At 28.3% G+C, this 137,037-nt stretch overlaps 4 protein-coding genes and 1 long non-coding RNA gene across 6 annotated transcripts; 4 read left to right on the forward strand and 1 right to left on the reverse strand.

Annotated features, from left to right (window-relative positions):
- The first annotated feature begins 1,762 nt into the window (after positions 1-1,762).
- LOC136090300 (uncharacterized) lies at positions 1,763-8,921 on the forward strand. 2 transcript variants are annotated; one of them, XR_010643321.1, is made up of 7 exons: positions 1,763-2,633; positions 2,712-2,779; positions 2,858-3,786; positions 3,864-4,686; positions 7,071-7,670; positions 7,742-8,159; positions 8,373-8,921. It is a non-coding gene; the product is annotated as an uncharacterized LOC136090300 (long non-coding RNA). The 2 variants fall into 2 exon arrangements; XR_010643322.1 differs by lacking the exon at positions 7,742-8,159.
- An 8,663-nt stretch (positions 8,922-17,584) lies between these two features.
- On the forward strand, positions 17,585-62,211 carry LOC100215451 (3-hydroxy-3-methylglutaryl-coenzyme A reductase). Its single transcript, XM_065816669.1, has 22 exons — positions 17,585-18,815; positions 28,663-28,783; positions 29,705-29,792; positions 35,219-35,303; positions 35,699-35,804; positions 35,949-36,055; positions 41,139-41,264; positions 41,513-41,601; positions 43,174-43,198; positions 43,417-43,563; positions 45,883-46,001; positions 48,262-48,340; positions 48,441-48,599; positions 56,142-56,227; positions 57,105-57,176; positions 58,325-58,430; positions 58,512-58,618; positions 59,143-59,206; positions 59,860-60,000; positions 61,442-61,524; positions 61,630-61,705; positions 61,810-62,211. The coding sequence occupies exons 1-22, from the start codon at positions 18,672-18,674 to the stop codon at positions 62,014-62,016; spliced, it is 2,337 nt and encodes a 778-aa protein (XP_065672741.1). The 5' UTR covers positions 17,585-18,671; the 3' UTR covers positions 62,017-62,211.
- Positions 62,212-80,710: 18,499 nt separating this feature from the next.
- LOC136089990 (uncharacterized) lies at positions 80,711-81,436 on the forward strand. Its single transcript, XM_065816094.1, has one exon. It carries the CDS (start codon positions 80,711-80,713, stop codon positions 81,434-81,436), a length of 726 nt encoding a protein of 241 aa, XP_065672166.1.
- A 1,333-nt stretch (positions 81,437-82,769) lies between these two features.
- On the reverse strand, positions 82,770-93,722 carry LOC100202322 (Golgi phosphoprotein 3). Its single transcript, XM_065816672.1, has 3 exons — positions 93,432-93,722; positions 83,426-83,672; positions 82,770-83,352 (listed from the first exon to the last, which is right to left on the reverse strand). Exons 1-3 carry the CDS (start codon positions 93,630-93,632, stop codon positions 82,928-82,930), a joined length of 873 nt encoding a protein of 290 aa, XP_065672744.1. The 5' UTR covers positions 93,633-93,722; the 3' UTR covers positions 82,770-82,927.
- A 26,490-nt stretch (positions 93,723-120,212) lies between these two features.
- On the forward strand, positions 120,213-120,713 carry LOC136089991 (uncharacterized). The gene has a single exon (XM_065816095.1). The coding sequence runs from the start codon at positions 120,213-120,215 to the stop codon at positions 120,711-120,713; it is 501 nt and encodes a 166-aa protein (XP_065672167.1).
- Positions 120,714-137,037: the final 16,324 nt, after the last annotated feature.

Here is a 137,037-nt window from a genome sequence, read left to right on the forward strand (position 1 = left end):
AATAAGAAATAAAGTAGATTAAATAATTGTTTCACTGCCATTTTTTTTAAATTAGAACAAAAAATGAAGGAGGCTAATTCTAAAAAAAAAAATTTTTTTTGACATCATCAAGGCCACATGGGTTTCTTGAGCATCAAAATCAGGTATATAAAAATTGACTTAATTTATTTAAGTTGATAAATACAGGTACTTAATAATATTTTTTACATTTCCAATCATTCAATTGGATTCTTCATCCCTGAAAATAGCTATGTACAAACTTTTAACTAAAAAGATCAAATATTTTAAGGTTATGTAGCTTGAAACTTCTAAATAAACGTTGCAATTCTGAGGGGACAAAAGGGGCTTGGTCAATATATAGTAAAAGTAAAGCGGTTATATTGCTGAATCTTCTTGGAACAAAAGGCTAGAATTTTCAAGGAATTCTTATTTTGCTAAATACTCTCAACAGTATAAAAATCAGCAAAATCTGAGAGATAGGGTGATACTTTTTAAAATGTCTGGCTCATTTGACATGGAATTACCCATGGATCAGATTAAAATTAAATTACATACTATTATACATAAATTTTTTTTTTTTTTGGATGATTTTAATTTTAATATTTTATTGATTACATCAAGTTTCTTAACATTAACAATAATAAGTGATACCTATTACTAATAGTCATAGTAGGAATAGAAATGAAGCGATAAATAAAATCAAAATTTGTTAAATATAGCACAGTTCTATTATTCCAATTTCTAATGCATTGATGTTATCATTGAAAGAACAAATCAATCAAAAATGTTCAACCATCCTTGCTATCTGGCATAACTTTTCTTACTTAACTTTATTTAGCTAGATATAATAATGTGCACTTACTGTATACTTATCTATCTAATTTTTTTTTAATTATTCCAAACATCTAATGTCAATTTTCTTTGTTTTCTATTAAAATACTACTAGATGTATGACTTTTAAACATGAACATTGAGACTCATGATAAAAGTACACTTAAAAAACTTGCATTTTTCAAGTTATAAGTATCTCAAACATGTGGGTAGAGACAAATCTATATCCTGTTAAAGTAACCAAATATTTTGTCTTGATTTGAATCTAGATTTTGCAATCTGTACTCGAATCCATTTCAGCAAACAGTAATCTGTAACAGATAGTCTTTTTTATATTTGTATCGAATTTCAAACTGGGTTTAATTAGATTCATTTTCTCTCTTTAATACCATCACTGAATATACTAGCTTTTTTTATAACTGAATACACACACATAATATATATATATATATATATATATATATATATATATATATATATATATATATATATATATATATATATTATGACACGTATCATGTATATATATATATATATATATATATATATATATATATATATATATATATATATATATATATATATATATATATATATATATATAGTAGATGCCATCAAATAAAAGTATAGCTGATATTTTTCCCAGTTGCTGTGTTAATGTCTTTTGCCAGCTCGGTTGATGCTTTTTTGTATTTCTTAAAGATAGGGTTTTCAAATATTTTTGATGATATGTATCCCATTTGAGGCTGCGTGAAAAGCAAAGCCCAAGATCTCTTTCACTGTACGTGGAATCAAGAAGCTGCCAGGTTAGAGTCCAAGACACAATGTAATTTATATCCATCTGGAGCAGAGCTGGGCTCTCAGGTGTAGAATTTGTGGAAACAACTTTACTGTCATCAGCGTATAGCTTCATTGGAATGCTAACTAGGTCTGTTATGGCATTAATGTACAAGATGAATAGAAGAGGTCCTAGAACAGATCCTTGAGGGTTACCACTGGTGACTGGTAACGAATCTGAAATGGTGGAACCCATGACAACTCGTTGTGTTCTTTTAGAAAGAAAAGAATTTTTCTAATTAAGAAGCATATTAGAGATACCATAACTAGAAAGTTTGTGGAGCATAAGATCATGAGCAGGTGTGTCAAACACTTTTCATAACCTAGGTATAAAGCATCTACACTATAGCCTCTTGCCATTGAGTGTGAGATCTGATCGACAGTTTCCAATAAATTGGTAATGCATGATTTTTTTTGAACAAACCCGTGCTGATTTTGAGATAAAAGATAATTGCACAGCGTTTTATTCTTTTACCAACTCTTCCAAGTTTACGGTTTGTTTTATTGTCTTTATATCTGTTATTTGTTCTTATTATAATATATTATAATATATAATATTCTTTTACAATTGCTTGGTAAATACTGACTGTCAGTCTGTGTCGATGTTGAACTTTGTTTTGTAGTCGTTTGTGTTTTAACTGCTTTTTTTGTTCTAGGAACTGTTGTTTTTGTACGCGCCATTTTTAGCGTGTTTAAGGATCTGGGAGTATACCTTATTTTAGGCATTTTATAAAAAAATGGTATTTCTTATTTATATGTATTTTATTTACTACAAAAAGCAACATGGTGTTTTTTATATAAATCAACTAATATTTTTTTTAGTAAAAAAATGGAATATATTAAAATTAATAAAATGAACTACCCATTAGAAAAAGACGACAGTCCTGTATTTCCCAAATTATTTATTATAAAAAATGACAAGAAGATACCAATCGCTCATGTCAAACCATAAAATGCTGCGTTGGGTAATTTTTTTCTTTTTTTTTTTTTTGAAAATTTAATGTTATCAATAACTTTATGACAATAATTTTTTTTCTTATTAGATAAATAGTGGTAAATAGTTTGATTAAAACACTCAGAAAAAGGCAAAAGATTGCCAACTCGCCTTCTCGTAAGTTTAACTTTATTGCTTTTATTAATAAAATGATATAAATATTTTTTTTTAAATTTCCTCTCACTTTTTTTTTAGAAAGTCTGGATCCTGAAAGTCAAATTTTATAAAATTTATGTATATTATTTTTCTAGGAAATATATTTTTTATAGTCTTTTTTTTTTGTGTTTATATTAATTTTGTTTATATTTTTTTTGTTTAGTTGAATTTTTATGTTAACTTTTTTTTAATACAATAGAAAAAAAAAGATTAATCAAATAATAATAAATACAACCAATCAAATAATAATAAATACAACCAATCAACTACAACACAAATGGAAACAACTAGCAATTTACATAAAGTTTGAAAGAAATCATATTAAAAAAATAGATACTAATTACGTAAAAAAGTCGGATAAAATAAAAAAAATTTTGACTCTATTTTACAACACAACACCAACAATATAAGAGCCATAAAGCTACTTTATTTTAGCAATATGGGAAAAAGAAATTGATGATAAAAAACTTTTATTCAGTTTATCTCAATGTAAATTATTTATAATTAATTATTTGTAATAAATATTATATTTTTTTTAGCAAAAATTAAAATAATGAATTTTTTACAAATTAAATTGAAAACAGCAGCACGTTTGCAATCACGATGGGAAACTTTAGCTCAATACCTTGGTTACAAAAAAAGAGATATTGAATGTATACAACAAGACTATCGAGACACGAATGAAAAAATGCACAGAGTCTTAACTTTATTATATCAAAAACAAGGTTCAGAAATCGAAGCTGCACGTATTTTATTTGATACATTATGGTGTTGGTCATTAAATCTTTCAACAGTCAAAGAAACAAATCAAGAACTTTTAAATAATATAAATGAAACCATGACCCTATTACAAAACTTTATATTGCAATAATTTTTTTTCTTGTAAATTCATTTTTTTTTTCTTGTACTTTTTTTAGCTAACTAATATATTAAAAAAAAATTAATCAATGCATCAAAAAATGCGGATGGTAAGAATATAAACTTGTGATTTTTTTATTTTTTTTTTTATATTTTTTTTATACATTTTTTTTTTTTTTAATTTTAGTTATGGTGAATATATTAACGAGTGCTCTATTTGTTATCACGACTTATTGTTGTCTGAAGAAGAAGAAAAAGAAATAGAAGAAATAATGGACATGCAGGAAATGACAGAAGAAGAATATGAAGTTTATTTATAACAATTACTACAAGAAGACATAAAAGAAATGGAAGAAATGGATTATATTGAAGAACTGAAAAAGCAAATGATAGAAGAAGAAGTAGAAAAAGAAGTAGATCAAATAGAAAAAGAAATTCACAAAATTTTAGATGAAATAGACATAGAACAATATATCATTGATGTTATAAATAAAATGGATGATTTGCCAGAAATAAATTTGTAATTATTTTTTTTGTAAATATATATATATATTTTTTTTTTTAGATAACTAAAAATAATGAATAATAATAATAATGATTACAGTGACATGTATCCTGGTTTTGGTGATGTTGTTGAAGAAGTAGAAAATGAAGAAGTAGAAAATATCTCATTTCTTAATGAACACCATGATAATTTAAACGAGCACGTACTATTAGACATTGAATTAGACAATTTTTTTCTCATATTTAATTTACTTGCCATGTTTATTAATTCTATATATTTAATCATTCTATTTTTTTTTAAAAACTGGTGTATTTTTTATTATTATGATTTTTATATATATATATATTTTTTTTTTTTGAGCAACTAATAAAAATGGACAAATTTCCATGTTGGTTTTGTGATGAAAAATTTGCTGTAGAACAACTCATGGATCATTAAGTCAAATGCGACAAAGACAAATTTGATCAAATCAACTTTCATGACTGTTTTACATGCACAAAAAAAAGTAAGAGATTTATTAAATCACGAGTGTGATTACAAAGTTCTCAAAAATGAATCAAAAATATGTTTTTTCTGTAATACTGTTGTTGATGACAACTACTATGAACACTGTTATTTGTTTTCATCACTATAAAAATCAACAAAATCTACATATTGAGCAAATTATTCAAGATGGAAAAGCAAACTTAAACTATTTAAATCTCTCATTCAACTACAACATGAACAGTGTCAAAAATCTTCAAGAAATTATTGCCAAACAAATTGTTGATTATAAAGATATTTTACTCAAGGTAAGACAAAACGATCAAAAAATTAAAAATTGAAAACAAGAGAATGCCAAACTAGTTCAAATGAATGATAAAATGAATGAAGAAATGCTAGAATTAAAAAAACTCACCTTTGACAACATGACCATGTTAACAAATCAAGAAGATGTACAAAATCTCAAACAAGAAATCATAAAACTCAATCAAATCGTAGAAGAAAACAGCATAGAATTCTTAACATTAAAAAAATCAATTTAACAACCACAAGTAAAGCAACACCTCTTTAAAGACAAACATATCATCATACTTGATCAAATGAATCTAAGACTGCTATCAGATGAAGCTTATTATTCGCAAGCTGTTTACTCACCTGAAGGGTATTATTATCGTATAAAATACTCGAAGCACAAATGTAAACAATGTAGCCATTTTCTTCCAACTCATTCGAAACGAGCTCGATGATGTTTTAAAATGGCCCTTTGCCAAAAAAATAACTTTTACTCTAAAAAATAATGATAAATTTTTTGCTCATACTATCACCCCCAAAAATTATATTCAAAGTTTAAAAGCGAGTTCTTTTAATAAACCTACTGAAGAATATAATGTAGCTGTTGGTTTCCCCAATTTCATTTCGCACGAAGAACTAAAACAATTTATTATTAATAATAATTTATTTATCACGATTACTATTCAATAATATATTTATGTAAAAAATGATTTTTTCTAATTTTTTTGCATGTAATCTTATTTTTTATCTCTATTTTTTATACATTATTTTTTTAAATTAACTAATAAAAAAAATGAATTCAGTAGAAATATTCAGACAAATCAGTCTTAAACTAACTATTGCCAATGTGAAAAGTATCAGATTCATGCTCAGAATACCAAAAGGAATCAAAGAAAATTTAAAAACTGCAATGGATATCATAGAGTACTTCAAAGACAACATTATAGAAGATGAACAAGGTCATATTTATGAAACTATGGAAAGTAAATTGGAATTTTTACTTGTAATGTGTAAAGCTATTCATCGTTTAGACATTGTTAATAAATATAAAAATAAAATACCACGTTTGCCAACATACGAAAAAAGCATGATTAAAAATCTACCACCTGTTTATTATCCACCAAACACATTTTATCCAAGTGCTGTCATTGAAGCCATGCAAGAAGAACTTTTAAATTTTTATAACCCTTTACCTGAACCACCTGAAGCACCTGAATGTGCTCAAGAACCTGATTTCTACTAAAAACTTTTTTTTGGGAAACAAATCATAGTTTTTTTACTTGTATAGTAAAACTATGACTTGTTTCCCAAACATAATTTTTTTTTACTGTATTTTTTTATATTTTTATAATATTTTTAGTTAACTAATTAAAATAATGGGCAGCAACTGGGGCAATATTGATTACATACTTGAAAAAGAATTTACTTCATTGCACTACTTTCTGCATAAACGTAGAAAACAAATGGAACGAGAAAAAAAAGTCAAAAAATTGGACAAAAAAACTAAAGAATGTTGGAGTTATTTAAATAACATTCATTCGCGCATTGAAAATTTTGAACACGAAACACTAAATTGGTTTGAACCTCGCGAACGACATTTTTCTTATTATCTTTTTGATTACGATGATAGTACATTGGATAACTCGAACAAATTTAGCAACAAAAACCAATCTCAATTAACCTTGAAAGATTTATGTAAAAGAACCTTCACACATCAACGAATCCTTATCGAATTTGAACAATTACAAAATAAAATCTTTTCTTTATTTGATAAAACCAAACTACCCTCAAAATGGAAAAATAAAGATGAAATTAGAAAATTATTTGATGGTTATCGAAAACACATCTTTTACGAATGGAATGTCGAAAAAAAGAAACATTTATTATTTTTTCATCTTCAAAGACGTTATTTACACCGTCTATTTCATTTGCTTTTTACAGAAATATCATATTTAGCTAACCCACGTAAACAACTAGAAACAAATTTAATAAAAAAACTATATCATTTAATAATGTCTTATATATACTAGGCAATTCAACAATATTTTTATATTACAGAACCTTGTTTTATTCATGTTAATATTGTAAATCAATTTTTTTAATATTTTTTTTTAGATAACTAATAAAAAAAATGGAAATCAAAATACAAAGAAAAAGTTTCAAAGAATATGATTTACGTTATCATAAATGGGTATGGTTTTGTCCACACACGAGATTAAGCTTCAAATATGAAAAAGTTCCAACCTTGAAAGAACTATGTAAAAGAAAAATGGCATTCAGCAGAATGAAGATAGAAATGAAATTATTTCAAATGAAACTGGCAAAAGCGATCCCTTTTGAATATTATGACAGCAAATATATTATTCGGGATCAAACCTTTTACTTACAAACACAATATGGACTTTATTTTTTATATAAAAAACATTTACATTTTTTTTACGAACAAGCTTATTTTTTATATATAAGCAGTGAAATATTTTTATCTCATTATTTTCATTCTTATTTAAATAATACTCAATATGATCAATTTTATATTTTATTAAAAGATTATGTAAATTGGGCTACAGAGCAATATCATTTTATTACCTCTGAAAATTTTGTTCATAAAAATGATATTATTTTATATTTATAGCTAGTAAAAAAAAAAAAAAATGAATAAAACAAGTTGGGAAGGCAAAAGAAAAATCAACAAAAAAATACGAAACCAAATGAAAGGTACATTTATTTCTTTTTTTTATTTTTTTAAATAAATTTTTTTTATTTAACCTATTTTTCTTTTTTTATAGCGATGTATCCCTACTTTTTTCAATTTCAAAAAGAAGCATTAAAACATTCGCATTTAGTAAACAAGCGCTATTTCTGCATTAAAAAATGTGGATATGCAACGCGCCACCTTTTGAACTCAATTGTAAATTTTTATATGAATAAATTTTTTACACCTGAACCTATATTATATCTGCGTGCGCATCACGCTTCATTAAACAAATTAAAATTCCTGACAATAATTTTCTTTTCCCCTCTCACTTACTCTTCACCACCGACAATTGACGACGACCCCCCTCTATTAACAACACCAGACGTGTCGATAAAAGTGTTCTTAACTGGACACGAAAAATCAACATTGATATATCATCAGATATTTGAGTCGAGTTTTATTTGTATGTTTGTTATTACTTCTTTACGGTGGACTTTGAAATCATAATGGTAATTATTTGTATTAGTTTTTGTTTTTGATGTTCTATAACTTATTATAAATTTACGTACTAAAAGAAATGTCGGTTAAACACTTAATTACAATAGTAATAAATAAATACTTTTTGTCTTTATTACAATATATCCCATAAAATATATTCCATATTTTTAATGGAAGAAATTTTCCTGAAAAATTTAAATAAAATTACTAGTTTGTATTTCTAGTTTTTTGCCACAAAGTGACGTCACATACGCAAAAAATAGTTGCTTCAACAACGATTTACGAAAAAGCCGCATCTATCATTTTTAACGGTCTATGAAGATAACGACGTAATTATAGCAATCAGAAATTATCAAGAGAGGCAAATCTAAAATAGAAGTTTTAAATTTTTCACTTGGATGAGACAATAAGTTTCGTGTTTTTTCCATCTTGTCAATTTTTTTTAAATACAATTTTTTTTTAAATACAAACGAATAAACGTTATATAAGTGATTTTTCTTCACTTTTCTTCTTTTTTTTTTTTCTTTTTTTTTTGCCTCCACACCAGCACCTTTTGGAGCAGCAGGACTATCTTGTTAAATTTTTTCTTTATTTAGTTTCAAACCATAATTTTTTCCGACTATCCGCCGCTTATTAGAACTAATTACGTAAGCACATTAATAACAAAAGTATATCAATCATGACACATGCGCAACAAATTTCCCCCATTTTTTGATGTTTTTCGGCCACGCTGGCACATTGACTTTTTAAATTTTAAAAATGTGTAATAATTTTTTGACGGAAATAAATGTTATAGATCAAAGTTAAGAAGATATTACCGCAATGTAGTTTTCAAGTGAAAGTAAAAATGTAAAACTTGATACATGTTTTAGTATGTTTTAACATTGCATAATTTGAAGTTTACGTAAGTTAGATATTTGCATACACTTTCGTTCATATTTTCTTATAACAAAAAGTGCTGCCACTTTTTCTTGTCATTATCTCGGTTGCAATGGCTGTCAAGCGTTCCATGTCAGACACGCTCGAATGGGCACTAACTTTAAGGGTGGAATGCAAGAAACGAACTTGAAATTTGAAGTCATACTTTAAGATGAAATTTGACTCGAACAAATGCAATGAGCGAACTTGAACTCAAGCTATACTTGAAAACCAGCCGTTTTCAAGTTAGACTTGAAAAGCAAACTTGAAAAAGCAAAAACCTTTTCTGAATGCAAGATGCGAACTTGAAATTTTAAGTTAAACTTCATATCTGAAGTCTGACTAAAGTGTAATGCAAGAAACAAACTCGAAATATATTCGTTCTTGAAAAATCAGATTTCAAGTCTTTTTTTTAAGTTCGGTAAAACCAGTCTTTAAAGCAAACATGAAATAAAAAAACCAATCGCTATCACCATCACAACCGCTATCACTATCACAATCGCTATCACTATCATAATCGCTATCATTATCACAAGATGTTATTAATAAAATTACATAAGTATATGTGTGTATATACTTATAATTTTATTAATAACATTTTGTATATCAGCAATTGCTTCTTTTTATGAAATTGAACTTTTTTTTATATATATATATGTGCAAGCAGTATTTTCCAATTTGAAAATACAAGCAGTATTTTCAAATTGGAAAATACTGCTTGCACATATATATATAAAAAAAATTCAATTTCATAAAAAGAAGCAATAGCTGATATACAAAATGTTATTAATAAAATTATAAGTATATACACACATATACTTAAGTAAGTTTTTTAATAACATTTTGTATATCAGCTATTGCTTGTATATATATATAAAAAAAAATGGAGCATATCCTATAAAAATATCTGAGGGAGAAAATGTAAAGCTGAATCAAAACAAAAAAGGATATTTTTCTTTGAACTACTATGTAATTAAGGTCCTTCAAAAGAAGTTTTGATTGGTTGTATTTAATGGATTAGATGTGTTCAAGGATCACAAGTTTTTACCAATTCAGCCATCAAACAGGTTTTTGAAGCTCATTAGCATATCCATTTTATAGGGGACAACGCCCCATAATATCAGTATAGGTGTGACAGTGGAATGTTGTTTTGGAATGTTTGCAACATCCCTTTACAAATAAAACCAAAAAATTTTATAGACGTTATTGTATCTCGCTTTGCTTCACAACATTGCTTTTCTACAAAATGATATTTAGGTTCACAATGAAATGTAAAATTATAATGACGAAAATGGTTCCAAAGCATCTACGAGAGGTTTTGTAGGAGAAATTAAAATTGTGACTCGATTCTTTTTATAAATATTTAACTTATCAAAGAATAAAAACATAGGTAATGAAAAAGTATCAACAAAGAAAATCTTTTTTAATAATAAAGTAAATGTAGAACTCAAATTAAAAAAAAAAGTATTACCTTGTGAAATAATAGTAACATTCAAAAACATAGAAATGCTCACACAAAATAGTCCTTAAAATTGCGTCTAATAAAATCGGTGTATCAATATGTAACACTGACAATATATTTTTGTAAATTTTTATTTTAATGTCACAATACTTTTGTTATTTTTTGGCCTTTCTAGTACTTCAAGTTATCTGATAATATCAGAAGACCTTGCTTCAAGTATGAACTTCAGTGACTCGTTTGGTAATTTGGTATATAATAATACGGGTATTGTAAAATCCTATATATAAAGAGCAAGAAAAAAAGTTAGGTTTGTTTTGTATCAATAGTTGTGTCCTAAAAATGTTCTAAAAACCTTTAATTTTTTTTAAAACTTTAATAATTTAAATTCTAAAATTATATTATATCTATAAAATTTTAAAAAAGAATTAAATAATTTTGAGCCAATATTTATAAAATGTTGTCTCTTATTAGGATATTAGAGTTTATTTGGGCCAGTTTCACCAGTCTTCTTTTTCTCACTTTTACTAAAATTCAAAAATAAATAGATTTATTTAGCCGAAAATAACTGTTTATATCATAAACTTAATAAATGCAAACAAAATTTTTCTCTACTTCATATATTGAACCAAATGGCCACATCTTCCTCTCACTTCAATGAATGGCCACATCTTCCTCTCACTTCAATGAATCAAGTCAGCTCAAACTGAGAGGCAGTTTTTTGCAAAGCACCCTTATATGGCATAAGTTAAAACATATAATTATTTAGAGTTTGCTCCGCGTCCGGAGGATAGCTATCTCAAAGACCATAAAATGCTGGATCCGCCCCCTGATCTATACACTTTTTGATCATATCGTTCTATTGTTGACTTGTTAACCGTTATAGCAAAAATAGGTTCTGTCGTACATTAGATAAAATCTAACTTTTGTTAACCATTTACTTCTACTGATTTTTTTCTCTACCTCTATAAATATTATATTTGACCTGGTATTGAAAATTGTTGTCATAATTTTTAATTAATTTGCTGCTCCAAACGTAATTAGTGTTTGCTTGCAACCTTGTTGGAGTTTAATTTTTTTTCAATAAAAATTTCAACAAGAAAAATGAATAATAAAAACCTCGTGTTCGACATATATGCTTTGCTGATAACCGGATAACATAAATGCTATTTAAATGTTAAGCAGTTGTTACATCGTAGTTAGAGCCTTGGACTAAATAGAAGGTAACAAGAGCATGTTTATCAAAAATCCAATGATTTTTTATTCAATTACCAAGTTTTAATTAATACAAAAGTTTTTGTAAGTTAACATTTTAAAGTATAAAACTCAGAAAAAAAGTACTTTTAAAAATACTTTTAAAAAACTTTTAAAAACTACTTTTAAAAAATACTTTTAAAAACTACATATTAAATGTTTTTAATATGTAATAAAATGAATGTAAATTTGGACATTTGCTTGGCAAGATTATTTGCCTGAAATTTGGTAGATGTATCATACTCTGAACTGTTAGCAATTTCAACTAGAGCATCATAAGCTTTCGAATATTCATATTTGAATGTCTTTAAGCTTTCCACTCAAGACTCCCATCGAGTATCAGACAGTGGCTTCAAAGTCAAAATTTGCATTGATTTCATTAAAATGGCCCATCTGATATTAGAACGTGAGAAAAAGTTATAAACTTCTTGTACCAAACCAAAAAATGACACTGCTTTTAAAGAAGATTTTGCAGCGTCGCATACCATCAACTTCAAACTGTGGGCACTACATGGCACAAAAAACGCTCTATGGTTAATGTCTCTTATTCTTTTTTGCACTCCAGAATGAATCCCTTTCATGATTGCTTCATTATCATATGATTGACCTCGACAATTTAATATATCTAGACCTACTTCTGTCAAATGTTTCAGGAAAGTTTCTGTTAAAACTTTACCGGTTGTCCTATTTACATCAACAAATCCAATAAAATGCTCTTCAACTGCAAATAACTTGAAGTTGTAAAATCTAAGAACTAGGGCTAGTTGTTCTTGGTGAGTTACGTCTGTAGTGCAATCCATAATTATTGAATAATATTTTGCATTCTGACAATTTAAAATTATAGATTTCTTTATCTCTGAACCCAAAAGTTGAATAATTTGGTTTTGAATGTTTTTGCCAAGATAGTGATCACTTACTTCGTGTACTTTAATTTTTCTTAGAAGCTCTTGAAGTATTGGATCAAATTCTGAAATCATTTCAATCAAGCCCAAAAAATTTCCACTGCCTTTAGAAAATAATTTATCAGTGTGTCCTTGGAATGCTAAATTGTGAGAGGCAAGAAATTTTATAACTGAAATTATTTTCTTTAAAATGTTTTGCTAATACTCCACTTCTAATTTGATTTTTTTTAAGTTGCATTCATTGACAGTCTTATTTTTCTTCATTCTTGCAGCCAAATCCATCCACTTTATAAAGCATTCCTTGTGGTTTACGGACTTCTCATGGTCCTTGAGATCTGATGTTATTTGTTTCCAATCAGAATATCCATTTTCAGTTAATTTTGTGCTCTTTTTTCCGATAGAAAATATTTTGCAAGGAAAACAAAATATGCTGTTTGAATGCTTCGAATAAACTAACCATTTTCTTTTATAGGTTTCCCCATTTGGAAAATGCCCTTTATAATACATCACAGAGAATTTTCGTCGATGGTCATCTTTTGGAAAATCTTCCTCCTTCAGTTTTATTGGACCTTGTTGAACCAGAAATTCTCTAAATGAATTCATTAAGATTTTGGGCCAAAGAGCAGGATCCTCAATTCTGAAATGCAACAATTAAGGAAATTAGAATTGGATCTTTCATAAGAGAAGAAAGATTTATACAGTAGAGTCTCGATTATCTGTCTAATACGGGACCAAGGGGTGTCGGATAAGAGAAAAAATTGTCGGATAACAAGGATATGGAGAATTAAAAAAAATTTATATGCATTAGTTGGTTACAGTTTTTAATGTGATTGTGCGTATTTATATTATTTAAATAACGCAAAACAAGGCAAAAATATGCAAAATATCAATAGAAACTATGAAAAGGAAAGGTAAATTAACAAATAATAAAAAAAAAAAGGGAAAAAAAAATTCTTTTCGGATAACCGAGTGACGGATAACAGGGACTGTACTGTTTTCATACAAAAATAATTTCTTTTTTACTGTGATGTTGATGGAAACGTAATATTTTCTTCAACAAGATTATTTTCTGGAACATATAGGGGCTTTTGATCATCTTCGGATTGAGGGCCATAAATCCCATTATCATCTTCTTCAAGCTGTATTGGATCTGGATTGTCTTTTCCATAATGATGAGGTAGGGTATCTGGATCATCTTCAAGCGCAGGAAGATTGTCAAGATCATCTTGAGGTTGTGGATCTTTAAGATGAGGGATATCATTGGGATGAGGACAATGAGAAACTTTAGAAGTAGCGATCTCTTGAATATTTGCATCACTCAGTGGCTTAAGGTGACGCAAAATTGAATTCTTCTGAGTGGCGAGGTATTTTTCTTCCTCGAGTTTTCTTTTTCTCTTATTATGACCAGATTCAAACTTTCTTTCAGTCATAATTACTGTCTGATAAGTTTTGATGTAGCAAGCAATTTACTATTGCGCCAACAAGGATGGAGAAACAAAACAGAACTGACTGAATGAAAGTAAAAAAGCCAAAGTAATTTGGAAAAACGAGTATATCCATAGTTATGGTATATTTATTCCGGTTGGTATGCTTTTCTCATTCAAATTGTTCAAATGTTCAAAGTTCGCAAATCCAAAGAAAAAGATTTGACAGACATGTAAAAATAATAATATTTTTATAGGCCCTAAAAATCCTTAGGCCCCGGCAAAATCCAGAACGCCCCCCCTACCCAAAGGCAGCCTCTGCTCCTCCGGCTATTTGCCATACAGAGGCCACATTATTAAGGCCTGCAAAGACAACTTCAGCTCATTAGAGAGCATCATAACCCGCTTCGCTGACATTGAGTAAGTGATTATAAGAAGAACGAAGGAACTAGAGTGAAATTTTTAAGATTTAATAAACATTGTTTTAGGATCACTGATCAGATTTTTTCTGAAAGTGGTGTGGAATATGATACCTATTTAAAAAATAGACATTAAGCCGGGTGATGCTTATTATGGTCTTTGCATTCCTAGGTTTTAATCTGCTCGTTTTTTTGTTATAAAATCATTAAATTACATAAGTATGAACATAAAAAAGTTAAATTTTTACCCGAAAGAATTTTTTAACTTTCTATTTAAAGAATTAAATAATAAATTTGCTATTTAATTCTTATATAATAAAGTTCAGGTAAGTTAAAAAATTCTTCCGGGTTTCAAAAAAATTGAAAGCGCTTTAAATTTTTTTTGTATAAAAAAAAAAATGTTCAGTTTCAATTGGTGACTTTGTCACGAAAATTGTTTTTGCGCTTTTAAAGTTTTAATAAACCCACAAGCCAAAATATATATAAAGTGTCAAATAACATTTAGAGCATTAATCTAGTGAGGTGTTTCGTATTAATTAAAAATTAATTCGCGATCAAATTTTAATTGCACCTTTTAACACCGCGTGCAATCCTGCCCGCTGTCTTCATGCTATCTTTCTAAATCGACTTCTATCTTTCACTCTATCATATCTTCGTTCTTTCTAAAATCACATCTACTCTTGGTCCGTAGAGCGGGTTATGACGCTCCTTTTGGAGCCTAACTTGTCTTTGCGGTCCTTGGTAATGTGGCCTCTATATGGCAATTAGCCGGAGGAGGATAAACCACTGTACCACAAGTTAGTTTCAAGATTTCAAAACTACTATTATCTTAGCACATTGAAACTAGTATTGCTCAAACTAACATCTAGTGCAACATCTGTCCGTTTTCTCCATGGGATCTTTTTAACTCGACTTGTTCTAACTCTCACTTTAACTCTTTCGTTTAACTTGAAATCACTTACTCTTGGTCTGCGAAGCGGGTTATAATGCTTTTTAATGAGCTGAACTATTCTTCTCGGGCCTTTGTAATGTGGCCTCTGTAATGGCAATTAGCTGAAGGAGGATAAACCAAAATACCTATAATGTTTGTAACTTGTTATTTGTAATGTTTGATTATTTTTTTTTGTTTTGCTACTGTTATATCCATTTATTGCTTGCATTCTACTTCAAGTATATATTTGTATTTACGTTTACTTATATATATTTACATATACTTATATGTATTATTATATTTGAAGATATTTATGTATATAAAAAACAAAAAATTATAAAATATGAAGAAACCGCACGATACAATGTTACGTCTCGTAAGCTTAAAATTTTACTTTTTGCTACGTAAAAATAACAGACATTTGATACGTAACGATACGTAAAAATGACGGCAAAGTTACTTGAGGAAGAGTTCATTTCAAGTGAACTCTTCAAGTCTTTGTCGGTTCGACTAACATTACTATTGCACCTTCTAACATTGTGTGCAATTCCTGTCCGCTTTCTCTATGCTATCTTTCTAACACAACTTCTTCTATCTTACACTCTAATATACCTTCGTTCTTGCCAAACTCACTCCGTAGAGCAGGTAATGACGCTCCTTCGGGATTTGAACTTGTCTTTGCGGGCCTCGGTAATGTGGCCTCCACAAAGCAATTAGCTGGCGGAGGATAAACCACAATACCATACATAAAAATGTTACGTCGCATTACGTAAAAGTATAGACGTTACGTTTCGTTACGTAAACATGTTACGTAACAGTTTCGTAACATTACGTCTCACTACGTAAAAATGTTACGTCTCATCGAGTATTATTAACGAACAATTTGCACGTATTGTAACCTGGTTTCATTACGTAACAAAACTTAAAAATGTTATAAGGGATATTTTAATTGCGCCTTTTTTACGTTATGTTATGTCTCAATTGGTTACACTTTTAAAAGTTAAAATAAACAGTTAATAAAGACGTTACGCTGCGAATTGAAATTTTTTTTTTCTTTCATGACAAAGTAACCAGTTGAGACGAAACTATTTTACAATAAAAAATAAAGTAAATATGGTAACTAGCAATACGGCAATAATAAAAGAACATTTACTGCGTTATCAAGTTTATTTAATTAAAAATAAGAGAATGTAACTTTGCTACCAATTGTAACCGATTGAGACGTAACGAAACTAGGAAAAATTTATAGTGGTTTAGAGATTAAAAAAAAAAAAAATACACGTAGAAAATTTTTGGAGTGTAAACTAGTTGTAACTAATAAACAAAATTATCAAAAAAACTTAAACCTTATCAATAAAAAATAAAAACTCAACGAGGCACCTATAAATAAAGTCCGATTTAAACAAAAAATATATATGACATATTTGTGACGTCAATTTAACCTCGAAAATTGTTAAAAATTTTTATTAACTTTGTCACGATATTACTTTGTTACAATTCTAAAAAAACTTTACGCATGCTTATGAATTGTAATACTAGGTTCATACAAGCTTTTCATTTATAAATATTCTGGAACAAATATAAAACAAATAAATTTTAGTTCGATGCTAAATATATATTTGATATTAAAAATATTTTTAATAAGCATTTAAAAGCATTGTTCGTGTTTTAATTTCGGACACTTTCGGACCATGTTGGACTAAAGCCTTGCATCATTTTGTTGTTAACAATTTTGTTATTTTTAGTGGCACTAAAGATTCTACGTTGTATAATTTAACATACGTTATGTCTTTTTGTTTTAATGTCTTCATAATGAATGAATTTTGTGTTGATGAAAGTATTATTGTCATTTTACTTGTCTGTAAATAGTTTTATGAAAATATTTTTGTCGTTTCACTTGTCTATAACATAAATTGTCACAAATATGCAAATTATAAATATACAAATTTTGTATATTTTCAATATTTTTAGGGTAACCAATATCTGATAGTAATCAGGATAGTTTTAATTGATAATTAATGAATTGAGTATCTAATTAACAATTTAATGTAGTGAAATCATAAGTATTATTTGTAAATTTGTTGTCAATTTGTTTATGATATAGTTAACTATGACTTCTAATATTAAAAAAGTTGCAACTCAACTGGTTGGAATTAGTGTATCAAAAACACCAAGAAAAACTTTGGTTGATTTATATTCACAGACATTATCTATACTTGGGTCTATGCCAGCACCTTCAGTTTATAGACTGCAAACAGAGGAAATTACAAGAAAACGATTAGAGGCGGTTCAAAATGAAGAGAACGTAATTTTGATTGAAGAAAAGATAAATTGTGGACAAATAGAGGAAGTGATCATTCAAGCAAAAGATGAACTATCATTAGCTGAGAAAATTATTGAGTTCAAACCGTGGGAGCCTTTAAATGAAGTTGCACCTCCAGGACAGTGGGCATAATTATTTTCATATACATTCATCTGTAATTGATAAAGTTATACAGTATAAAACTTTTTGTTACTCTAATAAAGTCTACAAAATAAATTAGATCATCTAATTGTGTGTTATTTGTTATTTTCTTGCTAATTATTATTTATTATTCTATTTCTTACTAATTATTATTATTATGGCTATTTAATTATGATTATATAAAATATATTTTGATTTTCTAAAAATAGAGACTTTTTTTGATGTAATTTAACTAAATTTGTAGAGCAACTTTATTTTTGAAACTTTAAACAACTTTTGGCAATTAGTTTTGACACACAGAGCTGTTTGGTTCTTTGTCAAACTTATTATTTTAAATCTGTGTAAAGTTAGAAAAACATTTAAAAAAACTTCTCAGTTTTATAAAAATAACAATAAATGATAATCAATAGTGACTCATGATTAATTATTAAATTTATATTATAAAATTCATTACATTTATATTTTATTAAAACAACTCTAATGCTTTTAGAACTCTTAGGAAGTAAATTTAGTTTTAAAATAGAATTTTAGTCATTCTTTTCTGCTCTTACTTTTTTATTTTTGATATTTTAAGTTCAATGTAATGTAATCAAGGTTCAAGATTTTATAGTTATTAAATAACATCTTTACCCAAATAAGTTTAAAGAACACAAAATGTGTTCTTTAAAACTCTTATAACCCTGCAGATTATTTTTTATTTGTGAATAAACACTTTTAATAGATTATTACTAACAAATTTTTAGGTTAGGAGAATGGAAAATTCATTGAAAAATGTTATTCAATTTTGTTGCAAAAGAAACATAGAAGTTTTACTTTTAACACTGACTACATGTTTTGTGCTTATTTCTCATATTTATCATTGGAATGAATATGCTTTTAAAACAAAGATGAACATGGTAAGAAATTCTTATTGTTCTTTCAGCTAGTTTAAGCCATCCTAATTCCTTAATTGATCATTTTATAACATTTTATGGTTATTTACAAATAGTACAAGTATTAATTAAGGTAAACACTGATCAAATAATAATAACAATCATATAATATTAAAGTAAATTTAATGAGGAAATTTATAATAGTAACAATAATACTACAGTACAATCCTATTAATTTGGACTCTATATTGTTTTACTTAAAAAATATGCAAATTAAGTGAAGCTCTTGTTATGTTGGCTTTTTTGGAAATTTTTGACTTTCGAGATTTTGATCAATATATAAATATTATATACATTTATATAGAACTATATAATCTTATGTGAAATATATAATTTTGTATATATAATAAATATATACGTTTAAATATATATATATATATATATATATATATATATATATATATATATATATACACACTTTTTTTATGTATATATATATATATATATATATATATATATATATATATATATATATATATATATATATATATATATATATATATATATATATATATATATATATAATATATACCATAAATGAAAAAATTCCAAAATTGATATTTGTTTCAGTGACTCATTTTGTTTCTTTTTCAAACAGCATTCAAAGCGACTCTTCCAATTTTACCACTCTAAATAAACATTAAAAAATTAGCAAGGTTATCAATTGCTTTACAAACTTCTTCAGTTGTTGACTTTGTCGCCGTTGCATCAGTCATTTTGCTGCCTTTTTGCAATTCTTCTCCAATTACCTCAATGACATCTTGAACAATTTCTTTATCAATCATCATTCTTCCCATAACTGAAATGTCATCATCAGTCGTTAACATATCTTTGGAAGTAAAATCATCCGGAACAAGTTGGAACAGACAATATTGTCTGCAAAGTTGTTTCCCCTTAACCATCCATTGATGCTTAAAAATTGTCACAACCAAGTTCTTTTGCAAGCTTTGCAAAATCAAAATGCAAAGCTTTGACTTTTAAAATGGTTCCAGATTTCAAAAAGCCGCAATATAACATGCTTTATTCAAATCCTCATTTAAGGAGACTCACATCCTCTCTCTGCAAAACAGTTTTTTCCTGAAAAGACCCAAAAAAACAGTATGAGTAAGCGAATGGTCCAACTTTATATTAAATTGATAGAGGAAGTTTAAGGGGAATTGCAAATATTTCTGACTTATCCAGGGTTCCATTTAATAGGATTTTTCAGTACTAGATATAGTAATGATAATAATAATGATTATAGTATTAATAAAATAAATCAATAATAATATTGATAAATATTACAGATAAATATTAAACAATTTTATAAGTAATAATGGCAGTAATAAAAATGTGAATAAATGTAAATAATATAAATATTACATATTTTTTTTTTTTTTAAACATCTTCGCTTCCAACAAGGCTGCAAGCAGCCACTAATTAAAGTTGGAAGTTACTGAAAGAGAAAAGATGAAGATTGCAGAGCAAGATAACCATTGACGGATGACTTAAAAGATTGCAAATTATATGATTCAGGAAAGCAAGATGAAGGAAGCGAATTCCAAAGAGCTGATGTTCGAGGAAAAAAACTAGACAAATAAGAGTTTTTGTAGCACTTAGGAACAGTCACAGAAAAAGGATGACACTTAATTGAATGACGAGTAACACGAGAATGAGTTATAGTAGATGGCACAAGAGACGCTAGCTCTTTAGAGCAGTGCCCATTATAGTATTTGTAGAAAAGAGAAAGAGAAGCAACATTACAACGATGTGATAATGGTTGGAGGTTGGCTGCAAGAGCAGGTCCAACTATGTTTACAATACGTTTTTGTACCATGTCTAAAAGAGAAAGGGCATCATTAGAAGATCCGCCCCAGATATGGCAACAATATTCCATACAAGGCCGGATTTGAGATTTATAGAGATAGAGAATAGAATCCGAAGTAAGAAAGTGATGAGCTCGATAAAGAGATGCAACCTTAGCAGATGCTAATTTTGCAACTGATTTGATATAAGGTTTCCAAGAAAGATTGGAAGTAAGAGTTAGTCCTAGAAGATGAAGAGTAGGTGACTCATCGAGTACATCACCGTTCATAAATATAGGAAGATCTAAGTTATTGCGATAACGATTAGCTGAAAAAAATTGAGTTTTATCTGAATTAAAGTTCACCAGCCACTGTGAGCCCCATGCTGTAGCAGAAGTGAGATCCTTTTCAAGCTCAAATGCCCCCTCCAAGCAATCAGAGAGTGTTGGTTTCTTATCACGACAAGAATAAATGGTAGTATCATCAGCAAACAATGCCACCTTAGATGTGAGAATATCTGGAAGATCGTTAATGTAAATTAAAAAGAGTATAGGGCCAAGGATAGAACCTTGAGGAACCCCTGAAGTTACAGAATAACTCGAGGACAACTTTTATGCTACGATTGGAAAAGAAGGATTCAATGATCTTAAAGATGTTGCCGGATACAACATAAGAAGAAAGCTTATGGAGAAGACCAGCTCCCCAAACTTTATCAAAAGCTTTTGAAATGTCAAGAGCGATGCCCTTAACCTCTCCACTTTTATCTAATGTACGATAAAACCTGTCAGTTATTACTGTTAGCAAATCAGCTGTAGAACGAGAAGATCGAAATCCATATTGATGGTCAGAAAGTAAGTTATTAGATTCAAGATGAGAAATTAAGTGTTTGTTAATTAAAGATTCAAAAACCTTGCTTATGATAGGAAGAAGACTTATGGGACGGTAGTTAGACGAATCAGATCGCTCTCCAGAATTTTTAAAGATAGGGATAACAGATGCCGCTTTCCAGCAGGCTGGAAAGCAAGACTCTGATAAGCACTTGTTGAATAGTTTTGAGAGTATAGATGACAGCTCCGGAGAACACTTCTGCAAGACAATAACAGGTATGTTGTCCGGGCCACAAGCTGTAGAAGAGTCTAGGCAGGAAATCACTTTAGATACGGATGCTGGAGTGATATGAATGTCAAGCAGTGGATCAACCTGTTTGTTGGCAATATCAGGTAGAACGCAACTAGTGGAATCAAGAGATGATATTGATGAAAAGTTTTTAGCAAACGATTCGGCTTTGACTTTAGGTGAGGTGACAAAGTCTGAACCATACAAGAGAGGTGGAATTATAGATTTGCCCTTATTATTGATATTATTAAAGATTCTCCAGAAGTCACGAGAGCCTAATTTTTGAGATGAGATACAAGATTTCATGACCTGAGAATAGCGGGTTTTGGCGTTAGACAAAACCTTTTTACAATTGTTTCTAGCAGTAATAAACAGACGTCTGTTTTCTGGAGAATTGTTTTGCTGATAAATATGGAAGTAACGGTTTCGATTGGTAATCGCAGCACCACAGTGTGATGAAAACCATGGAGGAGAGTGAGGCTTGACCTGGAATCGTCGAGAGGGAATAAAAGATTCCATGCCAGCCTGGATCCACGTAGTTATGTAAGAAGCACATTTGTCGACAGGAAGACAAAAGATTTCTACCCAAGGGCCATCACGAAGAAAATCACGGAAAGAATCCCAGTCAGCTTTACTGTAGTTGTAAGAGGTTCGATAATAGGGGGATTCAGGTGATGAAGAAGAATGAGATATTAGTTTTAGAGAGATCAAACTGTGATCAGAAGCACCTAAGGGTGAATGTGGAGAAACTGAGCACTGACTAGGATCAGAAACAAGACATAAGTCGAGTAGAGAAGGTAAATGATTCGGGTTGTCTGGAAAGGGAGTTGGAATGTTGACTTTTTGAGTTAGGGATTGAGAAAGGCAAAAGTTGTGGGCTTTAATGCCTGCAGAATCACTGACACTTGAGCCAAGCCATTCAGAGTGGTGAGCATTAAAGTCACCAACAACAACTATATTAGCTGATGGATAAAGAGAGAGGGCTTGGTCAATATGATCAGAAATAACATCAAAAAGTGTGTAGTCTTGAGATGAAGGAGAGCGATATAGAACAAAGAGAAAAGCAATAGAGTGAAGTGGTGCTAAACGAAAGCACATAAAAGAATAGTCTGTGGATTCAAACCTAGTTTCACGACAAATGGGTGAATTCTTTCGAATGTAAATGCCGAGGCCATGCATGTGACTATTGGAGTCTTTACGAATTAGAGGAAGATAACCATCAACACTAAGATCACAAGATGAGACTGCTGAACTCAAATTAGTCTCACAAAGAGCAAGTAGGTCTGGTGAACTTTGCAAGAGATATGACTCAACAGAAGAAAAGTTACTTCGAAGACCACGAATATTAGTGAATGATAGGTTTAGCGAACTTGGTGATGATGATGGTTTTTTGTGTTTTATAGTTTTTGGTACTTTATTCATTTTTAAATTAGATTGAAGAACTTGACTCAAAGCACAGATAGTACTCAGAACACTGCCTAATATCCCAAGCAATTGCCTCATTACTATTAATAAACCCTAAGCCGTAACAAAGGGCTCCAAATGTGGCCTCCGCAATGCACACCAAAAGTACAAACAGGGACACCATCCATGCGCAACATGGCACTGTTAATTCTCTGATATTTTTTAGCTGTTGATGGAATCAGCCTCTCTGAGAGCTACCACAGAGTTCGGGATACCTGACTACCAGCCGGCCTCAGAACCATTAAACTGAGTTTTAGAGCTGTACCCTCATTAGGAGATAATAGAATGAGTTGCCTAGTCATAAAAACAGAGACACAAGCAAAACCCATGCATTGAGTCAAGAAGATCCAGCATTCAACATCCTAAACTGGAAACAATGTATTAAAAATACATCTGCGCCAGCCTAATAGATGGAGAAGGGGTGCGAGGCAGATAGATTCTGTTTACCTCTTAAGTCTTTGCCTAGGAGGCCTTTTACAAGACAGTAGCTGGGTGCATTTAACATCTGCCCAAGATGTGTATTTTTATCGAGACACCATCTCTAGCCTTTACTCAACCAAGAGCCCCAAGGCAGGGGGTGTTTTAAATCGGAGTTGGCATCTCCTAGCCTTTGCCTAAAAAGGCGTATCCTACAAGGCAGCAGGACATGAAGCAGATTGTACTGGGTTACATGTTACCAGTAGCAGGATAACCTGATCTGGCTGTAAAATTTTTGTATTACATATAAAAATATTTGTATTACATATAAAAAATAATAATAATAGCATTAACAATAATAATGTACAATGAGCCTACCATTCTACATATAGTATTTTTTTAACAAAGAGGCAAAAAGAAATAGAATTAAGTAATTGAAATTACTCCACGATTTTATGCATCGGTTTGTGATTTATTACCATATTTTACTGAGCAATGATTTGTTATAGATATAATTTAAAGTTACTAAAAGATTGAATATAATATCAAGAATTTTTTTTAGTGTTTAAAAAATTAGAGAAGGAAGGACTTAGGTTTACTTGTTAATGATTCCAAAAATTAGACAATTTTATAGATGAACAAGAAACCATAATTTGAGTATTTTTGATAGAAAGCAAAGGATGTCAGAATTAGACTGATATTATCAAAAGTATATTATTTTTTAAGCCTTGTTTTATAGGTTAAATAATCTTAAAAAAGCATTAGACTTTGATAAATATGAGTTGATTTTGATTCCAAATTATTTTGATAAAACTACAGGAGTAGTTTTTTGGCTACTTATTCTCAAGTTTATGTTTGCTGGTATTAAGACTTAACCCTTTAAGGGCCGATATTTTTTCAAATAAATGCACCAAAAAAAATCAATTTTTTTTTATGTTTAGAACTTAGATATTCACATATTAAGAATAAAAAAAAGTCTGTTTTAAAAATAAACTTTATTTTAAACATAAATATGTTTTTTTTTAATTCAAAAAAATGTAAAAATGATACATATTAGTAAAATATATATAGATATATAGATAGATACATAAAGTAATATGCCCCTTGCCTCCTGTCTCTTGAGCGCCATTTTAACATTTTTAATTAGTTGAAACACTTTTAAATTTGATTTAAGTATATATATGAGTTCCAAATAAAATTTTTTAATGTGAAAATAGATGCAGCCACTCAACACTAAAAGAATTATTTCGGAATAAATATTCAATAATATTATGCGGGAAAAAATGAAGTTAAAACTTTGGGGCTGATAGATACTCAAGGACAGCACAACCCTACTGCTATCAAAAAAAAAATGGTGAAAGATATATAGATAATATAGATTTATATATCTATATAGATTTATATAGATTTGGTATCAGCAAAGATCAAATAGTATGTGCAAGTGTAGACAACACAGCCAACATGATTAGAGCAATCACACTTTTAAACTAATATTCAGGTGATAAAAATTTTCGAGATGAAGCTTTGCAGAATGAAGAACAAGAGAAGTTTTTACAACAGGATACAAATGAGGAAGAAAGTACAGCAGCTTGGGAAGAAAATCTAGCCTTGTCCCCCAGAATGGTGTCAACAATTGTCTACTGACATTAGACTGATGCACTGTGTTATTCACACTTTGCAGCTAGCTATTTGTATGATTTAAAAAAAAACATACATTGCCTAACTTTTGTCAAAATTCCATTTTGTTGTAAAGAAACTAAGAAACTCACATACAATATGTTTAGCAAGGAAGCAATACAAAGTCTTTCCAATTTTGGATAATGAGACACGCTGAGGTTCTAAATTCTGTATGATTGAATGATTATTACTTTTTTGTCCATTGTGTGAGCAATTTGCTGTAGTTAATCAGATATTTCTTCTACGCCCTGATACTTGGGATAGGTTGAGTCATTATAGCAATCTTTTAAAAAAGCCATTTGATGTGACAGTTAAATTTCATGGAATTGACATCACTCCCAGAGAGTTCCTAAAGGAATGGTTTAAATGGAAATCTGACCTATAGGAGAATTAACTAATTGCAGAAGACATTTCAAAATCAATGCAGAAATGAGAAGAAAAAACTTTTGATAATGATATATTTCTAGCTGCAGTTTATGTTGATACTAAATATAAAATAAAGTTGGAAAAAAATAATAGCAATAATAGGCTTAAAAATAATAGCAGAAAAAAATTATAAAAGAGATGCCAAAAATATAATAAAAAGTCAAGAAATAAGAAATACTGCTGAGCCATCTATATCGCTTCTTTCAGTTTTAAGTGTGTCTAATTCCAATGGAGAAGAGGATGAGTTTGAAAAAGAGCATGTTAAAAAGAAAAAAAGAAAAGTGCGACCAAAATTAATTTTAATGATAAAAATACTTTTAATACAAATTTTATGGATGACTGTAGGTTATTGGAAGAATCGAGACATTTAAAAGTGAAATAAACTTTTTAGGGAATTAAAGAATACCCAAAAAGGATACAAGAAGTGTGCAGAGAAGTAACATGTATACCTATATCACAAGCAAGTGTAGAGGACTATTTTTTGCGCTTTTATCTTTTTATAGGTTTTATCTTTATAAATATATATATATATATATATATATATATATATATATATATATATATATAAATATATATATATATATATATATATATATATATATATATATATATATATCAGGCCTTGTTACGAGATATCGCTGCGTAGAGAAAACGCGCAACGCATTTCTAAGTTACTCGACTCATCAAATATATTTTGCGTCGTTAGAAGTTATATTGCGTCACTCGCGTCTTTTCAAGTACCGCATTGTAATTAAAGTTATTTTATTAACGCGTTAAAAATCATACAGCTTTTTTTTTTCTCACTATAACAAAAGTTACAAATAAAATCTAAGTTCTTATTTAAAAAATCATTTTTATTATTTTTTTCAAATATAACCTAAATTTTATTTTGAAAAAAATATTTTTTTCATGAAACGTAAGATAATGTTTGTTTATGATTTTTATGTTTATTTTCTTATGATTTTGGTTTTTGGTTATTTTATTAACTGTTAATAAATTTTTTCTTATTTAATATGTGAACTCATTTTAATGTTTTTAAACAAGAAAGAGTTTTTTTTTGTTGTTTATCAGTTACCGATAACATATTCGTGATCATAATTTATTTTCTTAAATTAAACGAACGTCGTTAAAACTTTACGTTATTGAATTAACAATAAACAAAATATCTTATTAATAAAATATTTACATCAAAATGAATCGTGCATTTTTTAAACTATTATGACTAAAAATAAATTTTATATTTAAAAAAATTTATATATTTAATTCCTTAAGATAAAACTTAAAACACTTAATTTTTTTTAACTAATTTTTAACAACAACAAAAAAATTATTTAACAAACTGTTTCTTTAACAAAAAATCTATTAGTTTACAATTGCGGTTAAATGCTTTTACTTACGACTTTATTTCTTCTGAATTAAGGTCACGTTAACGACAATCAAAAGATAATTTAAATATTCTAAAAGATATAAGTTTTTGCGTAGCGCAAAACTGCTGAACGCGTAGGCCAATCGCCTTTTCGCAAGCAAAATGCAAGCTGCGTAACACTTCTTAACAAGGCCTGATATATATATATACATATATATATATATATATATATATATATATATATATATATATATATATATATATATATATATATATATATATATATATATATTTATATATATATATATATATATCTTTATAGTTTGTATCGAGCGATCTGGGTTCTTCACTCAAACCTAATATTTTAGATAATATTTTATTTTTAAAGATGAATCAAGATTTTGATTAATAAAATATCAATACTTAAGTAGTACTTAAGTTACTGTCATAAACCATTAATTTTATTTTGATTTGTTTTTTGCAGAGTGCTCTGAAGCTGGTCTGGAGCCGGAGCTGGACAAAAAATTCTAATGGAGTTGGAGCCTGGAGCTAGTGCCAGTTTTTAGACTTTGGCTCCAAAGCTCTGCTTTCAATATCATATTAATTTTTTTTTAAATGTGTAAGAGAACAGTTAAAATTTTTAAAATAAATACATAAGTATAATCAAATATTAATCATTATTTAATCTACTGTGTTTGATTTGCTGTGTTTTCATCTTTTGTGTTTGTAAAGTGAGTTATACATCATTGAGATACTTAACTCAAATAAGAAAAAGTCCTGAAGCCGTCATCCAAAACTGTTTTAAGAATTACAAAGTGGTTTCCATGGCAACCACTTTATAGGTGAATAACATTGTTTAATTCAAAAAAGTCAATATAGAAGGGGTTAGGAGAAAACTTAAAATTTGTATTTATTTTTTTTAAAATATGATTTTGGCCAGATATTTTGGCTTTTTAGATCACTGCGTACTCTTTTGAAACTAAATTTTACATTCTGTGTTTTATTAACTATTTTACATTCTTTTAAAACTAAATTAAAGTTTTAAATTTTTAAAGTCATAATTTCAAAAAAAAAAAAAATTTTTAACAAATAAATTCACAGTTGTGGTTAAATGCTTTTTTTTACCTCTAATGTTTTCTTTATAAAAGTCACATAAAGGATATGAAAAGATAATTTAAATATTCCAAAATAAAAAAGTTTTCACTTAATCTAAAATTGCTGAATGCATACACAAGTTGCCATTTAGTACATAAAAAGCAAGCTGCGTAATGCTTCTTAACAAAGCTTGATACATATGTGTGTTTAAAAGTGTTTGTGTCTTAATTTTATTCAATAATTCAAATAATTTAATAGTATTCAATAAGTTCAATAATTCAATATATATTTTTGTGTGTGTGTGTATATATATATATATATATATATATATATATATATATATATATATATATATATATATATATATATATATATATATATATATATATATATATATATATAGGTATATTGTATTTAGGATAAATTTTATGTTGGTATATTTCAAAGTTTTTTGTTTACTCTCTAGAAAATGGCAAATGTACTTATTTATGATGCAATATTATTGAATATATCCATTCTACATTCTTTTATTCAAATTTCAAGGATAGTTCGAAAAGCATTTATTCACCAAAAAAAGATAATTTTAGGTACACAATATTTATATATACTTTTATAATTGTTTATAGTTTCTAAAAACATAAAACAAAGTTTCCATATATTATTTTTTGTGATTTTATAATCATTAAATAATGATCATAAATGATTATTAGGGTGGCTCTTAAAACAACATTTTTGAAAAAAACCTGTTCCTACCCCTTTACTTTGTTCTATATAATACTAAAACACTAGGTTTAAAATTATATAAAAACTTTAAAAACAGTAATCACCTTACAAAAAAAGCATGTTTAAAAAAACTATTTTTTTAAAACTTGAAAATAATGACTTTTTATTTTCTGCAAAAAAAAAAACAATAGTTTTTATGCATTTATTTAAGAAAAAAGTTATTTTTTTGTAAATTGATTAATATTTTTAAAGTTTTTATATAATTTCGCTTCTTTTGAGTACCAGGTTGACATATTTTAGAAGAACTTTTATTTTCAAAATTTTAGAGACCAGTCAAATTTTTAAGGGTCTTGAGCCACCCCTAAAATAATTTTTTGTTCAAAAAAATTTTAAACCTAGTGTTTTAGTATTATATAGAACAAAGTAAAGGGATAGGAACAGGTTTTTTTCAAAAATGTTGTTTTAAGAGCCACCCTAATGATTATGAATTTATGTTGCTTCATGAATTCATGTTTTCATTATGCACCATAAATTCATAAGTTTCGAAATATTTTCTAGTGTTCTAATTTGAAATATTCAAAATAAAACAATAAAAATTAACACTACAATATATATAAAAGTTCCTTAAACTTCAACCCTTTACCTCCCCTCTCCCTCCCCCCTCTCCCTCCCCTCCTTCTTCCCTTTTTATTATGTAATCTTAACAAAACTGAAATTTATTTCCACTAATAAAGTTACTAATTGTTAATTTGCTTTTTACTTCAGTTTCATTTTTATTTTTACAGTGAATATTATTCTGTACTGCAGTTTCAACTGTTTGTGTTACATGTGTATTTTACTTCTTGTTGTACCTGATAAATCATACTTACTTAGGTGAGTTTTTTTATAATTTTAGCTTTTTTATTTGCTACGGTGGTATTTTTGTTTTTAGCTAGAACTTTATTTTGTAATTTGTTTGTTTTTTCATTATTTGATTTATTTTCTGACTGTCTTAATTTTAAAATATCTTTTGAACAAATAACTAAAACTAGAATGCATCTCAAAATTTATTTATATGTTAAAAAAGCATTACTTTTTGAAATGCTCAGAACACAAAACCACAATGTGTTATTATGATAAACCATTCTCCATCGTATTTCCCTTTGCAATTTTATTTTATTGTATATTTTATTGAAACATGCAGTAATGCATGTAATAATGATCAATTTCAATCCCCACCAAGCTTCCTAGTATCCCACACAACTTTTTTCTTTGTTTGTTAGGATTCATGCTTTGAAATTAGAAGTTTGAGAGAAGCTCGTATCAAGCATTTAAAAGTAAAATTGACTGTAGTGGCCTCCACAGTTTTAGGAAGGTGAATAAAGCAAAAATAATAATAATAAAAATAGTAATAAAACTCTGTTAAGAAATAGCTATCTAAAGACAAGAGTCCTGAGGAATGTTGATTAATATCATTGGTTAAAGACTTGAATGTTAAACACTTGCCTTTTACTTGCTTGCTACCTTGAGTGGTAAACACTTGCCTGTTATAAAGAAACTTTAATAATTGGAGATTAAATATTAAAATTAATCATGATAAAATTTAGTAAATATTAAAAATATATATGTATATTCAGGGCATGATGGTGAAATTCATCAAAAGTCATGGTCACAAATAAATAAACTATTAATGTAAAATGTAACTGGAATGTATAAAAAAGACCAAGGGTGAAGTAGAATTATTTGTTTTACATGTGATTCTTATATGGCCCGTGTTATAGGTAAGATCAATATATATTATAGATATACATTTTTGTATGGATGTCCAATGGATAGTTTTGTCTCATAGCACAGTATAAACATAAAAGGACCCCCGGATTTCATTCTAGACCAGTTTCCTATAAGAGGACCTGGTGTACAACTTTATTTTACACCAGGTTAACTATTATCAAAGTATTATCCCAAAAGAACTTTTCTCAGGGCATTCGATCAAAATCATTGTTTTAAATCAAAGGACACAGAGTGTTATTCAGTATAACATCCATACAGTTGTATATGGTTTGTAGATGTTTGTAAAGTTTGTAGGTGTAACAGTAAGATCTAAAATATAGGTCAGTGATAGTTGCATCTGGTTATGTTCATGATTAACTCAGCTGAGTTGTAGCACATGACTATGTTATAAATAATATCTGAGGTTGAGTAGAATTATTCATTTATAAAAAGTATGCATCCTATAATTATTTAGCAAATTATATGGACAGAAAGTATATTTGCAGAAAGTAAATGTGCAGTATATGCGCAGAAAGTATATGTGTAGTATATGTGCAGTATAGTTGACTTTATGTGATAGGTAGTTTTTTGTGATTTAAAAAAAAGTATTTTATTATATTAAGCATGATAAATTTGAAACGTCTAAAATATTTGTAAAAAAAAGATAAATAATGAAGGTTTTTGTATTTTTTGTAAATGCAATCTATTAATGTGGAGCTACTCCAAGTAGTGGATGCCTTAGAAAAATACTAAGAATTAAAAAGAAGTTACAGACTGAGATAAAAGCGCAGAAGGAAAAAAAAATTGTTTAGGAGTAAACTAGTAGAATTAGTCAAGATGAATTAAAATTAGTTATTAAAAAAGTTAGAATGTAGTTATTAAAAAAAAAGTAAAGAAAAATTAAGATGTTACAGTGAAATTCATTTATGGTCATGAATAGCTAAACTTATATTGTATAATATCTGATAATAAATATCTGGCATGAATTATAAGAGGTGCAGTAAAATCATTTATTTTATAAATCGTTTATATGTGACCTGTGTTATTACATGCTAAAATACACAAGTAATACAGAAAAATTGGCATGATAAAGTGTTGTGAATATTATAAAAAAACTAGTTTCTTATCTTAGATGGCTTACTTAAATAGAGTACATTCTAGCTGGTTGTGATTGGTTGACAAAAATAAGAGTGTCTTAAAATGTCCCATAAATTCTCCACTCCAACAAACTGATAGTCATATTGATAAATAATTATAATTTATAGCTGCAATTATGAAAATTTATTATGAACATATAAATGCAATTGTGAACATGTAAATGATCATATATTATGAACACATTTATAATTCATAACCTCAATTATGAGCATATTAACCAACTTTGTGACAAAAACATTTGAAGATAGTGCGAACCATCTTGAAAATATATATTGATGCATATATACAGTCTATAACTATAACTATAATTATAAAATCTCAGGACATCCCATCAAGAAGATACATACATACTAGTGATGTGTAAAACTAATATTTTAGGTTCGAAACGATTCGAAACGAAACTAAGCCACTTTCGTTCGAATTCGATTCGATTCGAAAGTACGCTGCACTGATATTGAAATTTGGTATTTAAATAGTAATAATTTATAGTGTGTGACAGAACACAGAACAGAAATGAAACATACATTTTATATTTAATAACCAATCATATTGCAGTTTTATAATGTAAACAAAATTCTAAGCAACACAGACTAGACTCTAGAGTCAAATAAAAGTGAATGAAATCAAATGAGACTAGTATCATACAATACAATTACAATGTGTAATAATTCAAGTTAAAAAAAATCAAGTCAAGTACTTGCAATGCAGTGCATAGAATAAAGACTAAGACTAGTATTATATTTACAGTTATAGTTTAACAGATAATACAATACAAGTAAAAGTACAATGCTATAATGAATGCAAATGCTATACAGTTATGTAAAGTAGTAGTACATGCATAGGCAATTGTTCCAGAAAGTCCGAGACCTTAATCTACAATGTACTGTACTGACTGTGGCTGGCAGGGCAGTCTGGCTTTGGTACGCTACTGCTATGTGCTATACTACAAGTTTTCGTGAATAAAAGTTAGTTCAGCCACATGCTCAGAGAGTAGATTACATCGCCTTCTTGTAACAATGTTACCAGACGTCAAGTTCAATCTCTCTGAATTTACAGAAGTTGCTGGAATAGCTAATAGTGCCCTCGCTATTCTTGAGAGTTTTGGCAAACGGTGATGATTAACTTTCCACCAATCAAGTACATTGGCAATCCTTCCAATAGGAGGTTCAATCCTATACATTCTGACCTCCTCTTGCACAGAAGCTGCATCATCAACTGGCAGCATCCTATTCGCAGTTGCTGTTGTAAGCATGCTGTCGAAGTCATCCCATAAACTACTTGGCTTGGAGGCTGCAGCTGATGTCCGACCAGGACCTGATCCAGGACCAGCACTTCCAAAAGTAGGAGGGGGAGCACCAGCACTAGCAGATGTTCCTACAAAGTATTATATAATATAAATAGATGTAAAACTAAAATAGCAAGCAAAAATGAAAACCTATTATTGTTTTATTATTCATCTGTAATTAAATTAAACCACTATGCAGTAAATCTGAAAGTTAAATCTGAACTGCAGGCCATTACCATTACCATCAAGTCTTAATCTGTGTTAATCACGTAACATAAAATGTAATAGTTTTGGAATTGTACCTTGAATTAAGTTCGTGTCATGATCGCTCAAGGCACAATGTCCACCAACACCAGTACCGCCACGAGATCGGAATTCCTTAGAGTACTGATGAAGACTGTCTACAACAGTAGCTTGCTGTTGTTCAGAGAAGAAGATGGATTTGTAGCGTGGATGAAGAAATGTACATGCTGCATCAGGCAAAGCTGATATGAATTGCGGAAATCGTTGGTCTAGTTTTAACTTTAATTTTTGAGCAATAAGTGCATCACAACCCTTATGTGAAGGATCATTGATGAATCGCTGCAATTGCGGATTTAAGCCATGCAAAGCCGGAATTTTCATAGACAACGTTGGCTAGTTCTTGCCACCTAATTCTCTACTTGCTTGTTCGAATGGAGCAAGAATTGTGTGATAGCCTTCAGCAAGCTTCCAGTCTGCATTAGTCAAGTTATCAATTTTTTCCTTATTGCTAGCTCTGCAGATATAGCATCTTTTTCTTCGCATAATCTCTTCAGCATAAAGTAATCCGAGTTCCACCTAGTAGCAACATTGATTATCAGATCTCGTTCTACCTTTCCTAATCGCTTCTGCTCTCTGTGCAAATTCTGTGTAGCCTGGCAGCTATGGTGATAATGTGACACAATACGACGGCTTTTGGAAAGGACAGTCTGCATTCCATCAATTTCACTCACGGCATCATTGATGGTTAATTGTAAAGTGTGATCAAAACAAGAAAGATCATAAAATGATTGTGAGAGATTCGTGGCGCTTTTCATATTACTGCCATTATCACGCAACGCATAAATTGGAACAGTCCGAGGAAGCTCCCAATTATCAATAGTCTTGTCTAAAGATACAAGAATGCTTTCGCCGGTATGTTCTCCTGGAAACGGCTTGTTTTCTAATGCAAATGTCTTTAGCTCAAATTCAGGGCTTACATATGACAGACAGAAAGAAAGAAATGGATCTTGCGCCCTCGAAGTCCACAGGTCAGTCATGAATGAATATGAAGGAATATCTTAAAAATCTCGATATATTTCATTAGCGGTTTTCTGTTTTACACTACAATATAACTCAGGTACAACTGATCTTGAAAACGTAGTTCTGCTTGGCACCAGATATTGTGGTTCCATTAATTTCATCAGTTCTTTGAATCCTCTGCCTTCTACAAAGTCGTATGGCAACATGTTTAGAGCAAGCATGCAACCAACCGAATTCGTTATAGCGATGGCATTTGGATGACTTGACGACCAATGTGCTTTCTTATTAAAAAGATCATCAACTTTACTTTGCTTCTTATTTTCATTTTTCAGTTCTTGTTCTGCAAGTTTTCTTTTACGATTCTCTTCATTTCTCGCTACACACTCTTTATGCGCTTTTGGATGAGCAGCACGTAAGTGAGCATAAAGACCTGTTGTTGCTCCAGTTGGACACTGAACAGGTAACTTGCATGTTCCTATTTTGCAAATGCCTATAATTCTGTTGCCATTTGTTTTTTGTCTACTAAAAAATTCCCAGACAATACTTCGACAATTACCATCGTTACTATCCGCCATTGTGGAACTGTATAACTTATTTCTTTCACTTTTAAACGATAAAATTCGATTAACTTTGGGCTCGCTTCGAAACAAAGATACTATACTTCGAAAATTCGAATTGTTCGAAAACTAAAAAAAAAGTTCAATTCGAAACAAAACTAAAAGTCAGTTTCGAATTCGCAATCGAAGTTTTGAATTTCGCACATCACTAATACATACATACAGAAATTCATAGATGTTCCCTAAGCATCCAGTTAATATTAGATTTATGTGGATATTGTGTTTAGATTTTCTCTACCTACGATGTTGTTTTTATTTGATTGGGATAAATGTGGAAGAATATCTCGCTCTATGCTATATTGGCATTTAAAGGTATGTTATAAGATAGTATTTGTATTATTTAAAGGTTTTACATATTATAAGCAGTTTTTGTTTTCATTTAAAAAAATATAATTTAATTTATTTAAAAAAGCATTTTTAATTCTCTTAAAAAATCACTTTAAAAAATTCATTTTTTAAAGTAAAAGAATTTTTTATATAAGTAAAAATAATTTAATTTAAAAATAATTTGCAAAAATTTAAATTTTTTTTTTGATTTTAAAAAAATATTGTAGGCTATCTACAATATTAATAAAATCAAAATAATAAACATATTTATCAGAGATAAATATGTTTATTATTGTTATCATTATATAAGTATAAATAAATATTATTTAGCTAAACTAATTTTGCATATTATTCATAAAGATAAATATTTTATTTCTTAGATTAATGGCAAAGTAGAGTTAGTTGAAAAAACCACCACATTAGGACATAAGTTAATTAGTCAGATGATTCTTAAGATACTTTTTGTAATTTTTGGATGCTTATCTGGTAATAAAAATTCTGGTTTTACATTTTGTGTCTTATTTTTTTATATCTTTGATATACTACTCTACATTTTCTTTTGTTAAGTATAACTTACTATCATGATATTTAAACAGTTATATAAGTTTATTTTGTAATTAATTTTTATAGGCTTAGAGGAGATTGAACGCCTTTCTCTTTTAACTATTGTAGCACTTGTAACAAATTGTATAACATTTGTCTCAATATTTCCCGCGCTAATGTGTTTTTGTAGTCAAGTAAGTAATTATTGAGTTATTTTTTAAATTTTATATATATATACACACACACAAAATAATATAAGAAAGATTTGATAATATATTTTGATAGGAATCACTTATTTAAGCAATAACTAGGAAAAGTCAATTTCCTAGTTAATGCTTAATAAATAACCCCTTGGGGCTCTTGCTTCAGCAAAGGCTGAAGATGGTGTCATAATAAAAAGACATTTATATTGCATTTGGCTACTGTCTTGTAGAAGCCTCCTATGCGAAGACTTCAGGTGTAAGCAGAAAATTTCAGTTTAATTTTACCTCTTACAAAGTTCACCAAAATTCAATCTTTAATAAATTCAAAAAGGTTTTTTCCTATTTGTGCAGGTGTTATTTCTGATTGTAATTATTTTTTTCACCTTTTTTACAAGAACAGCTCTTTTGAAAACAAATGTCTTTTTACAGGGATTATCTTTTCCTAGATATATGCGGAAATGTTTTCCTTAAATAAAAAATTTAAATATATTTTTACAATATATATATATTTTTTTAATTTTTCAGTTATTGTCCATAAATAAAATAAGAAAAGTTTCAAAAAAAATTGAGAAAGCAGTCAGCTTAAAGCTAAAATAACACAAATATAAGGAAAATAAATTTCAGTTTTTTTTTTTGCAAAATGTTTTCAGGGTTTGAAAAATATAACTTGGATGATTACTGTTTATTATTGCAAGAAATTAATGCAAAAAAGTCTTACTCTAAGGTCAATTATTCTCAGATTTATAAATCTTGTTTTCTATCTTCGAATATAAGTTCTAGCAACTTTTAAGAAAATTTAAAAGTGGCATTAATGAAAACGAGCCTAATATTTTATCTCCCATACATGTCTGATCTTATTAATTTATCCGAAAAAACTTTCCCTCTAATCTATTGAATCTAATCACCACACGTTTTCTGTTATCCCAGAAAATCTGGTTAAAGGCTTAAAATGGCGATTTTTTTTCTACATGTCACCATATTTCATCCTATTGGCTTTTAGAATCATGCTGCTTATCAGTTGTAAATCTTTAAATAATAAATGCTTGCCATGAAGCTACTTCCACTGAGAAATTATAAAAAATATACTATCAATTATAACTTGTAAAATATCATCTGAAGTTAATTTGAATTAACTTCAGATAATAAATGCAGTATCTGAAGCCACTATTATTTTAAGTGTGGGAAAAACATCAACATTGTTTTAGTTTTTCTATGCATTACAACTTTGAAAAATTGTCTTATTAAAGAGAGTTAATTAAATTTTTTAAAAATCTTACTATGAAAGTTGAATATCAGGTTTGATTTAAGTAAAGACTTTTTTCTTTTTATTACCTTCTTATATTCCTTATTTAAATCACCACTGTTTACCTTGACAAAGATGAAAGTTGTGGAATCTTACATAGTGAAATCTGGAAAAAAGAATGATTTATGTATTACTAGGGTTTGTGATGAAATTTAATTTGAGAAAGCAAAGTTCTCATCTGAAATGAATGAAGTTGTTGAATGTATCTCTAAAAATTGTACCCTACCAAAGAGGAAAACATTAGATCAGCAGTTTAAATTTTAAAGAACAAACATGACATTTTTCTTTTTTTATTTCATCTGGACCTTATTCTCTATTTAGAAAAATAAATTAGTGTCTTCCTTAACCACAAATGAGCAAGATACTAATTTTTTTTATTACAACTTTATTTTTACTCTGTGAGTTTGAAACATGCTGGGTAAACATCTAAGTTGAAAGCGGTACTAATAGGAAAAACAGACTCTTAACTCAGGTACTTTGCATCAATGCAGGAAAAAAAAATTAAGGGAAATATAAAAAAAAAGAAAATTGGCTAAAATGTTATAACTGTGTTACATTAGGAAACCATAAGAGATTATTGGGTGTTTACTAGCCAATCAAGCAGTTAGTAAAACAATTAAATGCTTACTCAAGATGTTTGAAATGTTTCACTATTTATTTAATTTATATTTTCAACAGAAACAACAATTATTTAAAAGCAAATAACTTGTCAAACATCAAATCTGCTCTAATTCTCTAGAAGTTCCGCACTTAACCTGTTTCTCTGCGCATTGGCTCTGTTTAACAAGGTTTTGGAGTTTAGGGTTGAAAAAATTAAAAAATAAATAAGATTAAGAGCCTCCTCAACTCAAGTGCATCCTCTGGGGCCTTGGGGAGGTGAATTTAATTTAAAAAAATAAAAGTTTTTTTCTTATTATTGTTTTCTTATTATTGTTTTTTAACAAGATTTAAATTATAAATAAAAATTAATTCAATTATTGTCAGGGTTGCATGGTTTTAACCAAATGGTTTAAACCAATGGTTTAAACCATGGTTTAAACCAATTAAAAAAATGTTGGTTTAAACCAAATTAATGTTTTTTTAAAAAGATTTGAACTTACAATAGAAAACTAAAACAGGGTTATGTTAACAAATATAACTAATCTTCAATATAGATATTTTTTTCAAATCCATGATTTTTGTTTCTGTTTTCTCATAGAATAGAGTCCTCAGTGTTCTTATAGAACAGAGCAGTAATAAATTAGTAATAACACTTATTTATCTGTTTTCTTCTACAGGCTTTTTCTCCTTCATTAGGTTTATCAAGAAGCATTGCTTCCTGATGAACTTACTTCATCAGGAAGTTTTCTTAACTATATATATATGTGTGTGTGTGTGTGTGTGTATATATATATATATATATATATATATATATATATATATATATATATATATATATATATATATATATATATATATATATATATATATATATATATACACACACACACATATATATATCGTTAAGAAAACTTTCTGATGAAAGAAATATTTAAATGTTTAGCAAAACTATAAGTAGTTCTAACATAATTTATTGATACCACAAAAAATGTCTCAAAAAACTGGACGCAAATATGATATGATTTGGTTAAAATATACACGAGTGACTGTTCCAGAAAGAAAGGGGTGCAGAGCAGTTTGTAATGCGTGTAGAAAAGAAATGGAAGGTCAAATTCAAAGGATGCATGAACATATAAAAAAGTGCAAGCAATCACATCTTCATGAAATTATGGAGTCAATGGAAGATCAACAACTTCTTGAAGGTAGTTAAATTACTGCATTGCCATTTTAAATTTTAAACTTTCCCTAAATTGTAAACATATATATTTGAATTATCACGTATAGACATATTAACTTAAAATAATTCAATAAACTGCAATTTCATTTTAAAGGTAACTCACCATCAACGTCACAACAACAAATGAAAAGGTCTCAGCCCAATTCAACGTCAGCTAATAAATATTTGAAAATAGATAAGTTTTTCACACAAACAAGCCTCAAAGAGAAAGATTTAATTGATCTGCAACTTAGTAGATTTATATACAGTACAAACTCTAGCTTCAGAACAGTTGAACACAAAGAATTTTATATATAAAAAATAAAAAATTTATCAATATGCTTTATCCAGGATACACTCTACCTAATAGAACTCAAATTGGAGGAGAAATATTAGATAGGGTTTATGCAGAAGAAATTGAAAAATTTAATGTATTGAATGGTAAAATTGTAGCCATGTCTTCAGATGGCTGGAGTAATGTACATAATAAACCTATAGTTTGTATCTCTGTAATTACAGATAAAATTAACATTTTAGTAGAAACAATCAACACTTCTGGTCATTCGCATACTGGTGAATATCTTACACAATTAGCAAGAGAAGCAATAGATTCTGTAAGATGTAAATTTGGATACACAGTAAAAAGCTTTGTGACTGACAATGCAGCTAATATGAAATCAATGAGACAAGTACTGTCAACTGAAAGAGATATTATAACTTTTGGGTGTGCTGCTCATATGCTGAATCTTTTAGCAAATGATCTTAACATTGAAAATGTGAGCAAATGTTACACAAATAATAAAATATATAAGAAATAATCATAAAGCTGGAGCAATTTATAAATTAAATGGAGGAGCAAAATTGCCACTTCCTACTGAAACTTGCTGGAATTCTGTATGTGATTCACTTGAAAAGTATGTCAACAACTGGAGCATCATTTTCACAATGTTTGAAAAAAATAAAGACTTAGATCCTATGATTGGTAAAAAAGTAAGTGATATACAGATAAAGCGAAACACAGAAGATTTATTAAAATATTAAAACCAATTGTAGTAGCTCTAGATAAATTGCAAAGAGATCAAACAAAAATAAGTGACACTGTTGAAACTTTTAAAGATTTGATAAACAGTTTATTATTTTTAACAAGCAAAAAAAAAAATTGAATCTAGATACCTTCAGACTGTCAATGGTGCTCATTTCCTGGCAAACACAATAGATCCTAGATATTTTGGATGTAATCTTTCTGAAAATGAAAATAAAGCTGCCATGAATTTCGCAGATAAAGAGTTCAAGAATTTGTTACCAATAATATTTCAAATTAAAAGCCAAATCTGCTCCATTCGATAAAAGCTATTTGTATAGTGAATCTGTTTTAAAAAATGTATAACCAATAGAATGGTGGAAATCTCTAAAAATTGTGGATTGTAACATAATGGATATTGAAGGTTTATTTAAATGCACCAGCTTCTAGTGCTGGAATCGAAAATTTTTTTTCAACTTTTGGCCTTGTTCATTCTAAGTTAAGAAATCAATTGGGGGTAGAAAAAGCAGCAAAGCTTGTATTTATATATAGAACATTAAATAATGATGTATTGAATAATTTTGATGAAATATTACAGTAATATTGATAAAGAATATAGTTTACTCAAATAAAATGCATTAAACTTTTTTTGAATTTAAAAAAATAACTAAATACGGCATTATTTAATAAAAACCTAATTTTACCAAAAGAAACCATGGTTTTTTTGGTTTTTTTAAAAAAAATCTTTGGTTTTTGGTTTTTTCAAAAAAACCGGTTTTTTTGCAACCCTGATTATTGTATTCTTTTTTAATTGTATTTATTACTTGTGGTTATTTAATAATAAACTTAAATGTTTTTTAAGTTTGCTCTTATTGTTATTAATATAATTGTTTGTGTTAATTTAATATAATCTATCATTAACTTAAATTTTTAGGTTTTAAAAAGTAGCTCTTTAGAATTACAAGTTGTCCACTCAAAAATTTATCTTAGTCAAGTAATGGAAGAACTCTATCCCCCAATAAAGAGTTATTCATCACCTTTATACATAAGATTTGTCATGGTAAGTTATAGTTGCTCTGGTGATGATAATTTTTAATTTCCATAGAGTGTTAGGAGTAGTTTTGTTACAAATGTTTTTCAATTTTTTGTTAACCAAAAATTAGGAGTACTGTGAATTTTTTTGTGATATGTTTTTTATGATTTTTTTTTTTAATCTTTAAATATCATTAGTTAATTTTCTAATTTTATAAAGAATGAAAAAGTTTCTTAAACTTTTCAGAATAAAAGATTTTTATGTTTTTTATATAGTGTGTTATTGTTACTGGTTTGCATCTTTTTAATTGCATTGTTTATGCCTCTGGTCAGTCTTCTATTGTGGTAAGAATCATTTCATTGAGGTAAATTATTATTTTATATTAATTGTTTATTTTTATTGCTAGTAAATTTTTATTCAGGTCTTAATATATGTATATTCAGGTAATAAATGTATTTCACACAGTGGTGTGAAAAATAATATTAACTTAAAAAAAAAAGAAAACAATGGCTTCGTGTAAAATAGTTTGTGAATGATTAAATCAAACACTTCATTGATGCATGTTTTGTTTAACAAACTTTTCAACATGTTTTAGTGTGCCTTTTTTTATATTTTGGTCACCTCCTAGACTTTATAATCATAAATTTTTATGTATTGTTTTGTTTTGTTTTAAATTATTTTAAGTTCTCTAGATTTTAGGATCATATACTTTTTTTTTCGTACATTAATCAAATCAAAATAATGAGATTTTATAAGTTTGTTTATGCTGTCAAGCTCTCTAAATGTTAACTATTTTTATTCTATGAATTAGATTCATATCTGAGTAGGCTGTAGAAAATCGGAAATTGTTTATCAAAGCTATCATTGACTAGGCCATAAGACATGTTCTGGATCACAAATGTTGCAAATAATTTGAGTTTAGCTCAATTTTTTGAAGATCTCGGTTGCATATGAGAAAAAATAAACAAAGGGCAACAAAAATAGGTCCAATAAAATAAAATAAAATAACATGATTTAACTTGATTTGCTCCATACAAGAGTTTGTGGTGAGCTATAACATGTTGGTAGTCCTTGGTAGGCCTACTAGAGATAGTTGAATTCTAGAGATGGATTCAAGCTGGCATGGAATAGCCATAACATGTTAGTAGTCCTTGGTAGGCCTACTAGAGATATTTGGATATCAGGTTTTGGGTTTTTGCTTTTTGATTGAAAAACAAAATCTAATTGAATAAGTTAGCAAATTACAAAACTATTAGAGACCTTGATATTATTTTGCTCTAATTTGCTTTAAAGCTAGTTTTATTATTTGTTTTTCTTGCACTAAATCAATCAAAACAGTATGTTAGATGCTATTATAATTAATTATTATAATAAATAGTATGATAGATGACCAACTTTTTGTTAATTGTTTATTTCTGCAAAGTGTCTTATAAGTGTTCAAACTATTTTAAAGTTCCTCCAAAAAAAATTATTTTCCTTATCTTTGATTCTAAATTAAAGATAAGGAAAAACAAAGAATTTAATGAAATTAAAAAATGCTGACAAAAACTTTTGTTACCAATAAAAATTCCACCTTTTTAAATTTTTTTATTAATTATAAAAGTTTGAATTGTATATCCATGTATAGCAAACTTAGAAAAAATCCATCGGAAGTGTTACTTTATATAAATTCGTTCATATATTTCATCAGTTTTAGAAATTATTTAATAATATAATAATAGTTAATAATATAACTAATATATATGTATGTATTAAATGCTTTATCAATTGAAAATTTATCTATATATTTATTATAATTATTGGCTTTATATTCCTTTATATTCCAATATTTCTAAATCTATATATTCTATTACAGCTAATTCTATTTCTCTAAATATTTTTAATAAGTATGTATATTAGTTTATTATAAGTTTATTTAATACTTTTATTTATTTAGTACTTGGAATGTGTCTGCAGAACAGGTATTTTTTACATTATATGTATTCTGCAGAACAGGTATTTTTTACATTATATGTGTTCTGCAGAACAGGTATTTTTTACATATAATTATTGACTTTTTACATTGTCTATGTATAATTATTTTATTAGTTTTAAATAATTTTGTTGTTGTTGCTGGCAGTGATGTCATTATTTTGTCAAGAAAACTTATTTTAAAATTTACTTTATTATTTGTTTTAAGTTGTATATGGCTGTCATGGTTATCACATTAGCTTACAAATATTTATCTCACGAAATAAAGAAGTCATTACCTCTTAGTCAATTAAAACCTGAAACAACATCTTGTGTTGGTTTGTCATCCTGTAACACAAATAATGATCTACAAAAGGTATGTAGTAATTTGCAAAAGGTATTGTAACGCAAAAATGATCTACAAAAGATAAATTGTACAAATTCTTCATGAAAGGTTTCACAAAAAGTTTTGTGTGTTTTTTATAAGATATTTGAAATAATTTCAATTACCTACAATGTTCTTCAAAGTTATGAGAACTCTAAAACAAAATTTTCCTAAAACAAAAAATGATAAAAATAAAAAGTTTTTTATATGGTAATTTATTGTTTTTACTTGTCTGATGGATATGAAACATTGATAAAAAAAAGTAATATTTCAAAACAAAGGGAACTTTTTTATATAAAAAAGATTTAGTTGTAAAAAGCACTGTAATTTAATTTTAATTTCAAAACTTGGTTTTAGTTTACAAAAATGTATTTAATTTATAATAAGTATTTTATGTTATAATTAACTACAATTTTGTTTTGCAGAGATTTATAGAAAATAGTAGCCTAAAGGCTAAAGAAAACTATTTTACACTGGTTGTAAAATTATTAGATTTAAAAAAAAGAATCTACTTTGCTAATGCAAGAGATACAATTCATAGATTTCATCTAGACATTCAAAAATACTGTGTAATGACATTTAGATAAACCAGAGTTTTATATGTATTGTACAGCAAAAAATCTATATATGTCAAAAAAAAAAGTTTTAAAGTTTGCAAAGCTTCACAAAAGTTGGACAAAAAAGTATCAGAGAAGAATGTTATTGTTGGATGAGTTTAGATTTAATGGTTCAGATAATAAAAGAAATATTGGAAAGCCAGTTGGCAAGTAATGAAAATCAATGTACACTAAAGAAATCTTAAAACATGGAGGTAGAAAAAAGGCTTATAATTTGCAAGTGCTTTTTAGGACTCTCTGGATTAAGACCACTTTATTGCATATTTCTACTTTCTGCAGTTTATATGGTATATTAGTATGTCAATATATATTTATCTTACATAGAATAGGTAATAAACTAAGATGGTAACATACAGGGTGCGAAAAGGTTCGGAAACTTTTTAATAAAGGATTGTATTACAATTTCATTAGGTGAAAAAATATATTAACCTAAGAACATCAAAATATATATACATTTTAATTAGAAAAGTTCATTTTCAAAAATTCCTCCATTTGCTCTGATACAAGCTCTGAGACACCACTGGAACTGATCAATTGCGGCGCGCGCCATTTTTTCGTCGATTTTGCTTCATGCTTTCACCAGATTGCACTTCAACCACTCCACCGACTTGTGTGGTTTAAAACAAACCTTTGTTTCTAGAATCCCCCAGATGGCGTAGTCGAGTGGGTTCAAGTCGGGCGAATATGGCGGCCATTGCTGAGGCAACCAAAATTCCGTTTTTACAAAATTCAGAATCTTGTTGAAAGATCCAATTTTGGTTCGGATAGGTTTGTTGGGTCCAAGGCAACACTGCGGCTTGAAAAATGTTGGTGACATAGTTGTTGGCGTTGATTTTAATTCCATTTTTGACAAAAATAAGCTCTGTTTTGCCCAAAAATGACACTCCGGCCCAAACCATCAATCCAGCTGGCTTCTGGGTGCGTGAAACGATCCGACCTTTTTTGTTAGCCTCAGAAGACCCTGAAGCAAGTACATGATCATTTTGGACATTGTGGGCTTGCTCAATGCTGAAGAATTTTTTTTCTAAAAAAAGAACTTTTTGTTGAAATTGAGCACCGTACTCCCGTAACAACCTTTGACATCTTTGTTTTCTGGCTTCACATTTTTTGTCATCTAGATGCTGGGCTTTTTGAAGCTTTAAAGACTTGAGTTTTAGTTCTTTTTTGACAATATGATGGACACTGTACTCATCAATGCCGATTTCTCTGGCCATTTGTCTCATTGAACGGCGGAAATTTTGTCGAATTCGGTCTTAATCAGTTTGCAGTTGGCAGGAGTGTTGGCAGTGCGTAGTCTTCCATTATGAGGACAGTCCTTAGTGTTGCCCAACTCCTTGAAACGTTTAATTGCTTTAGACACCACAGATTTACTGACATTGAGTAAACACACAATTTCCATTTGACGTTTATTTTGCTGATGCAGGGAAATTACAGACGTACGAATGTTTTCATGTTTGATAGACATCTGAAAATAAAACATTTAAGAATGTTTAATACATCATTCAAGAGAGAATTGAATAACAAATTCAACAATATAAAAATATTAATAAAACATTGTTTTACCCAATATAAATTTTAAAGCAAAAAAAGTTTCTGAACTTTTCCCGCACCCTTCATTATAGTGTCAACTTTAGATGTGTTTCCTTAGGAGGATTTTTCCTTGGAGGATAGTAAATATACAATTTTTTTTTAGTTAGAGCCATTATGGAATTTAACTGACAATGAGATTATTCAACTTTGTAGAAATAAATGCATCCCTCTTCACAGTTTAGAACAATCTTTAAAAGACTATTCAAGAGCAGTCAACATTAGGTAGTTTCTAATATATATATATATATATATATATATATATATATAATATATATATATATTTTTTTTAATTAATTTTTTTTTACATTATAAGTTAGTTTCTATCTATTCTATTTCTATTCTATTTTTTTAAATGATGAATCTTATGCTTCATTTCTAAAAACTAATTCAAGGTTCAAAAATAATTTTGTTTAACAAAAATTAAAAAAATTTGATTAAAATTCTAGTATACTATTTCTTTTATAAACAACGAAGCTAAACAAAGAAAAAATAGCTGTACTTTAAACTGTTCCAAATTTATTTTTTAAATGTTTTAAAAGTTTTCTGCAAAAACTATGGCTAAATTTTTTTTTTCACTAGTGAGCATTTATTTTACTGTTAAATTCATGATTTTTTTTCATTTTTGACAATATAATACAGTTTACATTCAAATCGTTGTAGCAATCCAAAAAGTAGTCAAATAGTATATGCTTTTAGAAAGTTGAAGCAATTTTATGTTCACTTTATGCGATATCAACTAAGCGACTTTTTACTATATTTTAATATTTAAATAAGTCTTTAAACAATAAGGTACAAGAAGTATAAAAATATATCTTTTTTTATAAAAATCACTTAATAATTTGATTGGTGATAATGTAAAATAGTTTGTTACAAAAGTTTGAATTACATTAGATATAAGCGTTATTTACAAATGAAATAAAGTCATAAAATTAAAAACAAAGAAAATTTAATTTTTTATTAAGCTAACCTTTTATATCGAAATACTTAGTAACAGAAAACATTTTTTTAAATACAAAGTTGTTAAACAAAACATAAGGAAAAAAAAACATAAAAGAAACATAGTAAAAAACTTACAAGAATATTTATTTAGACAATTTTTCATAACAATAAAATAAGTTAACTTAAAATTTTGGGTGTTTGTAGGTGCCCTTGCCTCTCATTCATCATTTGTTTTATATATTAGAGAGATTACTTATATATATGTATATATATATGTATATATATATATATATATATATATATATATATATTATATATATATATATATATATATATATATGTAAATTATGTTAGTGTATTTTACAAATGAGTGCTCAATGTTCTTAAAGAACAGAGCAATAATTAATTAGTAAAAAACACTTATCTAACTTTTATCTTCGACTTGAAGTTTCACCATTGCTGGATCATCAGGAAGAGAATATATATATATATATATATATATATATATATATATATATATATATATATATATATATATATATATATATATATGCACATTCTTATGTTAAAACATTTTGAGTAATAGTATTGAAACTTTGTTATTGAAACATGATTTAAAATAATAATAATTTAATTGACGATAATTTTAATTTAATTGTTATGTTTTTAAGTATTATTTTATGATTTAAAGCATCATAAAGTTTATTTTTATTTATTGGTAAAATTCTCACATGTTATTGTATTACATCAAACATTATAATTGATGCTTTCATGTATCCAAAAACTAATTTATTTATTTAAAATATTGTTATTTATAACTTATTTATTTCTGGAAAATTTTTTTAGTATTAAAATTTTTTTATTATATATTATTTTATTAATACTTTTATTGAATATTTTTGAACTTATTTTTGTATTTAATCTTTAAATTAAGGTTTTTTTTAATTTAAATTTGTATGTATATATATATATATATATATATATATATATATATATATATATATATATATATATATATATATATATATATATATATATATATATGTATATATATATATATATATATATATATATATATATGTATATATATATATATATATGTATATATATATATGTATATATATATATATATATATATATATACATATATATATAAATATATATATATATATATATATATATATATATATATATATATATATATATATATATATATATATATATATATATATATATATATATATATGTATATATATAGTTCATCAGGAAACCAGGCTTCCTGATAAACCTACTGATGGTGAAACAATCTTTAGAAGAAAAAAATTAGATAAATGTTTTCACTAATTTATATCCGTATATATATATATATATATATATATATATATAATTTTAATGACAATTATTAATGTTTATTTTTGTTTATTAATGATATTTTTATATTTTTTTATGATTGTTTTATAATTTTGTTTATTAACTATTTCAATAATAGTTATAACCTTTTATTTTAAATTTAATGTGTATATATATATTTGTTTTACTACAGGCGAAAAATTGTTAGCGAGAAACTTTTTGAGATTGATGCTTTAGAAGAACTTCCTTGGAAAGACTACGACTATGCCAAGGTATACTTCAGTTTTAAATACTAAAGACATTTTTTGTCTTAAGTATATAAAAATTTCTCTAAAGTTTACTAAAAACTTTAGAGAAGTTTTTTTTACAAAGGTTTTTGGTGCTTGTTGTGAAAATGTAATTGGTTATTGTCAAATTCCTGTTGGAGTGGCTGGACCCTTGGTTCTTGATGGCGAAGAGTATTTTGTACCAATGGCTACAACTGAAGGATGTCTAGTTGCAAGTACAAACAGAGGTTGCTCTGCTCTAAGAGTGAGTCTATTGATATATATTTGTTTCTTTTTTCTATATTTTTCTTTTCTTTTCAGTCTACTAATTAATTTTTTTTGTAAGGTATGTTTATATATATATATATATATATATATGGGCAATACTATGAATATTGTTGTAGACACATGAAAGTTTATTTAAAATATACCTTTAGTACAAAAATTAATTTATTTAAGTCATTTTTATGCTTCCGAAAGTTACAGTTTTTCTTATTGTCGCATAATAAAAAAGTATCATTGTAGAATGCTATTTTAACCATGAATTTATTTGCAAAATCCAAATTAATTTAGTGTGAAAATGGAGCTAACATGTTCAATTTGTTGTTAGTCAGATTTTATACTTTATAAAATATATATATTTCAAGAAAATAATGAAAGAACTTTTGGAGTTTTCATGTAACCTAAGTTACCAAAAAAATGATAAAGTTTTCTTTTTTCTAAAATTTAGTTAAAAACCTTAAATTTTTCGTAATATATGCAAAAGAATGCTAAATGATGCATTTTCACAATTAAACACATTTTTATTTTAAATTTGTGTGACTTAAATTAACTACATGCATTTACTAAGGTTTTGGCGCTTTTTCATTATGTATTTGTTGTTGTTGCATAATAAGAAGTACATAATGAACACTAATTATGTACTTCTTATTATGTAATTATTTGGTAATTTTTCTTTTTAGTATAAAAAATCGTTTTTAAATGCAATTAAGGGGGTTCGTTCATAAATTATGTCACCCTATATTTGTCAAATTTTAACCCTTTCCCTCTTGTTTCAAACCATCACATATACCTGATGACATTTGATGTTTTTATGCTGTAAATGTTATAAAAAATATTTTCCTTACTTTTTTGATCTTTATTAAGAAGGAAGAAAGCTTTCCATCTCATTCTTTTAATTAATGCTTCGGTTTTATCAAGTAATTGTATTTTGTAGTTCTTTTTTGATGGAATGGAAATGTTCTTGATTGAATAGTTCAAATTAGCATAAAAATCGCGATGATGGTTTAACAATTTTTGAAAAAATGAGTAGCCCCCAAATGGAAAAAATCAAAAAACATTTTGTTGAAATATTTAAAAAAAACGAACTCACTATATCAATACAGTGCAATATGAAAATTATAAATTACCTTGACGTCACATTAAATCTCAATGACCATACTTTCCAACCATATTCTAAGCCCGGAAATTCTTTAAATTATATTCATGCTGATTCAAACCACCCGCCTAATATCTTAAAGCAGCTTCTGCATTCAATTGAGTTAAGATTGTCTGCAAATTCGTCAAGTGAAGAAATTTTCCAAAGATCTACTCCTATGTACAATGACGCTCTATTAAGATCCAGTTTAAATCACAAACTTTCATATCACCCTAATTTAAATTTACCTCATACCAAAAACCGTAAATGAAACATTATATGGTTCACTAATATAGCACTAATATAGGAAAAAGCTTTCTAACCTTGATCAACAAACACTTCCCAATAAATCATAGACTCCACAAAATTTTTAACAGAAACACGACAAAAATAAGTTATAGCTGTGTCCTGAATATGAAGTCTTTTTTAAGCGCACACAATCAACAAATTATGAACAACAAAAAAATTCCACCTAAACCAACTGCAATTGCCTTAATAAAAATACCTGCCCTTTATTAAACCAATGCTTAACAAAAAACATTATACACCAAGTCAATATAAGTTCCAATAATCCTACACTCCTGTCAACAAATCCTACATCAGCATAAGTGAAACACCATTCAAAATTAGATATGCCAACCATATAAAATCATTTAACATTCTAAAATACAAAAACGACACCGAATTATCAAAAGAATTTTGGAAATTAAAAGATGCCAAATTAAACCCAGTTGTTAAATGGAAAATAATTAAGCAATGCAATGCTTACAACCCAACTATGAAGTCCTGCAAGCTATACATAAACGAAAAATATGAAATTCTATTTTCCAATAATAAAAATCTGCTAAACAAAAAAAGTGAAATGCTATCCAAGTGCAGGCATCGAAACAAATTTCTTCTCGCCCTATTCGGTGATTTATCAATTTTCTAATTAATTAAAAATTGTTTGTTTTGACGTCAGAACTCATTATATTGCTTTGTTATGTTTTTTCTGTCAATTTCTGCATTTTGTATTTTTTAACGGTTTTTTCTTAATTTAAAGAATAAAATATGGCTGATGATTGCCGAAGGGCATAAAACTTTAAGTTCCATCACAAAGTTATATTTTTTCAAATAATCAAACTCTTTATATATTAATACTGATCTATTTTGTAAATAATTTACTTAATATTGATCACTCTCAAATGAACAAGAGACTTCATATCATAACTTGGTACAATAAAACAACATATATATATATATATATATATATATATATATATATATATATATATATATATATATATTATATATATATATATATATATATGGCTTGTGATGAATAAAAAATGCTTAAGGCATTTGCGTAACAGAGTTTTCCATATCATAAAGTTCTTTTTATTTGCTTTTCATATTTATTGCCATGATTTTTTTCTGAACTATTGCAATTTACTAAAGTACAAAAAAACTCATTTAATTGAATAATTAATTTAAAGCAATGTACAAATGTTGTTATGTATTAATTTTATCGAATGTTTACTTAGAATTCAGTTTTTCAAAACATATAAATATGTATCAGTGTTATTGAATGTTTACTTGGAGTTCAATTTTTTTAAATATATAAATACTTGTTTATTCTCTTGACATTTTACACAATCTTGTTTTGTCAGCGAGTAATAAACTAAAAACTTTTAAAAACGATTGGCTGAAAAAAATTGAGTTTTATCTGTATTGAAGTTCACCAGCCACTGTGAAGCCCATGCTGTAGCAGAAGTGAGATCCTTTTCAAGCTCAAATGCCCCCTCCAAGCAATCAGAGGGTGTTGGTTTTTTATCACGACAAGAATAAATGGTAGTGTCATCAGCAAACAATGCCACCTTAGATGAGAGAATATCTGGAAGATTGTTAATGTAAATTAAAAAGAGTATAGGGCCAAGAATAGAACCTTAAGGAACCCGTGAAGTTACAGAATAAGAAGAAGAGTGCTGTCCATCGAGGACAACTTTTATACTACGATTGGAAAAGACGGATTCAATCATCTTAAAGGTGTTGCTAGATGCACTATAAGAAGAAAGCTTATGGAGAAGACCAGCATGCCAAGCTTTATCAAAAGCTTTTGAAATGTCAAGAGTGATAGCCTAAACCACTCCACCTTTATCTAATGCACGATAAAACCTATCAATTATTACTGTTAGCAAATTAGCTGTAGATTGAGAAGATCGAAATCCATATTGATGGTCAGAAAGTAAGTTATTAGATTCAAGATAAGAAATTAAGTGTTTGTTAATTGAAGATTTAAAAACCTTGCCTATGATATTAGAAGAAGACTAATAGGCCGGTAGTAAGACGAATCAGATCGCTCTCCAAAATTTTTGAAGATAGGGATAACAGATGCCGGTTTCCAGCAGGCTGGAAAACAAGACTCTAGTAAGCACTTTGGGTTGGTTCTTCTAATGATGCGCCTTCTCTTTTAGACAAGGTCCAAAAACACATTGTAACGTAGTTGGACCTGCTTTTTCTGCTAAGCTTGAGCCTCTCTCCCATTGTCATAAAGTTGCATTTTTTCCTACAAATCATGGTCGCCGTCAACTACCAAAACTCATTCTCACTTGACTCATCATTCAGCCAAGTCACATCTTTTTTATTGTATCTGTCCCTGCGTGCTCTAAATATTTTTAATTTGTCTATTTTTTCCTCGCACATCAACCTTCATGTCCCATCTTCATGTTTTCCTGACTTTAATAACCTTACAACTTTTCAAGTTTTCTATTAGCTGTTTCCTTGCTCTTTAACTCTATTCTTTGTTTCCTAGTAACTTTTAACTTAATAGTGATTTTAACTTAATAGTGCCTTGTTGGGAGTGAATCGAAATAAAAATTTGTCAACTTTTCAAAAGATTTCATGTTCTTGTTGTTTTGGAATATTTATGGATTGTTTTGGAATATTTATGTTATTTTGGAATATTTATGCGTTAGGAAAAAGAACTTTAAAAAAAAAAATTTGTGGTGTAGTGAGTGGACAAGAACAATATAAACAAGAAGTTCTGAAATGATAATTATCATGTCCCTGGTAGTACCCCACTTAACTTATTTCTTTATACTTCATAGAAAGAAATTAGTGCTCAGCTTTTCATACGCTGTTTCATGCTGTCTTTAACTAAAGAATTGTTGCAAAAAACTGTGCACTTGTTTATGCTGTGTAAAATGACATTTTACCTAAGGGGTATTTTACTTAAGCGGTAAACAGATTCTATCTGTTTACCAGCCTTGCACCCCTTCTTCATCTATTAGGCTGGCACAGATGTATTTTTAACACATTGTTTCCAGTTTAGGATGTTGAATGCTGGATCTTCTAGACTCAATGCATGAGTTTTGCTTGTGTCTCTGTTTTTATGACTAGGCAACTCATTCTATTATCTCCTAATAAGGGTACAGCTTTGAAACTCAGTTTTATGGTTATGAGGCTGGCTGTTAGTTAGGTTTCCCGAACTCTGTGGTAGCTCTCAGAGAGGTTGATTCGATCAACAGCTGTATAATATCAGAGTACTAACAGCGCCATGTTACCCATGGATGGTGTCTCTGTTTGTACTTTTGGTGTGGATTGTCAAGTACCAAAAACTATAAAACACAAAAAGCCATTATCATCACCAAGTTCTCTAAACCTATCATTCACTAGTATTCGTGGTCTTCGAAGTAACTTTTCTTCTGTTGAGTCTTATCTCTTGCAAAGTTCACCAGACCTACTTGTTCAGCTGTCTTATCTTGTGATCTTAGTATTGATGATTATCTTCTTTTAATTCGTAAAGACTTTTTGTAAGAATTCACCCATTTGTCAGGAAACTAGGTTTGAATCTACAGACTATTCTTTTATGTGTTTTTGATTAGCACCACTTCACTCAATCGCCTTTCTCTTTGTTCTATATTGCTCTCCTTCATCTCAAGACTACACTCTTTTTGATGTTATATCCAATCAAATTTGACTTCAATGCTCATTACACTGAAAAGACAAAAAACCTTGTTGTGAGTGAATTATTATAAAAAAATTTATAATTACCAAAATTTTTACAATAACAATTTAGAAACATTAAAGTATTGTCAGTCATAGACACTATTACAGTCTTTCACAGGAAGGCGTGCGATCGCACATCATTATAATACCAGGAAAATCACATTTTACTTTGATGATTTGATCGCTGCTATTTCAAAAAACATTTTAAAAATATGCTGAATGAAAAATATTTTAAATTATGCCTTAAGTAATATAAATTACACCAAAACTTCTTAACAAACATTTTTATATCAGCGAAACGCTTTTAAATATAGAACAATTTACTGATAATGATTTTTATTAAGTATAATTGACAGTTATATATAATTTTTTTAATTTATGTTATATAAATTGTTTAAGTATACATTTTTTATAATAAACGTTATTAAAAAAAAGGAAAATTATTTAGTTTTTATAAACAATGACATTCTACAAAAAGGAAAGTCTTTTTAATGAATTAAAGTTTTAATTTAAAAAGATAAACAAAATTTCATTGAAAAAAAAAGACAAATGTTTTAGAAAGTTGTTACAATTAAATAAGTTTGATCTTTAATGGTTTTATATTATCAAAACGCTTTTTAATGAAGTAGCAAAACACTTCTAATGAATTTTTTATAACAAGTATTAATAAACTGTTGTTGTTTTTACTTATATAATTATGTATTTTTTATGATAAATGTTGATCTTTTGAAACATATTTATAAAAAAAAAAAAAAAAGGAAAAAAATGTTAAAACAAAGAATGAAATGAAATTTATACATCTTCGCTTCCAACAAGGCTGCAAGCAGCCACTAATTAAAGTTGCTGAAAGAGAAAAGATGAAGATTGTAGAGCAAGATAACGATTGACGGATGACTTAAAAGATTGCAAATTATATGAATCAGGAAAGCAAGATGAAAGAAGCAAATTCCAAAGAGCTGATGTTCGAGGAAAAAAACTATACGAATAAGCGTTTTTGGAGCACTTAGGAACAGTCACAGAAAAAGGATGACACTTAATTGAATGACGAGAAACACGAGAATGAATTATAGTAAATGGCACAAGAGACGCTAGCTCTTTAGAGCAGTGCCCATTATAGTATTTATGGAAAAGAGAAAGAGAAGCAACATTACAACGATGTGATAATGGTTGGAGGTTGGCTGCAAGAGCAGGTCCAACTATGTTTACAATGCGTTTTTGCACCTTGTCTAAAAGAGAAAGGGCATCATTAGAAGAACCGCCTCAGATATGGCAACAGTATTCCATACAAGGCCGGATTTGAGATTTATAGAGATAGAGAATAGAATCCGAAGTAAGAAAGTGATGAGCTCGATAAAGAGATGCAACCTTAGCAGATGCTAATTTTGCAACTGATTTGATATATGGTTTCCAAGAAAGAATGGAAGTAAGAGTTAATCCTAGAAGATGAAGAGTAGGTGACTCATTGAGTACATCACCGTTCATAAATATAGGAAGATCTAAATTATTGCGATAACGATTGGCTGAAAAAAATTGAGTTTTGTCTGAATTAAAGTTCACCAGCCACTGTGAGCCTCATGCTGTAGCAGAAGTGAGATCCTTTTCAAGCTCAAATGCCCCCTCCAAGCAATCAGAGGGTGATGGTTTCTTATCACGACAAGAATAAATGGTAGTATCATCAGCAAACAATGCCACCTTAGATGTGAGAATATCAGGAAGATCATTAATGTAAATTAAAAAGAGTATAGGGCCAAGGATAGAACCTTGAGGAACCCCTGAAGTTACAGAATAAGAAGAAGAGTGTTGTCCATCGAGGACAACTTTTATGTTACGATTGGAAAGGAAGGATTCAATGATTTTTAAAAGTAAGCTGGTCAATTTTGACAACCAAGAAATTATTTTGAGCTGGTTGTTGACTCCATGTAAACACTCTTTTTTTAATGATATTTATTATATTATTTTAATTTAATATTTATGACCTAATAATATTTTTATATCTTATTAAGTCCACAGTTTAATTTGATAATAAATAAAAACAATTTACTAAAAACATGTCTAAAAAAAGTATATGATTTTTTAGAAAAATTTATGATTTATTTCAAGTTTAAACCAGGTTGTCATACATACAAACCAGATAGTCATTATTACAAATCAAGTTTCTCCTGAATTCAAGTTTTTTGTTGCACTTATTGTTTTACAAATTCATTTTTTCTTTTTATCTAAAAAAAAAGTATTTTTTAGATAAAAAGAAAAATTTTTCTTGAACCTTTTTTTTTCTAAACTTTATAATTATTGATTTATAGAAATATGAAAATTATTCAAGTGAAAAAAATATTATATATTTTTGTTTGATTTTTGTTCTATCTAATAATATAATAAATGATGAAAAAATTCAATTATAAACAGGCATCTGGTGGAGTTTCAAGCTACTTACTTGGTGATGGAATGACACGAGGTCCTGTTCTTAGATTGCCTTCAGCTAAATTAGCATGGTAACTTTCTTTAAATAAAGCATTTAATTTTATCATAAATTTTATAAAACATTTTTTTGTGTTGTTCTGTGCCATTTTTATTTGTGTGCTTTAACCTCTATTTAATGTTATTTAATTGAGTATCTGATTATTAGATAATTAATTATTTATGTAAAATGTTATTTTTTGTTGTTGTTCTGAAACTTTTAAATTTTGCAGCAAGAAATATTTGTAAATATCTGACTATTCATTCAGCTAATTCATATATTTTTTTACATATAACCAATATAACATAAAAATATATTTCAAAAATATGTATGCTGCTGTTTTGTCAACCATGATCAAAAATGGTAAAAAAAACAGAATTAACTCCTTTATGAAGGTCACATTAAGTATGCTTCATTGCCACTTTTCAAAAGCATGAAAACACTTTCTCTTTTTTTTTTTTTACATTCATAAACTGTTTGTTAGCTTGGTCTACTACTCTGTTAATAATGGTTTGTGTTAAAGGTCAAAAGGGTTTTTGATGATTAAAATAATTTTAATTTAGTCAACAAACTTTTTTCAGTTGCTGAGTTGACCAGGTGTACTGTTGATGAAGATAAGGAATAGAAGTGGCCCAATTTAAGCAATCATTTGGAATTTCCAGGAAATTTTTTTGGTTTAAATGGGAAACGTTTATTCTCTACAAAATAGTCTCCAATATTTTAAAAATTGAAAGTTTAAAATTTTTAAATATTTATTAGAAATATAAGGTTTGGCTTTTTTAAGTAGTTAATAATATTAGGTAAATATAATGTTTAATAATGCTTTTTGGGAAGTAGATTTCAAGGTGTGTTTTCTAATGGTAGTGTAGTTTTTATATTAGTTATTACACGTAAATAAATGTTTTTTGTAGTGATGTTAAGAAATGGCTTGAAACAGAGAGCAACTTTGAAATTCTTAAAGAGTCATTTAAACAAAGTAGCAGGTTAAATCTTTATTTTCATGTTATGTTTATTTGGCTTTTTTTGTATGTGTATTTATTAGGGGCATTTAAAGTTTAATGTTTTTTCTAATATTTTCAAATGAAATGTTTCATGAATGGTTATCATTCTATTTTTATATAATTTTAACTTTTTCTGAGTTATTAAAAACTTTACCTTTTAATAACTCTTTATAGAACTTGGAATGATTTTTTTAATTTCAAATATAGAACTTGCAAATTTGTTAGTGTTAATAAAATACCTATCTTTAGGTACTAAATTGATATTTTAAATTATTCAATTAACAAGTAATTTTAAGAAAAAATTATTAATTTTCAAATCATTTTTTTAAATTAGGATTTTAATTTAATCGTCATTTTAAATAAATCGAATAACAATTAAATTTCTAGTTATGATTTTATTTCTTTTCTTTTTTCATCAAATATGATCTTTAAAAAAAAAAGTTAACAGTGTCAACATCAAGTGTCTGAGCAATATCAGAAATGTGTTTTATTTTTTCTTCTTTTAAAACCAAATCAAAGCTCTTTTTCTTAATATGTTTTACATATGTTTTAAAGAGTATCATTTTTAGTTAGTGATTTCCTAAACAGCTTGACTGTTTCATCAACTTTTAATATAATAGATCCAAAGTCTTCGTTAAACTAGATTTCCTCATCAACAGAGCTGATACTTTCTTCAATCCAGCATTCTTTGTTGCCACTTTTATATTCAAGATCAGAATCAATTCTTCATTTTTGTTCTCCTCATCATTTAGAAGAACAAAAAATGAAGAATGTTTGCACTTGAATATTGGTTTGTCTTTATTTTCTAATAAAAAATACTTCCAAACTTCAGAACAATTTTTCCAGACAAAATGATAAATGGCAGTGTATTGTTGCATTTAAATGTATAATTTGTTTGCATTTCTCAAAGGTACTGGTTAATAGTATAAGTAATTCTCGTTCATTTCCAAAAATATCTTTGTTTATTATATTTTTAAAACAAAAAATCTATTATTTTTTTGTAAATTAATCAATTGACTGATTAATTATTTTTTTTAATCAAATAGTTGTTAATTGATTACCACCTCTATAGTGTACTTAAAATCTATAGGTTTTGTTTTATACATTTTATGTTATATATCTTATTCCAGGTATGCTAACCTTAATTCTGTTAAGTGTGCTGTGGCTGGTCGCCTATTATTTGTTAGATTTAAAGCATTTACAGGGGATGCTATGGGCATGAATATGGTCTCCAAGGTAACTTGTTTTTTTTTTATGAGACTTTTTTAATACTTTTACTTTTCAATGGTAATATTATAGTTACTATGGTTTGTCTAGGGTGCAGAGTATGCACTTAAGTTACTCCAAATAGAGTTTCCTGAAATTGAAGTTGTAAGTGTCTCTGGAAATTATTGCACAGACAAAAAAGCTGCTGCTATAAATTGGTATGGCTTGTCACCAATTTTGTTATATATGTGTGTGTGTGAGTGTGTGTATATATATACATATATATATACACACTCACACACACATATACATATATATATATATATATATATATATATATATATATATATATATATATATATATATATATATATAAATTTATAAAAATTTATAAACATGAGTTTTCTCTATGCTATATTAAAAATTATTTTTAAGAAATTTTTAAATGTTTTAAAACGTTCAGCTTTTACTATAAACAAACAATAATGTCACATTTTAACGGCTTTTCTAAAGTTCCCATTACAATGGTGATGGGTTTTTTTTTACTGGCCATTTTCTTGATTTATACTTTTTCTTTTAAAATTTTCAGGTTCTATCATTCTTACCTGCTCTCATTTTATATTGCATGAAAACTTGTTTTTATGATGTTTAATTTGAAATTCAATTTAATTTTTTTTAAATTAAAAAAAAATTTTTTTTTAGTATTTTTTAAACGAAAGCTACATTTTTTAATTGTCAACAGGATTGATGGACGTGGAAAGAGTGTTGTCTGTGAAGCTGTTATATCTCAAGATATTGTAAAAAAAGTAAGTATTAACTGCGTTATATAATATCTGTATAAAAGTGATAACTGTATAATAAACTTTTATGATTTTTTTATATATCAACCTTATTTGAAACAAATTCAATCTTATCCAAAGTTTGATAATTGTGGTTGTCTAAGAGGAAGTGACATTTTTAAAGTTAGATAATCTTTAATTTTAATTAGCACTTGTAGATAAACTAATATTAATACCATTTATAAGATCATAATTAATATATTACTTAACCTTTTTGCAAATGATTATTAATTAATTTTGGTTGATTGGAACCCAAACGTTATTACACATTTAAAATGAAAAACTTCAGTAGAATAAATAAAAAATAAAAAAATGGGACAAACTCTTTATTTGCTTTCAAGACTTTTTTTTATCTTTTAAACAAAAATCTCTAAGAAACTTTAAATAATACCAACTGTTAATTGATTTTTCTTGAGTTTCAAATAGCTTAGAACTTATTTAATAGATATAAATATTTTGAATTTATTTGAGCTTGATCAAGTCTGATTTAGTTGTTATAGTGTTGCATTTCATAGAAAGTCCTAGCATTTGATATTGTTATTTTTATCTTATTATAAAATGAATTTTTTTACTGATTTACAATTTTATTGACATATTAAAAATATTTTTTGACTACATAGGTTTTGAAAACTAGTGTTCCTGCATTAATAGATGTAAACACAAGTAAGAACCTTGTTGGTTCTGCTTTGGTTGGAACTATAGGCGGACAAAATGCACATGCTGCTAATGTAGTTACAGCTGTATTCATTGCTACAGGTCAAGTAAGTTTAAATTAAATTATAATGTAGTTGATTATAAAACTTTTAATTTTTTTTTTTTTTTTTTTCCTCTCAGAGAAGACTTTTAACTTATAGAAATGCATCAATACTAATGAAAACAGCGCAGGGATTTTATAGCAACAAAATAGCTGTCAGAAGACTTGAAAAAAGATGTAGCTTTGTGACGAAGTTCATGTTTGAATACTAAAGCAGGTTCAACTACAATGTTTAACTTTACATCTACATTAAAACATCTAAAGCATTACATCAAAAGCATTTTTAAACCATTTTTAAAAGAAAAAGGGCATCATTTCTTAAATCAGCTCATCGCCAGCTATTCCATACAAGGATGTATAAGAGATTTATGGAGACAGAGAATGAAATCAGGAGTAAGAAAATGGTTAGCATGACGAAGAGCAACTTTACAGATGCTAATTTTTAAATGGATGGCATATTTAGTTTTCATGCAAGGTCAGTACTGAAAGATAATTTGACTATATATAAAGTAAAGGACTCACTAAAAGTGTTATAATCATATTCAAAATCAACTGGCTGTTCTAAGCCATCAAATGAAAAAGGCTTTTTATCACGATTAGAATATACAGCTCTATTGACATAAAATAAAAGAAAACTTTTAATGGTATGGTTGTCAGTCAGGTTCTTAATATAGAGGAGAAATAACAAGGTTGAAAATTTTTGGTACCCGAGCGGCAATAAAGCAAACAAAGAGTGTTAAAAGAAAAGTAGGCTATGAGTATTCAATTTTAATACTGACTTAAATTTTTTTTTTACCGATTATATTAGCGAAAGATTTAGATTACAAAAATTAGAAGTTTTAAAAACTTTATCAGATGCACCATGTTAAGAGAGCTTATAGAATAAAACTAGCATATCAGAATGTATTAAATATGTCAAGAGTATTGAGCTTTGTCTCGCCGCATCTATCTAATGTTCGATAGAACCTTTCTGATGTTACAGTTAACAAATCAGCAACTTATAAAGAGAAAACGATAAAATTGTGTAATCGTAAAATAAATCGTATAATTGTGAAAATAACAGCACCATAAAATCGTGTAAAAATAGTTTAAAATATTTAATTATTTATTAATAAATATTTATATTATTTATAAATTATGCAATATGTGATTACAATATGTAAAATGAAAGATATTGTTGCAACATGCGTTGTAACGTGCCATTCTAAGATAAAGTATTTTTTCTTGGTAAATTGAAACTTTTTTGCTAACAAGCAACAGTATTGTATCAAGAAAAAACGATTTAACAAAATGATTTTATTATTTATTGTTGAAATAAATGAAAAATATTCCAGTTAATGTTTAATTAAGTTTTGCATTTATTTTTGACTCAGTTTTGTATAAGATATTGTTATTGGAACTGAAATTGTTACATAATATTTATTATATTTATATCATTTTATTTACAGGATCCTGCACAGAATGTAGTTAGTTCAAATTGTATTACATTGCTTGAAACGACTGGTGAAAAAGGAGAAGACCTGTACATAAGGTAAATTTTATTTGCATAAATTTTTTTTGCATAAATTTTGGATAAAATCAAAATAGTCATAGTTTTTCTCGATTAGATATCATTTTAAAAACTTATATAATTTAGTTGTAGTATGCCATCGTTAGAAACTGGAACAGTAGGCGGTGGAACTGGGCTTCCGGGGCAAAATGCTTGTCTTAAGGTAAAAAGTTGTGAACGAATGCGAAACAAGTTTTAAAGGTTTTTTTTTTTATTAAAAACAAATTTTTTGTTTACTATTTTTTGTTAACTAGTTTTTATTGATAGATGCTTGGCGTTGAAGGTAGCGGTCAAATAGCTGGAGAAAATGCTCAACGATTGGCTCGTATTATTTGTGCAACTGTACTTGCTGGCGAGTTATCTTTACTATCGGCTCTTGCCGCTGATCATCTAGTCAATAGTCACATGAAATTAAATCGCCATAGCAATAAAACTGTGAATAAAGAAACTCCAGATAGCTGCCCTGTTTTATAGAAATATACATTATGTAAAACAGCAAACATCTGCCCCGCGCTGGAGGAGTGTACTGTAATGAAATTGATATGATATAGGCTAGATTTTATTTAAAATATTGAATAGTTATGTAAACAGCATTTATGCGATTTTTTATGTCAAATAAGCTATTTTTATGTCAAATAGAATTTCTAATGTAAAATATTTTTATATTGAGGAGGTATTTTATTTTTTCGAAAACAATTTCGCAAAACTTGTAAAATATTTTTCGAAAAAAATGTGTAATTGTGAAATAAACCTTACATAAGTTTACTAGTCCAAAATTTTAAGTTATAACTTATAAAAATTAGTTCTAGGTAAGTATTTATCTAATCAGTAAGTAAAGTTCGAATATTTTTAAAAATCTGAATATTTAAATGTTACTTAAACAAGTAATACAAGTATTATAGTTTATATGCATATAAAATTGTATAATACATTATCTTTTATTATTTTTATATATATATATATAAAATATCAAAAGTAACATTTTTCAAAGTCCATTAAAGACCCGTAATAATTAACGTTAAAAATATTAAACCAAACGGTTTTACAATTGCTAATCTAATAATTGCTAAATATAGTACTAAATAACTGCTAGAGTCTGAAATGGTTTTATATCAAAAGTCTCAAAACCTTGTTTGTTTAACAAAATCACCTTAAATATAAAATACATTAATAAATATGTTTGCTAAAAATGGCTGAAAGATATGTTGTAATAACATGAAACTACCTTGTAATAATATTGTTAATGTAGTTGCAAATAAGGCAGAAAATTAATGTGTATCATTAAAACTTCCATAGTTTCCAAAACTAGGACTGCCCAATCGTCAGCTAAATAAGCTAGCGCCAACTCATAACGATGAAGATAGTGATTTCTAAACCTTAAAATATATGAAATTTTATTAATAGAATTTTTTTTTTTTTTTTAAATCTATTAAAGTTCATAAGTTACGACCAAAAACCGTTTTTGCCCCTCTGCATCTCAAAAAAAATGACCATAACTGACCATAAAATTTGGTGTTAATAAATATATTTTAACTTAGTTTAAAAAGTTTTAAAAACATTATCCAAATGCTTATTGCCCCTTGATTTGGGCTAGGCGGTCTGAACTTTAGGTTATTGTTTTCTCAGCGATCTTTTGAGACACATCACTTTTTGACAAAAGCATTTTCATTCCTTATTGTTTTTAACATAAAATTGTTTCAGATCAACTTAATTAGTTATAATTTATGAATTATATATAGTTATTTTAAGAAAATGATTAATTAGATTCAAGTAAGTTACTAATTGATATTTAAATTTATTTAATTATAACTTACATATCTTTATATTTACTATTAATACTTAAGTAACTATTAAAATTACATGTAAGATCATGATGCCTCACTTAATATCAAAAAAAGGAACAAAAATTTAAGTTCAAAAGATCTTGCAAGCTAAATAGACTTTTAGTATGTGCTTGATATCTTTTAAAAAACCCCATGTGTATACCAGTAACGGGAAATTTGCTGTAAAACATTGTTACAATGATTATAGTATTTAGGTAATGAAATATCCAACACCATTATGTCTTACAAGTAAAGGAAATCTGTACCTAGTTAAAGCTAGAAAAACCTCTTCCATAATCAGTTAAACAGAAATGGAGCAAAGAATCTTTAGGAATTTTAAGAATCTTTTTTATATTTTACTGCAGTAGGAGCTGCAAAAAATGCAAAATTTGAAAATTGGCAACTTGTAAAATCTTAGGTTCTTTATATTGTGTTTATTTTTTCAAAATTATTTCAAATTAAATTTATTTTGAATAATTATTTTGATAAAAATCGAAAAATAAAACCGAAATGATATAATTTCAGGTAAGTAAATTTTGGTATTTGCAAGAGTTCAAATGCTGCTACCTTAAATGTGTGTAAAAATGTTTTCAAGTATTTGATAAACGTCGTAAATGCTTCCGTCGGAAAAAAGCAAAAAACTGGCAAGTCATCTCTTAAATAAAGATATTAAAATACGTTTTTTATAAAAAAATTTTGCTAAGCGTGAATGTTTCTTATTAATAGGTCATTAAAACAAATAAATTAATAAGAAACTTTTAACTGTTTTGGTTTAAACCTCAGTAGTGACCAATATTCTGAAACGCATGTATTTAAACAATGATAACGAAAAAAGTGATCACTCTTTTCCTCACCTTTTGATCACCTTTTATCATTGTTCAGCAATTTTTCACGGGAAGAATTGCTGTTTTTCTTTCTTTGTAAATATTTGAAAAATGTTTTGCTTTTCTCAACATTTTTGTAAATTAGTAGGTTCGATACTCTAGGTCAAACCAATATGAAACAGAGGGAAATATTGCAAAACATATAGCAATAGCGATTGGTAGATTTAGCGACCTATTAGCTATAGATTTTATTTATGTAGTAGCTAGCAACAAAGCTATGATATGTAGCTATCAATATATCGTAACAATATAGCTACAATATGTAGCCTTTGATTAGCTATAGATTTGTTGTTATGTTGTAGCTAGCTACATACCTACAGTAGGGTAATAACAAAAAAATTTTTTTTTATGAAAACACTCGTAATTGAGGAAACTTTTTGTATTATTTAAGAATATAAATAGCATTTTTTTTAAAAAAAAAGGTCCCCGCTTTTTGGAAAAAAAAAGTGAAAAAATGTCTTTTTTCAAAAAAAGGACATGTTTTTATTTCATTATTCAAAAGAGTTATGGCAATAACTAAGCAACTTTTATTAACAAATAAGAAACAGAACAGTTAGTAATCTGTACAAAATATACAAAAACAATTTTTAAAATATTTTTTCTTATAAAGTACAGATTAAAATTTCAATTTTTTGCGATTTTGCATAAAGTTCCTTCAATAACTTTTACAGCACGTTCAGCAATTTGGGTAGATCTGGGAATGTCAATTAATGACTCCTTTATTGACCAATGTGTCTTTAAACACTTAATTGCCTTTTTCCATTTTATCTAGATGAGTGAGAAAAAAAAGTTCATTGAAAGAAGGTTTCATTGTAGTTTTGTGAATAGAACCAAGCATTTCCCCATTCATAGCAGATAAAGTTGCATGCTGAAGCAAGGATGCTGCGCCTCTCTAGTATCAGAAAGAATGCTATAACAGCATATATTGCACGTGAATTCTATCGTGAGTTCTCAGCCTGATTCAGGACATTTTTTAGAAGGAGGTCAAGTACATGGTGCTGACAGCCAATATATTGTGGTTTCTGAAAGCCCTTGCTCAAGGCATCATACTGTATGAGTTATACAATCCCTTGCAAACAACCAGTATTTACTGCGGTTGTGTCACAGATTATCATCTTGCAAATATTTACCCAAGCATTGTATTCATCAATTAGCTGATGTAGTTCCTTTTGATGGCTGCGGCAAACCCACTCTTACATTTAAGTGTACAAAGTTTGATTTCAGTTATCTTATTTTTCAGCTGAACTACTTGATACTCTTCCTAAAACTTTTTACAATCAATCTAGAGACAATAGGGATTTTTGCTTTGAAATTTTTGAACAATTTTGGTTTTCATTTTCTGTCCTTCAGAGATTAATCATTCCCAGAATCCCGCCTCACTTGGAACTGGCACATTATGACTCTGTTCAGCAATGCTTGCAAGAGCATCATGTGCTTTATGTGTAGAAATTTTTTCAGTACTATTAAACCATGTGCTTTTTTTTTCAGTACTAGTAAACCAGTAGAAGAAGAGGTTGGCAACTCAGGTAATGAAATAAAGGTTCCAGAATCAGGACAGTAGCCTGAGGTTGAGCTTTTGATAATCTGACTTGTTTTCTTGGGTGGATAGATTCCAAAGGGGCTTGTCTGATAATGCTCTTCATCTTCCGTATTTTTCCATTCTCCATTAATCTTGGTGACGTCAATAACTGAGAAAGTGTTACAGTAAATTTATCTGATGGTTTCTTTTTGTTTTTGTCAAATAGATCAATTACTTTCTGATGAGTGCGTTGGATAATAGTGGAAAGTCTAGAATTTCCATCCCAAGAAATTCTATATCTGTAATAAAAATTTTAATTCGAACCAGTTTCTTGCATTAAACAAAAGCAGTTTCTTGCATTAAACAAAAAAAGTGAAGTTTCCAAGAATTTGACAGTTTGTTGGCATCCGTGTGATCCAAGTGGTTATTTTTTCAACAGATTGAATTCTTGAATCCATTTTATGTTTAGAAGAGGAGCTTAGATTCTTCATCCAAATGCACCTGTTTGACTTTACACTGTTGCTGGAATTTCTAAAAGACATTTTATTTTGGCTTTAAAGTGATTAATGTCTTAAAAACGAGATTTTATCCATAATATTTAAAAATATTTCCAAATGTTTCAAAATATTTTGCAATATATATGCATGTATATATATTGCAAAATGTATATATATATATATATATATATATATATATATATATATATATATATATATATATATATATATATATATATATATATATATATATATATATATATACATATATATATATATATATATATATTATATATATATATATATATATATATATATATACATATATATACATACGTCCCATGGGCGCCCGCAAGTTTTTTGATGTTTCAGATAGGACATTTTCACACATTGTGCAAACTCCACACTTAAGTATGTTCATACCTATGCCAAATGAGGAGGTCTTTCCCAAAATTTGGGATGGAGGAGGACTGGTAACAAAAAAAGCCTCATAACACTTGCCCCCCTGCCCACACGTGAGGGCACTAATGTAGTAAATTTTTCAACTTTACTATCTTAAACTAAAATTAAATTTATCAATAGATTTTAAATTTCGTGGAAGAATATTGTAAATTACAAAGGTTATGACCATGAAAACATTTCCACCCCCCTCCTCCCCCCAAAAAATGAGGGGGTATAAATTTTGCATGGTCAAAACTCTTGTGATTTACAATACTCTTTTACAAAATTTTAAACCTGTCGATTGTTTTAAATTAAGTTTAAGATAGCAAAGTTTGAAAATTTACTTCATTATTGTCCTCACGTTTGGGCAGGGAGGATAAGCGTTTTGGGGCTTTTTTGTTCCCATATATATATATATATATATATATATATATATATATATATATATATATATATATATATATATATATATATATATATATATATATATATATATATATATGGGAACTCTTATATATATATATATATATATTTATATATATCTATATCTATATATATATTTATCTATATCTATATATATATATATATATATATATATATATATATATATATATATATATATATATATATATATATATATATATATATATACATATATATATATATATATACATATATGTATATATATATATATATATATATATATATATATATATATATATATATATATATATATATATATATATATATATATATATATATATATATATATATATATATATATATATATATATATATATATATATATATATATATATAAAGGAATTATAAAAACCGACGTTTCCGATCACTTCCCGATTTTTTTTTCTATATGTGTTAATTTAAAAAAAGAAAAGCAGGGAAAAGTTTTTATAAAAAAACGGCTTATCAATAATAATAATTTAAATTCTTTCAGAGAACAACTATCACTTGTAGATTGGGGTTATATTAACTTTAATGATAATATCAACATAATCTACGACAATTTTTTCAAAACTTTTCACCAAGTGTATGATTCCAATTTTCCTTTAATTGAAATAGTTTTAAGCGATAAAGAAATATCATCTCCTTGGATTACTAAAGGTCTCAGAAAATCGTCAAAAATTAAGCAGAAGCTTTACATAAAATACCTAAAATCAAAATCTGAAAAACATAAACAAAATTATAAAACTTATACAAACTTATTTGAAAAGCTTCGCAAAAGTGCAAAAAAAAACTACTATTCAAACTTGCTTAATAAATATAAGCACAACTCAAAGCGCGTCTGGCAAATCATGAAGGAGGTGTCTGGAAAACTTAAACCAAATAAAAATTTACTTCCAAATTTTATACAAATTGATAACAAATCAATAAATGACTCAAATGATATTGCATTTGAATTTAATAAGCTTTTCACCACTATCGGTACAAAGTTAAGCGATAGTATTTCGTTCGTTAAAGATAAATCTGTTGATGAGTTCGAAACATCAATAAGCTCTAATCTAAATTATACTGAGTTAACTTTTAATGAATTTGAGGTTGCTTATAAGTCATTAAAACGTAATTAAGCTTCTGGGTATGATGATATTAACACAAATATTGCGATTGATTCCTACGATGTTATAAAAGATATTCTTTATAAAATCTTCAGAGCATCTATTGCACAAGGGTCTTTTCCAGATAAACTAAAAATAGCAAAAGTAACTCCAATCTTTAAGACAGGGGATCGTACAAATATAACAAATTATCGCCCTATTTCAGTTCTTTCAGTTTTTTCAAAAATTTTAGAAAGAATAATGTACAACCGAATCTACTCATATCTAGTTGAAAATAAAATTCTATACGAAAACCAATTTGGTTTCAAAAAAAATAATTCAACCGAGCATGCCATTCTTCAACTAACGCGCAATATAACTGACTCTTTTAAAGACTCTTGTTTTACACTAGGAGTGTTTATTGATTTGTCTAAGGCATTTGATACTGTCAATCATCAAATTCTGTTAAAAAAACTTATATCATATGGTGTTAAAGATAAAACCCTATTATGGTTTGAAAGTTATCTTACTAACCGTAAACAGTTTGTTTACAATAAAAATTCTATATCTCATCTATTAATGAATATAACATGTGGTGTTCCACAAGGATCCATACTTGGTCCACTTATTTTTTTAATATACATAAATGATCTTCATAAATCATCAAACTTAACAACAATAAATTTTGCAGATGACACTAACTTGTTTTTGTCTCATAAAGATATTAATATGCTTTTTACTAATATGACAAATGAATTAAAAAAAGTATCTGTTTGGTTTAAACAAAATAGATTGTCTCTAAATATAGAAAAAACTAAATGGACACTTTTTTATCCACCTTCAAAAAAACAGAAACTGCCTCATATCATGCCAGACCTTTTAATTGATAATATAATAATAAAAAGAGAAAAAGTTACTAAGTTTCTTGGAGTATATATTGATGAGAATCTATCTTGGAGAAATCATATTGATAATACCTCCAATAAAATCGCTAAATGCATTGGAATTCTCTCTAAAGCAAGAAATGTATTATGTAAACACCAGTTAACACAATTATATTATTCATTTATACATTGTCATATAAACTACGCGAATATTATATGGGGAAGCACTCATAGAACAAAACTAAAATCTCTTTACCTTCATCAGAAACACGCAGCTCGCGCAATAAATTTTAAAAATCGGTTTTTTCATACGAAACAACTTTTTAAAGAAATGAATATTTTAAATGTATATCAACAAAATGTCTTTAACATTTTATGTTTCATGTTTAAATGTAGAGAAAATTTGTTGCCAAACGTATTACAAAATCTTTATTGTATGAAACCTAAAAACAAATATAATCTTCGAATTAATAACAATCTTATTGCCCCTTTTTGCCATAAAAGCAAAGACCAGTTTTTTGTTTCTTATCGAGGTCCTTATCTCTGGAACAAAATAGTCTTACCAAATTTTGATTTTTCTACCCAACTGACTTTTGCCTCATTCAAACAAAAACTTAAAAGAATTATATTTTTAATTGAAAATATTTTGATTTACTTTTAATTGTTTTTTTGTTTTGTTTGTTTGTTTATTCGTTGTTGTTCTATTTTGTATATTTTATTTATTTTTTAATCTTGGCTTTTTAAAATTTTATCTTGGTTTTTACATGTTTTTGCATAAAGTTGTATTATTATTATTATTTCACTTAAGACATTGTATTTTTATCAAAAATTAACCATATATTGTAAAGGGCTTCATGACAAGATCCACATGATCTTCTAGAAGTCCTGTCGTTACTAATGTAAAAATTGTAAAATATAATTGGTTATTGTAATATTTTTAAACGGCAAAATATTTAAAAAAAAAAAAATATATATATATATATATATATATATATATATATATATATATATATATATATATATATATATATATATATATATATATATACAGTATTGGACAAAACATTTGCAACCAACATCAAACAATGCTAAAAAGTGTTCCTAATTTTGCATGTCTTAAAAACGAAACGAACTATACTACCACAGCAAACAGTTCAGGAGTCTGGAGTCGTAGCATGCCATGACATGAGCAATCAGCTGACAGGTGACAGCACACAGGCAGAATTTCGTTGACAAGTGCCATTTTGCAGCGGACAAAACAAGTGCAACTTTTTTGGTTTGTTTCATTTTCTTAAGTCTGGTCTGTGTCAACGTCACGGAAGTTTTTTAATAATTAAAGGAAGTATCCAGAAGTTTCCAGAAGCATGCAGAAGCTTCCAGAAGTTTCCAGAAGAAGCATCTAGAAGCATCCAGTAGCATCTAGAAGTATCCAGAAACATTCAGAAGCATCCAGACGCATCCAGAAGCTTCCAGAAGCATCGAAAAGAAGCATCTAGAATCTTCCAGAACAGGTTCACACAGGTTCATTTTACTATATAAGAGACATGTAAATCGACATGTAATTCAGTCAGTATATGGAAGTCAATCAGTCAGTATTATCAAGACAGTTTATCGAAGTGAGTTTTATCAAAGTGTTTTATCGAAGAACATCAATACAAGAAGTGAATTACAACAAGTGTTTCATTACATCAATACAGTCCACATCCAACCAAGACGTTGTGTTCCACAGAGCATTATTGTATCATCACAAGGTAAATGTAACACGGTAAGCCTTGAGAAGCGTGATTATTTATTTTAATGACTTCAAGTGCAAAAATAGCTCCCGACAGTCTTGGATAGGAACTAAGAAAGAAAATTATTACGAAAGTGGAATGTCATAAAAAAGTATTTGTGATAAATATCGCGTGAAAAAATGGACCGTATCAAGACTATGTTCCAAAAATCGTTCTACGGGGAAGTTGGCAGCAGATAACGAAGGTGGAAGACCGCGTTCCACCACTTCTAGAGAGGATTCTATGATCGTCAGATCCGTCAAGAAGGATCCTGGATATCATCAGTTGAGATACAAAAGCAATTAGAGCTGCCTGTATCGGACCAAACAATCTGACGACGTGCTGTTGAAGCCGGATTGTTTTCTCGACGCCCTGCAAAGAAACAGCTGATTTCACTAAAAAACCAGAAGAAAAGACTCCTGTTTGCTACATCTCATATTGACTGGAATGTGCAGAAATGGCGAACTGTCCTGTTCAGTGATGAATCGAAGTTCAACATCATTGGGAGCAATGGCATTTGCTGTGTACGTCGACCGGCCGGAAAACGCCTCGATTTACGTTACTGCCATAAGACCGTGAAGCAAGGTGGAGGCAATGTAATGGTCTGGGCGTGTTTTTCTGCTAACGGTCTAGGTCCAATACATCGAAACGATGGAATAATGGACCGTTTCATGTATAAAAAATCCTGAAAGATGTTATGTTACCTCATGCTGAATGGAATATGCCAATAAAATAGGTTTTTCAGCAAGACAACGATCTGAAACACACTGCAAAAGTAGTCAAGCAGTGGTTTCAAGACAATCACCTATCGGTGATGGATTGGCCGCCTCAATCTCCGGATCTCAACCCTATCGAGAACCTGTGGGAGATCGTCAACCGCAGAAATAATGGTGAAGGTGTTAGTAATAAGGATCAAGTGTTTGAACAAATCCAAAAGGCCTGGGCAGCGATTCCACAAAGTTTCATTGATCACCTGATCGAATCTATGCCTCGAAGATGCAAGGTTGTGAGCAACAACAAAGGATTCGCCACAAAATATTGATAGCGAAATACAGCTTGGTCAACATTTTGTTAAATTGCACTTGTTTTGTCCTGAAGGAAATCAATTTTTTTCAATACTTTTGATTAATTTATTAATTTTCGTGTACAAATAATGAACTTTGTGATGAATAAAACTTGAAGAACATTGTCTCTAAACAGTTACATAGTTATTTCTCTAAATTGAAAAAATGCAGCACTTTTATATAAAGAAACTAAGATATCATTATTTGGTTTCACTCGTTTTGTCCGATACTGTATATATATATATATATATATATATATATATATGGGAACTCTTTTATATATATATATATATATATATATATATATATATATATATATATATTTATATATATATATATATATATATATATATATATATATATATATATATATATATATATAAATATATATATATAAATATATATATATATATATATATGTATATATATAAATAAATATATATTTATATATATATATATACATATATATATATATATATATTTGTATATATATGGGAATTCTTATATATATATATATATATATATATATATATATATATATATATATATATATATATATATATATATATATATATATATATATATATATATATGGGAACTCTTTTATATATATATATATACATATATGTATATATATATATATATATATATATATATATATATATATATATAATATATATTTTATTTATTAGCTTTTTGGCCAAATTTTTGAAGTAACTGTAAGCAGATACAAAATTGAACACAAGCTGTAGAGTCACATGCATACAACATTATATAGGATCATTAAACGCACATAACTTTGATGGCACGCTCGCAACACTGGTTGCTTCGGGCAATGTTGATTAGAGAGTTATCTGTTTTTCAGTGGGTTTTCAAGCAATGAGAGCTTTTGGGTAGTCATTCAGAGCTTAAGATAGTTCTTCAAAATCTTCAACGCGGAACAATTGACTGTTGAACCAATGGTCAGCCCATGAGTAAGAAATGAATAAACAGATTTTACGCAACTTGATCCGGGTTTCTGGCATCAGAATAAACGCAAGAAGGGCTAGAATGACACGAGAGTTCCAGCGTACATTGCTGATGTTTGGGATCTGTTTGAAATTCACAAAGGGGATCTTATTCCCCTCAGTTAAGTGACGGAAGACTCGAGTGAGATGGTAGAGAAACTTTATGCCATCTCTCCAGCTGCCTGTTACCTTAATCTCAGTTTTACCGTTGCTGAAGGCTGCTTTCAATTTATCGTAACTGCTCATCAAACCCTGCACAAAGAAATACTCGATGTTTGGTGAATTTTTTTTTTTTAGGTTATTTAAGTTTAGATTTAGTTGTTTAGTTATTTAGGTTTAGATTTAGTCGACCCATGGAGCTCATTGTCCCTGACAACGGGAAGAACGCGGTCTAGCATATGGTGCCGGCAACTGATGAACTTGGGTTTGGGTTGACTTTTCGAACATTTGCTGCAGCGGAATAATAACGCTTGTCTTCTTGCCGGCAACAATCGTCACAACTGATTCCCACAGGTTGAACTCCTCTAACACATCCTGAAGTCCTTCTGCGATTGTTTGAGCTTTCCCATCTTTCAATTTTAGCGCAGTCAACTTAATTTTTATTGATTCATTCTTGAGGACCACGGCCGGATATTCAAAGCCCTCAATGTGTTTGCCGTCAAAGTGTATACTCCACTTCTCCAGATAAAACGTGCTCACCATGTGTTTCTTCACCTTAGCAGCTTTTGTGTTGATAGCCTTGTGGATTGCTGATTGACATGGGGTTGGGATTTCAATGCCCTCACCAGAAAGTTGGCGGCACACCACTGCAGCTCCGTGGGACGACAGCTTTGAGCATGTACCAAGACGTCTTGCAATGCCTGTTGGGTTATGCTTCTTTTTGCTCATTGATGCTGCATTGTCATCTTCTAAGGATTGTCTGTACTGTTCTCGGATGAGTCCGTGCTACTTTCGGAACAATCAGGAGCGCTAAGCTGGTAAGTGTGAAAACAGACGCTTCCATTGCCTTCTTTCGCTTGGATGGATGGATGGTATTGGCACTAGCAGGTTTGCCAGTAAAATAACCAACGTGACCTTTGCTATCAATTCGCAGTTTGTAGAGGTTCTCATCCTCTTTGCACAACCATTCGCCTTTCATCTTGGTCATGTCAAACAGTTCATTCAATGAATCAAAGTTTTTTTTTTTCTGCAGCGCTCGTAGTCTTTCAGAAGTTTTGCTAGTTTTGCACAAATGGCTTGATCAGATACATGCGAGAAGTTCAACGTTTTGCTCCATAGGTCTTTAAACTCAACAGCAATTAAACCAATCCTCTCTCTCCGTCCTTTTGGAGTGGATTCAAGAAATTTGAAGCGTCCAATTACGTGGTTTTTCAGGGGCATGCGACTCCGTTCGCTCAAGGGTGCTTCACAATTGACGCGTTGCCTCTACATGATGGGGCTTGAAATTAGATAAGTTCTTTGTCCAGGTTTCCTTGTTCTCCTCCGTGTTAGAAGAGCTAAAAAGTGAGTAAAATTTGAGGGCGAGTTATTGCAATATTTTAAACAAAACATATCCATATTTTTGTTTAGAAAGAACCTTTGAGATTACATATATGTCTTGAGTAAAAAAACTTTTATTCTTTAAAAATAATTCAAGTGTTTTTTTGTCACATACACATCTGCAAAAATTACGTTGCGTCACTGAACTAAAAGCTAAAAAAGTTTAATTATCGCAATGAAATTATGCTTTATGGCGAGGTTTTTCTAGAAATTATATACTTTAATGTAAACTTTTAATCATTACTAAAAAAAAATTGGTCAAAAAGCATTGTATTAACTTATAGTTATAGTTTAAAAGCTGTTGCGTCACTGAACCCATCGACGGGATAATTAGCGTTTTATAAAATAGCGCGGTAAGGAAGTCAAAATATCATCCAAAAGTTCAGATTTCGTTGTGGGTTTTCAAATTTTTCAAATTTGAATAAATTTTTGCATTTAGTATTGTGAAGGGCTATTAGTAAATATTAGTAAACTTTTGGATTTATGTTAACATTTTCTTATAAAGTTGTAAATTTTTAAGAAATGGAATCAAAATTAGAAGTAAAAAAAAAACGTTATGCAGAATACCAAGCTAGTTATGTTTCTCGGAATGCTGATAAAAAGAAAGAAATGTCCAGAGTTAGATCTAAGAGATATAGAGAAAAATTGAAAGCCAATCCTAATAAAAAAGCAGCTTATGCTGCTAAAGCAAAATTAAGAGTTTTAAAAAGTCGCGCTTTAAAAAGAAAACTTTTAAATCAATATCAAAGACCAAGCTCATCTTTTAAAAACGTTCAACAAAGAGGAAAAGCATTGAAAAAAGTTTTAAAAGCACTACCAACTTCAAAGGAGAAACAATCTGAAATTCTTTCTATTCTTTCAAATAGCTCTACTTGTAAAGATAATTCGGGTCTACCTCCAGCATGTTCAAAGCTGTATGGTCTTTCTGAAAGCGATGTTTTAGCAGTTGTAAACTTTTATAATGAAGATGAAGTTTCCCAAATATCACCAAACAAAAAAGATTTCACTCGAATTCAATTATCTGACGGAAAAGCAAACAATATTCAGATACGTCATTTATATTATACGCTAAAAGAAGCTTTCGAGTTATTCAAGGAAAAGCATCTGCACATAAAAATTAGTCTCAGCAAATTTTGCGACCTTCGTCCACGCAATGTAAAATCAGTTACAAAATTTCCGCATAATGTTTGTGTTTGTAGTTTGCATGAAAATATGCGACTTAAATACATTAACAAAATCAATTCAAGCGCCTTCAATCAAAGTTGGATCTGAAATGATAAATAACTTTGTTTGTGAACCGTACACATACGATTGCGCCTATGACAAATGCGTTGCATGCAAATGTATGAAACAGTTCGATAAACACTTGCAAACTCTTAATACATTTTGTTTCGAAGTATCCTGGGACAAGTGGAGAAAGCCTGAAACTAAAACATATGCAAACATTGAAAAAATTTTAAAAAAATCTACTGTAACAGAACTCATCCAACACATATCAGCGATGCGTGATAAGCTCGTTAAACACGCATTTGTAGAGAAAAACCAATCAACAATTTTTAATAAACTGAAGGAGGGTTCGATGAGTGTTAATTCTGAAATTGCGGTAATCCAAGTTGACTGGGCTGAAAACGCTTGGTGTTTCTATCAAAATGAGCCACAAGCGGCTCATTTTGGTCAAAATCAAGTTTCTATCATGACCCTAGCAGTCTGGAACATTGAGTTAAAAACATTTGCCATAGTTTCAGATTCAATTGATCATAATAAGTCTTCCGTTATACCGTACATTGACAAAATCCTTCACTTTATTCCTGATCAAGTCAAAGAAGTACACATGTTCAGCGATAATGCCACTTCTCAGTTCAAAAACAAAAGCATTATGGCTGCAATGGTTGTGTTTGAAAAACGTTTTCATAAAAAATTCTTCTGGCATTTCTTTGCAGCGATGCACGGGAAAGGAGTGGTTGACGGAATAGGAGCTACTGTTAAGCGAATCGCAGCCCTGAAAGTTAAAACTAGTCAATACGAAATCAGGTCAGCAGCAGATTTTGCGTTAGCATTACAAGATTTGCAAATATCTGTAATTCACATGTCAGAAAACGATACAAGACAACAAAAAAATGAACTTGGATTCAGTTCACATCTAAGTTATTCAAGAAAAATCAAAGGTATATCAAAATCACATTATTTTTATGTTCAGAATGATAACGTTGTTCCAATGCTATTTTCACCTGAGTATAACTAAAATTTATTACAAAATAACATAACTTTTTAAAATTATTTTAATTTCGTCTTTTTGTTTCGTCACTTAACGTTGCGTCACTGAAATGATAGTTTTTTTTCTGTAAAATAAAACGATATGAAAACTTTATTGTTTGTGGCTTTTTTATGACTACCTTATTGCCAAATGAATAAATTACAACAAAAAAATCTAATAAGTCAAGCAAGAATTAAAATTTCAGCGGAAACCCCATTTAAAAATATGCTGATAAAAAAACACTTTTTTCCGCGTTGCGTCACTGAACTCATGTTTTAATTTTTGCTATGTAGCAGTGTTATGTTAATACAATTGTGTTTAGTTTATATTATAAAATTTTAATTCAAGATTGATTTAGAGAAATAAAAAATTATTTTTGAGTTATAGAAAAATTTCTATTAAAAAAAATCTCTCCGCATGCTGCGTCACTGAACTATGGAATTGGCCATATATATATATATATATACACAAACTAAAAAATTACAACATTACGTCACAACAGAACGCAAAAAAAAAACAAAAAAACAAGAAGGGAATACTAACAACAAACAATAACACGATACAACAAAGAATTATTACAATATATAATAACAATGACAGAGTTTACATAACATCTTATTCGGTTTTTTCTTTGTTTCTTTAATCCCTTTTTCATTTACTTTCTTTTCTTTCAAGTTTTTTTTGTTTCCTTGTTTTCCTTTACCTCTTTGTTTCTTGTTTTTATTTTTACTTGATTTAATTATTCAACTTCTTTTACATTATTGCTTTGGTGTGTAGTTTTTGTAAATTTTATACTGTGCCGCTTTTGTAAAATTCGCTTACTTCTTAAAAAACGCTAACTAAAATTTTACAAGATAAACATGGGACTAAAACATTACAAAACACTAACCTTAATTTATAAACTGGCTTTAAATTCTTTTAATTTTTTACTTATTTTTACTTATTTTCTTTCAATTTTTTACTTAAAAACATCAATGTTTCGTTTTGCAAGTTTGCTTTCATCATTGCACTTTGCAGTAATTATTTTTCTAACCATAGCATAATTTTTTCCTTGGAAATCATTCAGCTAAGAAGTCTGAAAACAAAAATACGAACAAACTAAAAGTAATATATTATATTCATTATACAAAACAAGGGGAAATAGAGGTGCCAAATAAAATATTATAAAATCAATACCTAATATGTCCTAAACCTTCTTTGAGTCCAAATCTGGCTTAGATATGCTACCTTTAACTGAATTACATCGAACTCTTGACAATGAATAACTTGATAAACTTTTAGCCCAAAAAATCTCAATTGCTAAATTTTTGACCGCTTGCCAACCACTTCTTTAACTAATTGCAGAATACTGATTTGCAGTCAATTAGGTTTTTTTTTTTCTATGTTCACCAAATTAATAATTAACGATAAATATATATATATATGCACATGCATATATATATATATATATATATATATATATATATATATATATATATATATATATATATATATATATATATATATATATATATATGCATATATATAACGGTAACAAGTTGTTATTTAAAATATTGACATAATAAGTAGAGTTGAGTCGACCATTAAATGATTTAAACATACCGAGACCATAATATGTCATGCAGCACCATATTCCAACCGACCCGCTACCTTGTTTTGTTCTTTGAACGATACAATCGTGATTATATTTTTCTGAAGGCTGCCTGCGAATCATAATTCGGTTTTTTCGGTTATCAACCTCGATATTCATCTCATCACTGAACATTACTGTCCTCCATTTTTGTTTAGACCATTCTTTGACGCTTTGGCAAAATTCTTTTCGCTTTTTTATATGTCGTTTGGTAAGTCGCGGTTTTAGAACAGCTTTTTTCCATAACATATTGTTACCTAATAGTTTCCTACGCACAAGTGATGCCGAGGCTTGACGACCATTTGAAAGCTTCCATTCCCTTCTTAATTCATGCGACGGCATGGTTCGATTTTTCTATGCCAATCTGATTAAAAGGCGATCATCATTGGGTGTCGTCAAACGCGGTCTTCCAGAACGATGGCGATCAACGTAAGATTTCGTCTCTTTGAATCTTTTGATGATTGTTAGCACCGAACTATGTGATCGCTTTACTATTCTTCCAATTTCGCGAGCGGATTTCCTTCCTGGTGAAAATGCACCACTTTTACACGATCTTCATAGGTAATAGCTTTTCTGCTCATTTTTTCAAAAGGAAAGAATTTTTTTTTGTTTGAAATTAAATACTTTTTTTAAAAGTATTTAAAAAAATTAATTTTTTTCAAATGTTTTTATTGGTTCTTTGGTAATAACTCAGGTCATTAAAAGAATATTTAAAAAAAAAGGGAAAAATAAATTTAAAAAGACGTTTCCGCCGCATTTAGCACAAAAAATTCTTTGTGGTTCTTAACTTTTTCACAAAAAAAATATAAAAAAAAATTAACATAATATTTAATTCTTATTTTTTATAGGTTCTATTAACTAACTTTCAAAAAAAAAAAAAAGAAAAAAAAAAAAAAAAAAAAAATATATATATATATATATATATATATATATATATATATATATATATATATATATATATATATATATATATATATATAGACAAATATGTATATAGAGACGAATATATATATATATATATATATATATATATATATATATATATATATATATATATATATATATATATATATATATATATAATAATAACTATTACTTAAATTATTATTTTTACTTTTATCATTCTTATTATATACCTTAATTGCTTTAAAATGGATTTTATTGATAATATGCTTTGCCGGTTTTAATTTCTTTTTCCAATACAAGCTAATGTTCATTTTAAAATTCTTTTAATAAATCAAGACAAGAATATTTAGTTATTTCAGACATTGAAACATTGTTATTAAATAAATTTCAATTTATGTTTCAACTGAGTATTGAAGTCTTATGTACACTTAAAAGTTGTTGCGAAAGCAACATTATTTTAAAATGACTCGAAATTAATTTAACCATTAATAATTTTTAGAGCCATGAATATGCCAAGCTTATCGAAGCGCTACTGACTATTTAAAAAAATTTAAATTTATGATCAAACTAAATTACAACGCCACCTCATCACTAAAATATATCGACTATTAAAGTAGTTAATAAAAAGTTTTGTTATTAAACGCAAAATAATTTCAGGCAAATTAAAACCTAATGGAATATATCAAATTCCATTAGGTTTTAATTTGCTGAACAAATACATGTTGACTATAAATTTACGGTCAGAAAGTTGTATTAATTACATTTAAAAAGCCTATAAAATTTAATAGGACTTTTTAAATGTAAAATTACTTTCTTTAGGATATTGGTTTATTTCTATAGAAGTCCTTTAAATCTTGTAGAAATAATATGATTTATATAGGATTACACTATTAACACTATAGCAGTTTTAATCTTCCTATTTGAAACCTAACGGGTGATGCGGAAGTTATCTGACAAATCCTAATTTCATTATATGAGCATAATAATTAGTTTTTGTGGTTTTATGCGTAGGCATAAACGTTCTATAAAATATAAACTTTATTATTTGAAACACAAATACTTAAAATGAGGTTAAATGCAGCTGAACGAGAATCTTTTCGAAAGCGACTAAAAATGTTTTTTGTAAATAAACCTAATATAAAAAAAAAAAAAAAAATCCTAAACCATTTTGAAAAGGAAGGATTTGCTTGAAGTGCAATATATGATAACCTAAAAAGGCTTGAAACTGTTCAATCGTTTTCTGATAGAAAGCACCCTGGTTGTCCAACATCCTGGACTAGAGAAAAGAAAGCCAAATTAATGATACTTGTCAACAATCGAAAAGGGGTTAGTCAGAGAAAAATAGGTATTAAATTCGGTGTAAATTAATTGACAATTGGTCGTCAGTTAAAAAAAATGAATATTAAATATAGAAAACGTGAAAAGACTCCAAAATATACTATAGAACAACAAATAAAGGCAAAGAAAAGAAGCAGGAAACTAGTTAACCAACTCTATAACACAAAATCGCTTCTAGTCATCGATGACGAAAAATACTTTTGTTTTGCAGGGGACAACATGCCTGGAAATTCTGGATACTACACAAACATCAAAAAGACGTGCCCAGAAAGTGTTCGTTTTATAGGAAAAGAGAAATTTCCAAAAAAATTATTAATGTGGATAACCATATCTGACTGTGGTATGTCCGAGCCATTGTTTCGCACTTCCAAGGCTGTAACGATCAATTCATCAATCTATATCAATGAATGTTTAGAAAAACGACTTCTTCCATTTATTCACAAGTATCATGGAGACTTTAACTATTTATTTTGGCCAGATTTAGCAAGTTCTCATTATTCTAAAGATTCTCTAAATTGGATGGACCAATATGTCTATTACGTTGATAAAGAATCCAATCCCCCAAATGTGCCTCAAGCACGACCAATTGAAAATTTGCGGGGACATTTGGCACAGAAGGTTTACGAGGGAGATTGGCAAGCGTCAACAGAGCAAGTTTTGATTGATCGCATTAAACTAAAACTACAAGAAATTGATTTCAACTTTTTACATTCGCATATGAAAGGCGTCAGAGTAAAATTGAGATCAATTGCAGATGGTGGTGTTTTTTCATATAAAAAGTAATATGCTTTTATTAAAAGATAAATGCTTTATTTAAAAAAAATATTTTAGTAGTTTGTTTTTTTATTTATAAATAAGTTATTGACGTTTTTATTTTGTCCGATAACTTCCGCATCACCCGTTATGGGACTTACACGATTGCACCTGCATTCTTATAGGTATCATAATGGTCCTATAGGAATCCTCTAGCAGCTATAGGATACATATGTAAATCCTATAGAACCTATAGGAGCGCATTAGGAATTAAAAAGGAATTCTGTAAGTCCTATATCTTATAAAACCTATAGGATATATATAAGAATCTTATAGGACCTATGCAATTGGATTCTTATAGAACCTATAAGATACCTATAGGAATTACATTAGTCCTATAGCAATCCTATAGGACCAATAAGATTACAATAGGATTCCTATTGCAGTCCCATAGGTCCTATAGGTTTCCTATAAAACCTAAAGGATACCTATAGGAATCCTTTAGATTCTATCGGAATCCTATAGGATCCTATAACACTTTTTGACTAGGGTTATGGCAGTTCACACTTATGCCAATGTTTGTAACTTCTTTCGGCCCACTTATGCCAGTTCACATTTATGAAATTCGCGCTTATTCAGGCGCCCCAGTACAGCACATCAACAACCCTATTTTAGATACAAACAAAATAAACTAATGAGGGAAAATAAATGTATTAAACAAAAAAATAATAAAACTTTAATGTTTGCAATTGTAAAAAAATTCCACCACAACTAATTACATACTTTTTAATATTTCTTAACAGTCTTGAATAAGATTGAAATGTAAAGAAAATTGAATTATATGATACACTGCTTTTAGAAAAAAAGAGAAGAATTAGTGAAATTGATGTAACGATATGCGTTCTATGAAAAATAACAACACTTTTGGTTTGAATAAACAATTTTAAAAAATAAATCAACAAAAATTGTGTAATAAATAAAGTAATTATGAGAAAATATTTTTGTGCATTTATTTATTGTTAATGGTTACGCAAAATAAACATTATCTTAAAGTTTTAACACATAACCATGGAAACATTAGTATATTATCAAATACAGTAAAACTCAATTTAAAGTTTTACTAAAAAGTTCACGTATCTTTAGTACGTTTCTGTTTCTCTAGATAGTAACTCCTCGCTAACATACACATATATAATAAATACAAATATAAACACAGATATATATATATATATATATATATATATATATATATATATATATATATATATATATATATATATATATTTGTGCATACATAGACGGGGCTGAGGAAATTTATAGTTTCTAGTAAAGAAAGTTTATATCATTTTTTCATCTTTTGCAGTTTATGGATTGAACAACCTACCAGAGGTCCTATATGTATATATGCATGCTTACATATCATACATACGCACACACACATAAATGCATATAAGTGCATGTACGTATGTACGCATGTGTATTTACATTTTATTTTCTTAAAGATATTCCAATAAGAAAATATTATTTTATAAAAGATGCTACCACAGACCACATTAATTCGTTTGCATTAGGTTTTTGAGCTTCAACTTCAGGATCCAAATCTAACAGCTCCCGAACTCGTTTTGTTGCTAAATCATAATCTTCATCATTAAGCGGAGCAAATGCATTTTCCAAAACGTCACTAGAATGTGCAAGATAGATCAGGGCTAAAGTTCTTTTGTCCATTCTTTGGGGGTCATTTACCCATTTAGAAAGGACAGATTCTTGAACTTTTTTTACAACTCGTTGTTTTACTGTAGAATCGTTTACTGGGTGTGTGGTCATATCAAACAGTAGAAAGTTTTGTTTTTCTGTAGTAAGAACACCTTTCTCAACAAGATTTTTTGCTAAACGCTCACGCACATTGCGTAATTGATAACGAAGTTTAAGAGGGTTCCAAGTTTCACCTATAAAAACATATTAATTTTAAATTTTTTTGTTTTTGTTTAATTAATTTCAAACATGTATAAATATACATACCACTTAAAAGTTCTACCCAGGTGGCAACTGTTTCAGGGGGATCAGTTTCTTTAATAAGTTTGATTGCTTCATCTAGAATAACATCTCCTGTAGGTGCATCATTTAAAAATTGCACTTTACGATTAAGAAGACTTTTTTTTCGCATACCGTTTTTTTCTAAATCAATTCGACCTCTAAGACCTAGTTCAATCATCATACACCCTCTTAATCCTGAAGATATGCAGTCATTCCAAAATGATGTGTAACCCTAATGCATCAATTTAAAAAAAAATTATACTACAAATTATTTTAAATTAATATCAAAATTCATTATTATAGGAAAAAAAATACGTATACATATATATATATATATATATATATATATATATATATATATATATATATATATATATATATATATATATATATATATATATATATATATATATATATATATATATATATATATATATATATATATATATATATATATATATATATATATATATTAGTAGTAGAAAATCACTTAACAAAAAATTTTTCCATTTAACACTGTGTTTCATCAACAAAGATTCATCAGAAAGGATTTCTGATGAATCTTTGTTAAATGTTAAATGGAAAAAATTTTTGTTAAGTGATTTTCTACTACTAATATAATTGCTCTGTTCTTTTAAGAGCATTGAGCACTCTATTGTGTAGAATACTTTTTAAAGTTGTTTAAATATATATATATATATATACATATATATATACATATATATATATATATATATATATATATATATTCTCATACAATTTGGGATCATGATTTGGGATCCCATTCTCAGTATTTATTATTAACAAATATAAAGAACACTTTTATCATAATAAAAAATTAAACTCTTATATCCAAGTGCAAAACCTGTTCAAAGTGTAAAGGAATGCAATTTAAAAGAAATGTGTATATAAAGAGGTTCCTTAAGACTTAAACCACAAACTTTAAACTTTTTTTTATATAAAGTTCTCACACTCTTTTTTTTTAATTATAATATATAAATTAAATAAGTTCTTTATTTTAAATTATACATACAAATTTGTAAATGTTGTAGATATAATTTATATTATATATAAAATTTGTATACCTTGATTTTCAAACTTTAATGTATAATTAAAAAAAAAAGAAACTTATATTTAATTTATATATAAGCAGATATACGTATTCTTGTTAGATTTTTTTTTTCGCCACAAAAAAAAATTTTTAAATGCAGATACTGACTGACTCTAAACGCAAACCTTTACTATAATACTGACGCTAAACCCAAAATTACATCTTTTATAATATCAACAAAAAATAAAAATAAAACAATTTTTAGACCCTGTCCTTCAATTGCAAAGAATCAGATGAGTTTCAAATATTATCAAAAAAGTTTTTTAAACGTATGTCATGTTGGATCTCACAAAAAGCAAAATTATATAAAAACTTCAAAAATAATAATTATTTTTATAAATATATCTATATATAAATATATATACATTCCTTGGAAAAAAATTCATAAAGGTCTTACCATAAAACACAGAAACAAACTCAGCTTTTTTTTGCTGACATCAAACACTTTTAGCTCAGAAGTTAGGCCGACATTGCCAAATGGCAACCCTAATTCAGAGGGCTGTATATATAAAAATGCATGTATAAATATTATTATATATATATAATATATATTTTTAAACATCTTCACTTCCAAAATGGCTGCAAGCAACCATTATTAGAGCTGGAATTTATTGGGAAAAAAAAGATGAAGTTTATAAAGCAAGATAATGATTAACAGACAACTTTTAAAAATTACAAATTATATGAATCAGGAAAACAAGATGAAGGGAGCGAATTCCAAAAAATTGATATTTGAGGAAAAAAACTAGATGAAAAAGAATTATTTGAGCACTTTAAAAACAGTCACCATAAAAGGATGAGACTTATACATATACATATACATATATATATATATATATATATATATATATATATATATATATATATATATATATATATATATATATATATATATATATATATATATATATATATATATATATATATATATATATATATATATATAAAACCCCTAACTGGTTGTCAGAAAGTTTTTCCGTATTTTGTTGACAAAATTAAAATGCAAGACTGGAATTTTTTTTTATTACTTGATAGACTGCCTGCCCCAACCAAACCCTCAGTCAATGTAGCAACACTCCGTTGTGAGTCAGGCTATTTGTCAGTTGATGTAGCAGCACTCCGTTGCAAGTCAGGCTATTTGTCAGTCGATGTAGCAACACTTTGTTGTGAGATGTAGCAACACTTTGTTGTGAGTCAGATTATAAGATAGTCGATGTAGCAACACTCTGTGCATGATTTACAGTAAAAAAAATAAAAATAAAAACATTTTATTAAAAAAAATAAAAACAAAAACATTGTTTATATTATTAAAAACATTCAGAATGTTTTTAAAAACATTCTAGTCAATTAAATTTGGGTTTTTGCGGTTTTTTTAAAAAACAATTTGTAATTAAAGTAATGGTTTTAACTTTCTGACAACATGAAAATGTTGGATGAAAGTCAAAAGTGAGGTATTTGTTGACAAAAGAATCATTTTTTACCTTCCGTACTCTCAAATGCAACAATCTATAGAACTATATATATATATATATATAAGCACATTTAGATTAGCAATCTGACATCACAATGTGACTGATTTAGGGAGCTGCTGATTTAGGCCTCAGTAGATACATCAACTGATTTAGGCAGAATTTGTAAGGGATTAGTTTAAAATTTGTCAGTGCAAAATTTTAGCATAAAATTGAAAGAAAAAGACTGAATTTGTTGGCTATTCTTTTAAAAGCCAATACTTGCTTAAAAAGTTTGATAAAAGAACAAAAGTTTTGCTGATTTCATTGTTACTATTTAATTTATAATGAATAAAACATTAATTTTTCTGCTTTAAATTTGATTGTTTTGTTTACAAGGTTTGTATTTGGAATTAAAATAGTACATTCATTTTGCTATTTTATTTCAATTATTTTTATAAAAAAGTTCATTTTATTTTTTGTTATTGTTTAGATTCAAGTTTAATGAAAAGGTCTGTTTTTTTATTTTTATTATTTTCTTTAGAATTTAAATAAAATGTTCATTTTTATTTATTTTTGACAATTTTATTTAGAAATTAAGTAACATGTTTGTCTGGCCAGGTTTTTCAAAATAATTTTATTCAAAATTTAAATAAATCATTTGTCTTGTCATTTTCAATTTGTTTGAAATAATAAATTAAATTAAGTTTTAAAACTCTGAGGTCCGCAAAAAACCGCCAACTTAAAAAACTGTCAAGGTGGCAGTTAAGTCAGCATTGCCAAATCCTGATCCTAATTCCGAGGGCTGCTATTTATATCAGGCATTACAACTAGGATCAACATTTGGCAATGCCAACCTCATCACTGATCAAGTGTCTGAGGTTGGCGATTTTTTGCAGACCTTATTTCTATGTTGTTATGGTGGAACTTTGAGTAAAAATTAATCAATGATTGAAATTTATAAATTTATATTGGACAATTATATTTATTGATTTATTTATTGGTCTACTATAAAAGTTCTTTTGCAAAATACATGATTTTATTTTTCAATTTTGAAACTTATCATCTATTATTAAAAATTTATTATTTAAAAAAAAAAAATCATCTATATGTAATGAGAACAACAATGGACCAAGTTTGTAAAACACCAATAAGCACATGTTTTTGTATTGTCTATTAAAAAACATTTTTATTAAAAAAAATTTTCTATTTCAAAGTGTTGTAGTGAATATCACCTGCTATTATTCCACTATTGAAATGATCTTGGTCTTTAATAGACTGGAGTACTTTGCAACTTAGTAAAATCTAATAACAGTTAATACCAACATTCAATAAAGGTGTGTACTTTGTTTTAGTTACAGCAAAAACATCTGATTTTTTTGATACCAACTAAGAAATTTTTTAATGTTTATATTGCTTGAGGATGTATTATATTAAAAAAATTTTATTACCATTTATCAATTGACTATTTGTCAGATTGCACATTTAATTATTTACACCAAAACCAAAATGCAAAAAAATCCAATTTAAATATTAAAAAATTTCACTTTTATTTTTAATTCTGATTCACTCCCAACAATGCTGCAGGCAACCACTATTAAGTTGGGAGTTACTACAAAAAAAGAAAAGGGTTATAGAGCAAGGAAACGGCCGACAAAAGACAGTTAAAGGTTGTACGAGTCAGGAAAACATGAAGATAAGAGAGAGTTCCAAAGGGTTGAAGTGTGGGATAAAAAACTAGACGAATTAATGTTTTTGGAGCATGCAGGAACAGATACAGTAAAATAATGAGATTTTGATGAATGACAAGTCAAGCAAGAATGAGTTTTGGTTGATAGAACTAGTGATGAAAGCTCCTTTGAGCAGCAACCATGATAGTATTTGTAGAATAAAGAAAGAAATGTAATTTTACGATGATGGGAAAGAGGATCAAGCTAAGCAGATAGACCGGGTCCATTTTAATGCTTACAATGTGTTTTAGGACCTTGTCTAGTCAAGAGAAGAGCATCATAAAAAGAACCAGCTTAAATATGACTACAGTATTTCATACAGGGACGAATAAGAGATTTGTAGAGGTAGAGAATGGAATCAGGAGAGAGAAAATGATGAGCTCGATAAAGAGAAGCAACCTTAACAGATACTAATTTAGCAATTGATTGTATATATGGTTTCCCTGAAAGGTCAAGTAGTAAACAATAATCCAAGAAGACGTAAAGACGAGGACTTAGTGAGAGGGTTGCCTTTCATTATTATAGGAATGTCAACAGTATTGCGATAGTTGTTTGCAGTAAATAACTGAGTTTTGTTGGAGTTAAAATTTGCAAGCCCAATCTGTTACTTACTGAAGTGAGATCAGATTCAAAACCAGCTGCCTGTTCTAAGCAATCAAAAAGAGAAAACTTTTTGTCAAGACAGGAATTTAAGTTCAGTCATCAGCGAAAAGAGTTACTTTAGATATACGGTTGACAGGAAGATCATTAATGTAGATAAGAAACAAAATAGGACCATGGATAGAACCTTGAGGTAACCCAGAAGTTATTAGAAATAAAGAAGAGCCTTGGCCTCTAAGGATGAGTTTAATAAAGCGGTTAGAAAAAAACGATTTAAAAATCTTAAAAACTTTTCCAGATACACCATATGAAACAAGATTAAGGAGAAGACCAGCATGCCAAACTTTGTTGAAAGCTTTAGATATGTCAAGAGCCCTAGCCCCTCCACCTCCATCTAATGTACAATAAAATCTTTCAGTCAGCAGTTTGCAAGTTTCAGCCGTAGAGCGAGAGGATCGAAGACCGTATTGATTGTCTGACAACAAGTTATTTGAGATTGTCTGACAACAAGTTATTTGACTCAAAATGGGATGTGAGAAATTTGTTTATCAAAGACTCAAAGACCATGCTAACAACAGAAATAAGACTGATTGGACGATAATTGGAGTGGTCAGAATCTTCACCAGAGTTTTTGAAAATTGGAAAACAGATGCCATTTTTCAGCAGGAAGAAAAACTAAAGTCAAGCACTTATCAAATAGTTTAGAAAAAATTAAAGAGAGTTCTGGAGAACATTTTTGAAAGACTGTAACAGTTGTTGGGATCACAAGTCGTGGAAGAATTTAATTGAGATATTACTTTAGCAACAGAAGCTGGAGTGATTTGAATGTCTAACAATGGGTTAACCTTTTTAATTGGAATGAAAGGAAGAGAATGGCTATAAGATTCAAGAGTCAAGTTAGAAGAAAAGTTCTTTACAAATAGTTCTGCCTTATTCTCAGGAGAGGTAATAAGATCAGTCCGATGAATGAGAGATGGAATGTTAGACCTACCTTTGTTAATGATGCTGTTGAAGATTTTTAATAGTCTCTAAAGCCTAACTTCTGAGATAAGATACAAGATTTAGTGAACTGAGAATAATGGAGCTTAGCATCTGAACGCACCTTTTTACATAGATTTTATGAAATAATAAATAGTTGCTTGTTTTCAAAAGAGTTGCTCTTTAAAAAAAGATTAAAAATATGAGTACAATTGGATATAGCAGCAGCACGAGAGGGTGAAAATCATTGAGTAGAATGAGGCTTGACTTGCAACCGACAAGAAAGAATAAAAGCTTCCATTCCTGCCTGAATCCAGAAGGTTACGTTGCAGGTGCATTTTTCAGCTGAGAGGAAAATGACATAAGCCCAAGGTTCGTCACAAAGAAAATCACAAAAAGTCATAGTAAGTAGGGCGATGATAAGGTGAGTCCGAAAAGGAAGTACAAGATGAAATATTTAAAGAGATCATTGCATGGCCAGAACCACCTAAGAGAGAAAAAGGAGAAACTAAACGCAAGCTAGGATCAGACATCAGACATTAATCAAGGAGTGAAGGTAAATGATTAGGGTTGTCAGGAAAACAAGTCACAAAGTTAACTATCTGAGTAAGAGATTAAGATATGCAGAAGTTACGAGCTTTAGTGCCAGCAGGGTCAGTGACGTTAGAGTAGTAAACAACCGGGGCTGATATTTGACCTGAGCCAAAGCCGGGTTTATAACTGGGGCTGTATAAATATTGGTGCATATTGGTATAATATAAAAATAAGTCAATATGCACAAATGTTTATGCAGTCCCACTGTTTACTACATTAGAGCCAAGCCATTCAATGTGATGAGCATTAAAGTTTCCAATAACAACAATATTGGCAGAGGAGTAAAGAGAGAGGCATGGTCAATAGAGTACATCATACTTTCAAAATATTTGATTTTCAATTTTTATGGTGCCACTATGTGAATAATAACTTGGGAAGAAAAAAATTGAAAAAAATTAATTTTTACCTATGCAGGATCACACTTTTTGGGAAGGTAAAATTGTTGATTTTAGGCATAAATCAACGGCAGGTCATACTTTTAAAATTTTTGAAATCTGAAACTATGTAGATTTTTTTTATATATCAATTTTTTTTTTTGAAAAAAAAAATCTCAGCGGGGCAAAGGGCATTTAAAAAAAGATAATTTTACTCAAAGTGCATTGCAGGGCTTGAGATGAAGAAAATCGCTAAGCATGTTATATCACGCTCGTAAAATTATAATATGTTGTCATCGAGCGCAATTATGCGTGCTCGGGGTCAGGGCCGCGAGAGCGATCTTGAAATTTGAAAATTGCGGAAGACTATGTTTATAAAAAGATTTCTAATTGTTATACGACTTTCATTCATCAATGTTTGAAGTAGTATCTACAACAGCGCATTTATACTACTTCAACAATATAGTTTTTTATACTTCCCAACTTCTTGTTTTTTATTTGCGCCAGATCAATGTTAATTTAGACTATTTTTTTAAACTATTAATGGTAAAAAAAAACACAACCAAACAAAAACGTAAGTGCTTAATAAGTTCTTATAAAATAGTATTGAAGAATAAACTTGTGGCTAAAATTTTTTGCTTACTTTGTTTTGATATGTATTTAAAACGCTGTTAACTTACGATTAACGGTTTTTATATTTGATATTTTTGTAATAATTAATAGTTATTAAATATATTTTTTTATAATTTTTTATTTAAATTATACAAAAATGAATTTAAAAAAATCTCCATTATGAAAATTTATTTTTATTATAAACGATGTGTGGAATATTATTAACAATAAATCAAATAAATCTTACTTGACATTTTTACAAAATTAAAAATATTCAGAAACTTTAACTTTCTTATAGTTATTTCCTAATTTTCTATTCCCATTTCATTTGCACATTTTTATATCCACATTGTGTTTCCACACGCACTTGGTTAAAATAGCTAACATTCCATTATTGAAATTAGCTGTAACGACTTTAAACTGTTTATTCATTATGTTAGTACAAAAATGAAAAATGCTGACAAAACAGCAAAACAGAAACATGCAGAAACCGAGTGACATAATGCTTATATTTTATATAAGTACTTCAAATAAGGATATAAGTATAAGGAAGACAGAGTTTTACTCTTAAATCAACAAATTTTATTATTTATTATTTTTGCGCTCGCTTCATCACAAGCCCTGCATTGATTTGGTAGTTTTCTTTGCTTTCTTTTTTACCTTAAAATCATAAAAAGCAGATCAATGTTAATTTAGACATTCAAATTTAACATTTTTAGTTACTTTTATTTGAGCTTTACAGTTTTCAAAAAGGATGAACACAAATAACAAATCAAAATATTACAATTGTTTTATCTAAAGTGCAATCGAATGGGAATGACTTACTTTTAAAAAAGTCAATTTGTTGTTTGAAATGTTTTATCATTAATGATTTTTTTGTTCATGATTTTTTTTTAAAAAGGCTACTAAAATCTTTTTTTGAATTAAGCTCGGGTAAAGTTTTTCTATTATTCATTTTTTGCTTTCACAAAACGGTCTCTGGAAACTGGTGGTTCAGTAACCTCTTTTACAGCTCTTTTGCAAGATTGCATGTAAAGAGGCAAATTACGGAAATTACCCCCCCCCCTTGCGTTTATGCCTAAACCAACAATTTTATCTTCTTAAAAAGTGCAATCCTGCATAGGTATTAAACTATTTTTTTTCAATTTTATTTTTCCAAGTTATTATTCACATATAGTGGCACCATAAAAATGATCCGCCAAATTGAAAATCTAAAATTTTGAAAGTATGATATACCCTAATGGTCGATTTGATCAGAAATTATTTCTAAAAGTGTGAAAAAATATATCTAAAAGTCTTGGGGAGAAGGAGAATGATAAAGAAGAAAGAGAAAGGTAATAGAGTGAAGAGGTGCTAAGCAGAAGCCTATAAAAGAATGGTCAAAGGATTCAAACCTGATTTCATGACAAATAGGTGAATTGATGCATATGTATACCCCTAAGCCAAGCATGTGACTATTGGAGTCTTTGTGAATCAAAGGATAGTACCTATCAACACTGAGATCAGAAGAAATAGCAGAATTTGAATTAGTCTCACTAGGAGCGAGCAAATCTGGTAAACTTTGCAGGAGATAAGATTCAACTGATGAAGGTTGCTTCACAGACCACGAATATTAGTAAAAGATATGCTAAAACGGTTAGACGGTGGAATGGTTCTTTATGTTTAATATTTTGGTTTACTTTTGGCATAATTTAAGACTTGAACATAAAAAACTTTAAGTTTTCAAACTAGAAATGAACCATGATTTTGGAAATGAACCATGATTTTTTTCAGCCATATTTTTATAAAAACAAAATATTTTTAAAGTAATTTGAAACCATTTTATGAAATGGTTTTATTAGCATAGGCAATTAAAAATAAGCATAAACAATTTCTCATTGTAATTATAACATAACTCAAATTTTAATTGTAATTATAACATAAATGATTCGAACTCTAAGGTTGCAAAGATATTTTCATGTAATCGAACAACCTAAATTTCTTTAATTTTGTTTTTATAATATATTTACTGAGATCATGACCTTACTATATATTTTAGTAAACATGTTTACTAAAATATATATTAAACATGTTTTAATTCTTTAACTTTCTTAAATTTCTGTTGAAAACTCTTTTTTGGAAGAATTTACAATAATAGCACCATAATAATCACATTGAAATATTTTTTACTTTGAACAAGTTGCAGCACACAGACCATAATTTATAACAACAGGCTTTACAATTTGCAGGAGTTTAATTTATGTAAACATTGTAAGTTTTATTCAATTAACCATCAATAAAAAATGATTTGAACCATTTTGTAAATCAATTTTATTTTTTAAAACTCATTTAACTTAATTCTAAATAAAAACTCAAAATTAATAATTAATTCAAAATGAAAGTAACTAATTCAAAGGGAAATAATTAATTTGAAAAGAAAAATCCAATTGAGGAAAAAGAATAACACAGATGTCGTGTTTTTGGTACTGGCAATTATATTGCAACTATCAAACACTTTTATATTTACTGAATAACAAAAACAAACAAACAAAAAACTACACTGACTTCTTTATCTTTTAAACCAAGTAGTAACACTTCCTCCATTATAGTCAATCGTGTTTGCTTGTCAGCAAAATCTGACTCTTCATCTAAATTTTGATCAGGAGAGCTAACAATCTTATGATCACCATCTGAATTTGAAACTTCCTTTGTTGTTGATTTAACATTGCTCCTTTGAACAAGTCCAGCTGATCGTCTTGTCGCCATTTTTCTTTAAAGTTTTTCCTCACACATGAATACTTTCAGATTTTATTTAAAAATATTTTAAAATACTTGAAATACTAAATTCATACATATATATATATACATATATATATATATATATATATATATATATATATATATATATATATATATATAATACATATATATATATATATATATATATATAATATATATACATATATATATATATATATATATATATATATATATATAAAATGAGGCCGGCAATAATTTGCCGACCTCAATCTTTTAGATGTTGGCATCAGATCAGCAAAAATAATTTGATACAAAGGTCTTACCATAAGACATCAAAATGAGGTCAACAATTTTTTGCCGAACTCAAACACTTTAAGGTCAGCAATTAGGTCAGCATTCCCAAATGCCGACCCTAATTCCAAGGGCTGTATATATATATATATACATATAAATATATATATATATATATATATATATATATATATATATATATATATATATATATATATATATATATATATATATATATATATTGAATATATAATATTACTCTTTTAGCTAAACAATATGACACTATACTAACATAGGCAGCTCAGTATAATCAATTATCAATATATAAAAATAATGTATACTAATTAGTCATGATATATTAAATCAAACTAACTTTCACACTTACTATTAACATACCTTCTTCAGAAGAATGTAAGATTAGAAAGAGTTGTTATAACTCAATTATAATAACTCTTTCTAATCTTACATTTTTACATCGAAGTATTACTTTGCATGAACAAAAATTAAAAAAAAAACATTTATTTTCAACCATTAATTGGCATATACATATGAATACAAACTTGTATATTTTTCATTCAATTAGTCTGATTTTCTACATGTTTTGTCATATACTATTGTAAACCTTTGCAATTAATAGGTAATATTTTATCTACCTTAGAGATATAACTTTTTTAATAATTTATATTTTATATTTGTTAGGAAGATTTTTCAAAATTCTACTTTAATATATAATTTTTATGTATTTAAAGATGTTGGTTTAAATTACATTTTAAATTTTTCGTTTTTTAGTTGACTCACTTTTAGTTTTTATTATAAAGTAACAACTTTTAAAATTTAAATAATACCTTATAACATCAAGTAATAGTTTCAAATAAACTTTCTTAACTATCTATTTTATTTTAATCTTTTACTGTTTTACTTTTTTTTTTTTTTTTAGTTTATTGGTATTTAAAACTAATTTAAGATTTATTATACCGTATGTCAGTGTAAAAAATTGTTAGTTAAAAATATTAATGGAAAAAAAATTTTTTTTTGGTTCCAAATTTATCAAAATTTTGCAATATTTTAACTAAATTTAATTGAAATATTTAATTGAAACTAATGTATAATTCAAAAAATCATTAAAATGTCTGTAGAATACAGAAATATTTAAAACCAAAAATAACACTTTACTAATAAAACAAAAATGATATATTACATTGGCTTTGCAATATTGGTAACTCATAATTTTTAATTTCTTAATTATATAGAATTAAAATATAAATAATATATTACTAAGGGATACTACATGTAGTACTACATTAACTATGTAATTGTTGAAAGAATGAGTAAACGTTGTTAAATTATTTTATTTCTATAATCTGTATGCTGAAAAAAAATTCTAAACACAAATTTATGTGAAACTTTTCCTCTGAATTTCAAGGTAGAGAAGATGTAATAATGTAATAACTATGCGGTATAGCCTCGATATACCACCATCTTTTTTCGTTTTTGAGTTTACGTTTTAAGAAACTTACCGCTGACCACATGTGTAATTATAGAATTTAATAAAAATATTTCAATTACATTTTATACCTCGTTTTTAAATAAGGCATAAACACAGACAAGTGCTAACAACTTTTTTTACAGATAACAACAACACTATATAGCTATGTAATTGTATGCCCATCGCAGCCCATCGCAGCCCATTGCAGCCCATTATGACGTCTTAGCCTATGGTGTCATAATCTAATGAAATTTTGACAAAGGCCAAGGTCAAATTGGTTTTAATAGAACCTACTTCACTAGAGTCCAGTTAAAACCAATCGATCAAAAAATAAAAGAATTGAGATAAATAATCGTCTCATATAGATTCCATGTAAATAACATTTGAATAGTGTGTTTCTAGATTAAGGCAATTTATAATATTTAGAAATTTGTTAATCAACCATACACAAACTAGCACAAAAAAGCAAATTTACACATCCTCGATTTTTGCTTTTATCGAGGAAGTGGAGTTATATAGCGTTTGTGTGTATAAAAAAAGTTTTTAAGCGTATCATACTTTGTTAAAAATATGTGTTCTGTCGGATAAAATTTTAATTATTTGTTACTTTGTATTTTATGAATTATTGCTAAAATAAGCGTCGCACTCCAACTAATAAAGTCATTAACCCAATAACTATTGAATATTTTAAAATAATTTTTATTCAGGTCATTTTTGCGCATATTAAAAAAAAACTCAAGTATCTTGAAATCCGGATTTTTTTCTTTTGCGGGTTAATTTAGTTTACCCGTGATAAAGAGTTGTATAACGATAGTTTTCTTTTTTGAACATTAAACTTTGTTTGTTATTTTGTTTTTATAACATTAAATTAAAGAGGTTTGAAAATAAAAATCAGAGTTGGTTTCCACATCCGGAAAATCTTACTACAGAAGTAGTCAGAATATTTTTACGTATGAAAAACGTCATTTTATTGCATAAAACTTGTATCAAATAAAAGATGGCTATCTCTGTAGTAATATTTGTTATTACAGAGTTAGCCATTTTTTGTTTGTTGTATCAAATAAAAAATGGCTACCTCTGTAGTAACATTTGTTATTACAGAGGTAGCTATTACAGTGTTATTACTGAGGTAGTAACATTTGTTATTACAGAGGTAGCCATTTTTTAACTCATTCAAATTTTATATAATAGATTGACTTTTGAATCAGTTAATTCAATATATTAAATCATAACTTGAATCATTTATTAGGGCGGGTGAATAAAAATGAGCAATTGCTTTTACTCAGTAGTTGGTCAGCTTTACGTAAATAAAAACTTTAGAAATTTTGCTTAAGCTTTTATTCACGTAAAGCTGAGCAATTACGAGTAAATTGCTTAAGTTTACGTGAATAAAAATTTGAGCAAAACTGCTAATGTTTTTATTCGCGTAAAGCTGACCAATTAGTGGGTAAAAGCAATTGCTAATTTTTATTCACCCGGTCTATTAAATCATTTGTTTCAATACATCTTTGCTGACCGAATTAAACATTATCTAATACTAAATTTTTCTTTTTTCTTTTTCTTGGTTTTTATTTTATCAAATATACCATTAAGTTGAAAATATATAAGTGTAATCCAGATGTTTTATTTTTGTCATTAACAACGAAAAAAATGATCAAAAACATGTATTTTTTTAACCCTGAATTTCCCCCTATTAAAAAAGCAAAATTTAAAATATTTTAAATAATCTTATTTTAATTAGGAACTTCTAACTTAATTTGGTAAAAAAATATTTAATAAGTTAAATTTGGTTAATTCTTTAAGAAACGTAAAATCTTATATCCGCTTAGTGACGCATAGTGCGGCGTCACAAATCGATGTCGCGTTGTGACGCGCGTATTTTGAGCGATATCTTTTAAATATACAAATGAAAATAATGACAAGTTTATTTTTAATAATACACTTAAGTAATTGCAATATTGTAATTAAGTTTTTTTATTATTTCTTTGAAATGTGATTTTTGTAAAATTTTGTTATTTCATGGAACTGCTCAAAAGTATTTACTTGTACCACAATAATTAAGTGCTTAAACATTGTAGAGTGTATGAGCCATTCTACAGTTTAGTTCAAAGGAAATTGACTTTCTGAGATTTACTCATAGCGAAACTTAAAATTACTTTGTTGCACAGTTTTTGCAAGATCAAACTAAAAGACCACTCTTCTTTGGCAACAGAAATGGAAATTGTATTGAAAATGTGCATCAAATGCATATTTATTTGATAAAAGTCTTCAGTAAAGCCATTCAATAACATTAATAAAGTAAGAGGTTCTTTTCGAACTGAAAAGGTTCGCGCGCTTTTTAGAATCTTGATGACAAAACTCTCCATAAAATTCAATTTCTTTTTAAATTTCTTTTACTTCATTTGGTCTATTGTTAGATTCTAAAAACTATAAGAACGAGAACTTATTTGTTGTCTTTCTGCAGCTTGAAACCTGCAGAAAGCAGTGTAGAACATGGTTAGCTTAAACTGTTTCTGTACTTTTGTGGAAATGAACTTTGTTCCTAGGCTTCTTTGTGAAAGACCTTGCTATTTATAGTCCTCTTTTTAGCAAAATCTGATTGAGAACAATCAGAAGACCAGGGATAATCAAATGTGCTATCTCTTTATCTTCTATTCTCTTTAGTCCTGTAAAACCCTCAATAAGAGTTATCATAAGCTTTATCTTATTATCTAAAGCAATTTTTCTGATTATAGTGATGGACTGATTTGAAGAACTTTGAACTAAAAGGTTGTTACAATGATAAATTTAAATGACTAAATCCGTTTCTTTAAAAATTTCAGCTTATTTGATTAATCAGCAGTTGGAGCAAGATCAGGATTCTGTAAAAAAAAATATTTTCCCTGGGTTGCTTCACCAAACTCACAATATTAATGATTGTTAAGGTTTTATAAAGGGACAAACCAGTGGGCTTTCTATCGATTAGAGATTCAACTGAAAAAATTGTTAAACAAATGAACCCAAATTAAAACTGCTTTTCGCGTCCTTAGAAGATTCAGCCAAATGAATACCACTAAAGTTTAAACAATGAGTGCTGCTTTGCTTAATAATTTGTATATACAGGACACGTTTTTGTACCCTTGACCTCCGCAGTTTTCTGATCTATCAGGTTTTGCTTCAAATGCCCACAATTAATTTGCAAGCTGAATCTTGAGGAATAAAAGGCGCAGACAATGTCATGGCATTGCCTGCGCATTTATTTCCTCAAGATTTTGACTATAACTGTTATATACACTTGCTATTTAACTGTCCATCTTTTTACTCTTTTAACTCTTTAGTAACAAGATCCGTATGGTTCTTAACAAAAACATTTCCACCCCCTCCCCCCGGAAAACGTGAGGTAATTTATGGACTAACCCTTATCAACACTAATGTAGACAAAGCGGAGAAATAAAGTAAATTGGTTTCTTACGAGTGACTTCTAGAGTTCCCTCCACAAAAATGAAATAGTAAATAACCATATTAGGTTTGTTAATGATAACACCGCGGGCAATTATTTTACATTCTTTGATAAATTTATTTTGAGAACTCTAACCCATGTAATGTAATAATGGGCATTTATTTTGTTATTGGAACAATTCTTTTTAATGTAGCTTAAGGATCTATTTATGCCTTATAAGTTGCTTAAGAGTAGCAAAAAAGCTTTCATTGCAATCACCAATTATTTTTAACGAGCCTGAAATTATATATATATATATATATATATATATATATATATATATATATATATATATATATATATATATATATATATATATATATATATATATATATATATATATATATATATATATATATATATATATATATACACACACACATCGTCACTGAAACTGCAAGTATATGATTTTTTATTGTTGTTGGTGAAAAGTGGTTTTGCTTTCATATTCATAGCCAATGCAATTAAGTGTTTTTATCACATGACAAATTGAGACCATCTCATTGTTCAGACTGTTACAAGTTTTTGTAAGTACGATATATACATACGTCACAAATACATATATATATATATATATATATATATATATATATATATATATATATATATATATATATATAAATATCTATATTGCTGTTGTATGATTTAGTATTAAAAATACTAAACTCTTGATTGTTGTAGAGTGCTCAATATTTAAGAAAATATATATTTTTTCAAAAACAGAGCGTTTTATAATTATAATTAAATTTTAGAAAAAACAACTTTTAATGGAACTTAAAGTTTCATGCCTATCGGCAATCTTCAGCCATGAAGTACAAAATCAAAAATATATAAAAAACCGTTTAAAAATTACAAACTACAGTAGAATGAGTTCTGACGTTATATTACAAGAAGACGTAATGGAAAACTAATCTCCGCTATCAAATAATGAAAGGAGAAATTTATTTTTGTGTCTGCATTTAGAAACTAATTCGCCTCTTTTGTTTAGCAGATTGTTCCCTTTGTAAAATAATATTTTGAATTTCTCATTTAAACAAAGCTTACAAATTTTTGACGCAGGATTGTATGATTTACAGCGTTTAATAACATTCCATTTGGTTGAAGTTGTAAAATTGTTTTCTTTTAACTCCCATACTTCCTTAGACAACTCAGTGTCGCTTTTGTATTTTTTTATGTTAAAAGGTTTTTGATGGTTTGCATTACGTAGCTTAAATGAGGTTTCGCTTATCCCAATGTATACTTTATCCTTGTATTGAGGTTTATTTGAGCTTACGGTGGCTTGTTAAACGATATTGTTAGACAAGCAATTGTTGTTCAGTGGACAAAGAGATTTTTTAATGCAATTGCAGACTTTTTCTGATAATTTTAGATCACCATATAAAATATTTTTGTTGTGTAAGTTGATAATAGATTTGATGTTTGGCATACAGGAGTAGCTTATTTTAATTGTGTTTTTGTTAAATATTTTGTGTAGTTAGTGGTTTTTAGGAAAATGCTTGTCAATTAGGGTTAAAAAGCGTTGACCAATTTTGGTTGTAACATTTTTACTAAATGGAGGATTGTACCAGATTATGTTTCGTTTGCGGTTATTTTTTGGAACATTATTTATGCTTGGTTTATATGTTAATTTATAAATGTATCCCGATTGCTTTAATGCGTCATCATAAAGGTGTGTCGATTTATTAAAAATAACTTTACTTGATGAGTTGGTGGACAATCTTAGCTCGATATTTTTTGGAAGATTATTTATTATGCTTGGTGGATGGTTAGAATCAGCATGCACATAACTTAGGTTATTTTCAGGCTTGCAGTATGGTTAAAAGAATTTTGAGTAAGATTAAAAGTTAAATCAAGGTAGTTAACAATTTTAAGATTGCAATTGATAGAGATGTTGAGATTGTTACGTTTGAAAACTTGAACAACATGCTTTTTTATTTGTTCCATTTGATGGCCATTTTTGTTCTTAAAAACAGCTAACCCGTTATCTCGATATAAACCAAAATCATTTTTGTTGTAAAACTGCGAAAGTTGATCTAAAAGAAAAATCCCAACTAGTTCGCAAACTTCCGCGCCATCATAGGCTTCCATGGTAACATCAAACAATCCTGCTTTTTTCTTAATCCATGATATGCCATCATTAAAAATGAAAGATTTTCTTGCATGGCGTATAATGGATTTGCTTTGCTCATCTATAATTATATGTTGCTCGGCGAAAGCAATTGCTTTATTTAGCATGTTTTCATCAATTGACGGATAAAAATCATTTATGTCAAATACTAAAAATTTACAAAGGTGTTTATCATCAATTTTTCGGAACCAATTTATTACATTCTGCGTATTTTGCCATTGGTTTAAACAGAGCCTGATTCTTAATTCCGAGTTGATATTAGATAAAATAAATTTGGACAATCTTCCTACCTCATTCTTTGCAGGATTTAAAAGACGCACAGTAGGGTTGTTTATGAAGTTAGATTTGTGATCTTTTAAAGTTATAAAACAATCGGCAGTTCCGTTTATCTCGATTCTATTAAAAATATCGTGATTTGTCAAAATTTGCTTACTTTCTTTATTTACTACATTCTTTAGATTTGGGTCGGCCTTCTTATAAATGGAAGTAATTGCATTTTTTAGATATTTTGTACATGTTGGAAGTTTTGTCAGCTGGAGTTAAAGTTTTATTAGATTTGCGTAAAGATTTAATGTCATTATTTATTTTTTCTTGAAATGCGTTGCTGAGATTGCGAAATTTGATAGTTTTAACAAGATTTATTAAATCTTTTTCAAATAGTGACATTTCTTTAATTTGTGGAGGACACTTTGAAGATTTTACTCCATAGTTAGTGAAATCATTCCACTTAGACGCATCACCGAGTTGTTTGTTAATAAAAAATAACACTTTCCATCTCATTCTTTTTATAAGAGCTTCAGTTTTCTCGAGTAACTGTAGTATGAATTCTTTTTCAGATGGTATGGGTATATTTTTGATTGAGTATTTAAAGTTTATTTCTTCCATCTTGGACAATTTTGAGTAGAGTGCTCAACTGAAAGGAGCGTTTATTTTGCTGTTGTATGATTTAGTATTAAAAACACTAAACTCTTGATTGTTGTAGAGTGCTCAATATTTAAGAAAATAACCCTAATTGACAAGCCTACAACCCTAATTGACAAGCATTTTCCTAAAAACCACCAACTACACAAAATATTTAACAAAAACACAATTAAAATAAGCTACTCCCTTTATGCCAAACATCAAATCTATTATCAACTTACACAACAAAAATATTTTATATGGTGATCTAAAATTATCAGAAAAAGCCTGCAATTGCATTAAAAAATCTCTTTGTCCACTGAACAACAATTGCTTGTCTAACAATATCGTTTAACAAGCCACCGTAAGCTCAAATAAACCTCAATACAACGATAAAGTATACATTGGGATAAGCGAAACCTCATTTAAGCTACGTAATGCAAACCATCAAAAACCTTTTAACATAAAAAAATACAAAAGCGACACTGAGTTGTCTAAGGAAGTATGGGAGTTAAAAGAAAACAATTTTACAACTTCAACCAAATGGAATGTTATTAAACGCTGTAAATCATACAATCCTGCGTCAAAAATTTGTAAGCTTTGTTTAAATGAGAAATTCAAAATATTATTTTACAAAGGGAACAATCTGCTAAACAAAAGAGGCGAATTAGTTTCTAAATGCAGACACAAAAATAAATTTCTCCTTTCATTATTTGATAGCGGAGATTAGTTTTCCATTACGTCTTCTTGTAATATAACGTCAGAACTCATTCTACCGTAGTTTGTAATTTTTAAACGGTTTTTTATATTTTTGATTTTGTACTTCATGGCTGAAGATTGCCGTCTTTTCTAAAATTTAATTATAATTATATATATATATATATATATATATATATATATATATATATATATATATATATATATATATATATATATATATATATATATATATATATATATATATATATATATATATATATATATATATATATATATATATATATATATATATATATATATATATATATATATATATATATACATATATATTCATTGAGTTCGTAAATAATAAGTTTTTTCATCTCCATAAATAATGGTTTCGGTTGAATAAAATGAATCGCAAAATTAATCAAGCGGATTACTTGTTTCTGACGGCGATAAAGGCATTATAAGTTACTTTTAGTGCTTTCCGAATCTTTTTTTTATTTATTTATTTAAAAATTAAAATTAAAAAAATTAAAAATTTATTTATAATTTTACAAACTTAGGTTCGGTGTCACTCATATAGATAAAAACTAATCATTTAACTGACACCTTAATAATATAAACAAATATAACAAAAACAAATAAATAACAAAATGTAGTATAATAATATAGATAGTAAACTAAAAAATAATATCAAATTAAAATAAGATATTTAAAAAAATTTAACATATTAAAAAAAAAAGTGAAAGAGAAAAATATCACAAAAAAAAAAAAAAAAGACTGAATGAGTTGACATTAGGGGTTATGAATGAATGAGATTTCTTTTGATCGTTAAACTCAACGTTAAACGTTGAGTTTAACGACCAAATGGATAATAGAAAATAAAAAAGAAAACTCAAAAATATAGTTAAAAATTTTGATGAGGCAAAAAAAAAAAGAAATCACTTGAATAATAGCAACAAGCATTAAAAAAAAATATATATATATATAACTTGTAACAACACCACAAAAAAAGTACACGACGATATAGTAGATATAATATGGGAGTTTGAGTTCATTTTTTAACCACCTATTGAGAGTATTGTTGATGTCATCTCAATAGTTCTAAATCCGCAGTAACTTTTTTTTGAATAACCATGGGAATTTTATTTCCATTATATGCAAAAGCAGTGGTTGTAAAAAAAAACTACTTTTGAATAGATTACGTAAAAGTTTAAAAAAGAATTTAAAAAGTAGTAAAATATTTTTTCGCTAGTTACAACATTAACTAGAGAAAAACATAAATATGTTACAGTAGAAAAGTTGTGCGGCCGTGGCGCAGTGGTTAGAGCGCTTGCTTTATAAGCAGGAGATCCAGGTTCAAAACGGGCTCTGGACATATTTTCGCGTCATGGTAAGGAAGGAGACGTGAACTTTCTGGTTAAATGCACTTCCGTGGTGCTCTGTGACAAAACAGATGGGGCATTTGAAAAAACAAACAAACAAAAAATCTGACTTGTTAACAAAATGGATCTTAAACTAATGAAAGCAAAAGGAAAAGGGTCAATAAAAATTAAAAACTTGAACAGTAAAGATTTTAATGGTTATGTAAAAACTATGAATAAGTTCAAAGATATCACCTTCTAAAACATTTAATTAAAAATATTGGTGAATCTACCGCTCTCAAACAAATGGTGAATCTACCGCCCTCAAATAAATGGCGAATCTACTCCCTCAAATATGTTCCTCATAAAGTAATAAAAGAGCGTCATACTAAATAGATTATTAGATTAAATAGATATTATTATGTATTTATTAATAGATTATTGTTTAAATAATCTTAATAGATTATTGTTTAAATAATCTATTATTAAATACATAATAGATTATTTAAACAAATAAAAAGAGCGCAGAAAAAGTTAGAGAAAAAACACAAATTGATATGCATAGAAGTAAAACCGGAAGAACCTTTAATAACACCAGAGTTGGTTATAACAATAACAAACAAACTTCTTGAGTATTACTATAATGATCTTTTTAAATATAAATTACTAGCAATTTAGACAAGAGAAACTAAAAAACTTTTATTATACATAATTACATTCCATATTAGTTATAATGAAAGTATTTAATAGTTATATTTCAATACGATTATTAATTATATTGAAAGTGCAAGCTCTGACAAATTTCTATTAAAAGATCTACTTCGCAAAAAAGCTATTTCAATGCAAGATGACCTTACATTTATTAAACAGCTGAAGAAACAACCATAGCGCATTGAACCTTGACTGGTGTCTAAGCAACGGCCTGTGCTAAGACCTAGACCTATATAACCTCCTAGACGTAAAAACTAATACCCAAACCAAGACCTACTTCACTTCCTAGACTTCCAAAAATTGAAGAACCACCTAAATTGAAACAAAACCCCACTAATGAAGAGTTTTAAACTAAGCCTATGAACTTGTGAATTATCACAAGGTCATAGGCTTGAATCAGACGCTCTAGTATTTATAAACAAGATGATACCGAAATTCAGGAAATTAATAGAAAGCAAAATTAGGGAAGATTGACAAAAAGTTACCCTGCATGGCCGTCGACACTATTTTTCAGGGCAATGTTTTTGAAAAAGTGCACCAAAAGTAACTATTTGATGCTCGTCTTAATCGTACTAAAGGCAGTTTAAATACAGTGTCGCACTAATCTAAAAAAAAGTTTTATGTTTTAACTTTTTTTACGTTACGAAGTACTGGGTTAAATTGAACTGGGGCTAACATGAACTATTTTTTTATATTAAAAAGTTATCACCTTTAAAAAACCTTTTGTTTAGTAATTTAGCATTATTTTTGCTAAATTACTAAACTTAGCAAAAATAATGCTAAATTAATAAACTAAATTAATACAACATTTTAATATTTTTCAAAAAAAATTAAATTCAAAATATAGCTTTTTTTTTATGTTAAAGCCATTTAAAAAAACGAGTTTTGTGGAAGTTTTAAAATTACGTTGTCAAACTTTGCGATATGTTTTATTAAATTTAACTTTTGTTGTTAATGCGAATATCAGTTATATTATTTATATACATTTTGAAGATAATATAATGCTGCTTTACAAAAACTTTAGTTATTATCATGGTATAAGACAGTTAAGTTTTTAGTTTGTAAATTAATTTAGTTCACTTTACCCCTCTTTTTTTTTGTCTAATTGGGGTAAAGTGAACAAGCTTTTTTGTTATGTTTTTTCATCAAATGCTGTTAGAGGTACTGTACATAATCATCGTAATTACTTAACTAAATTGTTTACTCTTAAAATAAATATTTGCTGTAGAGATTTCCCAGAACTTTATTTTAGAAATATAATATATTGAAATAATGCCAAGAAACTGCATTAAGAAAAAAGAATCTCGAAGGAAAACATATGCACCTAATTTGGTATCACATATCTAATTCTCAGTAGGTAAATCTTCAAACACCTAATTTGGGTAATTATATGAGTCATATTCAAACACCTAATTTGGGTACTCGTATGAGTCATATTTCTTTAGAAACTGTTAAAAAAGCAATTGAAAATTATTTAACTATTTTGTGTTTGCCAGCACACTGTTTGCATCTGCTACAGCAGATGCAAACAGTGTGCTGTTAATGTGGGAGTCTTTCGCTGTTAATGTGGAAGTCTTTCTCCAAGTTAAATATGCACAGCATAAAATTCAGGTTAATTGGTATACCGAGTCAAGGCTGAAGGTGATTGGAAAGTCTGTTTTTCCATCTTTACTAAAAAAACTTTATTATACTTCTTTTAAGCCAGCTCATTTAATCCCTTTCCTCGGAATTTTACCATCACGCTTTACATGCGTGATTGGCTAGTTATCAGCCAATCAAAACAGTTGTACCATTGTTACATATACCATCGCATGTGTGGCTGTGAATTACTATTTGCATTTGAATATGGCAACAATATCACCTGGAAAACGTGCTAAAATACAACTTTTGATGGAAGACGAGAAGTCTGATCGTGCGATCGCCGCGTGTTTACAAATGCCTAAGACAACTGTTCACAACGTCATTCAGCACATCAAGTCAACAGGCACCAGCGCTGCAGGAAGATCAAGTAGCAGGCTAAGATCAAAAACTGACGCTATAATCCGCCGTGCAGCCACGAAGGACCCACTGGCATCATCTTCACAAATTTTCAATGAACTGCCTCCTGATGTAAATGTGAGCTCTCGCACCATTCGGCGACGTCTTGTGGACGATTTCAGTCTTCAGTCCTATCGCGCTGCATTAAAACCACGACTATCTCAGAAAAATATTCGTGACCGCCTCAAATTTTGTAAAGCACATAAAAATTGGACCGTGGCAATGTGGCGACGTGTCATGTTCTCAGACGAATCGCAGATGAAACAATTTGCTACGCATAAAGTGAATGTTCGACGGCCACCAAGCACGCGCTACAATGCCCGTTATATTGCTCCAGCGGTAAAACATTGCCCTGTAATTAAGATTTAGGGAGCAATTACTGCCAGAGGTCGAACGGGAATCCATCTCATGCCGCCAGGTGAAACTATCAGAGCTGTTAATTATTTGCAAATAACAAAGAAAAATGTTCCTATTTGGCTCAGAACTCGCAACTGTGACATCTTTATGCATGACGGCGCGCCATGTCATCAGGCAAAGATTGCCAAGACATGGTTTCAATAGAATTCCATCAATGTTCTTGCTCCGTGGCCTGGCTCGTCACCGGATTTAAACCCGATTGAAAATTGCTGGGTAAAATTGAAAGCAGAAATGGCAAAAGCAAGCTCAACGTTGGCGACAACTTTGAAGGAGGCTATACTGGAGGCGTGGTCCCGAAAAATAACGCCTGATTAATGTGACTCTCTTGTTGCCTCTATGCCTCGAAGACACTTCTCAAAGCCGGAGGAAGACATTCGAGGTACTAGAAACTCTTTTCTGATGTGAACTACTTGTTGGTTTCTTTGAAAGTGTGTCATTGACTTATGTGAATGTTGCTTGTTGCGTTTAATTCAATCATATTATCATTAAATTGAAGTGGTATTACGTTTCTGTCTAAAACCTTAGTGGTCGGATCTTTTTGGCCAGCATTGTAAACTTATCCTTCTTTAAATGTGTTATAAGAATAGTAATGTGGTCCTCCGCCTATATACCTACCGTGGCTACCAGACGGCGGTTTGTTAACCAAACTAGACGTTTACCTTGATCGTTATTGGAGATAAGATATTTTCGTAGCCGTTCAAATTTGCTACCATAATCCAATGGAATGGCATAGTATTTTCTATCTTTTTTCGGTTTTCCGATATTTATTACAATATTTTGATTTAAAAATAATTTCCATTCAAACAAACCAATATCATTATTGGGTATAAGGTATAACTTTGTTCCTGGTATAAAGTGACTCATTTTATAATTCAATGTCGTTTTTTCCTAACACTACGTCTTTTCTTACTACGTTTATTCCTAACACTACGTACTACGACTACGTCTTTTCTTACTATTACATCTATCAGCTATAAAAAGGATCCATACACTTTCTGCAACAAATCCAACAATTTTATATGCTGTATAAAAAATCCAATATAAAATTTTACATATAATTGGAATCCAATTAACCATATCAAAAAGTTTGCAAGATGATCAAGAAAGCCTTTATTTATTTGTGGTTTAGGTCCACCATCAGTCTTTTATTTGTCACCACCTTTATCAGGTCCACAGTCTTTCTTTTTTCACCTTCTATTTTCATCAGTCTTGTCTTTTACAGTATAGCTTTTAGAAGACTTCAGCTACAAGTTCTAATTAGCGCGTAAATAGTTGCACTAACAGTAAAAATTACAGCAGAGATTATAAATCCTTCTTGAGTAAAAGTAATTCTTATTTTTTCTACCATCATAATATTGTGTGCTAATACCCCCTGATGCTGCTAATATCCCCTGGTGCTGCTAATATCCCCTGGTGCTGCTAATATCCCCTGGTGACAAAAATTTGCCACAAAAAAAATACAAGCAGTAATATTACAAAAAAAAATTTAATGAACAAAAAATTAGTACAGAATAGTAAGCAATATGTCAATTTTTTACTTTTAGGACTGAAAAATGCTTCCTCGCCATAACGACGTACTGTGTCAACTTTTATGCATACATATTCGCACATGCCTTGTACAAGGTTTTTATCAACTTTTTATAAACAAGAATGATTCTTTTTCGTAGCTGATCTTTATTTTCAGCTTTCCAGTTGTTCTCATACACGCAGGATTTAAGTATTGAAATTTTCTATAGGTCATAATTATGTGACACATGGCAGATTATCAACTTTTGTTACATAACGGATATTTTTCTCATTAAAGTAATTAGCTCCACTTCTAGAATAGTGTGAAGAGACCAAGTCAGGCCAGAATACGTAATTACCATCACCGTGATGTTTGTTGGTAAAAGGAATCAATATTTTATTGATGCAATCATGTACTCTGTTTGATTAATTGCCAGTCTCGCAGGAATAATAAATGGCTTTGAGAGGGGATATGATAATCAACGCAAGAATTTTTTTTTCAAATTTTTTTTTGCGCTTATATTTAACATTTTTTTAATAAATGAGTAAAATCAAGCATTAGAATTTTTTTTTGTATGTTTAAAAGCAAAATAAGACTCATCATCAACGACAAATTCACAGTTTTTTACAATTTGCGACAAATTCTTTCACACTTTAGTTGCAACTGCTTTAACTGTTTATCGGGTTTACCAGGTAACTCTTTATCAGGTCAACTGCGATCAGGGATTTTGTTTTCAACAGGGATTGTGTTTTCTTAAAATAAAAAATGTTTGTTTTTTAATATTTTTACAAAATAGGAATAACCAGACTTGAAGTTCTTAGCAATTTTTCTTATTGAAGTTCCAGACCGGTTTTTCAAAAGACCTTTCAGGCGATTAATGTTCCTAGCAGTCATAATTTTTGGTTTTCTACCTGATCCAGGATTACGAGACTTAGGTTCATTGTTCTTCTACCTTGCCGAATAACGTTTGATGGTTCTTTCGGGGTGATTAGAGGTAACGAAATCCTCTACAATATTCTTTGTTTTAGCGTTTGGATGCAAATTACAATAACTGTACACTTGTTCAATTAATGTTGTTGGCTTCATTTTGGGATATCGTTTTTGTTAATTAATCTAAGTAAACAAAACTTTCAGTAAAACAACTAAAAAAAAGACTACGTATCTAGCTTCTCAAAGATTGTGCCAAATTTTTGTTACCGGGGGTTATTTATGTGTGCATATGATATATACACTCTAAAAAATAAGACAGAAATTTCAACCTTTAGGCAGAATATGCGATATACGCGTAGTAAGAGATTATTTTCAACCTCACGCGATAGAAAATTACAAATAACCATTTGTCATACATTTTCTGCCTTACAGTTCTAATTTTCAACAAGTAGAAAACTATACCCTGCTCAGAGTATATCACATTTTCTATGCAAAGGTAGAAATTTCTAGCTTTTTTCCTAAAGTGTTTGTATATATGTCAGGGTAAATAACTCATATCTGATGATTTTTGAGCATTATTTGCTAGACTCCAGCTCTTTAGAAATCCAACATTTTGTTTGCTACAAGCACTCTCACTACCAAAAACAATAACAAAACAACAAAAAACACCCAACCAAAGAAAACCTCATTAAAGTTTTAGTTTAATATAAAAATTTATTTACAAAGATAATAACTTTAGTGTACAATACAATACATTCTGCAATACATGTCAAAGTTAAAAGCAAATCCAAGCTATGCGTTGCTGTTATTAACACTATACATTTTTTGGAGGATTAACAGTTGTATTTCAATTAATATATATTTAAAAAATATCAATGTTAGTTAAATCAGTTTGTTTTTGAAAAAGGAAAGCAAGAAATTTATTTTAAGAATTGATAATTTTAATTTGTATTTATTCTAGGAAAAGAGCTTAATGAATTTTCAACATAATATTATAATTCACTAAGTAAATAAAATTTTGTTCTGTTTTTAGTTTTTTAAATTTAAATCTTAATGTATTTTATTAGAAATCATTTAGATTTTTTTAAATTTTTATAATTTTTTTTACCGTAATTTTTAGTTTTAGCGGTACTCAGTGACAAGACTTATTGGTCTTCTTCGAGTTTGAAAACATATGTGGACACAGCAACAAAAATATTTGGACGCACATGTCATTTAATCTCTTCGCACATGTCATTTTATCGGACTCTAAATGGTTCTTTTTAACCTTTTATATTATTAAAAAAGTTATAATAAAATGATAGAGAACAACTGATATTGAGTTAGGATTTTAAAAAGTTGTTTTAAAATCCTAATTCCAACGGTAAAGGTTTGATTACGTATGCTGTTGAAAAGAACTTTAATTACATAAAAGCAGGGCCAACGCCACAAGGGCCCAAGGGGCAATTGCCCCCTTCCCCCACTTTTTTTCTGATGAAATTTTTTTTTTTTTTTTTTTTTTTGTTGAAATTTCAAGATATAGAAGACTTTTTAATAAATTAACGATTGTGCCAACCTACTTTAAAACCCGTGTCGTCGGCCCTGAAAAGTACAACGGCATACTAAAGCAGAAAAAAATGAAAAGTTCCCAATATCTAAAAAAGTTAAAGCATCATTAAAACGAACTATTTTAATTTTATAATGGCTTTAATAATATTATATTTTGTTTATTGTTAAACTTTTAAATGTCACTTATGAGGAGAATTAATGATATCTTTTTTAAATACGTTGAAAATGAACTAATTTTTATAAAGGAGAACTAATATAATTTATTTGAAGCTTCTGAGATTTAAAAATTTCATCGTAAAGTTAATTAGCAAACAGACAGTTGTCATAACAACTCTTTTTCTGCATATTAAAGTCAGTAAACGCAGCGGGTACGCTGCGTTTACTGACTTATTTGGACTCTTTCGGTATAAAGTAGTAACTTTCGCATTTTTGAGGATTTTTATTTTTTATTCTAGAAAAATACATGCAAGTATGTTATAAAATTAATATCCTCAACTATGGTAAAAATCAATTTCGTCTTTTTATTACAAATTTCCTTAAAAATTATTGAATCGGTCAAAGGCATTGAGAGAACAACAACTACAATAGGTCTACAATCAGACTATCACATTTTTGTTGACGAAGAACCTAAATGCAAAGTTGACTCAAAGTTTTTATCATTTTCTATAGGATCTGATGTTTTCAGGAATGATAATGGAATTAATTTTGAATGCGAAAAACTCCGAGTTCTATTCAAAAAAGTTTCTCCGTGCTACATAAAAATTGGAGAAAGCTTTGACTCTATAAATTTTCAACCACGTGCTTCCGTTGATGCAGTTTCGGTTCCTTTGCAAGTAAAAAAAGAGAGAAAAATTGAGAATGAAAATTCCGATCTAGCAAACGATCAAGTTTCATCTTCTAATCAAACAGTGAAAGCAGAAGAAGAAAGAAAAACTACTGATAAAACTACCCATCAAGCTAATAACAAAGTACTGCACTCTAATTTAACAAAATCTTTTCCAGATAAAGGTGTGAAGATATCATCTATATGGTCAAATTTAACTAACGCGTCATATTTTGATTCTGAAAGTGAAAGTGGTGATGGAAGCGGGAGTTCTGAAAACTTTAAAAAAAATCACATAAAAGCACATCACAAGAAAAGAACGTTTAATACACCAGTGTTTTTAACAAACGCAACTGTTAATATAAAATCTGACTTGATTCAAACAGGGACCGCGTTGAATTTGAATACCAGAAAAGTATATAATTTGACAGCCAATACCTTAGACTTAATTTACGATTTTTTAAAATCAGCAAACTCTCAACTTGTTATTGACGTAAAAAGTTTGCAAAAAAGCGATGGTTTATCACTCGATGAAGAAAACATGAACCAACTTTTAGAATATATTTCTAGAAAAAAATATAAAATCATTTGGGAACTTGGCGGAGAAGATTACAATGCTTTTCGCCAGTTTTTATCTAAGAATGGGCATGGAAAAATAGTCGCTCCTGAACTAACTGGTCCATATAATTTCAAAACAACAATAAAGTTGCTCCGCCGCTTTCTTCAAGATTCAAAAGATGCTTTAAACATTCTATCATGGAAAAAGTATAATGAGCCAATTACATCTGAAGAGTATTTTGCTGGTTATAGAAATCTTGATGCCTTTATTACACAAAATCGTCACATTAGGAAAATTTCAAATAAGTTACATTTTAAAAAACCAATTTGGGTAACCGACATCGGAAACGGATTATATGATCAAAACCCATTTAACAATTCAAATACATTTACTTCCGGAGTTTCATTTCTAGACAATCTTGGAGTTGCAGCTAGTTTTTGCATGAATGTTGTCATTCGGAAGTCCTTTATTCTTGGGGAAAATCCATTACTTAATTTTGAAAAAGATTTAAAACCTAACCCTGAATATTACCTGTCTTCATTATTTAAAAGCTTAGTAGGTAATACTGTTCTTCGTGCTCAGTTACATGAAAAAGATAGGAAGTTCAGAGTTTATTCCCATTGTGTAAACAAATCCCATAAATTAACACCGGGGGCTATTGTTGTGTATATAATTAATTTACATGATACAGAGAAAAGTTTTTCATTCCTTGGTTATGAATTATTAAGTATTGATCAGTATCTATTAACTTCTGATATAATGAATATTGATTCAATCCGTTTAAATGATAAGCCTTTGTATATGACTGGAAATAACCTACCACAATTTAACCCTGTGCGTGTGGAGCAACCTGTTTCTATTCCAGGAAAATCTTTTGGGTTTTATGTTATTGAAACAGCTAACTTTTATGCTTGCTAAACATACAGTAACAAATAAACATCTTTAATATTTTAGTTTGCTTTTGAATGTTGGTTTTGTCTTTGCTTATACTTTTCAAAAAACAATCGTAAAACAACGCTGTTTAAAAACAATGATATAAAGCACTGCTGTATGGAGGCAATGATACAATCTGTATGCTAATTTAGCTATAAATAATATGAATTATTGGAGAAAAGATGGTGTAAATAAACTAGAAATATTTATACTTGATGCATCTTATTCATTACAATAGAAGATTTTTCTTTTATTCACTCTTGTTCTAAAAACACAGAGAGAATAAACTATAAATTCTGAAAAGTGTTACAAATATAAAACATTTTGAAAACTAAACTTTTTGACATTATTCGAACAACAATTTTTTTTTACTAAAAAGAAACAAATTCTTAAAACGCTTCTTGTTTAAAATATTCTTGTGTTTTTATTTTCATTGATATTTTTTGCATTTTCCAGTTTTTCATTTTGAGTTTTCTTTTTTTCTATATTTCTATATTTATTGTTTAGAACGTTTTTGACGTTAGCGTTTTCGACGATAATGTTTTCGAAGTCAATTTGAATTAAACATAGAAAGTTTAGACAATTCTTCAAATTAGTAAACTTAAAAATTAAAATATGTTACTGTTTAACAAACAAAATGTATTTGGCTTTATTTGGTTCTGGTTTTTTCAGACGGGAAAACAAATAAAAAATGTCTTTCAATTTTGATTTTTGCAAGAACATGAAACACCTACGTAAATACTGATGATGATCAAATACCAACGTAAATTTTTTTTTTAACATCTTCGCTTCCAACAAGGCGGCAAGCAACCACTAATTAGAGTTGGAAGTTACTGGAAGAGAAAAGATGAAGATTATAAAGCAAGATAGCAATTGACAAAAGACTTAAAAAATTGCAAATTATATGAATCAGGAAAGCAAGATGAAGGAAGCGAAATCCTAAGAACTGATGTTCAAGGAAAAAAACTAGGCGAATTAGTCTTTTTGGAGCACTTAGAAACAGTCACAGTAAAAGAATGAGACTTAATTGAATGGCGAGTAACATGAGAATGAATTTTAGTAGATGGCACAAGAAACGCTAACTCTTTAGAGCAGTGCCCATTAAAGTATTTGTAGAAAAAATATAGAGAAGCAACATTTCAACGATGTGATAATGGTTGAAGGTTGGCTGCAAGAGCAGGTCCAACTATGTTTACATTGCGTTTTTGCACCTTGTCTAAAAGAAAAAAAGCATCATTAGAAAATTCGCCCCAGATATGGTAACAGTATTCCATACAAGGCCTGATTTGAGATTTATAGAGATAGAGAATAGAATCCGAAGTAAGATAGTGTCGAGCTCGATAAAGAGATGCAACCTTAGCAGATGCTAATTTTGAAACGGATTTGATATATGGTTTCCAAGAAAGATCGGAAGTGAGAGTTAACCTTAGAAAATGAAGGGTAGATGACTCATCAAATACATTACCGATTATAAATAAAGGAAGATCTAAATTATTGCGATAACAATTGGCTGAAAAAAATTGGGTTTTATCAGAATTAAATTTTACCAGCCACTGTGAGCCCCATGCTGTATCAGAAGTGAGATCTTTTTCAAGCTCAAATGCCCCCTCCAAGCAATCAGAGAGTGTTGGCTTCTTATCATGACAAGAATAAATGGTAGTATCATCAGCGAACAATGCCACCTTAGATGTGAGAATATCTGGAAGATCGTAAATGTAAATTAAAAAGAGTATAGGGCCAAAGATAGAACCTTGAGGAACCCCTGAAGTTACAGAATAAGAAGAAGAGTGCTGTCCATTGAGGACAACTTTTATGCTACGATTGGAAAGAAGGATTCAATAATTTTAAAGATGTTACCAGATACACCGTAATAGGAAAGCTTATGGAGAAGACCAGCATGCCAAACTTTATTAAAAGCTTTAGAAATGTCAAGAGCAATGGCCTTAACCTCTCCACCTTTATTTAATGCACGATAAAATGCGCGAAAATACTGGAGAATTACATGAGATATAACAAATGTGCTTGTTAATGAGTAATGACTCAATTTAGATTTAATTAGAAGACTCTAATAAACATTTGACGTTAAAATAAAGTTGAAATTAGATTATTGAACTCATGGAAAGGGTGACATAGAGATCTAATAAAAAACACGTTTATTTTTGACGTTTAAATTTGATTGTATTTTAAAGTACGAATTCAATAACCTTAATTTGGGGTAATGATTTTATATTCTACTTTGGAGTTATAATTATAACATAATGTACTAAAAATAAATATATGTTGACTGTAAGAATACTATAACACTGTTAATACAATTAAAAACAAATATGTTATATAAATATGACGATGTAATATTGTAAAACATTTTTTATGGTGAATTTTCGTCCATCATTTTCTTTTACGGTAAATTTTTGTCCGTTGTTCTATTTTTTTACGGTGAATTTTTTTCCGCCAATTCATCTTGGCGAAATTGTAACATCCTTATCATTGTAACTAACTACATTAGGATCGTTGTACCTTTGTCTTACAATGCTTTAGAAATACCATGTGAAGCTCAACAGGTTTTCATAATCGGACCACTATTATTTTTTACTTATTAAAATCAACAAATTAGATCATGATATGAATATTGAACAAAAGAAAGTTTTTAAATGGTTAAAATCTAATAAGATTTTGCAAAAAAAAATTTTTCGAGTTCTTTATAAACCAAAAAACGTTTTCATGCGACAATAATAATGGAATGTTGCCTGGGAGAGTACTCATTAAAGTAAGTTGAAGCCTCGTATTGTCAACAGACGCGTGAAGCAAATCTTTTTAATTTAAAAAATTTACTTTAATATTTTATTTGTCTCTTTTTTCAGCGTAAACAATCAAATATGATTGTTTATACTAAAAAAGAGATAAAAATATTAACCTCATAAATTTTATAATATTTATGAGGTCAATATTTTTAACGCACTATGTTTTTGGTTGAGTGTAATATTAACTCATATAAATCTTTTTTCCGTGAAATATATTCTTGTAATGAAAAAAACAAATATATATTACGAAATAATACTTTTATACGACAACCAAAATTTAAATCTATAATTGGAAAATCTCGCATTCCATTTTGTGGAGGATTTAATGGAACATAGTAGTTTCAAAAAGTTTTGATTTTACTGGTGAATAGAGTTATTATTTCTTTAATTTTGAAAAAATTTTAACATTAATATTGACCACTGTTGGTTAAGGCCAAGTAAAGGGGTGTGTGTGTGTCATGTCATCCCCCTCCGCCCTTTCAATGAATTTTTCATTCATTTAATCGGCAAATATATATATATATATATATATATGTGTGTGTGTGTGTGTGTGTGTGTGTGTGTGTGTGTGTGTGTGTGTGTGTGTGTGTGTGTGTGTGTGTGTGTGTGTGTGTGTATTTTTGAATGTAGACATCATGTATTAAAGTATGTAAATTATTATTTTATAAACATCAATAAATACGAATTTCTCTCGATACTAAATTTATTTTTTAAAAGAAATTTTTGCTGGATTGTTGTGACCAGCGTCTTTAGCTTAAAAGTTTTTTGTTTTTTTTTGTTTATATCTTATTTTTTAAAACGGTATTCCTATTTTATGTCGATGGGATGGTTGCATCTTTTTCTGACGTAAGTGCGCCCGAAATGGTGTGCAAAATTTTGTTGACACATATTGTCCCTCATCTAAATTGATACCATTTTTTGTTGAGGGACACATTGATGGTACTGTATTTCAAGTGCCTCACGAACTTTCCTATCAAACTTTTTAGCATCAACTTTTAGAGCTCTGCAACTATCCCAGTTAATTTGTTGTGTATAATGCCTCACGTGTGTGGCTAATGCAGATTGTTCTGTTTTATTTCCTATTGTACTGTTTTTGTGTTGTTGCAGTGTGTTTCTATTTGCATTTTTGTTTCATCTATATACTTTTTGCTACATTAGCATTTGTTAAGGTAAACATCTGGGTGGCTGTTCATTTGTAGTTTTGATTTATTTCTTGATGCTAATATTGCCTCTAGGTTCAGGTTTGATTTGAAGACCATTTTATATCCTGCCTTCCTAAACACCTTATGTAATTTGTGAGACAATATTGGTACCCAAGGTAATGAAATCGTTGGATACGTACTGGTGATGTTTTCAATGTTTTTAGTAGTCAATAATGATTTTTTGTTCTTTCGTTTTATTTCTTTTATGATTTTTATGAGATTGAACTGTTTCTAGCCATTTTCGACAAATACTTGAATAAGGAATTTTAGTTCATTTTCTAAATGTTTCTGACTGCTAACATTAAATGCTCTATGTACGGAAACCCTTGAATATTCTATTTAAAATTTGTGGGTCATGGTTTGATGTTGCCTTAATTTAAATGTTTGTAATTATATGTATATATATATATATATATATATATATATATATATATATATATATATATATATATACATATATATATATATATATATATATATATATATATATATATATATATATATATATATATATATATATATATATATATATATATATATATATATATATATATTCCTAGTCGGCGCTTTTTTTGTTCCCGTTTTTCTGGGTTTTTTTCTTTCTTCTATACTATTCTTATCATAAATATAATTAATTTTTAATTTTTACCATACTTTTATTTCTATTTTTACATATTTAAATTTATTTTTTTATTATGAAAATATGTTTTTTATATTTATTTTTGTTGTTTTTATTTATTTATCTATTTACAAAAATTTTCATCTATTTACAGAAACGATTAACTATATTAATAAAACCATATTTAAACCTTGCCGTAACCCTAAACCTAACCTTGATGTTGACCCAAACTAAACCCTAAGTCGATGTAGCAGCACTTTGCTGAGAGCCAGGCTATTTGATAGTCAATGTATGTACTTTTCGTTCTCAAAAGTTGCGTATTTTTGTAAAATCTGTCCCCGTACGTGATACTATAGGTATATATATATGTATATATATACCTATAGTATATATATACATATATATATACCTATATGTATATATATACCTATAGGTATATATATATATATGTATATATATACCTATAGTATCACGTACGGGGACAGATTTTACAAAAATACGCAACTTTTGAGAACGAAAAGTACATACATTGACTATCAAATAGCCTGGCTCTCAGCGGAGTGCTGCTACATCGACTTAGGGTTTAGTATATATATATATATATATATATATATATATATATATATATATATATATATATATATATATATATATATATATATATATATATATAGACCAGTTTTTTTTGAACTGGTCTAATATATATATATATATATATATATATATATATATATATATATATATATATATATATATATATATATATATATATATATATATATATATATATATATATATATATATATATATATATATATATATATATATATATATATATATATATATATATATATATATATATATATATATATATATTAGGCCAGTTCAACAAAAATCTTTTGTAATAATTAAGTGGCTAGATGTTTAAATGTTGTTAATTGATGAAAAAAAGTAAATCATTAAAGTTTCAAAGCATTATTCCAATATTTAGTAACAGCTCAATTAAGTTTACTTTTCAATGGGGTCCTAAAATAAAAAATAAAAAAGTTCCTTTAAAGTAGGTCATCCTGGTACTCAAAAGAAGCAAAATAATAAATAAATTTAAAAATAATAATTGTTTTATAAAGGATAAATTAAAAAATGTTTATTTTTTATTAAAAACTTGTTAAAATGTACTTTTTTTATTTCTAGTTAAAAAACCATTGTTTTTTAACTAGAAATAAAAAAAGTACATTTTAAATTAAATCTAAAATAATAATTGTAGTATGAAATTATCATTTTTTTTTGAAATTTTTTTATAATTTCGCTACTTTTAAGACCCAACATGACATACTTTTGAAAAAACTTCTTTTTTCAAAATAATAGGGACCTGTTAAAAAGTAAAGTTAATTTAGCTGTCCCTAAAACATATTATTTAAGTTTGCAATTTTGAACAAATTTTCACATCAAATCAAAGGGTAGCCCAAATAAAGTTCAAAAGTTATTTTTTTATATACAATTTTGAAATGGTAAAATATGTATATATATAAATATATATATATATATATATATATATATATATATATATATATATATATATATATATATATATATATATATATATATATATATATATATATATATATATATATATATATATATATATATATATATATATATATATATATATATATATATATATATATATATATATATATATATATATATATATATATATATATATATATATATATATATATATATATATATATATATATATATATATATATATACAGTACCGACAAAAAGTTTAAGGCAGGCTAGGAATTTTTAGAAATAAGCGAATAAACAAACATTTTCAAGTCTAATTTATACTTTAATTATTATGTTTACAAAAACTAAATAATACATTTTTGATCAATAATTTCCAATTATAACTTGCGTTTTCTGGTTGTACTCGTACCAGTTTTGATTTGTCAAAATAATTAGTTATTCAGTAAATAGCCCACTGTTAAGAAATAGTGTTATTAATACCTTTACTAGAGTGACAATTAATAAACTTTGTGTGTGGTATACTTTTTTGTAGTAAAAAGAAAAATAACGAGCACAGAATTTTGATATTTATAATTTGGCAAAAATTGTCTAAGAGTTGTAAAAAAAGTGAAAAAATGGGTAAACGAAAGGAATTAAACATTGCTGAAAGAGAAAGAATTCAAGTTTATCATGAAGAAGGTTATTCACAAGTCGAAATTTCAACAAAAAAAATGAAAATTTCAAGATGTTGTGTCCAAAATACATTACAATTACAAAAAGAAACTGGTAAGAATACAACTAGAAAACGTACTAGAAGGCCTAAAAAAACTAAGAAATTACAAGATAGAGAAATAAAAAAGATTTGTTTATTAAATAGAAGGTACACCGCCGAAAAAATCAGGTCTGTGTACAATCAATTTAATGATCTTAAAATTAGCACTTTCACTGTGAAGAATCGGTTGAAGAAATTTGGCTTGCATGGGCGTGTAGCTGCTCGTAAATCATTATTAAGACCAATTAATAAAACAAAAAGGCTAATTTGGGCCAAAAATCATCAACATTGGTCAATTAAAGAATGGAAAAACGTTTTGGTGGGGGGAATAATGGAAACCTACACAAAATTGAAGGAACTATGACAAACGAGTAGCGCCAATGCAATAAATTATAGTTACATTTCTTCCTCTCTCTGCTGAAACAATTTTAGAAACTCTTCTAGATCCTGTAGGACTGAGAACCATGGGTAGGTTGTTAGGCACAGTGGAAAAACCTGACTCATCTGCATAGTAGGTTAAAGAAGCAGGGAATTTATATTTTTCCCGTTGCTCCCTTAAAATGTTGAATATTTTTCTACATTTGTTTTGTTGTTTTTTTTTTACATTTGTTGGTCGTATTACAATTAATTGCCAAAAATAATAAACTTTCACAAATTTTTGATAAACGATATAACAAATATAAAACAAGGTATCTGAAAGAAGATCAAAGGTAACAACACAAGTATATAGTATATAATCAAAAGAGAGATCACGCGGATCCCCTCATCAATGTTTTATATAAACGTATTCTTACCAAAATATAATAAAATGTTAAGTAAAAACTATAAAAATCAACAAAATAAGTAAGAATAAACTTTTTATAAATGTAAATTAGTAAAGGCAAAGTTATTAATTCATATTATCAATAATAACACAATAAGTCATCTAATGAAGAAATTAAGGCTTTTAATTTACTTTTAAAAAGGCGAAAAGTAATGAGTATACTCATTACTTGAACTATAGTTCAAAATCAAAATTCGTCAAAACAATTTTATTCTAAAGGTGTGGTGCCAAATAGGCAATACAAAACTGATTAAAGTGACAAAAAGGTTCATTTAAAAAATCAGCATTTCTCAAATTGTATTTGTTGATAGGTTTCGGAGTAAAAATATCTTTGAAGACAGATAGGGACAAGTCATTTTTCCGCATGTATACAAAGCATAAAACATTATTTATATTTAGCTCGTATATATTTAAAATTCTCATTTTAATAAAGTAATGTTTTGCATGAGATTTGCAAAAGCAGATTAAATAGATTGCATGTTTCTGACGGCGCACATGAAATTTAAAAAATTATATATTAAAACAAAAAATACACATTTTTATATATCTTACATACTTTACAAATATCTACAACTTTAAAACTATTTAACAAAATAACAAATAACTAAATTTATAATACTAAAAAGGGTAAACACTTGAAAGATGCATCTAAACCTATACTGGGTTTCTTAATCACTGAACTTAATCCATAAGCTACACCTGTTATTATGAATTATTTTTCGTTGAAGGATTAAATCTTATGGTTAATCCGCTACAAGAGGCTAATGATTTGACAACCAAACAATTTGAAATTATTAATTTAAATTTATTATTATAGCCCTATATTTAATCCAAAAAAAAATAAAATATCATTGTACATGTCAATGCAATCATTTTCAATCAGAATAAATATTTGATATGTCGTCAATCGTTATCGTTTGTGAGTCTTCTAATTTTTCCGGCATCAAGAGTCCTATTGTCTCACTGGAGAACGGTTTTCTTATTTTCTGGGGTCTTTTTCTCATGCTGCTTATCAAAGGATCCGAAGTTAACAGGTCTGTTTAAAATATCTCTATTACAGTTTTCTCGCAAAGACTTCCTCGCATAATTCTGCTGATAATAACGGAAATGTTTGTTTCTGGCTTAGGCTGCTTCTTCTGATAGCTGGCCAATAGGCAGTATAGTCTGTTCAATTTTTGTGGTGCCATGTCTTAAAACTTTATGCATAGTCGGCGTCATTGGGTGCCACCCATATAAATCAACATAAAGTTCGGCCGTCTTATTTGCAAAATTTTCAAATTTTTTTACATTAATTTGATGCCCACTCGAAATAGCTTCCAAATTGACATTACATTTTTTTTATAAGAGTTATATCAACCTCTATGATGCGAGAAGCGGTTAGAGGATCGGCGAAAAATCTTCTTGATGTATTCCCATCATTACTGTTACCAAATCCAGCCTAAGGAATATCAACTAACAGCCTAATTCATCTTTAAAGACATTTTGAATTTTTTGGTTTTGTTTCCGCTACTATTTTTTTATCTTCTTTTGTTCTTTATAAAATCGTATAAAATACGATATATGCAGCAAGGATATATCGTATAAAATACGATATATCCTTGCTGCATATATCGTATTTTATACGATATATGCAGCAAAGATTCAAAAAATCTGATTCTTGCGTGCAGTATTGATAGCCCAAATTTCAGTGTTTCACGGCTTTCTGTCGTTTTTTTATTCAAGTCCTTAAAATCTTTTGAAGTTTGCTCACATATACAGCATCTCATTGTTGATGTTGTTTTTGTAGCAGTATTGCAAACTTTTCCATCAACCATAGTAAAAAGAAATATATGCTTTATTTGCAAATTACCACCAAAAGCGTTTGTTATTTCACTTTTTCTCAAGCCTTTTATCTGATTCTCTATGTATTCGATTTCATCATTTAGTTACGTCTTTGCTTTCCTGAATAGAACGTATTCTCATTGGTTAGCAATATCTTTTAGATGATGGTGCTGGGTTTTGCCGAAGCACCTTCTTTTAGTTACCAATATGGCATATAAGCCGTAAGGGCACAAAAGAACTTTGAAATATGTTAGCGTTGCCATGGTCGCTGTTTTGAAATTTTTGTTTAAACGTTTGTTGTTGCGAGCCATCGCAACTCCATTTCGAAATCAATTCTAAATTATTTCTTTCTTTTCATTTAAAGTTTTAACAACTTCATTCAAATAACAACATAATCGCCTAGACGTGTGATCCAGAAGAACTTGTAATTTAATTTCTAAACAAGTTTCTGTAACTGTTATCGATTCTTCTGGTGGATAACATTCCTCTTGATGTGTCACTTTTTCTATATTGTTTGGCTTTTGTGGGTGCAAATAAAGTTTCCTTTATAACGTTAGACGCGTCACTGTTCCCTGCAGCACGTTGACTCATTTGAGCAGCATCAACTCCTCACAAGATGTATGTTCCCTTAAAACCCTTGTTTTTTGCCTTCTCGTTGATTAACTCGATTCACAAAATTCTTTTAACGGTCGGCCGGGCTTTGCTACCATCCAAGTTGGTAGAGCTATGGTGGTATTGAGCCATTGTTCGTTATTTTTTAAAAAACGCTCTCTTTTACGGCTAGCGTCTTCCCATTTTTGTTTAAATTGAAACTTAAAAGGTGAAAAAATGGTTTTTAGAGCACTTTCTTCATTTGCAGGGCATTTGGTTATGTTTTTAAGATGTTCTAATAAAAACACGAATTTGTCGTCAATTTTTCCTCAGAACTTTGCTCCAAGACTTCCTAAAGTGATCGTCTAGTCATCTCTATTGTAGTAGCTTGAGATTCTACAATAAAAATATGAACTAAATTAAATAAAAGTTTCAATCACAAAAAAAATGTTTTTGCCTTATTGCCTAAAAAATTTAAAAAAGTTTTAGGGCGCGTACATGCGCAACTTTTTTTTTTAAAACAGTAAATAGAATATCTAAGCTTTACTTGAAGCACAAGCTCGTAGCTTAATAAGGATTAATTGACATTCAAAAACACTTTTTAATATCGTGTATACAAAAAAAAACGTCAAATTTTTTACATTAAATATAATTGATGAGAAATGTGACAGTAACACATAAAATAGAGAAAATAAGTATACCAAAAGTATGAGCTTACCTTCTTTTTTAATATCCATTATGATTTTTAAAATTTGTCGCTAACCACTAACTCAAAAAACGATTTGTAATAATGCTCGTCAACAGGAACGTTGAAAAATAATTGAATTCATTATCACGATTACTCGATTTTTAAAGCTGCCCCAATAAGGTGGGGGGAGAGGGGTAACCGAAATGACCATTTAGGGATGTAACCTTTATTAAGCTTTAACAATGCACCAATAAAAGCAGATTTTGACAAAATTTAGAAAATAGACTTTTGATCAACTTTTAGAATTTATACTCCACCGTTGCGGCGATAAAGACGTTGCAACTTACTTTTTTTTGTACTATACCAGGCAATATTAGCATAAGTTAAATAACTGTGTATAAATGAATAATAAAGTTTGACTAAAATTTTCTTATTGAGGCAGATTTGTGCTTTATATAAAACTCCTATATTTTTTAAAACTTTAGTGCTTATATAATCGATATGATGATTCCAGGTGATGTTTTCATTAAGATAAACACCTAAAAATTTTGTTGCGGAATTCCCTTTTGATTTCAATTTGATCAATAAAAATTTGAGGCAAGTTTAATGGCAAAAACCGCTTTATGGCAAGCGAATGGAATAAAGTCCACTTTGTTTTATTAGTATTTAAAGTTAACTTATTACACTTAAACCAACTCGATAAACGTCTAAGTTCTTTGTTCATTGTTTTAAAGAGTTCAAAGGTATCACTCTTAAATAGGAATAAGTTAGTATTATCTGCAAATATAGTACATGTTAGTTTAGAGGTTTTATTTAAATCATTAATATAAATTGGGAAAAGGAGTGGCCCAAGAATTGAGCCATTATGGGATTCCACATGTTATAGAAAGACAAGTGGTGTAACAAGCGTCATTACTCGGAACAAATAGTTTACGATTTGACAAATAACTTTCAAACCGTTTTAAAACTTTATTTTTTATTCCATAGTGTTTAAGTTTATAGATTAAGATTCGGTGATTGACCGTATTAAACGCCATTGATAGGTCAATAAAAAACCCTAACATATATTGTGAATTTTAAAATGATTTTTAGATTTCACATACAAATTGGATAAATTGTTCAGTTGAGCTCTCCTTTTTAAAACTGAATTTGGTTAACGTAAAGTAGTTTATTTTCATGAAAATATTTGTATACTCTGTTATATATAATTCTTTCTAAAATTTTTGAAAATGGGGAAAGATCAGAATTATGGCGATAGTTATTAACTATTGATTTGTCCTCTTCTACGAAGATAAGAGTAATTTTGGCAGTTTTGAACTGTTTGGGGAATACACCTTGATGGAAAGAAGCTTTAATTGAAACCCATTGCTCTGGCAATTGATGTAGCTTCTAGTTTACGTACACTAAATTTATGTTTTTTTTTAAAAAATTAGCCAGCCAATCTTCTCTTTGTCATCTTTTTATCCTTGTTGAACGGATGCAAAATACCATATTCCTCAACAAAGTTAAAAATTAGTCTTTTACACTGTTTCTTTGTCAGTCCAAAAAACATTTTGTTCATTGCTATTATGTAGGGTTTTAAATCTTCTTGCTGTGCAGCATCGAAGACTTCGCTAAATTTTCCTCCATGAACCGGCATCTCCTGAAATGAAAATTAGCATTCTAGTGAAAAAAATTTCAGGACTTACACTATACATATTTGAAAACAGATTTAATAACAGGATTTAAACTAAGAGGTTAGGTCAATAAAACACTTGGTTTGATTTAATATTTTTCTTAAAATCTGTTCAAAATTTATCCTCACATTTTCATTTTTTTTTAAGCGACGACGAAGTGTTGCTTTAGGTACGTTAAACGTATTTGCAGCACCCAAGCATCTCATACGTCTTTCTATAACATTTTTTTAGCAGAAGTCGTAGCTTTTTTGCTCTATTTACCACTTGAGAATTTCTTTTTATATTGTCTAACCTTATTTGAAATATTATTATTTTTATAATAAATAATAAATAATATATTTATTATAATAACAATATTTATAATAACAACAATAATTCTAACCATATCTGAAATATAGTTATAAATATAATATGACATACAATACATCATTATTAAACAACAATGACTTAATTAATTAAACAAATAAAACTTTAAACCAAATGAATAAAACATTCATTTATTTTAAATAAATTATTTAGCTTATTTGTATATTGTTTATAGTAAATTTTATATTTAAAAAACCCGAATTCTATTCACTTATTCTTTTTATTCCCAACTTAACTCTTTACTTTTTTATCTTTTTTTTTTGCCTTGTAAATATATGCAATTCGAATGTTACTAACAAGATAGATAGGTAGCAGGGGCGAGAAGAAGACTAATATGTCTTATCGCCAAGCCCCTTGATAAATTCCGTAAATATAAAGTTAAATTTAAAAATAAGTAATTCCTTTAAGGGACCGTCCATAAAGGACGTTACCCTTTATTAGGCATTTTTTGACCCCCACTTCCCCCCCCCCCCCATCCTTTGTCACCGATTGTCCCTTTTCCCTATACCCCCCCCCTTCCTTAAAAAGGACGTCATAAAATAGAGCCCCCCCTCCCCTTCCTATAAATATCATTCAAAATCTGATTAGTTATTTCCACGTTTGTTTTTGGTCTTTTGCCTTTCTGAAAAAAAATTATTTAATATTATCATCTATCACTCATCATCTATCCAAGGATTTTTTAAGTGATCGTCAATTGATATGATTGGAAAAGAGCAGTCCGGTTCGTCTGAAATAGTTGAATCATTCGGAATATAAATGCCCTCCGTTTCGATTTCGTCCTTATTGAACCATTTATCAAAGGCCGCGTTCTCTTCTACTGCAACTACGGCCATTAACTCTCTTTTGCGCTTGGCGGCAATGCAAACAGACCTGACTTGCAAAAGAGTAATAGTAATAACATTGGGATGAGCAAAGTTGACATGCTTTTTGAGCATGACTTGGAAGGCAAAGTACAAGTTACAGTGCTTGCAGATTTTCTGAGACAAACTTGATTGCACAGAGGGACAAAACAGATCGTAAGGAGGAGGTTTGAATGATTTCAATGATCGAGGAATGGTGCTCTGAATATTGGGAGCAATAAGAAAATATACAGAAGGAAAACGATTCTTGCTGGCGACGTCTGAAATGGATACAGCTTTCAACCCATCTTCTGACTGGCTAATTTGAATAGGTGGAGGCAGAAATCGACCAGGAATAACATGGAAGTAAGAGCTCCATTTTAAAGCGCAACATCCGGGATCTTCACATTTTACAATTTGAGTGAAATATTGACTGGTGCGCACATGAGAGGCAAACCAGTCCTGATCCTTTGATAAGAGATGATGGACATCGAGCTCCGTCTTTTTGTCTGGATTGATATACTCGGCCACCGTTGGAAACTGGTCAATCATCAGACTTGAAGACCTGAAGACCGAGGCACAGCTCTTTCCAGCAAATTCAAAGTTCTGTTTCTCCAAAAGAAGATCCACTGTCCTGCCTTAAATATAAGTTGCAATGCAGATTATTAACTCCTTAAGTCTTGTATATATATATATATATATAAATTTTATTTTGATAAAGAGTTGATGCTAAAAATGAATTTGAATACCTTGAGAGTCAAAATGAGGTCCATATTGGGTACACAAGCAATTCCCTTTGGACAAATATTTGTAAAACTCTATTTCAAAATCATAAATGGTATCAACACTAAGTCCTTGGGGACAAATTTCGCAAAAGAATTAGCGCGAAAACACATAGCGATCAACTAATGATATATATGATACGAGAAACTACCAAGGGTTGAGCAATATATAATTAATTGTAATATTTTCAATATATTTATATATACAAAAATAAAATTTAAATAAATATCAATACGAATTTCATTCCTATATTACGATAAATAAAAGCATACCATTCCCTCACGTTAACTTCATAAAAACACATGTTTAAATATAAAAAATTATACAAAGTGACGTCCTTTTCTGATGACCCCCCCTCCCCCTTGTCCTTTTTTGTCTTTTTAATCTGGACCCCTCCCCCCCTCTCCTTATTTGGATGACGACCTTTTTTGGATGGCCCCCAACCATATAAAACAAATAAACGTAAAATTGGTAACGTGATAAATAAAACATCTTTTATTAAAAAATAACAAGAAGCACTATTAACTTAAACATAAGACCGGGTGAATAAAAAAAAGCAATTGTTTTTACTCAGTAAATGGTCGGTTTTACGTGAATAAAAACTTCAGGAGTTTTACACATAAATTTTTATTCGCGTAAAGTTAAGCAATTTACTCAGTAATTGCTCAGCTTTACGTAGCAAAATTGCTGAAATTTTTGTTGAGTTAAACTGAGTAAAAGCAATTGCTTTTTTTATTCACCCGCTCTATATTCTTCTAAAAACATGAAAATATTTAACTTTTATTTATTGAAAAATCAGAAATTATTATTTTTTTGTTTAAATACTAAATTTCAGAACACAAAACAAAAGTCTGAGGATCAAGAAATAAAAAGAATAACAACATAAATTAAACAACAAAAACATAAATGAATTTGAAAAGTTACCAAGTGCATTTAACTCAAGCTTTTCTAAAATAAATATACTTTTTATTTAATTGATACATTAATCATAAGAGTATTTTGCAAATTCAGATGTTATCTTGTGGTAAATCATTTTTTAGTAATAACGTCTAAGTATAGCCTTAAACTCGTTTAGTATTGCAAGAGTTTTAAGTTCAGTTGTGAGTATTTTATTTCATGCCTTTGGTCCTCTATTTGAAATTGAAAACTCAGTTGCCGCTTGTTACTTGAATATCTAGTTAAATACTTAACTAGATATTCAAGTAACACCTATATACAATCCAAAAGTAAGATTAGTTTTGAATAAGGGATTAAAAGTTTTTGGAATAATACTTTTAATAACTTTGAAAATAAAAACCAGAAGATGACATATATTTATTTGGTAGATATTTAGTATTATTAACTTAGTAAATAAAGGTAGGCAGAGTGTTTATAGCGGCTTTCATTGGATATAATTCTGATTGTATGTTTTTGCATATTAAAGAGTTTTTATAATTCGTTTTTATTGGTACTACACCATGCAATGTTAGCGTAATTAAGATAGGAATGAATAAAAGAATTATGTTAGTTTTTAAACAATTTAAAAAAGGTTTTGCCTTATAAAGTTAATACTTTACCTTCATTATATTTTATATGATCTCTCTATGTTACATTTTTATCAAGGAGTACTCCAAAACATTTTAATGATACTTCTCTTTTTGGAAGGTTTGGAAGTTTTAATTAAATTTTGTCTCGCTCATGATAGCGATGGAAAAAAGATAACTTGTTTACTGTAAACCATTCAGCGAAGTATAGCAGTTCTGTGTTTATAGTTTTAAATAAAATTTTTATATCATTCCGAGCATAAAGTAGATTAGTATCATCTGCAAACAAGATTGTGTCTAGTACATTACAAGATTTGCTTAGATCATTTATATATACTAGAAAATAAGAGCGGTCCTAATATAGACCCTTGTGGTACTCCACAAGATATATATATTATTATTGTTAGTTTTTCCGTAATTATGAGAAATATATTGCTGTCTATTTGACAGGTAGCTTTTAAACCATTTAAGGTTTGAGTGTTTAATACCGTATCTTTTTAATTTGGTTAATAAACTATAATGACTCACAGTGTCAAAAGCCTTGGTGAAATCAATAAAAATGCCTAAAGCATATTTATTTTCATCAAAAGATTTAAGAATATCATGAACAAGATGAACAATTGCCTGATCAGTAAAGTGACCTTTTTTGAATCCAAATTGTTTATTATAAAGAATATTATTAATATCTAAGAAATAGTACAGTCTTTTATACATATTATATTCTAATATTTTTGAGAAGCATGGTAGTATTAAAGTCGGTCTACAATTTGCGATACGAATTGCATCACTAGATTTTAAAACTGATATAACCCTTGCAACTTTTAGTTTATCGTGAAAGATTCCTTGTTCTAAAGAAAGACTGAAAATGTGCAAAAGCGGAGTTTTTATATAAAATATTGATTTAATTATTATATTGCTCTCAGGGTTAAAGATTCGGGTTAGCCTAACCCTAACCCTAACTCTTAAAAATAGAATTTTCGCAATTACAGCATCGTGAAAAGTTTAAGAACCACCAAAAACAAATCATAATTTATTTTTATTTTTAAATTTTTATTTAATCTAATAAATTTTTCTGGTAAATGAATAATAATAAATTTTAGAAAATAGACAAACAAAATAAAAAAATAATAATAATGAGGACTTTTAAACAAATAAAAAAAATGTATTTAAAGTTTTAAAGGTAATTTTTATTTAAAAAAAATTGTGAAAAAGTTAAGAACCACAGGACAAAAAACGGTAATTTTTACCTAATACCGCGTAATTCTACAATGAATTTTTAAGCACTTGTTTATACGATTTGGCATTTAGTCTATTAAATTCTCTAAAAAATGTTTGGGAACATTTCCAAGTATTGTTTGTAAAATACTGCGCAACTCCTCAAAGCACCTTGGTGCTTTCTTGGTAATCTCTTTATCAAGCCAACTCTAAAGATTTTCAATGCAATTTAGACCTGGGCTATTTGGTGGCCAAGTTAGACGCTCAATATTTTTGCTTTCGAATCATTCAGAGACAATTTTAGCCCTGTGACATGGTGCAATGTCTTGCTGAAAAATGAACGGAACGCTTTGCTCAAGTGCATCAATTGATGGTAACAAGTTGTTATTTAAAACATCGACGTAATAAATAGAGTTGAGTCAATCAATAAACAATTTAAACATACCAAGACCATAATATGTCATGCAGCACCATATTCCAACCGACCCGTTACCTTGTTTTGTTCTTTGAACGATGCAATTGAGATTATATTTTTCTGAAGGCTGCATGTGAATCATAATTCGGTTTTTTCGGTTATCAACCTCGATATTCATCTCATCACTGGTCATTATTGTCCTCCATTTTTCTTTAGACCATTCTTTGACGCTTTGGCAAAACTCTTTTCGCTTTTTTATATGTTGTTTGGTAAGTCGCGGTTTTTTTATGGTTGTTTGGTAAGTCGCGGTTTTTTTATGGTTGTTTGGTAAGTCGCGGTTTTTTTATATGTTGTTTGGTAAGTCGCGGTTTTTTTATATGTTGTTTGGTAAGTCGCGGTTTTTTCATGGTTGTTTGGTAAGTCGCGGTTTTAGAACAGCTTTTTTTCCATAACATATTGTTAGCTATTAGTTTCTTACGCACAAGTGATGTCGATGCTTGACGTCCATTTGAAAGCTTCCATTCCCTTCTTAACTCTGCGACGGCATGATTCTATTTTTCTTTGCCAACCTGATTAAAAAGCAATCATCATTGGGTGTCGTCAAACGCAGTCTTCCAGAACGATAGCGTAAGATCAACGATCTTACGCCACGTACGATCAACGTAATATTTCGTCTCTTTGAATCTTTTGTTAGCAGCGAACTATGTGATCGTTTTATTATTTTTCCAATTTCACGAGCGGTTACCTTTCTTGGTGAAAATGCACCACTTTTACGCGACCTTCATAGGTAATAGCTTTTCTGCTCATTTTTTCAAAAGAAAAATTTTTTTTTTCTTTGAAATTAAATTTTTTTTTTGATACTTTTGTTGGCTTTTTGGTAATGACTCAGGTCATTAATAAAATATTTAAACAAAAAAGGTAAAAATAAATTAAAAAAAGACGTTTCCGCCGCATTTTGCACAAAACTTGCTTTGTGGTTCTTAACTTTTACACAAAAAAAATATTAAAAAAACTTAACACATAAAAGCTTCTTTTTTCTCATGTTCTATTTAATATGCTTGAAAAAAAAAAAAAATTATTTTCTTTAGAATAAAAATTAATTTTATTTAAAAAAATATTATTTTTTATTTAGTGGCTCTTAACTTTTTCATAATACTGTATCTTTAATTGATTGCAATCAATTCTTCATCGTGGTAGTTTCTCTCCTTAAACTGCGATATAATAGTAAACTAATACTTAATTAAGCCAACGCAACAGCTGGATCATAATTATGGTTACTTTAATAAATTAATCATCTTGCTCCGGATTGCCTGTTTAAAAATATTCGTTTTCCTTGCCATGAAGGAAGGCGATTATTCAACCTTTTTTTTAATATGTAGTACTTAAACTAAGTTACTTATAAATGTTAAAGAGAAAAGAAATAGCATACCTATATATGTTGCAGAACTTATTTACACATGCATAAAAGTTATAACCTGGCAGCGGTAAACAAACAAAGCTTCATAACTATATAAATATGGCCATTTCAGCATCTCTATACTATTAACGAACAACCTGAGGAGAGTCAGTAGTGTCCGATTAATGCTGCCACCGAGTGAAAAACTGCAAATTTAAGACACTCTTCATCTTGCCCCGGTCTCTCTTATATATATATATATATATATATATATATATATATATATATATATATATATATATATATATATATATATATATATATATATATATATATATATATATATATATACATATATTTTTAACTAGATTAATTAAATCATTTTCAAATGGCTATATATATATATATATATATATATATATATATATATATATATATATATATATATATATATATATATATATATATATATATATATATATACACTCGGTAATGTACTAAGGAGGATCATCTACTCTTCATCTTCTAGGATTAATTCTTACTTCCGATCTTTCTTGGAAGCCATATATCAAGTTGATTGTAAAATTAGCATCTGCTAAGTTTGCATCTTTTTATCGTGCTTGCCATTTTCTTACTCCGGATTCTATTCTTTATCTCTATAAATCTCAAATCCGTCATCGTATGGAATAATGTATACCATATTTGGGGCGGATCTTCCAATGAAGCACTTTCTCTTTTTGACAAGGTGCAAAAACGCATTATAAACATAGTTGGACCTGCTCTTGCAGCCAACCTCCAACCATTATCACATCGTTGTAATGTTGCTTCTCTTTCTCTTTTCTACAAATACTATAATGGGCACTGCTCTAAAGAGCTAGCGTCTCTTGTACCACCTACTAAAACTCATTCTTGTGTTACTCGTCATTCAATTAAGTTTCATCCTTTTATTGTGACTGTTCCTTAGTGCTCCAAAAAGTCTTATTCGACTAGTTTTTTTCCTCGAACATCAGTTCTTTGGAATTCGTTTCCTCCATCTTGCTTTTCAGATTCATATAATTTGCAATCTTTTAAGTTGTCTGTTAATCGTTATCTTGCTCTATAAGCTTCATCTTTCTTCTCCAGTAACTTTCAATTCTAACAGTGGTTGCTTGCAACCTTGTTGGAAGTGAAGTTGTAAAAAAAAAAACTTGAAGAATTGTTATTTATTTTTGTAAATTTATATTTATTTTTAATTTAGAGTGTTATGATGTAACAATAAATTGTTAAATGTTCAAAAACTAATTAGTAACTCTCAAATATAAAAAATTAGAATAAAAAAATCACAATCATAAAATTGTATGAAGTTTTTTTCCATACGCATATATGATAAATTCGAATTTTTGGTTTGTGGGCAGGCCCATCTTTACCCATGTTTTATTATCATTTCATATCTTGAAACTTTTTTTTTAATTTTGTTGCATTGGGTGATATCTGTCATCAAAGTTATTTCTTCAAGGTAAAATTTAATTATATTTATACTTGTAATATAATTTTTCTTTTTTTATTGGTCTGTTAATAAATATATTTATGTAGACTTATTAACAAGAATCTAACGAGTTGTTCTTCTTTTTTTTTTTTTTTTTTTTTTTTTACGTATGATGGATTAGTATTTTTTGGACCAGACCAAAAAATTGGATTATGTCATAATACACATATCAATATTGACAAGTATGACAAATTGACGTCTATTGAGGCATCAGAAATCACTGGGAGAAGTAAGATGATTGCTGAGGTTAATATTATCACGGATCAACTTTTTGTTAAAATTCGAAAGGCAAGCTTAAACTTTACTTCTCTCTTGTTTTGGATTCCTCGTCCGTCAACTAGATATGAGTTCTGTTGCAATCACATCGCACGCTCAAGAACTTTAAAAAATTTATTTAAACAATGCGGGAATATAATTTCCCAATGAATGTCTGCAATTCAAGAGTTTTGTTCCCACTCCAGGTGAAATTCGTACCGGTGAAACCGAAAAACTAAATAATATAGATTTACTTCTGGTTGCTTGATTAAAGAAACTTGAATTGACATTTCCTAATGTCGATGTTTTATTAAGGATGTTTCTCTCTGCTGCTGTTACAAAAAGTCTTTCCCAGCTCTAAAAATGACTAAAGAACTGCTGCAGACCTAATAATGGACAGAAACGCTTGTCAACTCTAGCCGTTCTTCAGATTGAAAATTTTTTTCTAAAAGAAATCAACGTGGAAGGTGTGATCGATCATTTAGCTTATTGAAAAAACCGCCGCAGGATATCAAAATAATTTATCTATTTGATAATGTAATTATTAAATTATTTTGTTTTTTGTCACCAATCCTACTGTGACATTTATTAAAAACACTGAAATATTTTAAATGTATGTAAAATACAAAGATCTGATTGTCCCTTGCTTATTCTTTAGATTAACTTATTATAATTATCTACCACACATACTTGTTGAAATTTAATCTAATACAGTTATATTATATAACTGTAACAATTTTGTTACACTGTTAACTTAATATATATATAACTTTAAGTAAGCAGTATAAAAAAATTATGTTGAAGTACAGAATTTTTTTGAGGGGAGGCCACAACCATTATTTTACTGGGGGGCTCAGGATGACCCAAGATGAAGACGGGTCTGTTTGTGGGTGACCTTTTCCAATAAGAAAATCAATTAATTTTTTTTTTATTACTTTTGTACAAATATTCATTGATTTATGACCCAGGAACATTTGGTCCCAAAAAAGTCGCTTTGTTCATTAATAAAAATTGAACTGTTTATGTTGAGGACAATTACGAATATTTTTTTCACAACCATTATATTTACAGTTTATTTCATTACAATTTTCTGACATAGTAAAATGCAATATATAAAATATATATGACATAATTATAACATAGTATAATGTAATTTAACAAATTTAACAATATTATGTAATTTAATAAATAATGTTTTTTAACATAAAAAATAAGACTTTCTTTAAAAATAAAAAACAATTATGTTTCTTCAAATATAAATATGTTGTTGTAAAGGAAACTCGTAGAAGACTATGAAGTTTTATCATCGAGCATAATCATCGAATTCAATCATCGAGTATCTCTTTAAATTGTAAAATAAAATCTAGTTTATAATTATATATAGTCATAAATGGTTAAAGAATCTTAAATAATGGTTAAATAATAGTTTATGTGATGGACATAAATGTCTTGTATAAATTTCTTTTCTTTCGATGTTTACGAAATATTTAAGTTTATGATCTACTTTTATATTTTATTCTTATTTATTTTTATATTTTATTATAATCTATTTTTAGCGAGGGAAGTATAGTTAGTATTTTTTTTTTGTGGAGTTTTTTTCTGATTCTAGTGGTAACTTATTCAATTTTAAACAGATGTTTAACCTTTCAAACTCGTTGTTCATACATTTAAAGACCAATAAAGCTCTTTGATTGTCTACCCGATTATCAAAGACCTCTACAAATGTATGAACAACGAGGAATAAAGTAAGTTTGTGTCATCAGCAAACATTGTAACATCAAGGTTTTATTATCATTGAAAAGACATTTGACACTACATCAATACAGATATCATCTATATTTGGAGTTGTATTTAATCTTAAGGAATTTAAAGAAACGCCAAGTTCTTACTTGGATTTGTATTCAAACGAGTTATTGGGAAACTTATTTTTTGAGGCAAGATTAGAGCCAATATTAACAAAAAATTCGATGAATTTTTCAGCAATTGTATTTTTGTAACTATATTACCAATGACGACTAAGGCAGATAAACTATTTGATTTAGATTGCTTTTATAATGTTCTATGTTTTTTTAATGTCACCATTTGCATTTTTTTTTTGCTTCGATTAGCAATTTTTTGAAAATATATTTTTATATTGTTTGCAAATATTTGGGTATTTTTTATTTCTGTTTTTTAAATACTTAATGCAAAGTTTCTTTTTTTGAGTGAAGACTATTTGATACCTCTAAGTATTTTGAATAATAAGTTTATTAAAATTTTTCGTTTAAAGACATTGATTTTAAAGTTATTAGTTTTTGTATATTGAAAAAAGGAACAGAATATTGGAAAGTGATTGGATATATCCTTCTTGATTACATCTGCTTTTAATGAAGAATCATAAAATAAATTAGTCAACAAATTGTCATTTTCAGTGATTGAAGTTCATGTTCCCGGGTGGGTTTGTTTATTATAGGGAAGATGTAGTGTTGAAATATATCATCAAAAAATATTTTAATAACAGCATCTTCATTCTTCGTTAGACATTTTATGTTTTTGTCTCCAATACAGAATAATATTTTAATAATTTATATTAGAAGAATTCAACGCTAAGCATAATAATAGTAGTATTAGTAATAAAAACAACGGAGTTGGAACCGAAGTTGGAGGTTTTAAGTTTAATTATTTCTAAAGTTTTGTCAAATCCTTTAAATTAGCTTATTTTTTATTTAAGAAGTCCTAGGATTATTGTTCTATTATCAGTGACTTTAACCTCCCTCCTTAATATAAAGTTAT

Source organism: Hydra vulgaris, chromosome 13, assembly GCF_038396675.1.
Source record: "Hydra vulgaris chromosome 13, alternate assembly HydraT2T_AEP".
Lineage (NCBI taxonomy): Eukaryota > Metazoa > Cnidaria > Hydrozoa > Anthoathecata > Hydridae > Hydra > Hydra vulgaris.

Bases quoted from the DNA above. Each gene is read 5' to 3' on its own strand.
- LOC100215451 (XM_065816669.1), top strand. From the start codon at position 18,672: ATGGAAAATTCATTGAAAAATGTTATTCAATTTTGTTGCAAAAGAAAC. The intron at 36,056-41,138 runs GTAAGTAATTAT...TTAAATTTTTAG, and splicing joins TAATGTGTTTTTGTAGTCAA to GTTTTAAAAAGTAGCTCTTT. The intron at 48,341-48,440 runs GTATACTTCAGT...TTTTTTACAAAG, and splicing joins AAGACTACGACTATGCCAAG to GTTTTTGGTGCTTGTTGTGA.
- LOC136089990 (XM_065816094.1), top strand. From the start codon at position 80,711: ATGAATATTAAATATAGAAAACGTGAAAAGACTCCAAAATATACTATA.
- LOC100202322 (XM_065816672.1), bottom strand. From the start codon at position 93,632: ATGGCGACAAGACGATCAGCTGGACTTGTTCAAAGGAGCAATGTTAAA. The intron at 83,673-93,431 runs GTCAGTGTAGTT...TTGATGCATTAG, and splicing joins TTGGTTTAAAAGATAAAGAA to GGTTACACATCATTTTGGAA. The intron at 83,353-83,425 runs GTATGTATATTT...ATGTTTTTATAG, and splicing joins CTGGGTAGAACTTTTAAGTG to GTGAAACTTGGAACCCTCTT.
- LOC136089991 (XM_065816095.1), top strand. From the start codon at position 120,213: ATGGGTAAACGAAAGGAATTAAACATTGCTGAAAGAGAAAGAATTCAA.